At 46.9% G+C, this 144,179-nt stretch overlaps 4 protein-coding genes across 9 annotated transcripts in view; 3 read left to right on the top strand and 1 right to left on the bottom strand.

The window, feature by feature from the left end:
* il1rapl2 (interleukin 1 receptor accessory protein-like 2) overlaps nt 1-12,207 on the top strand; it is a 305,106-nt gene extending 292,899 nt beyond the window's left edge. Inside the window, exons 10-19 of one of the 2 annotated variants that reach the window (XM_086178713.1) lie at nt 2,772-2,912; nt 4,996-5,056; nt 6,054-6,163; nt 8,071-8,216; nt 8,291-8,368; nt 9,027-9,143; nt 10,322-10,444; nt 11,297-11,536; nt 11,681-11,711; nt 11,965-12,186. In XM_086178713.1, the coding sequence (XP_086034839.1) occupies nt 2,772-2,912; nt 4,996-5,056; nt 6,054-6,163; nt 8,071-8,216; nt 8,291-8,368; nt 9,027-9,143; nt 10,322-10,444; nt 11,297-11,536; nt 11,681-11,711; nt 11,965-12,053 (1,136 nt within the window). In that variant the 3' untranslated portion in view covers nt 12,054-12,186. Of the gene's footprint in view, nt 1-2,771; nt 2,913-4,995; nt 5,057-6,053; nt 6,164-8,070; nt 8,217-8,290; nt 8,369-9,026; nt 9,144-10,321; nt 10,445-11,296; nt 11,537-11,680; nt 11,712-11,964 lie in introns of both variants that reach the window. The other variant, XM_086178714.1, reaches the window with a different exon arrangement.
* A 19,165-nt stretch (nt 12,208-31,372) lies between these two features.
* On the top strand, nt 31,373-90,262 carry LOC147215771 (mitogen-activated protein kinase kinase kinase kinase 4). 4 transcript variants are annotated; one of them, XM_086178693.1, is made up of 33 exons: nt 31,373-31,506; nt 32,034-32,099; nt 51,132-51,188; nt 53,949-54,074; nt 54,174-54,284; nt 57,169-57,259; nt 57,423-57,553; nt 58,897-58,951; nt 59,038-59,116; nt 59,819-59,991; nt 63,212-63,281; nt 64,849-64,972; nt 65,447-65,551; nt 67,235-67,369; nt 68,882-68,947; nt 73,153-73,488; nt 73,819-73,953; nt 74,045-74,179; nt 75,616-75,686; nt 76,640-76,716; nt 77,710-77,798; nt 78,318-78,412; nt 79,023-79,107; nt 79,821-79,994; nt 80,577-80,679; nt 80,786-80,941; nt 82,089-82,232; nt 82,443-82,577; nt 82,678-82,778; nt 84,455-84,604; nt 88,282-88,441; nt 89,432-89,571; nt 90,043-90,262. In XM_086178693.1, exons 1-33 carry the CDS (start codon nt 31,450-31,452, stop codon nt 90,124-90,126), a joined length of 3,816 nt encoding a protein of 1,271 aa, XP_086034819.1. In that variant the 5' UTR covers nt 31,373-31,449; the 3' UTR covers nt 90,127-90,262. The 4 variants fall into 4 exon arrangements, with proteins under 4 accessions (XP_086034819.1, XP_086034818.1, XP_086034820.1 ...); XM_086178692.1 differs by having other exon boundaries at nt 63,209-63,281; XM_086178694.1 differs by lacking the exon at nt 68,882-68,947 and having other exon boundaries at nt 63,209-63,281.
* A 3,529-nt stretch (nt 90,263-93,791) lies between these two features.
* Nucleotides 93,792-122,428, top strand: myot (myotilin). The gene is made up of 19 exons (XM_086178608.1): nt 93,792-93,848; nt 99,950-100,008; nt 100,164-100,335; nt 100,426-100,488; nt 100,595-100,736; nt 101,520-101,543; nt 102,257-102,376; nt 102,455-102,672; nt 106,535-106,710; nt 110,702-110,921; nt 111,455-112,371; nt 113,153-113,303; nt 113,378-113,479; nt 114,078-114,115; nt 114,843-114,981; nt 115,062-115,269; nt 115,630-115,795; nt 115,947-116,080; nt 121,099-122,428. The coding sequence occupies exons 2-19, from the start codon at nt 100,001-100,003 to the stop codon at nt 121,239-121,241; spliced, it is 3,141 nt and encodes a 1,046-aa protein (XP_086034734.1). The 5' UTR covers nt 93,792-93,848; nt 99,950-100,000; the 3' UTR covers nt 121,242-122,428.
* A 1,015-nt stretch (nt 122,429-123,443) lies between these two features.
* Nucleotides 123,444-129,064, bottom strand: hdac3 (histone deacetylase 3). 2 transcript variants are annotated; one of them, XM_086178909.1, is made up of 15 exons: nt 128,884-129,064; nt 128,384-128,466; nt 127,573-127,715; nt 127,361-127,442; nt 127,159-127,215; nt 127,025-127,080; nt 126,530-126,663; nt 126,055-126,135; nt 125,886-125,959; nt 125,731-125,795; nt 125,464-125,553; nt 125,108-125,166; nt 124,943-125,022; nt 124,710-124,867; nt 123,444-124,058 (listed from the first exon to the last, which is right to left on the bottom strand). In XM_086178909.1, the coding sequence occupies exons 1-15, from the start codon at nt 128,936-128,938 to the stop codon at nt 123,989-123,991; spliced, it is 1,287 nt and encodes a 428-aa protein (XP_086035035.1). In that variant the 5' UTR covers nt 128,939-129,064; the 3' UTR covers nt 123,444-123,988. The 2 variants fall into 2 exon arrangements, with proteins under 2 accessions (XP_086035035.1, XP_086035034.1); XM_086178908.1 differs by having other exon boundaries at nt 123,787-124,058; nt 125,464-125,795; nt 128,884-129,048.
* Nucleotides 129,065-144,179: the final 15,115 nt, after the last annotated feature.

Raw genomic sequence — 144,179 nt, 5'->3', positions numbered from 1 at the left:
CAATGATGTTTTGTCTACACTCTAGTTTGAAGGACATTTACCTTCTGCGGTCACGCTTGATGGATCTCCAGCTGTTGTCCCAGTGTACTTCCATTTATGCAAGCAATTATTTTTCATAAACATCAATTGAGTGTCAATCTGAGCAAAAGCAGTTTACGTTTTAATGTTTTCGATTAACATGCAGATTTAAAATGTCAGAAGCTCTTTAGACGTGTTCAGCTCCAATTCTGTTCCAGGAAGTATCCTCCTCCTCCTCCTCCTCCTCCTCCAGGGGAACCTCCTAGCTGAGCGTTCCCACCGGTGTGACGTGCACCCTCATCTCCTCACTCCGAAACTAACCAGTGAAGAAGAAGAAGAGGAAGACGACATGGACACCATGGAGGTGGAAGCGGCCACAACGTTCATGGAAAAATAACCACGGAGTGTTTTCACTTCTCCCTGCAATGGGAAGAACCCCATTAGCCATTAGCTAACGCCACACTTATTTGCACAAAAATGTAGATGTTCCCTGGAAACACCTCTGAGATGTAGCAGGACGGATGACCTTCTTGAACCTCTTGGACGCTCCATTTCTTGTCGCTTCCGTCCAAGAAAACATCCGAGCAGCGACCAGGATGGCTTTTAAAGATGGTGCTCTGCAGTCATCAGGAAGTATATGCTAGTTATGAGTTGGTGGAACTCACGATTACAGCTTATGGTTCTGGGATGTTGGTTTTTGGAGCTGAGGTCCACGTTTCCCGGTTCCTCTGCTGTCTGAATGCACCGAGGAACAACCTCGTTCCTGAAAAAGTCTTCGGAAAGTTCCTCCGCCGGGAAGGTGGCTGAGGTTATCGCGGATGCCGTCGTTCAGTGAAGAGCGGGTGAAGAGTGTGTTGTGGCTGATTGTTTGTCTCTATCTTGCGGCTGGCCTGTAATCCATTATGGCAGCGGTGCTACAGCGAGCGGGAGGTGTGTGTCTGTTTGTGCGACAGGCAGTGAAATAGCGGGTCACATTCAGAGGCGTCGTCCCCCGGCCACCTTCCATTAATCTCCCATCCTCCACATTACAAATGATAGGACTGGAATCCACTGCCAAACAACGAGGCATTCCGAACCGTGTTGAACGTGCAATTATCTGTGTGTGTGTGTGTTTGTGCGTGTTTGTGTGTGTGTGTGTGTGACAAGGAGCATGTTAGAGTTCTCTGGAATGTCTGCTTATAACCTGCGCTTTTATAAATCACTGGTGTCTATCTGTGATTCACTGCACTGCCATTGGACAGTGCGGTGAAGCAGCGTTTAGCCCCGCCCCCTCACAGCCTGGAGGTTCCTGGTTGGATTCCCTTCCAGGTTGGAGTTTCCATGTTCTCCCCGTGTCTGCGTGGGGTTCCTCGGGGTTCTCCGGGCTCCTCCCACAGTTCAAACACATGATGGAGGCTAAGTGGAGACCTTCCATTGTCTGCTGCACGGGCGCCATGGATACCGCGGGTTAAGGCTGCACGAGCCCACGAAATGACTGCTCGGACGAACATCCCCTCAAAAACATAATCGCTGCAAAACACCTACTTTTATCACGCTTTGTTTTGAAATCTCTCTTTTGTTTTTTGCTTGAGAAACAATCAAGCTTTTTTTTTTTTCACGAGGGATAATAACTCATCGGGAATTGTTACCTGGCAACAAACAACATGAAAGGATGAAGAAGGGCCTGAAATTCATTGTGGAAAAAACAAAAGCCAAAAAAAGGTGTTTTTTTTTTTTTTTTTAAGTAAGTGTTTTTTTATTTGTCTTGGATAAACCAAAAGAGATTTTTGATAAGATAATCCCTGCATTCATTCATTCCATTATCCATTCATTCATTTATTAGTCAATTCATTCAATCATTTATCATTTACTGCGCTTTTCCTAGAGCTATTCCCAGAAGTCATTGGAGATTTAACCGACACTTAAGCGTTGTAGATGAATGAATCAATGAATCAGTGAATCAGTGAATCAATGAATCAATGAACAAATGAACGGCCATCCATTTAGCCGTTACAAGCCCAGATGGTCTCATTCCAGACGGAGCAGATTGAGCTCATTTAAATAGCGTACAGCAAATAAAGTGACATAAGAAATGAGATTTTAATGGCGGCCAAGAAAAATAATCTGGTTTTAAGGGAAAATAATAAGATTCGGTCTCATGGGTTCTGGAGTGCAAATGAAATGCGTCTCGCAGCTAAAAGTTCACGTGCTTCACCGCCTGCAGAACAAACACCTGAGACACATCTTCTCCTCCCGCTCGCCAAGCGTTGGAAAATATTTCAGATGTGCAGCTAAGATGTGATTGAGACTCAGCGGGGAGCAGAAGGGCCTCCAGCGCCGACGTTAAACACACTTCTAGCGGTTAGATGGTCCGCCGTGACTCTCATTCAGTCCTGAGTAGTAATTAGTTGTTTTTGTTTATGGATCTGCTCTCAGCTGCCAGCCGTGCGTTTGTTGATGTTGTTGTTGTTGTTGTGACTCTGTGGTAAATGAAAAAGTGCAATTACGCCTCTGTGTGTGTGTCATTCATTCTGTTCAGTCAGCCTGTTCAAAAGCCCATAAATATACACAGACGTCAGAGGGGAAGCCATTTTCCTCACAGACATCTATAATATGACAGCTTATACTAAGTATATGTTGTGAATTTTCCATGTTTCCTGAATGCAGATTGGCCGCGAGCGACTCGGAGCAAAAACAAAATCACGTGACTTGACTTTGCATCTCCACAGTTGTGTGAAAATGAGCTTAGCCTCTCCTCCACCCTCTGCCTGCAGACATGTACCGCCTGGAGTTGGCCGGGGGTTTGGGGGTCATTCTGCTGGTGTTGGGGATCCTCACCGCGCTCTACAAGTGCTACAACCTGGAGATCATGCTTTGCTACCGGAGCCACTTCGGCAGCGACGAAACCGAGGACGGTGAGTCTAAGCGTTCCTTCAGGATGGAAACAAAAGGAATGGCAAAGTCCGGCAGATGAACTGTCAGACATTGTTGTAACCCAGCCGAAGATAGCCATCAGTTAATACATACTTGAATAAATACTGAGTAGAATTTCATTGTTTTAAAAAGTCATATTCAGTGATAAAGAATGTCAAAATGAGATAAATAGGTTTAAAAATATTATTTCGTATTGTTGGTGAATTATTTTGTCATTTAGTTTCATAGTACCGTTGCTTTAAGAAATAGTAGATCCATCAGCCAATCATAACGCCGAGAGCGAGTCCGGAAGTTACGACAGACCGAGCCTGAACGCGATTATGGAAAGTCATGCCGTCGAGTCGATCCAGTGAATGAACAATGAAGGGAAGCCAGCATTTTAACAAACTACTGGTTTTGGGTGTCTCTTTATCTTTCAACCATTTTAATTGCTCTTCCTCCAAATTTAGTCCCGCTTTAAATCCTGTAATATTTGTAATGCTTCATTAGCGTTGCAACCGGATTCGAGTTTCAGTCATCTTCCTGTCCACCTCCGAGGGCGCTGAGATGGTTTGTTGTGTTAATGAGTGAGTGGTTTTGCAGAAGCTGACCCTCAGCCAGTCACCTGTTTCAAACAAACTCAAGGTACATGTACAGCACCTGTGCAGGATCCCCCTCAGGCGAGATCCCAAAAACTCGTACCTTGGCTCCCCCTTCAACGCCAACATGACCACAACAACCCCATCCAACCTAGTTTCTGTAAAATAACTGTCTCATTAATATGACTTCTTCTTTGAATCAACTCCCTCCATCGACCTCCCCTGTTCTCTGTATCCTCTACTTTCACACCAACTAACTCCATGTCCTCTTTAACTACATCCATCGCTCGTTGATATGACAAACCCTCCTGCGGTCTTGTATTGCTATAGAAGCCTCTGAGACGGGGCAAGAAAAGAAGTCCACTTGCCATGACAAGGTTCAACAACCACCTCAAATATGGGAACAATATGACAGAAGTGTGTGACACTGAGCCTGAGCTGTAGCCGCAGAGGACTCAATTCTTCAAGATTCTTCACGCATTCGCGCACTATGAGTGTACAAGTACACCCCTCCGAGATAAACACTCTGGCCTTGAATTGGCAAACTATGGGATGCTGGCACGTCTTTCTCGCTTGCCTCCTACTCACATGCAATGTATTGCCTTGTTTCCAATATGAGAGTCACAGTTTGTTTGTGTAATGAGATGTGACTTGTAGAGACAACATGGCAGAAGGTGCATCCCGGTGTGTGTGCTGAGGTGTAGTTTCTCAAAAAGGTCGAGTTGGCTTCTGAGTACCTCCAGAAGAGGCGATTGTAGGAGATTCATTGCCTCACGAGTCGACGCAGGACGTGGCCTTCTGCCGGATCCCACATGGCAAGGGAACACAATTGGAATACCCAGCTAATTCTGTACCAAAGGACTGCCGGGGAGGGGGCGTTAAATATTATATTCACTCTCGAAATGTAGCACAAAAGACGAGACGGACGCACTTTTATTTTCCTTATAAAGTTGTACCAAACTCAGCGGCGCATCCCATCGCCAAACGTGTCTGTCACAGTGACGGACAGTTTGAAAGGTGCCACCGACATTATTAATGCCCCCCCTACATATATTCATCAAGCGAGAGTCTGGATTCGATTCTTTGGCGGCGTGCCGGTGTATTATTGATGAAGCCGGTGCAGAAAAAGCCCCAGGCGCCGCTGTGATCTCTGACACAGCCCCCGAGGGGCCCGGGGACCCGCCAATACCAAACAGCATGAATGCAGGACCTCGGGATTTACCACTTTGCCGTTGGAAGCGTTTGTGCTGCAAGGCACGGCGGGCGAGGGGGAACCGACTGCGAAGAACGCCTCTGCTGTCGGCGGCTCTGAAGTTTATCCCGATCCTGAGCCTAAAACGTTTCTCGCAAAACAGGTCAGCTGTTGCGAACTGAAGAACCGAGGAAGTGACGCCTCTCTCCCTCGACTCCTTCTTGTGCTACTAATGATTCTACGCCAACCTTATACCTTCCTTGGATTTAACTGTGTCCTGATCTTTGTCCACAGATAACAAAGAGTACGATGCCTACCTGTCCTACACCAAGGTGGACCTGGACTCTCTGGGCAGGTGAGCTTTCTCCCCGCGCCTCCTCACACTGCTCGCACAGTGACGTACATGATGGAGTGATGGAGAAGCGCCTCGTTTTGCCCGGATGAGTGAGATAGAAGCCGCTTTTGGATAAAAACGCTCCAAGAAGTGTCCAGTTCCAGGAAGTAGCCTAGCTCCAAGAGGGAACCTTCTAGTCCTGCATTCCCACATGCGGTGAGGGACCACGGTAAGGTCCATTGGTGCCCCTTCAGATCCACACTCCAAAACAAGCCGGTGAAGAAGAAGAAGAGGAAGACAAGGAAGACAACTTGGACACCACGGAGTTGGAAGCTGCCACAACGTTCATGGAATGATGACCATGGACAATCAGATGGTTGAAGTGTATTTATCTTCTTCCTGCACTGCTTCACTTTGTGAAGAACCTCGTAAGCTGTTAGCTTACTTCAAACTTGTCCGAAATGCAGAGCCCTCCTGTAGAGCCCTGGAAGCCCCTCTGAGATGTAGCAGGACAGAAGAGCTTGGACCTCTTGGTTGTTCCGTTTCTCACTTCTTCTGTACATTTTGTCCTGAGTAATGAGCAGGATAGGTCTTAAAGATGGCGTCCGCAGTCTGCAAGAAGTATCCGGTAATAGTCGTGGCTTATGAGCTCCACCAATCACAAGGCCCCAATAAGTTCCTGTGGAACTGTAGAAAGGCCCTGCCTCGGGGTAGGAGCTGAGATGGCTCTCGGAGCTGCAGAAGGTCCCTGCAGCGAGAAGTCGGCTTTAAATTTCTTCACTAAAATAAAGCTCGGGCTCCAAACGTCTGTTTATCTTTCGCCAACTCAAACTAAGCGAAGCGCTGATGCAAATGCAAGGGGTTCATTTATCTCTGAACGGCTTCAAGAGGAAATCAAAGTGACGATGTTGAAGTTGCTCTCGGTGAGGGTGTTTATAGTTCCTGGAAATGCATCACAAACAAAAAGGCAGCGACAGCTTGCTTGTTTCCGTTACAGTTTCTGTGTTTTTTGCGATAGGATGAGCAGCGACGAGGAAACCTTCGCTCTGGAGATCCTGCCCGACATCCTGGAGAAACATTATGGATACAAGCTGTTCCTGCCAGACAGGGACCTCATACCCAGCAGCAGTAAGCATCTAACATCCATCTCCCACCCCTGCACCCTGGATACACCCCTCCGTCAGCAAAAAAAAGATAGGCATCTCCATGGTTACACAATTGCAAACATGTACATCACACATCCTCATAAAACACACACACACATGCACACCATTTGTCATCATTTCTGAGGCTGGGTGTCACTCTGCCCAACTGCAGCGGAAATATGACTCTTATTATGCCATCTGTCAACACATTGACCTCACACACCTAGAGAAGGCACGCCACACACACCCTGTCGCCAACACACAACCAAATGGGAGAGGGGGCAAGTCTATCTGTCTTCTGCTGCCCTAAAACTAGAGTTTTAGTGAAGCGTTAGCAGCGACGATGATGATTTTTTTGTGGTTAAGACCGATGGGATGTCCAATGGGACAAACTGCACCGTCCACTTCCTGGAGGAAACACAAACAGCTGTTTCTAAGACGGAGGACAGAATCTTTCCACTTTGGATTGACGTGCTGCAGCTGCTGTTTCCCAATCACAAACATATTTATATGTATAAATGCATATATATGGGATACACACCGCTATGGACGCTGCACGCTAGGAGACAGTGCAGAGATGAATAAAGTCTGGTCTGGAAGCTGCAGCTAGGAAAATAACATGGAAACACTGGTGATATTCATTATGAGTTATAGATTTAACAATAGTCTGGGACAAGCTCCAGCCTCCTGTGACCTTGGATGAGTGGATGAGGGGAGTAGGGAATGAATGAATGAATGAATGAATGAATAGAACCGATTACTTTTCTACCCGCCGATCACACCAACCGTCATTCGCCCCTGTGCCTGTATAACAGGATGTGGCTAATGACGTTTTTTTGGGTGGCGGAGTGGAACTGACTATCCCCCGGAGCGTGACCGGAGGACGTGCGTCCACCTGGCTCTCCTCCATCAGCTCATTACCTTCAGCAAATCAAAGTGATGAGCTCCAACAACGTCCACAATCAAGCAGCTTGGGGTTATAAAGTGCTGGTGATATTAATGTCTCTTTTAAAGTTGCGCGTTCTCGATGTTAATTAGGTTTCGGGCAGAACTTGGAGAAACCACCGTCGGCAGACCGCGGTGTCTGGGGTTCATCCAACTTAGCTGTCAAATTAATGCGGCGCCATACCCGCCCCGCCATCGCTCTCGATGGTTCCCCAGCAGAAGACCAACTTCTCACTCTCCTCAAACAAGAGGAGATGAATCCGGCCGCATGTTTTTGTTCTTCGCATTATTTAGCATTATTTTTCTAAAATACATAAATACATTTAACCTTAATGCGGCTCATAATGAATTGCGATGCCCTACATCTTCAGCCCCGGGCCGCCAACCAGCACGCAGCTGGTTACATACCCTGTCCCCAAAAAATTAAGTTTTCATTCCTGTGACCTGGAAACATCTCCAGGATGAATGTCCAACCCTGCAGGAAGGTTTGCGAGGTGGAAAATACACCAGAATAAAAGAACCAGGAGATGGAGGAAGGAGGTTCTTCATCGCCCAGAAACAAAGCCGTGGAAGAAGTTACACAGCCTCAATCTTCTCTTGGTTCCTTCAGGAGAAGGGCCACAGCCGGTCCATCCAAACCTCTTCTCTCACACCAACTCCTGCAGTCCAAACACATGCGGGAGGTTCATTGGCGACCCTGCATTGTCCAGACGTTAATGAACGATTGCATGTCGAAATGATGTTTGAATGAGAGGATGAATGGTTGTCTTACTTCATATGAGGCCCTGCGATGGACCCGGAGGGGATCCTGCGTTTCGCCCAATGACAGCTTGGATAGGCTGCAGCCCCCCGAGACCCTGGCTGCAGACTAAGTGGTTTAGATGAATGAATGATACCCACAGTCACACCTCTAAACAATCTTCATGCCGTACTTTCGCCCTCCAGCGTACATCGAGGACTTAGCCCGCAGCGTGGAGCAGAGCAGAAGGTTGATCATCGTTTTGACTCCCGAGTTTGTCGCGAAAAGAGGCTGGAGCATCTTCCAGATCGAGACCCGCCTCCACTCCATGCTGACCACCGGCGAGATCAAGGTACAAAGGAAAGCCAACATCGCTGTCTCTGATTGAGGGGTTTACATTCCGGAAAATCATTCCTCTTTTTCCAGGTGATCCTGATAGAGTGCGCAGACTTGAAGAACGTCATCAACTACCAGGAGGTGGAGGCACTGAAGCACACCATTAAAGTATGTGCAGAGAGACAGGTGGATGGATGGATGGATGGATGGATGGATGGACGGACGGACGGGCGGGCGGACGGACGGATGGATGGATGGACAGACAGGTGGATGGATGGACGGATAGATGGATGCATTTATGGATAGACGGACGAACGGACGGACAGACAGATGGACGGATGGATGGATGGATGGATGGATGGATGGATGGATGGATGGATGGATGGATGGATGGATGGATGGATGGATGGATGGACAGATAGAGGGTAAAGAGATGGACAGATGGATGAATGGACGGACGGATGGGCGGTCAAATAGACGGATAGGTAGGATGGATGGATGGATGGATGGATGGATGGATGGACGGATGGATGGACAGAATTACGGACGGTCCGATGGATGGATGGACGGATGGATGGATGGATGGATGGATGGAGGGTGGAAGGACAGAAGGGGTCGATGTCAATCAGGATCAGGTTCTGACCCCTGAATGAAGGTTTCCAATAACCGTTGACTGCTCGTACTACAGGAAGAGCTTCAAGCACAAACATCTCATCCTGATTTCCTGCGGAATTTTTCATCTCATTTATCTTGAGGTGCTTCCTTGTCACTGTCTGGAACACTTTTGTCCAATCATCAGATGATTTACGTTCACTGTCCTCTTCAGGTTTTATCCATCATCAAGTGGCGGGGTCCGAAGAGCAACGAGCTGTCTTCTAAATTCTGGAAGCAGGTGGTTTACGAGATGCCCGCTAAACGCAGAGAGACTCTGTCCAGACGGCAGGTACTTCTGCAGCTTCTCGCAGCACAAACATTTGCATAATTAAATGCTAAAGTGTGCTAAACCCCAAATGCCGCCATAAATACAGCGTGTACGATGGTGATGACAACTAAAGGAGCGTATAATAACACCACACACCGCCTCTCCCGGTGAATAAAACTGATACTTTAAGCATCGGTAATAAATATACATCATAATAATCTCTTTAAATCGCCCATTTTATGTGACCGGGAGCCTGAAAGCCCACTTTGTGCATGTTGTCAGCAGCATATGTGTGTGTTTGCCCACCCAGGTGCACACATTAGACTCTCACCACCGGCAGATGGCCTTTGAAATGGCCACTAAATACAAATAATGTATGAAAATTGGAATTACATTGTCGGCGGCGGCGGTGGTCGGGGGTGGATGTTTGCATGTGTTAGCACCCCGGGTGGTGAATGCCCTATAGAGGAGGAGATGTGCTCCTGTCGCTATGAACTAAATAATAATAATAATCAGGAGAGAAACTTGCTGGCTTTGTCCTTTGTGTGGAAACTAGAGCGGCAATAAAAACACGGAAGATCAGCTTCACCGTGGAGATTACTATGATTCGTGATGGTAATATGGTTATATCTGAAAATGAAACAGGTTCTCCGGGTTCCTCCCACAGTCCAACGACATCCAGGAGGTCAATCGGAGACCCTTAATTGTTCAGCCCGGTGAACGGGAGGGTCAACGGTTGTGTGTCTACTTGGATCACATGGTTGACTAGTCTGACTTATGCTAGTCCTGGATGTTGTGTGGACATGTTTGTAGTCTGTGTACTCGAATGTCCGAATGTCTCCCGTTCGTATCATCTGGGACGTTCCTTCTCGTCTGCCGGATCCAAATCCCGAATCCGATGTTTGCCCTTTGGAGGCGGCATTGGAGCTGAGGTTGAAAGTCCGCGGTGTACGGCTTTTTTTTCACGAACCCCCGGCCCCCGACCAGCGTCCACCTCGGCCCGCGTTCCAGCGGCTGCAGTTAGTTTTGGCTGCTTTCAGCCGTGGATGTGAGAAGCAAACCAGAGAAGGTGCTTTATCCAGCCGATGGCTCCACGGGGACGGTTTATGGCTTCTCAAGTACACTCGGGTCATATGTGACTGCGGCTGTACTTAAATGTGCGAATGTCTGATGGGTTGCTTGTGTTGCCATGGTAACAGGTGATGGACTCTGGCGAACAGGGTCTGTACGGTGACCTGCAGACCACTGTCTCCACCATCGCCATGACAACGACCTCCGCCTCGCTGCCTCCCCCCAACGAGAATCGCCATGGAAATCATCAGGTCAGCGCTGGTCTTCTGAAATCCAAATGTAATGCTTCAGTTGTTGTCAGAGTTGGTAGATGGTCTTCGGCAGTGGAAGTGTTGCATCTTCTACTATTTTACCTCAAAGTTTTTCATGGACAAGCGCCAATGCCTTATTTTACTTACGAATACAACTAATCAGCCAATTGTTAAGTTTCCCTCGAGGCAGTTCCCATCACTAATTGGGCCAACGGAACGCGTCGGTGTTTCAAGATTAAAAATGTTTTTTCCTCTACATATGCCTTGTAAAGGCAAATGATTTTCCCGAATAAAAATCGAACACAAGCGATGCGAGGGTCCAAAGACAGATGACCGTGCCCAGGTTTGCGTTGCATGCACCGGAAGGTTCTGTCCTGTCACGAACCAAGAGTTAGAATGCTACGCCGGGGATTCTTCTGCCACCTCCGACACGGGGCTTTGGGTGACAAATGAAATGTAGATAAATGGGTGTTCATATTCCACTGGCATACAGTATTATGAATATAAATAAGTACTGGAAAATATTACCCAAAAACTGCTCCGCATCTTTTGGGGCGTGTTTGATTTCTCTTAAATTACCGTCGAATCAAATGCTTTCAAACAGACAAATGATTGAGCGACCATCCTGCCGACGAGAGAGAAAACGGCGCTCTGTCGGCGAAGCTCATTCATGGAGAACGCGGTCCGGGACGGGAACCTTCCACCAAGCATACAACGGTTATAGAAATCTACCATTTTGAACCTGAGCTTTAGAATTCGTTCCTGACCTTGGATCCGGTCAATCCAGCTGCCACCCGGAGGAACCCTTACAATGACAAAGTTTCCCAACCGGGGTGTTTTCATCCTATGCAGGTTGCCTTGGCAACAGAGATTCCTGATTACAACCAGATGACCTTGCCTCTGGGAGGAGGTCACACGGCTACGGCGGCCCAAATGAGGCATTTCTGCCGCAGCTACGAGTTCCACCTCCCCGCGCAGCCTTCCTCGCTGTCGCCTCCCCTCCCACCTCCGCCCACCATGCAGTTCTCCACTCTGGGCCCCGGGGGGCGCCACGTCTACTGCAACATCCCCATGACGCTGCTAAATGGACAGGTGAGGTAGAAGACGCCGTTTAGACGGCCCCTTTTTTTAGTTCCCGGCATCAAAATTGCGCATCCTTTCCCTGACTACTGTGGTTTGTGTGCGTGTCTTCAGAGTGGAAGCACTTTAAAACTAAAACACCTCTTTTCTCCTCAGGGGTTCAGGGCACTTGACTGGGGAAGAGGAGGTCTGTGTGGATTTAGATAGAAAATAGCGTGTCCATAATCATCCAGCATTGAATATACTTGTAATTCTGGCGGACTGGGACGTGCGCAGTCGCCATACGCTGTATAGTTGCCATTGCAGTATGTACATCTGGCATGCCATGTTGCTGTATGTGACGTAACATGCAACACCGCTTCTCTCCACCCTCAATGGCAAAGATTGTTCTTCATTTCGCGGGTTATTCTTGCTAAAAATGTCTGCTGTGTGTTTTCCAGGTGCCCCAGGGAGGTACGCTTGGAAAGAAGCCAGAGCCCCACCAGAACAGCACCTTCATACCCCTATCCAACAGAGAACTAAGCTCTGATATCTGGTAGAAGGACTGCGTCACTAGCTCTGGACTACTGACTAGGTGCAGACTGCTTTTCGCTTGACTTCGGATTCGGGTTGGCTTTTTTTTCCGTGTACAGACATGGCTTCGGACCGGTTCGGGAGCCACGTCTTCCCACCGTGAGGACTAAACCGAGCGAAACTTGGATCGGCGGAGTCGGGTTTACAGACCGAGGGAACGAACTCAGAGGCCGGAACTGGTTCCGTGTGGGGTTTTGGACGTACGGCCTCGTCCGATACGAGCCGGTAAGTAGGATGTGTAGCGGTGAACGTGCGCCGTTATTGCGAAGAAGATCTGGTCCCAAATGTTCAGTGTCGGTTGACTGGTCTCATGTTAGAACTGGGTTCAAGAAACTCACACGGCGATTAGCCAAACTACCCTATCGGTCCTCAGAGAAGGCCACGATGCCACCGCAGTGGTGGTCCGCTCCAGCACCAGCTCAGTGCCCAGAGAAACAGATGATTTCCTCCTGTCTTGGGAAAGTTGGATTCCCGCACAACAAAAGTAGCATAATTGTGGAACGCCAGTGACGCTAAGCTAAGTTTTCTGAAAATCAGTCCACCTGTTGATTCAGGGCCTCTACATCCTCCATGAGAAGCAAGAACTTTGACCTCTCTCCCCGGGCTGGGAGAAAAAAATAGCGTCCTGTTTTCTTCTGTGGTGTCCAAGTACAACCGTTTGATCGGCCGTGGCCGATGTGGAAAAGCAGGGTTGGGTACTTCTGAGTTCTGAAGTGACGTAACATCTAGGAAGGCGTACAGAGACACCCAGATGGCCAGTGACTCTCGGAAAGAGGAGCTCGAAGGTTCTGCACCGAGGAGACCGTCTTTCAAGAGATGGCCCTACTTTGGCCCTACCTGAAGAAGAAGGACGAGAGGAGATCCATCCCAGCCCCGTCCACCTTGCCGCTTGTATTAAACACCATGAAACACCCTCCGTGGTGTGCGGTCGGGACCTATGAGGACTTCCGGGATTTCAGCTCTTGAGTATCTCATTGGGTCTGAAATGTCACATTCAGAACGATTCTGTTCGTTGTTCCGGCGGCCCTGGGAGCCAGAACAAACATCTGGCTTCTCGCAGGGGGATGTCGAGACCTTGACCGTCTCGTCGAGTACGACGGACGTTAAAGAATACCGTTTGGAGCGTCGGTTCACCTTTACACAACCAGCCAACCTCTCCTGCTCCGTGTGGTTTGGCTGTCTTGGGAAATAGATCCCAACCGGCTGCAATAAGACGGGAGAATCCACCGACTGGACGAACGCAGTCCGCTGATTCTTGAGGGGGCGAGACTTCGGCTCCGGGAACAAACGGCCAACGTTTTTTTTTTGTAAAACAATAAAGATTGTCTCATAAGAACTCCAGCTTGAGGCAAGCAGGCCAAACTCTACCACCAAGCGAAAGGCTTGAGGAAGTCATGTTTTTTTTGTTTGTTTTTTTCTATTTGCATGATCACACATTTAGATAAAAATGTAAAAAAAAAAAATAATAATAAAAAGATCTTAGATAAAATCTACAAAAGACATCGTTTGTGGACGGGGACTTCCAAGATACGAGGGAATATTTGTTTACTCTCGGGACATAAAGGAAAGGTAAATATTGATCGAGAGGGAGCAGGTTCCCTCCAAAACCACGTATTTTCGTTTGTTGTTTGTTTGTTTTTAATTATTTATTTTCACTATCTCTAGTCAGAGAATTCTGTTTTTTGTGAGAACTTTTCTTTTTTGTTAGTTTTCTCCTCCGCAGGTTTTCCTTTTCCGCAGGTGTTTGTTTGTTGCATTAATCTCTGTACAGCTTCCATGACATATATGTACGCATATATGATATCTATACGTACCTGTGAGGGCATCCCCGCTAAGTCCGATGGATGGGTGGATGGATGGATGGATGGATGGATGGATGGATGGATGGATGGATGGATGGACGGATGGATGGATGGACGGATGGATGGATGGATGGATGGATGGATGGATGGATGGATGGATGGATGGATGGATGATGGATGGATGGATGGATGGATGGATGGATGGATGGATGGACGGGTGGATGGACGGATGGTTGAATGGATGGATGGATGGATGGATGGATGGATGGATGGATGGACGGACGGACGGATGGATGGACGGGTGGGTGGGTGGGTGGGTGGGTGGATGATGGATGGATGGATGGATGGATGGATGGATGGATGGACGGACGGATGGACGGATGGACGGGTGGACGGATGGATGGATAGATGATGGATGGATGGATGGATGGATGGATGGATGGATGGATGGATGGATGGATGGATGGATCTGTCTGGACCCCAGTGCTGTGGGCGGGGCCAGGGTGTGGCGGCACGGAAAGCAGGATTCCAGCTCAGAACAGACCACGTTCATCTTTGTAAGCTTTAAGAATCCAGACTATTACCGTCATATTACGCAAAGTGAAAACTGTTTTGAATTACACAAAGGTACTGTCATCGTCTTACTAGATCCAATGAATTGTGGATATTTGAGAATACAATAATTATATTTGAGTTGTTCTATTCAATGGCAATATACGGTATAGTGGTCGTCCTTTGATTTTCTTCTGCTCATTTCTTTCAATATTCTTTGGATATATATTGGTTGAAGTAATTTAACTGAAAGCAAATAAAAAATTCTGAGTTGTTTTATACATGTTGAATCTCTTGCCTCTGACACACGGATCTACAAGCGATTCCTTTTTTTGTCTTTCCTCGACCTCGTCCTACCCGTCAGTTTTCATTTTCTGCGCCTTGCTTAACCGGGCTCTCGACGTCTTGTGTCTAATCTCTCCTTCCAACTGTCACCTCCTTCGTCGTTCTCCTCCCACCGCCTCTCTTTCATGTCGACTCCTCGCTCCTGGCTTCCCTCCCCTGCTCTCACAGCCAATTCCAAGTCATAATGATCCTGCTGGTTGTATTTATCACCTCAAAACCTGTTTTTTTTTGGAGGGGGGGCTGATTCGAACGTTTTTTACACGCTGCTCCAGAGACGTTTGGAGATGAATGATTGGGATGTAGAGCAGCGTACCTGCAATCGGAAGGTTGGCGGCTCAATTTCGGACTCCTTGGGTAAGACAGTGAACTCACAGTTGTATGCTTAGCGCTTTGCATGGTAGCTCTGAGGCTATATTTGTGTGTGTGTGTGTGTGTGTGTGTGTGTGTGTGTTATTGGGATCCAGTTTGAAACACTTTGAAATCACAGGGTGATGAAAGTGCCATTTAAGAGAGCATTTACCATGGAGTGGAGGAGTTGAAGTGTCTTGAGGTCTTGCTCAGGAGTGAGGGGAGGATGGAGAGGGTGATTGACGGGTAAAAGGAGCGTCAGTCCGTCGCGGTGAAGAAGGAGCCGAGCCGAGAGACGAAGCTCTCGACGTACCGGCCGATCTACGTTCCCGCCCTCATCTCCGGTAAGGAGCTGCGTGTAGACGCCCGGAGAACCAGATCACAGATGCAAACGGTCAAAATGAGTTTCCCTCTCAAGGTGTCCGGGCAAGATAGGATGCAAGATGCCTCCTGGACACCTCGCTGGTGAGGAGCTCCACACGTGTCCCGCTGGGAGGAGGACGAGAGGCAGAAGATGGATGGGGTTTCAAACTGTGCCTCAGCTGGTAAAAGCAAGAATTGCAATAGTCTTAACGTCTTTTCAAACATTTGATCAATGAGTACGTCATGCTGCTCAGTCCTTCGAGGGATCATTGTCAGCCATAACGTTCAACTCAGTCGGAAAGATTCTCTCTGAATGTTTAGAATCCACGCGTGCAAACCTGTCTTGCTTAAAACACGTCTCTCTGGACGTGAAATCGTGCTTGTCTGTTTTCACTTTGACGTGAAAGTGCTATGACGGCCTGGCATTCTTCAAGTGCCGTTATGACCTCACAGACAGAAGTACCGGGACGTAACTGTTTTCATTTGAACCTCAGCTTCTCCAAAGTGGTGTGGAATCAAGCGGCGAGCCGTGTAGCCTGGGTTTGAAGCACCGTGTTCGACAAAAGCGGGTCGCTCAAGACTGTTTGGGCACACGATGCTGTACCGTCTCATCGATTTAATACCAAGACCTCCAAACGTAGACCGGCATCGGAATTTGTGGACCGGGTCCACTGGGGCCACAGGCAGAGTTGGTTTGGTGGGTTCACAGATTTCTGACCCCGACTCCAGTTGGGGGGAGGACTTTGAGACAAGCCGTCTGGCCCTTGATCAACGCCCGATCCCAACAGTTATATACCGATGGCCACGGTCTAGTAGACCGGAAAATGCCTCTGAGATGCGAAGAGAAATGTCTTCAAGAGAAGAAATCAAGTCGCCACGACAAGTTTTGACGAGGATTAACCGTGACCTGGAGAAGCGTGGACCTCCGCAGACATCTCAGAGAGACATTTTGGACAATTCTGTGGCTCCACTTTATTTCAGGGAGAAACAAGGAGGAGCCTTTGCTGTGTGCACAAAACAAAGAAGCCTTACCTGAACTCCATCCGTCCATCATCTTGGGGATCAACTGCCTGCATCAACATCATTGCCCTGACCTTCTAAATGCTTCATTGAGGAACAAAAGTCCCCGTTGGCAAAAGTGTGAGGAAAACCTGGAGTCTGTTTTTGCTGCAGCGGCTCCTTTGCTGCATTATTTCCTTCATCACTTCCTTACTCTTGCGCATGTTTTATGAGGAACCTCCAAATCCCACTTGAAAAATGTCATGTTTTGACCGTTGAAACACAGAAAGTTAACAACGTCAAAATGAGTCACCAAATTCTTCATCCTGCATTTCATTTAGCAAAGAACAGCAGGGGAATTTCTCCACCCCATAATCATATAACACCATACTCATGACCAGCAGCTTAGTTATTGGAACACATTTCCATTTACTTGAAATATTAAGGCATCTTTGGGGGAAAATTGGAACGCACACTGACAACAGGCTTATTTGTTGGGTCGCCTTCACAGTGAGCGTAACTCAGACATGTCAGGCTCCTTGATCCGCTGCCAACTTTCATGATGAGACGATGTTACGATGCCGTCTCTTTACAGTTCGACATCCGGGCATGTTCATTCGCTATTTTCCAGAATGTGCTGCAGGTCCTATCAGTGCATTATAATGATGATGTTTAGAGTTAATGTGTTGTGTTTCCATGCACAGACGCCCCTTGCTTTTCTTACTCCTGTCATCACGCCATATCCTGGAGAGGCCAGTATGGCTGCTTTTAACGGGACGATCCTGTTGGCCTTGTTCATTTTGTCCCAGAGAAGGGTGGAAAGTTTCTTCTGGATTGGATGGTGAAGAAGTCCACATACATCTGCGTCTTGTAAATGAGAGAAACCCGGGGGGGGACGGTGACGCAGTGGAGATCAAGAAGGTGGAGGATTTTAAGTACTTTGGGTTAACAGTCCAGTGTAACGGATAGTGTAGAAAAGAGGTAAAGAAGCAGGTTCAAGCAGGTTGGAATGGATGGAGAAAAGTGTAAGGGATACTATGTGATAGAAGACTATCAGCCAGAATGAAAGGAAAGGTGTACCAGACAGCGGTGAGACCAGCGATGCTGTATGGCCTAGAAACTGTTACAATGACCAAAAGACAGGAAGCAGAGCAGGAGGTTGCAGAGATGAAGATGCTGAGGTTCTCTTTGGGAGTGACCAGGATGGATAGGATCAGGAATGAGTCTATCAGAGGAACAGCACATGTTAGATGTTTCGGAGAGAAGGTCAGAGCAGCCAGACGGAGATGGTTGGCTCATGTACAGAGGAGGGAGAGTGAATATATTGGTGGACGGATGCTGGCATTGGAGCTGCCAGGCAGGAGGTCTTGAGGAAGACCAAAGAGAAGATTTATGGACGTAGTGAGAGAAGAACTGAAGTTAGCTGGTGTGAGAGAGGAGGATACAGAGAATAGGGTTGGATGGAGAGGTGACCCCTGAAGGGAAAACCCAAAAGGAAAAGAAGAAGAAGAAGATAGCTGCTGTGTGTGCCGTATCGGTCTGTTGCGGTGAAGAACCTTTCTGCCCAGGCTGGGGAGCACAGGCATCCCAGAGGAGCTTGACATGGAGACCCTACTCTTTTTCTTTGTCGGTTTACATGGTTCAGGCATCTGACAAGGAGGCCCAAATCTTATCAGGCTCCCAGAGCGTCTGCCATTAGAAGTGCTCCTGGCAATTCCAGCTGGCAGGAGGCTGTGAGGTAAACCTGTACAACGCCGGAGGGATTATAAATCCCATCGGGCTCGGGGATCAACTTGGAGTCCCAGAGGAAGATCTAAAGTGCATCCCCGTGGGAGCAGCGACCACAAGGTGCACCTACTCTGTATGTCGTCACCATAAACCAGGCTTTGCGCTAAAAGCATCTTGGGAATTCGGTTCCACAGGCCTGCTTTCAGCCGTCAAGCTACGCTGAAAACTCCAATACGCTTTGCAATGCGGACCAATCAAAGTTGGTTCTTTTTATTTCACGGTGATTTTTCTTCATAGATCTGATAATGATTTTTCGTTTTCATTATGATACGTGTTGTTAAGCAAGGATGGAAGTCAGATGAGGATATGATGGGAAAACCAGCCAGAAGCCGAGGCTGAAGGAGAAAAAAAACAAAGGTCTGTAAGCTTGTTTAATGCATCTGGTGCAACACATCCATTTTCCTTTGACATAAGAGAAATCAGTAACCGCAGTTGTTTATCTGTGGATGTTCCCTGGCATCTCTCTGCATGCACGCCCAGTCTCTTTGGAAAAAAGATAATATCTCTGTTATGTGAAAATTGCTGATTATATTCTGAATTAGCTTCATAAACTGGAGAAAGATAAGTGGCCTTGAACGGGTTCCATGAACAGCTGGATCGCTGCTGACATGTGAAACAAGCGGATGTTTGATGCTCCTCCGCCGGGATCTCTTGTTTCAGGTCAGCGGAATATGTCTTCCAAAATAGCGGCGGGGCGTAGGCGGCAACAGGAGGGGTCCCGCTATAAACAGACATTTCTCTCCGCTAAAAACATACAGTTTGTTACCTGTGAGGAGCTCTGGGTCAGAGAGCTGCTCTGTCTCAGCACCGCGTGATGAAGATGTGTGAATAATGCACAGCGGGCTGCACCAGACTTGGACATGGACATGGACTCGGACATGGACTTGGACTCGGACTCGGGAAGAGATTCGAGACCAAGTTGGGGGGTGTTAACCGGTGTCTCGAGATGTTTGGGTTTACCTCCCTGAGCAATGGTAGGTACCTCTAAAGCAAGGTACCGAAAACCATACCGTGCCCCCTAGCCTCTAGGATCACTCTGGGTACATGTTTAAGTGTTCCCTTGATTTTTTTGAGCGGTATATTTACTCAGGACAGTACAAATATGTGTGTTTGTTTAAATCCCTTATTGAGAAAAGCAAATATGCACACATATTTGGGGACATAATGAAACATTACATATCCAATGACACAACTCCGGTCCTCCCAGGGAATCTTGTTGCAATAGCAGAATGGACAATTCATACAACACTGGTGACAGCTATTGGGTTTATTACCGATCATTTGCCTTGAATGAATTGAATTTGTGTTGGACCGCAGCTCTGTGTCCCAGATGGCAGAAATAAATACAGATCCTGTCGTTCTTCATCATGATCTCATTCCCCCTACTCTTTATCCGGCAGGCTACACACTGTTGCATCCCTGGTCTCGGCAATCCACCGCAGCTCCCTCTGAGGGGCCCGAGTCAATCCCAAGCCATGCGGGGTATCTAATCCCTTCAGAGAGTTCTGGGTCAACCAAAGCTCTTTGTCCTCGCCAGCTGGACATACTTAGAATACCTCCAGCACCCTCACACAGAACAACCTCCTCCCCCCACTGCAGCTAAGTATCCTGCTCCCGAAGGCCAAGACCATCGAGGACAGCTCTCACAGAAACTAGACGGTGTGAAACACCAGCCAGGGATGAGCCATCGGCCCTCCTCGGGTCCACCAATCACATGTAGACTGGAAGTGGGTTGCTTCAGTGAAGTCTCCAGGAGGTAAGAGCTGGTCCGCTCACCCTCACGTTTGACAGTCAATCTCCTTTCCATCTCTGCTCACCGATTTTAAAAGTGGGAACTGCCTGGGGGGGCTGCCGCTCCCCCGCAGCTCTCCTCGACCTCCACGCAACACTGAGGACACGTGAAGCGAGGCAGACCCACAACATCCACAGCCTTCGGCATCTCCAGGGGAACTTCACCCGCGCAGAGGGCTCGACCAAAATACAGACGCCGTCCGTCTTGGAGGTCTGAGTGACAATGTTATGGTGTTGAATCTTTTCGCTTTCACTCGTTCGCACTCGTCTAAAGCCGGTGTGCGTTTCACACCCACGCTCGGTGAATTCACATCTTAGAATGCTATGCACAGACCTGTGATTGGATAGCTTGCAAAACCAAATCATTCATATGTTCATTGTCTACACCGCCTATCCTGCACTCAGATTCGCGGGCGGGGCTGGAGCCTATCTGGGCTGTGATTGGGTGAGAGAAGGTTTCACCACGAGGACTCATATGGAAACAATCAACAATTCACCCTCTCATTCACATGTCATTTACTCTCTCATTTACATATATAAGACACACAGCCATTCACTCTCTCGTCCACGTGGTGTATAAAGAAATACATCTGTTCATCCTCTCGTTCGCCTTTCTGGGCAACTTGGGGTTCCATCCGTCCGTCCATCTTCTGCCGCTTATCCGATGTCGTGTCTCAGCCGGAGCAGAGAGGCTCAGACTCCTTCCCTTTCCCCGGCTACATGGTCCAGCTCTTCTGGGGGATCTCAAGGTGTTCCCAGCAAAGAGACACAGTCTCTCCAGCATATTATGGGCCACATCATCTGACTCCTCAATGCGGAGGAGCAGCGACTCAACTCCGAGCTTCTCCCGGATGGCCCAACTTCTCACCGTATCGCTAAGGGAGAGTCCGGCCACCCTGCGGAGAAAACACATTTCGGCCGCTTGTATCCGCCGTCTCTTTCTTTCAGTCACCACCCGCAGCTCGTGTCCACAGGTGAGGGTAGGAACGTAGATCGACCGGGTATATCGATCGCTTGGCCTTCTGGCTCATCTCCTTCTTCGCCACAACAGACCGGTACAGAGTCCGCTCGCTGCAGAGTCCGCACCGATCCGCATGTCGATCTTCCTCTTCATCCTTCCCTCACTCGTGAACAAAGACCCCGAGATACTTGGACCCCTCAACTATGGGCGGGACCTCTTCTCCGACCCGTTGGCACTCCGACCGTTTCCAACCGGTCGAGCGCCACGGTCTCGGATTCGAAAGGTGCCGATCCACATCCGGGCCGCTTCGAATTCGGCTGCGAACCGCTCCGGTGAGACCCGGAGACCGTGGACCGGTGAAGCCGACGGAACCGCGTCGTCGGCAAAAAGCAAACGCCGGAGCCGTTTGGCAAAGTCTGCGATTTTATAAGTCATCATTTGAATGCGATCAAGCTGAGCTGTTCATTTGAAGCTATGCTAATGTCTCCTCCCTAATAGCTGGGCTGACTGAAGTCTTAGCCAGACCCGGAGTGGTAAACAGAACATCATTTCATGCATTTATTAAGTTTCAAGGCAGTCATAATTCACCGCGTGGCCTCGCTAGTCGTATGTATACAAACCTAGCATATTAATAATCGAGTTCATGCTAGCCCCTGAGCAACGCCTCGGCAAAGTGTCATCAGCGTAGCAGTTTAAGTCACGCTACGTTAGAGTGAGCAGCAGGCTGATGTAATATTGATATAATTAAATATATGCAGCTATTAAAGTTAGATGGAAATCATTAGGAAGCACTGTGTTCACTGCTACTGCATTATGTTCTATCTTCACAAGCATATTTGACATAAATACATACAATTGACGCTGTCTGGAGCTGTCAGAATACTAATATTTCACATCTCAAGGGAGCCGTGACGCGTCGGCATTCAACACACTTCTCGACAAATATCTTAATACCGCGTGAGCCCAGAGGTGCTGATAATGGCGGTTTCACATTGAATAAGAAATTGATGGTCTGTAGAAAATGGCAGTTGATAAATCACAGCCAAGGAACACATGGCGGGGGGAAAAAGAAAAATATTAGCAAAGTGCTTCCTGAAAGTAATCCAGGAATGGCTGGTAAAATTCTAATGATGTGCCGTAAAGGGGCATTAAAATGATCATTTTCACATTTCTGTTGGCAGTAAAAAGTCTCCACGGGCGAGACCACGGTTGGGTTGCTGGATGCTCGTCTTCCTCCTTTGGAATTTGAATATTTCCTTTCAATAATTCAGTATCTTGACTTTGAAAAAAAAAATTGCCACACTTCATTAACTTCTGACTACAGTGTACGGTCTCATTAAACGGAGGGACTCGGTTAAAATAACAACTGGGCGTCGCGGTGGCTCGGTGGCCGGCGACTCCTCGCGGCCAGAAGGACCCTGGTTGGATTCCCGCTTTCTGTGTGGAGTCTCCACGTTCTCCAGATTCTGCGGTTTCCTCCCGCGGTCCAAAAACATGCAGGAGCTTCACCGAAGATCCTTATTTGTCCAGACGTGCGAACGAGAGGGTGAATCGTCGTACGTCTCTAAAAGCGGCCCTTCGATTGACCGCCGGTTGTTTCCTCTCGTCCAATGAGAGCGAGGATAGGCCGGTGCGGGATAAAGGGTATGGATAATAAGGGGACGAAACAATCGTGTTTGAGGTTATTGATGAACCTGTTTCGGTATGTTCGGTGTTTAACTGTGATAAATGTGTTGGAACTGAGATGTTAGCGGGGTATTTGTTGAATGAGAACAGAGCGGTCAAACGCGGAGGACCCCGTGGGTTTAGAAGGTTCAACCATGTGCATCCGAATGCGGAGAGCCGACGACGTAAAGCGCCGACACTCTTTTAATGAATTGCACAGATGAGACACGGGCAGTTTCCAGAGCGGAGCGCAGGGTAATCCGGGTAAACTAGCATTAGGATTCTTGTGGAAGTAAAGCCGCTACTGACCATGAAGAAGCGATCGGGCGACTACTGAAGGAGAGCCCGGGGTGATATACCGCCACAATTAATGAGGTAATCCAGGAACAGGCGAGGATGGCAGACAAAGCCTTGCAGGAGACAAATAAACACAGGGGGCAGACAGACGAGGAGCGGGAAACAAAAGGAAACCTGGGATTTGCTATTACGACGGGAAGAAATCTGAATACATGTTTAAGACACGGCGTGTTACCGCAGAATGTTTTATCTCTGGAGGCTAGAGTCGTCTCCACATCCAAAAAACCCGGTTTATGCGGAAAACGGCGGTGAATTCTGGCCGGGTTTCCGACACCGTTGGCAATCCGAGGCCGGTTGGTACATTCGGCTTGGCAAAGACAGCGCGGAGTGGAATCTGTGCAAAGAAAGTGAAATTATAACTCGGGTCGGTCTTGTCTAAACACGTCAGAAGAAATTCACATCACGTTGCTTCCGCGGGAGCTCAGCCTCCCGACACAGTGGAAGTCAGGGTGGAAAAAACATGAAGACGTCTCAACTGCTAATGAGAGGTGTTCATTGACCAGAGCTGAGGAGGTTGATTAGGGGAATGACGTTTTGTGAATTAAACCGCAGCTTCCGTTTTAACTTTTCGCGCCGTTGAACGATGGACCGGAACGCCGAAGCGTCACGGCTCGATCTATCCGTCTAAAAACGCGGAGACGTACGAGGGCTTGATGCGTCCTCGGAGCTTCCTGGGTTGTGAGCGCAATCTATCACACCAGAGAGCAAGAAGCAAAAAGACAGAGCCGGACGAGCATACGCGCATCCCAATGGATGCTAAAGCTCGGACACATAATGCACACTGTGTTTATAGGAGTCTCAACTTGTTGTGTTTCCAAAAAGAATCCATTTCGAACTTTAGCTCGATCGTAAAGCTCATTCTTCAGGTGTTAAAGACATGCTAGCACCACTACGTCCTTCTCCAGGGTGATGCCGTGGACAGCTAAAGTAGCCCCGAAACCTCTCATGCCACGGAGGTTGACTCGGACCTGGACGCGGGCAGTTTTGTCGCCATGTTTTTCAATACGCTGAAGACGGGCGCGCGACGGGCGAGGAATGATCTCAATTCGGGTCCAGAGATGGAAGCGGTGGAGATACCCACAGCAGACCAGTCGGACCCTATCGCATGTGCTAATTGGATTTAACCGCGATCCCGGCAGCATTTATGTATGTTAGAAAGCTTTAAGACGGCGTACGAGACGTTTGAGGATTGCACTGACAGATCTGCTCGACGCTGGCGTGTCCGGGGAATGGATCTGATTGTTCTGCCACATGTAGCTTCATCTTTCAGTCACCGACCCGAGAGTGATGATAGCTGAGTGTCGGCAGATACTCCGTCTGGCGAATCGAGGAATCTGTGTTTCGATTCGACTCCGATAGGCTTTCCCCGTTTCTCACGACCGGGGTGAGATGTGTGGTCATCTTCTTCGGCACTTTACCGACCCCAAACTGGTGTGCAATCAGGGGTGATGTTTTTTTTCAAGCTCTCCTTGAAAAGACCCACTCTTACCCCGAAAAACTCATCATCTAGGAGTTCAGAGAGTCGGTATGCTTACAAGTGTCTTCGTGCAGCTCGACTTGCCTACAAGACGTCTCTAGACTTTGATGTTTATTTTGCAAGGAAATGTTTTTTTTTTTGGCTTTTCATTCTGGGGTTGGAAAGAGACAGCCTATAATTTAATACCCGGGGGCGAAATGTTAAACGTCTGTGCCGTCTCGCTGGCAGAAGCTCCCCTTCCAAAGGGACAAGAGGTCATTTGGCTGTTTGCTTAATAGTTTAATCCTGAGGAACGTTGTGGTTTTATTATCGGCGCTTCCTGCTGGTTTGAAGTTGCTTCGCAGCAAAGAAAGACACCGATTATCTGATCACTTCTTCGTGCAGCGCGGTCTTCCTCTAATATGATTCCTCTAATATGATCTGCTTGAGGCAGCAGAGAGATACATCCAATTTTCAAATATGACCTTATGACTTATCAGACAAAGGGGGCAATGTGGCGTGTACGTTTGGGTTTCACGCGACGAGATGAAATATGAAACAGGAACAGAAGAACCTTCACGAAATGGGTACTTCCTGCTCTGGCTGACCTGGAGACGTCTGTGACTTCCACCTGAATCGCACCGGCGGCTCTCAATGCAAGCATGAGCAACAGTGTCCTCTTGTGGCGGGCGGAAAAACGGCAGTTCAAAAAACTTCTGAGTGACTTGAAACATGAGTGGGAGTGGGACATTCAGAGACCCTGGAGATCCGGACTCTGGTGTGCAACAACTCGTCCTCACAGCCAGGAGGTCCCTTGTTGGATGCCCGCAGGGTTCTTGTCATCTCTCATCTGGACTACTACGACTCCCTTCCTGGAGATGCCCCAGCGGTGACCATCAGGCCTCTGGAGGTTATTCAGAAAGCGGCAGCCCGCTTGGTGTTCAACCGTCCCTAATTCTCCCACACAACTCCCCTTCTTATGTCCCTTCACTGATCCAGGTAGCCGCCCACACTGAGTTCACGTCGCTGGTGCTCGCCTACCGGGCGGTGAACGGGACGGCCCTGTCTTATCTTCAGGATATGGTCGAGCCACATGTCCCTACCCGTCCCCTCCGATCTGCCACCTCCGGGCGACCGTCCACCCCGTCACTCAGAGCTCCCAGCTGAAGATCGAACCGGTTTCGGCTCCTCTCGGTCTCGGCTCCTCAGCGGTGGAACAAACTCCCGAAAAAGGTCCGAACAGCGGGGCTGCTGAAAACATACCTCTTCACCAAGCACTAGCCTACTAATCGCACTTAGCCCCCCCCCCAAAAAAAAACAAGGAAGAAATGAATGAATGTATGTATGTATATGCTTTTGAGATGGCTATTTAGTAGACTGGTGACTTCTGACTACCGACTACTGGTACGTTGGATCTTCGGTGACTGGATTGCACTTTTTGTAAGTTGCTTTGGATAAAAGCGTCTACCAAATGACTGTAATGTAATATAATGTAATGTTCCTTCCTGTGTGGAGTCTCCATGTTCTCCTCGTGTCTGCGTGGGGTTCCTCAGGGTTCTCCGGGTTCCTCCCCCAGTCCAGGAGGTTCACTGGAGACCCTACATTGACCAGACGTGTGAATGAGCGGGCGAATGGCTGAACGTCTCTGTAAGCGGCGCTGTGAGCCTGCGATTTATTCAGACCGTGCATGAATGCATGAATGCATGCGCCCATCCTTTCATTACAGCTTTGAGTGACACTGTTTGGTTTCAACTCCAGACAGTCTGAACCTTCATCCGTGACGCAGGAATACTCTTCTTCCTCTTCTCCGGTCCATCTCTGTGCGTCCTCTTCTGCTGCCGTCTCCGTGAGAACTCGTGTAAAGGTCTCGGTGAGAGGTAGATGAAGAGAGATGTCCGGCCAGCACGTCGCTGTCTCCTCGGGACGGATCCGCTCAACAGGATCTGAATACTTTTACACCCTCCTAAACTATGCGTTTGAAAGCGTACCGTTTCCTAATAATGTTGTGGGACCTGAACGCCACTCCCTGGGAGCGGAGACCGGTTTCCCAAATCAGAAATACTCAACGTGACATCCTGTTCAGGGAGATGATAAAAATCTTCCGCTCATATAGTTGCAAAACAAACAAACAGACGCCAAACAAATAAATGTATCCGAATGCAAAGCGTGAAAAAGTCACATCTTTCAAGTTTAGACTGAAAAATTCATCTGTGCAGGGAGGAAGGTTGAGCAGGTTCACCGGAGACCTTAAACGGTCTCCACGTGGACGCGCCTCCCGACCAATCACAGCGGAGAGTGGCTCGGCGTCCCGTTAGCCTGAGAGGAGAATAAGCGGGACGGGCAATGAATGAACTTACATGTTGAATCAATCAACGTCAGGAAGATGAACCGAAGAAATGATTTTAACCGGTGGGTCGAAGGTTCGTGACCTGCTCCGGCTCCTCCTGCCTCTCCTTCCACTCGTCATATTCTGATATCCACAACAATGTGGACGGGGCGTCTGGAAAAAAAGTGGCAGCCTAATGTATGTGCTGCGCTTGCAGGGCTTACCGCCGTGGCTGCGGAGCGGGAGGCGAGCCGAGCCCGTCCGGGGTGACGGTGGAAACATGGGTTTCTGGGTCGCTCGCAGTTTCCTGCCGTTCGCCCGCAAAAAACAGCCGGAACCGCCACGGAGCCTCGGAGTCGCGAGAACCCCTCTGTCGCCCCGCCGCTTGTGGAGAAACCGTCCGGATTCGAGGAAAACGTCACGAAACTCCGCCGTTTCCTGGAACCGGATGAGAAGAAAACGCATCATCTGATCCCGTCGGATATATCGCCGGGGAAACGGAGGAGCCGGCGTCGACCCGTGCAGGCCGCCGCCTCAGCACTTAGCGGTTCGCTCTTGGCATCCGGGCTCAGGGCGCCTTCGAAACATGAGCGCGAAGCGGAGATTTACAAAAGCAACACTCATTTCACGCTGATTCGACTTTCCATCTTTCCCCCGAAGCAGGTGATAACGTAACAGGCCGCAGAGGCGCTCGGGGCTGAGCCCCGTCTGCAGTTAGTCACGGCGAAGCAATGCTCGGATCGGCGACGGAACCCGCAACCTCACCGCGACGCTAGCCCGCCTCCGGCTGTGTCAAACATCCCCCGTCCTCCGGCCGGCGGCCAATCTGAGCCAACCTGAGCTGAGCCGCTGTCGACAGACGGCCAGCTTATCCAAAGAGCCCGCTCGCTTCGACTCTCCGTGCCCGGCCTGCGTTCGACGGCTCAAAAACCCGCCATCGGCCGAGTACTTTTTTCCGATCGACCGGATTTGGACCTCTTCTCCTGCAAAGGGAAAAATCTCAAACTCTTTTATCAACTCGACGGAACCGACGATCACAAAAGTGAAGGCAGCGTCTGAACGGGAGGCGTCCCTCCGTCGGGAAGGTTGGCGGTTCAATTCCCGGCTCCTCAGCGTCCTCAGGCAAGACACCCAACGATGGTCTGCTCAGCAGCTCTACGGCTGCTCCGCCTCCATCGGTGTGCAGATGTGTTTGTGAATGGATGAATGGATGACATGCAGGAGCTTCATCAAACTCATTTTGGTCCAGGGGCCATTTACGGCCTAATTTGATGTCAAGGGGGCCGGACCAGTAAAATCATTACCTAGAAGTTACACTAAGCCCAAATATTTCCTTTTTTTTGCCTTTTTTTTTTTTTTTTTTGTGTAAAGGAGGTAAACAGGTACATTTTTAAATTTTTTACATGTAATGAAGTGTTTCTCCATAAATTCGTGATGATTTAATACTAAAAATTCATATTAAAAAATAATTGATGAATTATACTCTAAAAATAGTGTTGAGTTAACCCTCTCAGGCTCAAATTAAGTTGTAGTTGCAGGAAAAATCTGATATTTGGCTGTCGCAAATCTGCAACATCTGCCTGGAGAAGGTTAAAAGAGAAAATCTTGTCAGTGTGGGAAAATTTGCCACAACAATTTATGAGAAAATCGATCGATAGCATATATTAGAGGAAGTATAATGTTTACAAGGCTAACGGTGGCTGCTCTGGTTATTAAATCAATATTTTTAACTTCACTGTTTTGTTTTGTTTTTTGCGATCATTTTTTTTTATACAAACAAAAAAAGATAGTTTTAACAATGTCACTAAGTGTTTTTTCATCATTTTTTTTTTTAAGTTTTGAAGCAAAAAATAAATTGCAAAGTTACTTTTTCAGTTTTTACCTTGCCCGTTTTTTTTTTTAAATCCATCGTATAAAACCCCCAGATGCATGTGAGAAAAAAAAACACACGGGCCGCACGAACACAAAGACTTGACTTCAGGCAGGGGGCCACAAAATATTGTTAAGATGTGTGGATGAGAGGGTGAATGGCTGCATGTCTTTCTAGAATCAGACTTTACTGTCATTGTGTGTCATTGTGTACACAAGTAAGTGTGAACAGAACAAAAATGTTGTTGCATAGGCATCATCTTTACGGTATAAGGACATAAATCACAGTAACGTGCAGGTCTGTGAGGTGCAAATGGTGAAAGTATAGTATTTACAACAGTGAACAGCGACGGTGTAAGGTTTTAATTGCAGCAGCGGGTTGTATGTTCACAGCAAGAAGGAGAAACGTCACATTGGTGAAGCGCGTTTTTACAGGTAAATAAACGAATACTCTGCGCGTCTCTGTGATGGAACACTCCGGGGTGAACCTCGCCTCTAAGCTACGGCACCCCTACGACCCGAGTGCAAGTATAGATACAAAATGAACAAATGAATGGATGAATGGACAACGTGCGGCATTCGGTCTCCTTTTTGAATCAGCTTTCCAAACGCCGTCTGAGATGACGGCTTCTCCCTCTGCTTTGTCGCTGCATCATCGCAAGACACCCAGTTCTGCAAAATTAGAGCCGTCGGTCCACAACAGTGACGGGAAAGAGTGTTTGTTTCCTCTCCATCAACCTTCTGCAGGTCCTTCAGGACGGATGCTGTCGGTCCGGTGGAGGCCGAAGTCAGAGCGTCCAGAGCTCCTCCGGCCACTGCAGACAGTACCAAGGACACGGACATCTCTGGTGCATCGAGTTCACTGATTGGACAGGTTTGGGTTTGGTCAACGATGTGTGTGTGTGTGTGTGTGTGTGTGTGATTGAGAGGGAGGGAGAGTTGTTGGAAGCCCAGGGAAGTGGTTAACATAAGTGAAGAATTTTGGTTGATATGTTTCCAAAAATGAATTTTTATGTGTGTATGAGTGTGTGTGTGTGTGTGTGTGTGTGTGTGTGTGTGTGTGTGTGTGTGTGTTTGTGTGTATGTGTAGGCAGCTGACCCCGGTTTGAACAGGACTACTGTGTCAGACCACAGAGAGAGCATTATCCACTGTACACACACCCAAATCCACACACATACACACACACACATACACAAACAGAAACACAACAATCTCTGCTACCAGTTCCTTCACTCGCACTCTGATTTGTCACTTTCACATACTCGCTCTATCTCTCTCTCACACACATACACACACACACACACACACACACACACACACACACACACACACACACACACACACACAAAACATCTAGAGGGGGTAAGAGTTGTCATTAGCCATCGTTCTGTTGCTGTCTCATACCCTTGCTAACAACAGGAAGTGTAGGATGACCCCGTCCCACACACACACACACACACTCACACACACAAGCACACGCACACCCCTGTCCCGCCACACAATCTAGTGCTGAATCAGGAGATCAGACTGTTGAGCTCCTTTCTCTCATGACAGAGTGAATGGTTGTGTGTCTCTATAAGCGGCCCTGTGATTGGTGAACCCCGCCTCTCAGCCAATCCCAGACGAGATAAGCTGCAGCCCCCCCGACCCCGAGTACAGGATAAGCGACACCGATAATGAATGAATGAATGAATATGCGGTAACATCAGGTATGAGAGCCTCCAGCAGGAACCAGGTTGGACACTTTGACTTGCAAAGGTCGAAGAGGTGAAGCCACACAGGCCGAAGACGCCAGGGGTGAAAGGGGGCTGTTTCTGGGTTGAATATTGATTCTCTTCTAACCAGAGGACTAACCAATAGAGGACTTCAGCTGAGAACGAGAGGGTGACTGGCTGGGACGGGCTGGGGGACCCGGCGGCGGCGGCACCCCTAAACCCGTGCAGTGAGCCTGACCTCTGTGTGATCAGGCGGAAAGGAGAATAAATGAATTAATATTCAGCATCATAATGAGTCTGGTGGCTTTACCTGCAAAATAAGAGTCCCTAGAAAAACAAATGAGACACGTGCAGGTAAATATGGCGAAAAAGTTTACTTTGTTTGTTTCTTCCTTCCTTCCTTTTCTTTCATGTAAATATCAGGCACCACTCAGGAAATGAGTGTGAATGTGAGCCGCTTTTCACGCACGCAAACTTTCAAGCGTCAGTATCTGTGTTTCATCACTTCCTGACGGTTCTCCACTAGGTTCTCGTTGCATTTTTAGATCTCGGAGCTGCAGAAGATCTCCGGAGAGGATGAGGAGGAAGGAGATTTCACTTCTGGAGCAAACTTGCGTCGTCAAGCTATATGTAGCGACAGCGGCCGGAAGCTCAGGGGGGGGGGGTGGAGACTTAACAAAACAAAAGCTCGGAAGTAGTTTGAGTGGCTAAATAAAACAACAACCGACGACTAAACACGAGGAAGAACAATGTAGAACTACTAGAACTTTATGCGACCTGTAGCATTCCGGAAAGCGAAGAAACAGATAAATCTAGAGAGTGTTACTTTCTGTGCAAATCAAGAAACCCGTTAGATGCTTTTATTGTGGAGGGCCCAACCGGAAACGGTGCATCTCATCTTTTCCAGCTCGACCAAACAGCGCGACCAAACTTGAGAATGGCCAGCAGAGGTGGAGCGGTGAGTCCACGGAGCAGAAGGTCCGGATCGACCCGCTGACGCCGTCACCTTCAGCCATGTCGAGGGAAAACACCACCCGGAGTTTGGACAGCATCGACCTGGCCTCCCTCAGGGTGAGCGCTCCTTTGGTCCAACTTGCCGAGATGTTTTGGAAACGCGCTTCAAACTTTCCTGTCCTCCAGAAGCTGCTTCCCGGGAGGCCGCCGCTCCTCCTCTGCAGACGCCGCCGTGCGGGTCGAGCTCAAGGAGTTGCTTGTTTTCACGCGTGTTTTCACCGTTTCGAACTGGGTCACAAGTCAATGGAGGGGGGGGAAGGTCTCTGCAGGGGGGGGGTTGCTGCTTTGAACATCTCATCTCCTGCATTGGTTCTCCACAAGCCACAAACATCTGACCGGGGAGAGTTTCTGCTGACTGATCTGATCTGAGAAGCTCACATCCGGCCTGAGAGCAGCGATAAGAACTGTCAAACTGTATCTCCACCACTCCAACATCTAATTTAACTCCATCTCCAGCATCTCAGCGCCCAACCCAGGGCCTCCTTTACTTATCGATCGTCCAAACCGCGAGCTCTCGGGCCACGGCTCACTCCCATGACCTCTAAGACGGATCTTCTAGATGTTTGTGTTGGTCTTTCCTGCAGGACCCGGCGGGGATCTTCGAGCTGGTGGAGGTGGTCGGCAATGGGACCTACGGGCAGGTGTACAAGGTGAGGAGATCCTTCTCGGTTTGAACGTATTTCTGAAACGGTTCAACGACGTAGGCGTTGTCGGCCCGATTCATCCTGCGGCTTATTCTTCTGAGAAGAAGAAAGGACCAGCCCTCAGCATCTGCACCTCAGTTTTTATTTTAGTTTTCAAAAAGTCCTGACCTCTCACAAACTTCCCCTTTCTTCTCAACCTTTTTCTGGGCGTGTGCACACACACACATGCGGTTTGCGGTGATGTCGTGTGTTCGCGAGGGGCCTCGTGACGCATCCATCACGTCCGAAGCCCCGATGTTTCAGCTACGTTTTGCTAGATTTTTCTCCAACGCGCGTGGTTTTAAACAAATTGAAACAAATAAATAAATAAACAATTACATTTTATAAATATATCAATAAATAAATGCATGCATGATAAAAAAAGAAAATTAGATATGAATAAATTCCAGTCGCAGATGTGTTCCTGCAAACTCCACGTTGCTCTCCATGTGGTGAAGATAAGGAACTCTGCAAGGAAGTATTCCAGATGGCGGTGTAGACAACGGATGTGTTGACAAATGTTGGGAAGGAGAAAAAGCAGCAGTGTGGTGGAGGTGGAGGTGGAGAGAAACCCCTCGGTGATGTGGTGAAGATGGGAAAGTGGTTTATGAAGACAGACGCTTTTCGCTGCCTGAGTGGAAACCCGGGTTCCCTTCCTGGACGGTGCGTTCGGGGTCCGCTGGGAATCCTCAGTTGTCAAAGCCTCTTTTCCGCCCAGTCCGGGTGGAGAGGCTCCTCGCTCAAGGTGCTCTCCAGTGCTGGCAGAGGTGTGAGGATCCTTCTTCTTCATGGATGATCGTCCCACCTGGGGATGGCCTCCCTTGTTTTGATGCTCCTGCGGAAGTGGGACGACCACTTTGGTCCAGGAGCTAGTGCAAAGACGGCGAAGGCAGGGGTTGGACACGTAGACACGGCTTTTACCGCCAGGTTCTTCTGTTGAAGAACTAGTTCAGGTTCTTCACCCACATCTGGGGCTCTGCAGCGCGGGGTTCTTCACGACCAGAGATGGTTTTGAGGCCTCGCTAAACTCCGCTGACGTCGTTCCCGACAGCCATGCTTGTTCTTCAGATGCTTTGACCTTCTCCGACCGCCGTCTTCGGTTTCCTCCGGGTTTCTCCGTCGTACAGATGTGAGAGCTTCTCAATCTCCTCGCTGCCGGGGGTGACGTCTGGTTTCTTGAAATTGAGATGTTTGCGTTCTACTGCGTTTTAGCTTTAGCTGATAAGTCCGACGTTTCACTGATTGGTTGACGTTACCAGTCCAAAGCAAAGTTGAAGCCTCCGGAGATAAGAGAGCAGGCCAAGCACGTGCTGTGTCTACAGGCTGCCTCTGAGCGAGCGGAGGACGTCTCAGCGCCGCCACGATGTGGCGTGTGAATAGCCTTGGCCGGTCAGAAGGCTTCTGCATAACATCCACCGGTGACCTCGCAGAGGTCTTCTTCGGTAGGTGTTTGCACAGAGCTGCACCATCTGTTTACAAACACCACAAGCCTCCTCTGTACGGCCGCTTCCTGTCATTTTGGACAATTTGGATCCATCCAGCCTGGCGTTAGCTTCTGGAGCTAGCTTACTCTACCATGTCTCCATGAATACCGTGACTCCCCAGCCAGTGCCGGTTATTAAAGTTACACAATCTGATGGTATCCATGACAATGGTCTTCCTGATATGGGGTATGTATGCTCCGCGGGCCGCAACGGCGCTAACAGTTAATCTCTAGTGTAAACAGACTGGGCCCTGGCCGTGGGGTAAGACTTAGTCATATCAAGGGTTAAAAAACCTCCACTTGAGATTCGAGATGATGTCGCAGGGCGAGGGAGCCATGGCGGAATCCGAGCGACATTATCGTACGGCCCGGTTTTTGCGGTCCATCAGGACCAAAACTACCCGCCACAAAAACAGTTTCTTCCCATCGGCAGTCTCACCATTACATTACATTACATTACATTACATTTGGCAGACGCTTTTATCCAAAGCGACTTACAATAGAGGACATAAGGACTGCAAATAACGCTTGCAAGTACAAGATGCACAGGAAATATACAGAGCAGTAAGCTTGGGTTAGTGAGAGTTTTTTTTTTTGTTTTTTTTTTTGACAAAGACGTACACAAACGTACACACACATACTGTATAGCCTAACTTGGTGCTTAACCTGATCTGGGGCAGCTCAAGCATCAGCGCAGTAAAAAGTCCTGAAAGAGAAGAGTTTTTACCTGTTTCTTGAAGGTTGAGGGAGATGATGCTAGTCTTGTTGCTTCCGGAAGTTTGTTCCACCACTGTGGTAGTAGAACTGAGAACAGTTTTGCCTGAGATCGCTTTGAGCGAGCAAAAGGTACCGCTAGAAGGTTTAGCAGTTGACCAGTAATGCTCACCAGTAATGCCCCGGCCCCCCATTGACGCTGTCCCAACCCCTGTGTTGCACTACTTTGCACTGCTTTGCACAACTTGCCATTTTGCACCACCAATCACGATCGCCCTGATTTCGCTCACAATTTATTTATTGCCTGTTACGTGTTGTCCGTTTCGCAAATTCCTTGTAAAATTACTCGGCGAATAAAGCGATTCTGTATTCTGAGTAGAGGGTCCTTAAGCACCCGCCATGACCCAAGAAGTTTGACAGTGATTTATTCATGTTCATTTTTTGGGCAATATCCCGTCCAATTAGCACGCTTAGCACGGCTAGCATCGGCCTATCTGTTGAGTTGTACGCCTCACATCTTGTTTTCTGGACCCAACTTGTACATCTGGCGCTGTTGACCCGCGCTATCTCGGTCGAGATTACGGTCCAGAATGTCTTGAGTGAAATCCAATAAATTGCCGCTAGGTAGCGCACGTCGCTAACGCTAGTCCCGTGTCTTCGGGCCTGAAACGGCTGTTTTTGGGTCCGAAACAACCCCCTAACATTCTGACCTGTGATACGACGATAAGGTCATGCTGCCAGGAGGCCGTCCGCCCGCCTGTCTGCCTGCCTGTCTGTTTGTTTGTTTGTTTTCCGAAGCAAATTGACCGGCCGATGGAAACTCTAGACAGCTCATTATGCCACAATTGTGCATCTGAGGGCCCGAAGAAAGCGGGACTCTCAGATGAAATCCGCATGTGGTTTCGGTGTTGACTCTCTCTCAAAAACGATGGTTTTGTTAAAAACTAGCTGTAAAAACATGTTGCAGCATTGTCTGTATTTTAGACTCGGTAGACTGTGTGCTGAATTGTATCAGCCTTGTTATTTTGTGATTTAACCCAGAATCCAGTGAAACCCGAGCACATAAACCTCCTTGACTTGAAAGTACGAGACGCGCCGCATTTTTCACATTGTACTACATTATTTGGGTTTTGCGCTCTGCTGACTCTCACATTGTTGGATCCCGGCGTCTTTCTTTCCAACACTAATTACTGCTTGTATTGTCAGAAAAGTGAAACGGCCTGACGTCCTAATGATCGGCTGTCTTCATGTGGTGGTGATAATGTGGCAGCGCCTGGCACGCCGCGGAGGCGGGACAAAGGACGTGTTCACACAGAAGGTGATCCGGACTGGCCTCCGGCCAAAGTGGAAGACGGTTTCACGTGTCTTTTCCCGCCGCGCCGGATCGTCTCACCCCGATCTACAGCCAGGGTGGGGCTGCGGCCGTGATTGGCCGAGAGGCGGGTCTCGCCGTGGGCGCCCTCCGTCTCGGGGACACATCCGACCATTCACATCTCTGGACAATTCAAGGCCATACACATGTCCAGGTGGGACTCCCGGGCAGTGAAGGTCTTCTCACCGTGTTGGTTCGACGCCTATATGAGCTAAATATTGCAGTGTGTGAGCGTCCAGCGGTTTTTACGGTTTCAAGGTTTGGGTTTAATTTAACGTTGAAGTTAGATGTTCATGGTTGAATCGTGTGTGTGTGTGTGTGCGTGCGTGTGTGTGTGTGTGTGTGTGTGCCTCTATTGCAACTTCCTGAAAGAGGAAATGTTGCAAAAGCGGAGGAGGACAGTGAGGCTGTGTTGGCTCAGACTCCGCCAGGGATAGAAATCTAATCCTATGACTCATTTTCATTGATTCCTTAACAAGTTCGGCACTCAAGACGTGGATGAATGGAATGCGGCCTCGCTCACCGTGACTTACAGCGATGACACAGATAGTTTTCGTCTCCGACGGCCGAAGAAATGCACGATGAGGCGTTTAAAAAGGCACTTTTGCGCAACAATGAAATGTATAGGTTCGTCCGCGCCGGGCAGTTCCAGAGTTTCGGGGTGAAGCGGCCTTCAAGGTAAACCTGGTTTACCAAGAATCCGTAATAACCGGTGTTGTGTGTTTGAATATTTAAACCGCGCCTTCAGGGAATTTGTTAAACTTAGCTGTGGATCCGTTGGCGGAAACAGAACCTTGATTGTTTGGAGTTAAAAGGGGAAAATAAGCAGAAAAGAACCAAAGGGGGGCCTTTTTCGACCCTGGCTCCAGAACTACACCAGGACTGGAACGTGGCTGTTGCTGAAGGTGCTGAAGATACTGGTGTGCAGGAGCGAGAAGGGGGCGGCTGCTGGGCGCTCCGTCTTCTGCAGTCTGAGGTAAAACTATTAGAAACCAACAGATGCCCAAGCTGAAAGGGAAGTGAGGTTCATCTGATCGGCCGTGCAGGATAGTGCAGGGGAGCTACATGGGTATCTTCTGATTTTTAGGGAATCTGGAGAAGGTCTTACATGTCATGTTGAGCACAGACCTTCTCAGAGCACGTCTGTTTGCGCGATTTTTTTCAGCTGTACAGCTGGCCTCGTCATGAGAACCAGAACAGGAACAGGGCCTGGAGAACAATGACTTATTCTGCACACACACACACACACACACCCTCCCTCACCCGATTCCCCTTAACAAAACACTTGCTTGTTGATTGACGTAAATACAGAGGATGCTGACACAGCATCTGTGCTAATTCTTCACCCCCTCTGGCTGATGCCGATCTCCCCGATTAACAGACGTCCGTGTCCGTGGCGCCCACATTAACCCCTCCATCCGGGGCCGCCGGTGACAGCGAGCTGGGTTCCGGGCTGGAGCAGGGTTCTAGTCGCGGAGGGTTCCAGGCTCAGGGATCCAGTCTGGTATCAGCTTGGAGCGCACGACGCCACCGACCGAATGAGGGCAGAGGGTGCACGAGGCGTGACGGGGAAAATTCCGCTGTGTGGGACGGAGGAAGCTGACGCGTCTGGAGTCACCATGGGTTCGGGGTTTATTCAGAGTGTAGGGTTTTGGTGTTTCGTCTCCACTTCCTGGATTAGAGCGGTGCCTCAAACAACCCCCCGATCTCAATCTAGGCCAGGAATCTTTCATTTCATGTAAACGTCATTGAACAAAAAGTTAGCTTGTCGCTAAACGTGGCTACGTCCATTTTTGATTTGACATGTGCGATGCAGAATTGCGAGGGTGCGTCTCCGGCGACGGAAGATCGAAGAACCGAGTGCTTTAGATGCCGCCCCCCCCGTGTCTGTGTGCGCTGGGCTTCAAACCAGTGGTCTTGTTTTGTGGGATCTGCTCCTGCTTAGTTCTGCTCTGAACTGAAGCCCAACATCTGACCTTTGTCCAACACCGGGAGTTGATTTTCAGCGTCAAACGTGCCATGACTCACCGAACGGCGCGAGCCAAAGGTGGCACTTTGCGGACGGACCCGTCTGGCGAGTACCAGTCCAATTAGCCGTCACATGGCGTCGTGTCCGTCGGGCCCCGTCGTCTGCACGGTGTGTTTTCTCCTTGTTATTGGTATCCTAGCACTGAGGTGACGCGGGGGCCAGGTGAGACCCGTCACCCTCTGCCGGGATGTACTTCTGCTCGCAGTCATGATGCTCAGACACATTTGTAAGAGTTCCAGAGCAGAAACAACCGGAGAAACAATTAGGCCTTTTTTATCCGAGTTGCCCCAGGAATGGAAAAGTCAGAGGAGAAAGGATCCTCAGTGCAGATGTAGGACAGGCACGGAGATAAGATTCACAACAGGTCGAGGGCGTTTTCTTCCAACTCGGACTGTTTTTTTGTCCTTTTTCCTTCCCTTAACAAAGAAAGTGACCTCTAATTGCAGAGGAAAGGCGAAGCCAAAGTTACATTCACAGCGCTAACCGTTCCACCCTGAAGAAGATGCCGCTCTGTCGCTGATGTAAAAAGGGAAAGGCGGCCGTAATGGCTGCCGCGCTTTACCTCGCCACTTTTCGAAAGATGCTTTCAAGTTGTTCTTCGCCGTGTCTTCTGATGTGAAACGCATCCTGGTACATAGCTTGCATTTGTTTCTTTTGAAAGCTGCTCCTTGCGATGTCCTTCACACTGACAAAGCTCCCTATTGTAGCTCGCGTTCTTTCTCTCATGGCGAAGAAGCTCCACGCAGGAGGAAGTAGGATTTCTTCCCGTCACAAATCGAACCAGTGCGGAGGTCACTGTGCTGGGACCTCTGGTCCAGTTCCTCGTTTCCGCTTTCGTCTAGAATTGTCAGCCGTGAATTCAATCAAAACAGGGTGCCCGACTTTCATTTCCTAATTCCGTAGAAGGTATGCATGGACCTCTGATTGGCTACTTTATTATATTCATTCATCATCTGTACCGCTTAACAGGGACACACATAGAGACATATGAGCATTCGCTCTCACATCAGGACAATTTAGGGAAAAAAAAAATAGAATAAATATAAATGGAATGTCAGATGACAGAAGATAGCAAGACATCCATGAATAAATAGGAACAACAAGGGTTAAAAATGAGCAACATCAAGGAACATTGAGAGTGAAAAATGCAAAGGCAAAGTGACAAAAATAAATAGCAATAGATAAAATAAACAAAAATAGAACAAAAATGTAAAAATAAAAATAGAACAAAAACAAAAATGTGTGCGGGCTGGGAAAAACAAGAATAAGAGAGACAAGGAAAGACCCCCAATTACATGACTTTGTCTGATGTACTTTGTCTCGTGGGTAGGATTCCTGTTTTTTATCCAGGTGGCTCGGGTTCGACGAACCTTTTTGGGGCGGCGTGTCGCAGCGGAACCGAACATCCCTGGTTCGATTTCTACCTCCTCCTAGCGTGTCGAAGTGTTGTTGAGCACGACACCGAACCCCGAACTGCTCCCATGGCGCTGCCAGACGGCTCACGGTTCGTTCATGATGGGTTAAATGTAGAGAATTAATTTCCTGAAAGGGATTAATTCAGTACAATAAGATAAAGAAATTAAAAAAAATTTAAAAAGGTGGTTGTAACAACTCTCTAAAGCCCCTCGTCTGTAGAGTTGGTGGCTAAATGTAAACAAACACCTGTGGAGCCGTAAGATGTTCATGGTTAAAATAGAAGTGAAGCTCTTGAGCTTCTTTTACAGAAACACGGGAGGCCCGGTGTTCGGCCTGCAGGCATCTTCTCCCTTTCACCCCAAGTGTGTTTGAAATGGCTCATGGCTGCAACAGTAACGCTCACAAAGACCAAATTATAATTGTGGAATAGATGCAAGACACACACACACACACACACACACACACACGGGCATATTAGTATTAAAAGACGCATTATGTGCAGCTATAATAGTCATATGGTCATAGTACGCCTGCAGAAGTTTTGTGGCCCCTTGAAAATTCCTCGCCCGAAATGTGACTGTGCAACTGGAATGTCTGGGCGTTTCTATTTTTGCCATTTGTTTTTTTTTTGTTTGTTTTTTTTTTTTTTTTTTTATTATTTTGCACCAGGACGCGTAGATCTCATTTATATGTATCGGTAGTAATTTCAGCCTCTTGCAACAAACAGTTGGACGGGCTGTATGGCACTGCGTCACCGTGAGGCATGCATTGCACGCTCCCCCTCACTCCTCATCTAGTCATCATTTTCACGCAAACACACAGGCGTGCACACACACACACACACACACACACTCACACGCATATGCAAACAGGGCGTTTCCCTGTTTGCAAAAAGGAACTTCCCTCCTCTGCAAGCCACTTCTCTGGTGTGTTTGCTGTGTGAATGTTAAAACTGCGGGCCCTCGCCCAGTCCCTGCGCCGCCGGCGGTGCCGATTCGTTGCTTGCGGATTCAGTTCAGAGAAAGCTGGAATCAGAAGCGTCCGGGGCTAAAACCTGTGACAGCGAGAGGTTGTAGGAGCTTGCTTTTTCACCGTCGTCCTGTCACTGAACGCCATGGAACAGCTGTTGGACAAATCCACAGTTGAATCAGCTCAACTTCCTCAAATGTTTCAGGTTTCAGCAGCTGAACTTCCCTTTTCTAGTCACGTGTGTCGTCATCCATACCTTTCTTATGTTAGCCAATCCCCTGAGTTTAAAAAGAAAATAAAACTAAATCCAGCTTTAACACAATAAAGGTGGCTTCTTTTTTCAGCTGCGGCTGTTTTTTCACATCGGATTTCTCGCCTTCTGCCGCATGTGAGAGCCTTGTGTTAGAAAGTCATTTTAAATAACACCTTTTTATAAAGAGAGGGCGGCTGGGGGGGAAAAAAAAAAAAATAGATACAAACAGGAAGCGTCGCCAGCGCAGTGGAGTGACCCCGCTGCTGCTGCCGCCGCCGCCGCTGCCGCTGTGATTGTTCTTGAAAAAGTTGAGAAAACAAGAAAACGAGAGTTGGGACGAGGCACATTTAGCAGGGAGAGAGTTTGGAGGGGGGCTGAGGAAGGAAGGCAGAGGTGAAAGGCAGAGAGACAGAGAGGAAGGGAGGAAGGAAGAGGGGGAGAGATGGTTGCGGACTGGAGAGAGGAGAGGAAAGCGTCCTCCCGTGGGGCCGGGAGCCGATTACCCCGGAGCGGCAGAACGCTCACATTCAAATCCACTGCAACTGTTGTCACCTTGAGCGAGATCGCCATTGATTTTCCTCTTTCTCCTTTTTCCACCTCTCTTTCGTTTGATACCATATAAAGCAACTTCTAGGTTCTGTGCAGAATCATGGATCGGTTTGCTCATTGGCTCAGGAAAAGGCGCTTGTTGATTTGTTTACATCTGTTCAGGTGTAAACATTATCAGTGCTACCGAGCGCTTTTATGCTGTCTATGTGTGTGTGATAATAATAATAATATGTTAATAATGATATATAATAATAATCCATAATAAATAACAATAATAATAAATAAATGATAAAATGCGTTTCATCAAAGTGCTCCATAGGGTTGGAAACAGATGTTTTAGATGTGATTCAGAATCAGAAAAACTTTATTTTTCTCCGAGGGGCAACTGGGGGGCACATAGGGTAGCAACATCAGGATTGTGGATATCAAGAATATAATAAAAATGAATAAATAATAATAAAAAAATAAAAATAAAAAGAATAATATATCCTGCTCAAAAAAATAAAGGGAACACTTAAACAATCATCAGATCAAATTGAAATCAAACTGTCCACTAAGGAAACAACACTGATTAATTTTGACTTGTTTCAAAGACATTACATCCATGTTGGATCAAATCCAAAGATCCAGACCCCCACAGGTTCATACATTTGATTTCCATTGATCATTTTTGTGTGAATTTGTTGTCAGCACATTCAACTATATAAAGAACAAACTATTCAATAAGAATATTTCACCCATTCAGATCTAGGATGTGTTATTTTAGTGTTTAGTGTTCAAAATTGCACAAATTGTAGATGGGTCTGCTCTGCCTTTTACATAATAAATATAAATAAATGATTTGGGCTGGCACGGCAATGAAGGGTTTGCTGGAAATGAGGAGTTGAACGACTCTGGGGCCGAAAGTTGCCCTTCTCTTCTGGGTTTTGCAGGCGGGGCAACGGAGTCGAAGGCCGGGTGTAAGACGTGGGACTGATCTGCAAGGATCTTTTGGCTGGTTTTAATATTTGACTGTAATCGAAGTGGGAGAGAGGTCTGAGGGGTTAGCCAGTTATTTTGATGCCGACCAAGACGGTGCGATTCCTGTCGTGTTGGGTAATGGAACGGAACCAGCAGGTGAAGGAGAAGGTCATTATGTTCTCAATGAAGGCATAAGAGAACGCGGTGAAAAATGGTGTCGATTTTCCAGAGACAACAAAGATACCTTCTGGCGGCACTCGAGGGCATACAACTTTTGGTCACGGCAGGGTCAGAGTTTGTGGACGCTCAGTTGAAATCCTCTGTCGCCATTTGGGTTGACGGACGTACTCGGGGATGTGGAGAAGGCCGCCCTGAACCAGGGCAGAACCGCCGACTGGGCTCGTCGCCTTGACATGCACCAGCTGAGCTCTCTTTTATCCAGAGATCTGCCCTCCAGAAGCATCCTCGCACAGGACGGAGAAGAAAAGTCACTTGGAACCAGTCGGCGTCATGAAGTGGCAAAACGGAAAGTCGGGCTTTGTCAGCAACGTGGTCACTGCGCTAAAGTATCGGGACAGATGAGGCATGATTTGTGCTGAACGGCGCAAAGACCGGGGCCTCCAACACAGCATCGGCCAACCAGACGTCACCAACCTAAAAAGCCGCCGCTATGGCAACTAGTGTCCTGAAGTAAGAATGCGTTGTGAGCACAAAGAGCCTCCAGATGACCATAAAGTTAAATTGGCACAGAATAAATCCCACCTGGTAGAGTTCCACTAACGCTCATCTATCACTTTATCCGTTGGCCTGGCGTGTCTACCCGTGTGACTTTGTGTATCTCCAATTCTGCGTAGGTTTAAAGCGTCCTGTGTGTTGTGGCTCTGCGGTGTCCGTGGGTTTTCCCTGGCTGTTAGCGACCGCGGGAAACAATGCATATCTCCCTTTGTGCGTCTTCTTTGTCAACAAGCTGGGGGCTGCTGGCAGAAGACCACATATTTACAGCCATGCCATTTGATTTTTTTTTTTTTTTTTTTTCACCAGGAAAGCAGCAGCGGGGAGGGGAGTAGAAGTGGAGAGCTGGGCATACACACACACACACACACACACACACATTGCCCCGCATTGGGAAGGGTCTCAAAGTACCAACCTGTCATGTGTTTTTCAAGGCTAGGCCATTTCATGGCTTGCATTCTTAGACCATCTTCTTCTTGTCTTTGGTCCCTCCATCTAACCCGATTCTCAGCATCTTCCTACTTCACACCACCCTGCTCCCCCGTCCTCCAGACCTCCTGCCCGGCAGCTTCAACCTTCTACCCAGATCTTCTCCATTCCTCCTCTGTCCATGTCCAAACAATCTCAATCCGGCCGTTTTGCCCCCCCCAATAGCATTCTTGGAACATGCAATGGCTTAAACCATTAGCAACTCCGAGCTAACGACTATACAGCTTGTACACAAAGGATCCGTCAAAAATCAGAGGCCTTAGTTTGTCTCATACTTGTTTTTGTTGTTGCATTTCTAGACTCTTAAGAAGAGAGCTGCATGGTCATGTCCAATATGTGCACCGTTGTCTTCTTCTTAGTCAGGTGTCGCAGTACGCAATGCTGTGGTTCCCGCCGCCCGCCGCTGTTCCTTCCTGTCTCCTGCTGCGCTGACCAGCTCTGCCAGACTCAACGCTGTCATTTCTCTGATGTCCTTGAGCCCTCCAGGGAGCCTCTCCTGCCTTCACCATTATCCTTGACTGCGATGATTTTGTTATCTGGTCCAACACGTCCAAAAAAAAAACGCAGCTTCAGCTTCTTTAGGGGATCTGACCTCTGGTTTTGTCCATTGCCCACATATTAGCCCATCTTTGTGTCCATGGGGTCCATTGGGTCGCCCTTGCATGAAGTAGCCTAAGCTTGAGATTCAAGGTGATCCCTTTGCTCCTCCAGATGTTCACCATCTTCCTCACTGCTTTCCTTGACGTTGCATAGTTTCTTTAGACATTCGGTGCCCTTGCTGGAGATGGAGGTCGACAACTAGGCCTACTTCCTCGATCTGCTCATCGTGAAGGGTCTTGTCGTTCTTTGCATTTGTAAAGGGCATGGAAAGCATAGAGACGCAGAACTTTTTGTGTTCGACCTCACCGGTTTTCTCCAGCCTGTTCTGTTGCACTGACTTTAGCAAGTCAGCAAGGACTTGCAGAAGACCCGATGTTGCGCTTCTGTAAACCTACATATGCATAGAAGCCTTTAAATAGCAGCATACACTTATGCGACCCAGGCAAGCGTATGTCACTTATAGAGTACATATAGAGTTCACGTCCGGGGGCGGGGGGTGTTCTCTGACCGTGAGGAGTCCCGCACTTGGAGCGAGAGCTGAGACCGAGATCTGCAGCCCGGCAGGAAGTTACCATCTGATTGTTCCTGTCGTTTGTCATCCTGCTTCTAGAATTCAAATCCGTATTGTTTCTCATAAACCTGCATGAATACATTAGCGTAACCTTTCTGCTGGCACATTATTTTTAGTAGTACACTCTGGTATGTGTATGTGTGTGTGTGTGTGTGTGTGTGTGTGTGTGTGTGTGTGTGACAGAAGCAATAGAAAAGACATTTGTATCTGAATATATTTATTTTATTATGGCGAGATGAGATCCGCTGGACGGTGGTGTCAAAAAGTGCACAAGCTTTCTCCAATTAATTCTGGTGGAGAGCAGCCCTTTAAGCGTGTGTGTGCGTGTGTGTGTGTGTGTGTGCGCGCGCGTGCGTGTGTGTGTGTGTGTGTGTGTGTGTGTGTGTGTGTGTCAGTTATTCATATTGTTAATAAGCCCTGCTCAGAGCAGAGCATGTCACATTTGTTAGTTGCGGTGGCGGTGCTGTTAGACCGTGGAGTCGGAGGAGACAGGAAGGCCATATCCTTATTTATGGCAGTCCGGCCAGCGGCTGCTGCAGCGCCACACTTCTGTGCGATTATGGAAACGGACAGAAACCGAGGCTGGGATGAATAAGGGGTCAGCCGTGCAGACACGGGACATCTCGCGTTCAAAATGAAGGCCGGACGCGTGCTGTCCAATGGAAGATGTAACTGTGAGGGTGTCTGATGCACAGCTGCTGGCTCAGCAGCTCCTTCAATAACCATTATTGTTGGTCCAAATACTCCCACTTACAGTGAAACCTTGACTGGGGAGTTAAATTCGTTCCGTGACCGAGCTTGTAAATTTGCTCGTAAATTTAATTACATTTCCCCATTAAAATGAATTTAAACGCTGTGAATGTGTTCCGGCCCCCTGGTTTTGTTACATGCTTTTTTTAAATAAGAATAATGTACTATTTAAGTCGAGTATAATAAGTGTAGTTACCTCGAAGATGGGCTGAAGACGCCGGCGGGGGGTGGAGGAGATTTTCATCTGGTTCTCAATGCTTAAATGTAACTTTGCCACACTTTATGTCGGAGTGAAACCGACCGGCTTTGAACGCCTCTTCCGACGCCTCGTCCGTCCACGTTCTCGCCCTCTGCTGCTCCGAATCCCCGTAAATGTCTTCTCAGAGACGACGCTCTCCAACACCGTATCTCACCGACAACAGCTTCTCCGTCTCCCCATGACACGCGCACCTCGCTTGTGTTTTATCGTGATTTTCTCCAGGCTAACTAGCGGCGGCGCGTCCCTCTCTCTTTACACGATGATGTAAAGATGATGAGATGATGAGATGAGAACAACTTTATTTATCCCAACTTTATTTATCCCGAAGGAAATTGTTGTGCCAGAGTTTCAAGCAAAAACATAACAATAATAGATAATAGTAGGAAGGAAGGAGAATAAGAAATACAATAATATACAAAGTGTCAAGGTTAAGGCTATCAAGTGTTTTAAGGTCTTAAGTACAAAGATTTGAAGATTCCCTGCAGCTGAGGGAAGAGGAATTAAAAAGTCTGATAGCCTCAGGTAGGGAAGACTTCCCGTGGCGTTCAGTGGAGCAAGAAAGCGGTGGCAACGTGGGTGTCAAACACTCGTCCCGCTCGCCGGGAACTCCGATCCGGGCTCCGGTCACAAAGCTAAAAAAAAAAACACTAGAAAACTGTCAAGTTGATGCACTCAGGTCTTCTCAGATTGTGCATGTAAGCTGGGTTTATATGTTGTATTTTATATATGCTGTACATTCAACTGTGAGTCAACATGAAGGAACGGTATCTGCGAATTCAGTAGAAATGTGCAGCCCTCTTAATTAAACCCAAAGGTTGGTCTGGTCTTAAAGGTCTTGCCTCTTTTTGCAAGTTAGCACGTTCCTGTCGCTTTCATTTCCAGCCTCAGATCAATCTATTCAAATCCGTGACTCGGTCACATCCAGACGGTATTCGGAACGTGTCAATATATAACGTCGAGCGGCCGCCGAGATGAAGCGGAGGTCATAGTTCCCTTATTGTTGCTCGTTTGCACGTGGACTTCCAGAGCCCCTTCATCTCCCGGGCTCGATCGAACACGCCCTCCGGAGGCCGCTGGAAGGTGGCGACCGTCTCATTAAGGTTTGTGTATCTCGCTGAAGGACAGTTCCAGTCCGTTTCTTCTGAGAAAAGAGATCAAACCGGCTCCCCGAGGACGGCTCCGCCCGCTCAGCCGTGCTCGGTATGGAGAAAAGATGAAGATTGAGATTGAGTTTTGGTCACATTTATTTTATTTTTTTTTTCCCCGCAGTATAATTTATTGACTCAGAAGAACCCCCTCCCGCCCCTCGGTGACTCAGAGGAACGTGTCACGGCACTTGAGCTAATAAAGTTTCCGTGTTACTTTACCGTCACCCACTAAACTAATTATGTGATAAAGACTAAAAAAAACAAGGTGTCGCCGACTTGAGTCGTAAAACAAAAAAAAAAAAAAAAACGGATCCAGTCCGTCAAGGTTACGAGCTCGCTCTCGTCAGACGGCCAGTCGGAAGGAACACTGGCTCGGTGCCTCGGCTTTGGCGAGCGGCGGCTAACGGCGAATCTACTCGTGTTGTAGAACAACAGAGAAGCCGGAGAAGAGGGGGAGAAACATGTGAGGAGGTGGGAAAGAGATAGATGAGGAGAAGACAGGAGGTAGAGATGGAGGTGTGGAGTTTCCTCTTTGGGAGTGAGGAGGATGGAGAGGATCAGGAAGGAGTCCATCAGAGGGACGGCACATGGTAGATTGCAGGATGGAGAAGATCCGGGTAGAAGGATGCTGATGTTGGAGGAGGTCTAGAGGAAGACCAGAGGGAAGAAGGCAGGAAGTTGCGTGGCATGATGGAGGCAGGTGATTGGCTGGGGCCGCTGAAGGGAGCGGTCCAAAGGAGAAGACGAAATGACTGAGGAGTTCCTTTACCCCTGCAATGGCTGACATCTGATGGAACCGCCTGGTGTCCACATCCATGGGCATCATATTTTGGGGTGACTTTGCGTTCGATGGAAACCAGACGTCCGCGTAGGGGGACGTCCTTTTCGTCACGGCTGCATCCTGACTAAAGACGATGTTTAGTCTTTAGATCTTGTAGGTTGGGTTGAGTTAAGCCTGAGAAGCAAAGAGGCAACGCGCGGCGAACGAGCGGCGGGGTCTCACCTCGAACGACTCCACGTCAGTATGCTTTGTATTTTATTCAGAAAATCGTGCAAAGACTGCATTTATATCAACCCGTCAGATCGGATCAGAGTCACACGGATGAGCCGGCGAGATACTGCAAAGTGAATTGCATTTCCAGTGTTTTCAGCGAGACGTACTTTGCTGTGTGCGGTGGCTCCGCAGACCCGCTCGCTGCAGGACCCTGTGATGTTTCAGCCATTGATGATAGCTGGCCTCACCCTGCTGCTTTGTGAGACGGGGATCAATAGACCACTCCAACGCTTTGATAGCGACTCAGATAAATGTTCCAGATGAGTTTTTGTCTCGTTCGCTTTCCCTCTAACGTGAAAATTATGGGATCGATTTATTTTCAAGACGTCAGCGTTCACAGCGCTGAAGTGCAGGCCTTTGTGAATTGCCGCAGGAGTTAAGTGCGGTGCTTTGCTAGCCGCCGCCGTCCCCCCAGCGTGGGCTAACACAAAAGCCGTCATCAGTGTTTAGCAGACTCGGCTACTACACTTGTTATCGTTTGTGACTTTCACCACAGTGCAGACCTTGCCGTCTAAAAATCACAGGTATGTAAATATCTCTAGAACAGACAAAACGGCAATGTTTCATATCTCCAAGGCGTCAAACAAATCCTCAAATGCGGAACCTGCGAGGTGATACTTCTGCACCTGCATAGAAGCCCCGGCTCCGGTCCGGCTGATCAGAAAGCACCCAAATCAAAGTAGTGACCTTACATGTCACGCTCGCATTTCCTTTCATGGAGATCAGGAAATGAGGTAAAACACAAACCAGCAAAATGGAGAATATGGAAATCACTCAGAAGTAAGAGGCACTGTCACTGACTGAATACAAACAAAACATGGAAGGCCACGGTGGGCTTTCTGTCGGTCGCAACATCGACGTTACGTCACCTGTCATAGGGAATTACTCATGGAAATAACCGACACCACTTAATCGTTGCCTGAGCAGCTGAATGAAATTGTTTCATGGCCTCCAGAAGTACAATATCCGCCCTCTTCAGTCCATTAACATGTCATCTGCCAGGACCTCCCCGTTAAGGTCATCATCAGCAGATGCATAGAAGGTCCTGAGGAAAGTCAACCCTCAAACCGGCTGAGGCTCTCAGGATCTCTGCCATGGAAACGGCTGCTGTTCTCCCCGCCGTCGTCTAGCTGTCACTCACCCATGCTGCTGTCCCTGCAGCTTCCTAACAACAGCTATTATCACAGACTCTAAAAATAGCCCTTAACAACTACACATCGGTTGCCTCGGCTCCACTCGTCATGAAGGGTTTTCAGAGAGTGTCTCTGGCCTACATTTGCGGCGACGCACCTGAGTCACCGGGGACTCCACCATACGCTTTCTACTCCGACAGATCTGCGGGTGTCGTCTTTTCCCGCCGTCCCGCGAATTACCCCGAAGAGCAAGGATGTCTTGGACCCGTTGCGCCACACTGACCAATTAAGCTCTACCTCACACACTCAGACCCTCACACACACACACTGTTATACACTTAGACCCCCCCCCCCCAAACCCTGCAGCTGGCCGATAGGACATCTGATCTTTAAGGAAGCTATTGTGAGCGCCAGTGGTCCGCAAGGACATGTTCCTTTCGCCCCGCATTGTCTTCGTGCAACTGCTTTGCTTTACGCAGAGAAACACCATTAGCATTCGCCGATGACACCGCGGTCATGTGTTGAGCACCGGGGGTGTTGTGGAATGAAGTGGTGAGCTCGGTGACGTGGTGTAAAGGGCTCACCCTCGACACCCAAGACAAAAGATGCAATTGTGGACATCGCGATCCAAACTCTTGACCTGCCGGTATTGAGCAGCACGAGCAGCTGAACGCGCTCTTGAGTGATGACCTCACTCGGACATATCACGTTACCCACAGCGGGGCCGCGTTTCCTGAGGTCTCCCCAGGAGCTTCTCCACGAGAGCACCGCTACCAAGGACCGCGAGCATCTGCAGCGGGACGGTAAAGACCGCAGCCCGAATAATCCAGGCACCTTTCCCATCCCTGCACGGCCTCCGGCGCCCGAGGGTCCAGAACGGGCCTAGAACAGCCCGTTCACGCCGGTACCCTGTGGGTGGAGATACACGAGTGGGCCGAACCCCTTCAGAGGGATCAACGGAGCCGAGCCATGCTCCGTTTTGATTTCCTTTTCTATTGTTATGCCGCGAAGCTCCTTTGGTATTTTTCCGGGCGGTCGGGTGTTTTCTTGGTCGTCCTCTTGAGTGCCGTCCCAGAGTACTCAGCGTCCTCAGCGAACCAAGTTTGTGATTTATAACCAATATGCATGTACTCCATTATACCTTGTACTTGACTCCCTGGCTCTCCATGCCCCGCTAAGTCACGCAATCTATTTTTCTGTCAAGTAAAATAAAGCCTTGAAAGTTGTGTTTGTCAGACGTCACCATGTAGATATTGAAACATTCTTGTTCTCTCATATCCTCATCTGCTTTGGTTTCTTTTCTGCTCGGAGACTTTTATTCCCCCAGTAATGGAGCGCAGTACTGGTCTATTCCACACGCGTGTGCTTCGGGCTTTGACACAAATCTCAGCTTAAAGGCTCATGGAGTAGTTTTTCCAGTCTTTTGTCAGCTTTCACAATCGCGACAGGGTTTTCAATTTTCCCCTTTTTTCGCCCGAATGCGCTCGCCGCCCGTCCGCCGCCTCCCTCGCCGCCCCTCGTCCCCGCTCCCCTTCTCATTTCGCATCCTGTCGTGTTCTTTCGAAGTGCGGCTCCCATAAAATGGAAATGTGCAATCATGGGCACGTCCGCAAGTATTGACGGTGACATCACAACCCTGGGATTTGCAGGAAATGTGCTGTGCGGTGTTTTTCTGAGGAGACACACACACACAGGTTGCAGCGCTCACAATGGTTAGCTATGTGGGTCTTACATATTTTGTAGAAGATAAATGACTTATTCATAATTCATGTTCAAAATTCATGTTCATTTCACAGCATGAATGGTCGTACGTCCGTATATTATGTGTGAACGTGAGGGTGGATGGTTGTATTTCTCTTTACGAAGCGTCAATGTTGGCATGTTAAATTTTAGGTGTGAATAAGAGGGTGAGTGGTCGTATGTTTTCTACATGTTGCCGTGATGGACCCCACTTCTCGCTCAATGTAAGCTAGGAAGCTAAAGACAAGGAATAAATGACTGCATCGTCATTTCCGTTCTTCCCCCTTTGTATGTCACATATTCCTGTGAATGAGCGAATATTACCTTTGCATTGCGGGGATTCGTCCCCTCTCTTTGCCTCCTTCTGCAGCAGAAACAGATATTCCTGTGAAATAAAGCGCACACTGTAATTTTTTTCTACATTAAAAAGTTGTAATTATATATATATTTATATACCATGCGCGTGTTTATGTATGAAATGGTTGGGTTTCTCGGGCTCACAGCTCAGCCTCTCGTCGGCTTACCACCCACAACTTCACACACGTATGACTCGTGTTTCGCTCTTTGCACAAAACCCACCGCAAAACCGTCGCCTGCCTTTAAGTGGCTGTCACATTTCTCTTCTGGAGGTTCTTGGCAAAAAAAAATCCTCTCCTTCTCTATGTGGAGGAATAAGAATTCATTCATGCTGTTTGCATTTTGTCTTTTATTTCTTTTTAAAATCGGGACCAATCTTGTAATGTCTAACCTAATCTTCTTCTGTCGCGTTTCCTTCCAGGGTCGTCACGTCAAGACGGGACAAATGGCAGCTATCAAAGTCATGGAGGTCACAGAGGTAAAACCCCACTCAGTTCCTCTTCTTCTTCTTCTTCTTCTTCTTCTTCTTCTTGCATCCAGGAGCGCCCGGAGAGCAACAGATGAACCGTTTCCCCCTCGCGCAACACTTTCCCTTCAGTTCCGATCATCGTCACCAGGATCCGGAAGAGAGGATTGAATCTCGCTGAACAAAAAGGGCGACAGATCGAACGAATCTTCCGCTCAGTGCAGATTCTCTGCTCCCAGACTGTGTTTAATCCATAACTGCCGCGGTGGATTTTTTTGTTTAAACCATATCTTCCAGTTTCAAAGTAAGTGTGTTATTCAGACACCGACGTGTCCTCCATTCCAAGCGGTAAGAATGTCCTCCTCGGGCCAGGGGCTGCACATACCTCGGCTGGCGGCGACCACGGAGGGGAACATACTTGCGAGGGTGTGTCATCCCCGGTTGTCAGAGCGGATTCTTTGTGATAAAGTCGTGGGAAGATCCCGGAAAGTATTCTGTGGAGAAGAGAGGAGCCGGGTTCTGTAAATGCTCAACATCAGACATCAGTCAACGGGGACTTTTAATACTGCTCTGACGAAAGCTGGTGGTTTGTCGATTTCAAATACACCTCATTAATTTACTGAGCGTTTTTAGCAGGGAGAACACGCAACACTGTCATTCTTATATTCATCATCTACGCCGTTTATCCTGCTCTCAGGGGTTCTGGCGCGTATCCCGGCCGGAGACGTCCGACCATTCACACGTCTGGACAATGTAGGGTCTCCAGTGAAGCTCCTGCATGTGTTTGGACCGTGGGAGGAACCCGGAGAACCCTGAGGAACCCCACGCAGACACGGGGAGAACATGGAGACTCCACACAGGAAGGAACCCCTGTGGGAATCCAATCAGGGACCTTCTGGCGGCGAGGGGGCGGAGCTAACCGCTGTTTTGCTGATATCAAATTTACTTTTTACACTGTCAGATTTACTTTTTATGCGCTGATTTCTTTCCCTGAATGGTTTAATTCATCCCTTCAGTCTAAATTGCCCAAATCTTTAGAAGGGAATTTTTACCAAAACTCAGAATTTTGACAGAAAAAATTATCTTAACATGGATTCAGGAATTCGCCGAGTCGCAAATATCAATCCGGCACGGAAACCCATTGGCGGTCTGAAAACTGGAGGACATTAAACAGCTGGTGGATGAATGAGTGATGAAGAAACCAGAGGAAACCAAACTCCCTCGGGACCAACAACGGCCTCGCAACCCAGAGGAAAGGGCAGATCTGATCTCTGTTCCTTTACAAAGAAAAACATCAGGGTGAATCCAAACGTCTAACCTGAGCATCACCACGACTCCGACCCAAACGCCAGCAGAGCTTCAGATCCTCGTGCTTCGGAAGGTGACGAGCTGCTGAAATAGCTCATCGGTATATTTCTTTGGAAGCTCCGGCCTCACAGCCCGAAGGACTCCGGTTCGATTCCAACAAGAGGACTTTTCTGTGCGGACCTCCCGTGTCGGCGTGCGTTTCTTCTGGGTTCTCCGGTTTCCTCCCGCAGTCCAAACATGCAAAAAAAAAACATTGGAGAAACTGTCCCAAATGAGTAAGTGAAGGCTTGTCTGTCTCCTTATATGATTGACTGGCGGCCAGTCCAGGGTGAACCCCGCCTTTCGCCCGATAACAGCCGGGATAGGCTCCGGCATCCACCGCGAGCCGGAGTGCAACATAAGCGTCAGAAGATGGGCGGTTGCTCGATAGACCGTCGAGATGCTCGTGATGGAAGATGAGGCCCGGCAGCCAAGAGAAGGCCGGGGTCAGAGGGTAAAGTGTCAGGGGGGAACGAATGAGAGGGTGAACGTCTGTTTGTCTATATGAGGCCCTCTGACCGGCATCTGAGATAGGCTCCGCCCCATTGACCCCGAGCGCGGTATGGATCAAGTAAGAATGAAACACCTGCTCAATCCAGAACATCGTTGGCTAATGAGTATGACCCAAGAGCACTTTGACTTTGGGTCGGTTCCATTAAATTTGGTTTTCGCCGATGCCGTCCCATTGTGACTCACGCTCCTTTTACCCATTTGATAATTGAAGCTAAAGCGGCCGCCGTGGGTGAAGCAGCAACAGCAGCAGGAGCCTTAACCCTCCCCCCCCCCCCCCCCCCAGGCCAAACTCCTCCCACCGATCCCTCTCTTTCAGTTTGTTTTTTTTGGCAGGAAATACTTTGCTTGTTCTCTCCCTCCTTCCTCCCTTTCTCTTTCTTCTCCTGCTTCTCTAACACACACACACACACACACACACACACATGCGGCAGACTGTGTTTGGGTTAGGGGTGAAAGTTCACCCTCTGCCTTGTCAGTCCGACCCTCCGCCTCGGCCTTGTGGTGTTTTCAGTTGTTTCCTGTTTTCTGATCCGCAGCCGCATCAAGCTCCTCTACCTCTCCTGTCCTCTCACTTCTGACGTCCACAATTGGTTCAGAAGTTGTACGATGAAGAGAATCCCCCGGATAGGATCCCAGGGTTAAAAAAAATATTCCTCTGTTTGCAACGTGTCGTCCTCGACGAGGACGCAGGCTGAAAGGTGAAAGGTCACCTGGAGGTCAGACGGTCTCCCAATGGACGTTAAACGCTAAATTAAAAATGACGGCATTAATAAACGGTCCTCCAGATGTTCCTCATCTCGGATGTGATGAGCACAGTCGTAGCTCTGCGGTGGACCTCCACCGGGAAGCTCCGGAACCATCAGTCAGATGCAGATCTTTCACGTTGCGTGTTCGTTCCCCGCTCGCTTTCAGGAGGAAGAGGAGGAGATAAAGCTGGAGATCAACATGTTGAAGAGTTACTCGCACCACAGGAACATCGCCACTTATTACGGCGCCTTCATCAAGAAAGGTCCTGCTGGACAGGACCACCAGCTCTGGGTTTGTTCCTCTGCCTTTCTCACGCTAATTCTGTAAGCACTCCATTTGTAGTCATCGAATGTGTGTGTGTGTGTGTGTGTGTGTGTGTGTGTGGTTCAGTTGGTGATGGAGTACTGCGGCGCCGGCTCAGTGACAGACCTGGTGAAAAAGACGAAGGGGAACTGTCTGAAGGAGGACTGGATCGCTTACATCTGCCGAGAGGTCCTCAGGGTAAGTGTTCTTCTGACCTTCGTGGTCTCAACTTTTCGAGCTCCTCACACCGGATCACATTCACCGATTCACACTCACACAAGAGCCGCCGTGCTAGGAGCTAACTCGGGGCTCACCGTATCGCTCGGGGATTCCTCGCCATGCGGATGCAGATGCGGGGCGTGAAACCGCCAACCTTCTGATTCAAATGGTCTTGTTTCGTTGGTTTGATAGTGTGACTTTTTACAATGTTACAGTCTTTCTACCGCGGCCGGTGGAGGCAGAAGGCCGTCCGGGCCGAGTCGGGATCTGTTCGAGGTTCCCGCTCCGGTAAAAGGCGGCGTTTCCTCGCTGTGGTCACCAAGTGCTTGATCTTGGAGCGACTGTTGGGTTTCTGTGGAGCATCTTAGAGTTTGGTCCGGACCTGCTCGTCCTTGCATGTATCCTCCGACAACTGGGTTGGGATTCGGTTCTGTAGAAATAACATCTCACCTGACTTGACTTGGTTATGGAGCTCCTTTTGAATGATCCGCCATGATACTCAAACGTTCCCAAAATGACAGAAGTTGTATGTGAGGGTAGATTTCGCGGTTCGCCAGGCGAGTCAACAAAGTTCTGCTAATAAGTCACTTTCGGACACCCGAGGTGAGCCCAGTCTGAAATTAATAAAAGTCATTGCGATTTTGTTTTGCATAATAAGGTGTTCAAACAGATTGTGCTGATTAACCCGCCGTGCACAGATGGCCTCTGCAGAATGTCGACGCGTTTTAATAATTTATTGATTCTTGAACATTCTCGGTTCCTGTCGCACAAATGGAGTCAGATGTTATTTCTACCGCTCCAAATCCCAACTCAGGTGTCTCAGGACACCATCCAACGTACAGCAGGTCTGGACCACACTTTTGAAATGATCCACACAAACCCGACGTCCCCCCAGCAAGCACTTGGAGACGCCGCTGAGGAAACACTGGAGAGCGAGAAGGACAGAAAGAAAGCAGGAGTGTGATGGCGATGGTTGGGCGAGGGTTGGGAAGCACCGATTATCTATCGCTACTAATACGAGTAGCGCTAACGGTTACATGCTAATAACTTACACGGCACGATAATAGCTTCGATATCCATGAAGGGCACAACAATGGTGGACGCTTGGGGGGATCAAGCAGAATATGATATTGGACTGAAGGTTTTTCAGATAGTTGTTGTATTTACAGTATCGTTGAGATTGGTAGCGGCAGATTTGTGAGGTGGACGGTGCAGCATCAATAGAGAAATGAACAATGCTTGCTCTTGACTTTGAAGCATGTGTCAAAACTCAAGGCCCGCGGGTCAAATGTGGCGCGCTGCGTCATTTTATGTGGCGTCTTAGGAATAAAAAAGTCAAACACGTGCATTGACCGTGAAATAAATTTCCCGCAATTCGTGCCGATCACGTTACCCGCGAAGTGACGGCATCCCGCCATTAGATCGCACTGTATCCACGTCGATGTGATTTTCATCGAGTGGAATTGAGAAATACCCACGATCCCTAAATCGAGAAAAGTTGATGCAGATGGAAGGCTGTTTTACGAAAGATGGGAATGCACCTTTTGGATTTGAATGACTGATAAATTCAGAGTTATTTAACATTAAGGAGTAGTTGCATTTATTTTCCATTACATTTGGTTACATTTACTCTGTTACCCTCACATGTGCACCTTTTGAGGGCAACCATGATGCTGATGTGGCCCTGAAAATAACTCTGGCACCTCGGATTTAAAGCAACATCTGCACCGGGTGTGATGGTGACCCAGAGTGTCTCTGAGCAGCTGGGGTGTCAAAAGCAGCCCCGGCAGATTGTTTCATATCATACTAACGCATGTCCTGGTTTGAATGTGTTGGTTGTTGTCCCGTGTCTCCTCTCCGCCATCGCTGGAGAAGTCAAACCCAAAGGGCCGTCTGGCAGGATAAACAGTTTAGCCCTCTTTATTGGAGATCCTAGAAAACCACGGCCTTTGTGTTTCGCTCCGGCTAAATATAACCCCGAGAGTCTTTCCGTCATGTGAACAACAGCCCGCTCTTCCAATAACCGGTACAAACCTCATTCGTCATTGCGTTAGGCATCAGAGGAGAACATCTGCGCGGCAGGGACACGGCTTTCTGAACGTTTTGCCGCGATGCAAACCAAAGGGAGCTACCGCAGATTTATTTGGACGTCCAACTAACCTACGCTCTGTTTTGAACAAACGTCCGTGAGATGTTATGGTTATAATTAGGGGAGTTCATGAGGGCCTGAGAAGCAGCGTGGGATTGTTGTGTTTGGGGTGCCATATAAGCAACAAACACACTCTGATAAATATCAGAGGTATTTGACCCGAATGCTGGGAGTGATGGAGAGAACATGGAAGGAGACAAAGCTTCTCCTGCAGCGACATTCTTACGGGGAAATGGACTCTGGATGTCGGCCATGTCTGCTGCCGCTGCCGCCAGCCACGCTGCTTCCTGAATGTTTCAAAACATAGACTCTCGCGCACACGCACACGCGCACACACACACGCATGCTCGATTGCACACACACTCAGCACAACATGGTGAAGTCATTGTCTGAATTAAGACTCTCTTCCTGTGTTTATCTAACCACCTTTGAAGAAGCGCGAGCAAAAAACACACTCACACACGCTCTCACACACTCACAGAAAACAACACACACACACACACATACACACACAAAGTTATACGACCAGCTCATAACATGAGCCGCCAAGTCATTCTCTGGGTTTGGAAATCTCTTCAAGCGCAACAAACTCGAAGTATTGTTAGACTTGATGAGAACATTTAAGACCTCAGACATCATCTGACTGTGTGTCTGTCTGTGTGTGTGCGTGTATTTGTGTGTGTGTTTGTGTATGTGTGTGTGTTTGCCTTCCAGGGTCTTTCCCATCTCCACTCCCATCATGTGATCCACAGAGACATTAAGGGACAGAATGTTTTGCTCACAGAGAATGCCGAAGTCAAACTGGGTATGAGGCGTTCATGCTCCCAGGCTCACGGGCAGCGCCGCCGGCGACGCTGCAGAACAATTCCACATTTATTTACACACTCACACACACACACACACACACACACACAGGCGCAGCGGCGGGTCTTGACAGATGTGACATTGTTGTGCTGTGTTTGCTCTAGTGGACTTTGGCGTGTCGGCACAGCTGGACAAGACCATTGGCCGGAGGAACACCTTCATCGGCACTCCTTACTGGATGGCCCCGGAGGTCATCGCCTGTGACGAGAACCCAGAGGCCACGTATGACTACAGGGTACAGACCATAATAATATTATATGTTTAACGTCTCACCGTGGAACGGGTTCCGGGGAACAAGAAGGGATTGAGTGAAAGTCGCTCTTCCAAAGGTTTCACCGTCTCACCTACCTGGTCCTCACCCTCATCCAATCACCTGCCTCCATCCAACCCTCTCCTCTCACACCAACAAACCTCCTGTCCTCCTCAGCTCCATCTATAAACCTCCTACGTGGTCTTCTTCCAAACCTCCTCCAACCTCAGCATCCTCCTACCCAGATCCCCACCTTCCCTCCTCTGTCCATGTCCAAACCATCTCAGTGTAACTTTATCTCCAGAACATCTGATAGACTGCTTGATCCTCCTCACTCCCAAAGAGGAACCTCCACACCTTCATCTCTGCCTCCTGTCTTCTCCATAGTGTCTCCAAACCAGACGCGATGGCTGCTCACACCTCCGTCTTCTCCACCTTTCCTTTCCCTGTTGAGTACTTAAAGTCCTCCACCTTCTTCATCCCCAGCCCCCCCCCCGTATGCTCACCGTTCCTCTTGGGTTCCTCTCATTCTCATACATGTATCCTGTCTTGCTGCAACCAACCTTCCTACCGCCACATCTCTAGATGTTCCTCCACCCACTCCATGCTCTCACTGTAGATCACACTGTCATCTGCAAACATCCATCATCATCCGCTTCACCGTGTGCATCCTTAACATGTTTTCCTGTTTATGTCCCGGAACATAAATATTGCCCCGGTGCAGGTCAGGGGTTCTGGTCCTCCGAAAGTGCAAAAGATGCAGAGGATTAAACTGAATTTGCGTTCCTTCCCAAGACTTTTCAAAGAAAGCGTTGCATCCAGTTGGCATGCACCGTGACGAATTCACAGAGGTAGCAAACAGCGATCGTTTAGCCCGGCATCACAGGCCTGCAAAATATCAATTTTTAATGCCGTTCTCACACAAGCACACATTTATTTGGTGTTTGAACAGATCGGGGATCAAATAAACACTCTGAGGCAGCCCAGTGTAACATTCAGTGTCCAAATCGCAGCGGCAGCATTTCTTCCATGTAAACATATCGGAAAAGCTGAGTTCAGCTCCGTCAGCCGCCGCAGCTGCAACCGCACTTTTGGATTCGGTCTTCGCGTGCAGAGGTGGTGCGTCCAAAGGTAGCTCTAAGTTTGTGCATCGCTGTCAGAATCGGCCCGGTATCTTCTAACAAATCCAACCCGTTTGCTGCTGAGTCTCAGGTCTTCTCTCCCACCGCCGGGTTTATTTACTGCTAGCATGAAATGAACCGGGGCTTCCTGGGAATCCATGTTGCCGCCACCGTCCTGACCTTCTTCCTCTCTCGTCTCGTCGTCAGAGCGACCTGTGGTCTCTGGGCATCACCGCCTTGGAGATGGCCGAAGGAGCTCCTCGTAAGTCCAGTCGCCCGCTTGCGAAGGACATTTTGTTTTCTGTGTTCGGCCTCTTGTCCGATTCCGACCGACTGTTTGGGTTCCAGCTCTTTGCGACATGCATCCCATGAGAGCTCTGTTCTTGATTCCCCGAAACCCTCCGCCCAAACTCAAATCCAAGAAATGGTAAGGACACACACACACACACACACACACACACACACAGTGTATACTCTCCACAGCGCTGTAGAAGGTGTGGTGACCAGGTCAGATTTGAATGAAGGTCCACCTGCAATAATAACGTTAGATTATTAGTTTCCAACCGAGGTTTGGCTACACGGAGATGTTCCTTATCTCCGAGTTCCTGGACGGAGCATGTGAGTGGTCCTTGTCAGCTGCTCGCCTCACATTGCGTCTGGTTCTATGAATGGATGAAGCCTCCAGATGAGCCGTTGGTCAAACCCATGGTGTGGTTCATCATCTATTCATTCGGTTAGCATGTAGTTCAAGGACCAGACTCTGATCCCGTAGCTCTGCTCCTAAGCAGGAGGCCTCCATCTTCTGAAGGCCTCCTCCTCCAGGGCTTCCCTGCGGCCCTCGTGCTCTCCAGCTGGACCGGCGCTGCTTTCAGATAGACTACACGGCATAAACCGTTCGCGCGTCAAAACGATCGCAGCGTTTTCTTCGTGGAGATTCTGTTCGGCTTCTGTTCGGAAGTCCCCTCGGTACCCTTGAAGACCACGAGGTGAGCTCTCGCTAGAAGTTGGTGAGATGTTACGGAAGCATCCACCAGGTTTGTAGTGAGCTTCAATGGTTCAGCCCATCGTACCGTTTGAAATGAATAAATCTTGTCGTCGTGTCTCCGTTCCCTCCCACGCTGTGTTCAAGGTCCAAGCGGTTCCTGTCCTTCATCGATAGCTGCCTCATCAAGAACCACCTGCATCGGCCCACCACCGACGTCCTGCTCAGGCACGCCTTCATCAGAGACCTGGCCAATGAGAGACAAGTCCGAATAATGCTCAAGGACCACCTGGACCGCACCAGGAAGAAGAGGGAGAAAGGTGAGGCTTTCGTGAAGATGCCGCCGAGAAACACGTCCTCCGACAGTCCCTCCAATAAGGAGATATGACCGAGAAGCCTCCGTCAGATATTCAGTCTTTGGTGAACTAGATGATTTTGCTCTGTTAGAGCCTCGCCCTCTCAGCCAGAAGGTCCCTGGTTGGATCCCCACAGGGTTCCTTCCTGTATGGAGTCTCCATGATGATCTGTGTCTGGTTAGGGTTCCTCTGGGTTCTCCGGGTTCCTCCCACAGCCCAAACACCTGCAGGAGCTCCACTGGAGAGCCTATAATGTCCAGAATCAGAGGGTGAATGGTTGTACCTCTCCATATAAGATAGGATAAGATAAGAACAACTTTATTTATCCCGAAGGAAATTGTTGTGCCAGAGTTTCAAGCAAAACATAACAATAATAGATAATAGTAGGAAGGAGGGAGAATAAGATATACAATTAAATATAAAGTGTCAAAGTTAAGGTTATCAAGTGTTTTAAGGTCTTAAAAAGTACAAACATTTAAATATTCCCTTGGGCTGAAGGAAGAGGAATTAAAAAGTCCAATCACAGCGCAGATAGGCTGCAGGACAGTGAGTGAATGGATGAATAATTTCCGACTGTCATCAGCCCTGGTCTTGTGATATGATTTTGATCTTGGATCTAAAATGCCAGCAAGTGAAGTGTTTTTAAAAGCGAGGCGTCCTGGAAAGGAGGGTTCGCTCTGCAGAAAGACCTTCTTCTGAGAGCGTTTCTGCACCGGAGACCCAAATCACTGCTCCACCAGGTCACGTTCTGAAGAACAGAACAAAAGGCTGAGTCGGCCGTGTGTCCGTGGTCTCCCGGCGTATGTTGTTTATCTTTCTGCGATGTCAAAGGTAAAGGTGATTGACAGTCCAGGGTCTCCATGGCGACCTCTTCTGGGATCAGCCTGGACCTCCTAAGTCCCTCTAGAAGGTCTGAGTGCAGGTGTGACCTCGGAGGAGAACGATGGGTTCCTGTCCGTGGTCTGTTTTACATACCTGACACTGGAACTGAAGTGTTTGTGCGTACGCGTGCGTGCGTGTGTGTGTGTGTGTGTGTGTGTGTGTGTGTGTGTGTGTTGGACAGTGATGCCTGGAATATTCCTAATGATTCCCTGTTCACTTTGTCTTTTGAGTTGTTTGTTCGTTTGGGGTTTTACTCCCCTCCGTCTTGGAAAGAGAAGAGGAGGAAAGAGAGAAAGAAATATGAGAGTGAGGAGGTGAGCGGTGGAGGGAGAGAGAGAGAGGAAGAGAGAAAGCGAGCGAGCGAGGGAGGGAGGGAGGGAAGGAGGGAGGCTGAGGGGGAAGGAAGTCGGAAACAGAGCAGCCATCTGGTTCTAATCTTCTGTTAGCTTATAAAAACACACTAATGACTGGTAGACTTTCTCTGCATGTGTGTGTGTGTGTGTGTATTTAAGGCCATATTTATGTGTGTACAGTATGTGTGTGTGCGAGGCTTTATGCCTGCCTGCAGCCATGAAGGCCTGGTAGTGTTAGTCCGTGTGTGTGTGTGTGTGTGTTGGGTAAATTAAAAACAAAATAAAAATGTGGAAACGATGCACAAAGGGATGCAAGGTTTCCAGAAGACCTGAGAGGACCTCTGAGACGGACCGGCTCTCCGTGTCTCAGAGACAGAGTCACTTCCTGGAGAGGCGGGTCCAGGAGGCGGCATCGACTCTCATTGGCTCAAAAGACATGGAGTTTGTAAATCCTGAAGGCATCACAGAGGGTTCATATCTTCATCATCTCCTGCGGGAGATCTTCTAACCCACTGCCGGGACTTTCGGTGACTCGGATCATTGAAGTGGATCGCGGGTCCGAGGGCCTCCGGATGACCCCGGTGAGTGGTGGCTTTTGGTTTTTGGAGTTTCGCCCAGGTTCCTGGGAAGATCTTCAAAACCGCAGCGGCGTGCTTAAGTGTCTGCCGCTGAAGGTGCTCTGCAGCCGGAGACCACCTTCCACTGATGAATGGACCTTCTCTAGCTCTGGGTTGTCCGGGGTCGAGGCGGATTACATAATCCTGAGTGTGTGAACGGGTGCAGGGTGGTGAAAGTGTGATATAAATGGAGATGTTTGCCAAACATAAGCTAGAAGAGCAATCATGTTACACACACACACACACACACATACCTGATAAGGCTGAGGTTACAGTGACATTCAATGTTTTTTGACACAGAGGTTTCCTGCGTTGGTTCAGCTGTTTGCTGGTGAAATAAGAAGTATTTATGACCAATAAAAACACAAACCGGGTGTTTAGCTCTCCATGTTCTCCAGGGTCTCCAAGGTTCCTGCACACATGCAGGAGCTTCATTGGAGACCCGAGATGCATGGATGAATGATTGGATGATTGGATGCGCCCCTGTGATTGGCCGGTCCAAGGTGAACTCCGCCCCTCCCACCGATGACAGCAGCGATAGGCCGGAGTGCAGGATAATCAAAAAAGCAAATGAACGGGCGGATGAATGAACGAAAACTCAAACTCAACTTTCAAATTAGCCGACAACTGTTTATATTCTAACGTTTCTAGCTGATTTACAAGGAGCCGCTCTGTAGCGTTTGGACTGAAGAGACTCGGTGTCTCCTGGGGTTTCGCCGTCAATCAAGTTATATCTGCTCCGGGACGAGTGAGAAAATCACGGGGTCAGGCGGGGGGCGACTCGGTGCCGCCGCCGTCCAGACTGTCCAACGGCTCGTCCCATTCGGCCTTCGGCAAACCGGACTCATTCGCTCCCTCGTAGCCCAAGTTTGCCCGCACTGTTCTTTGGTGTGGCTGGGATAATGACTGGATTGCTCCTGGCGGGAGCCAGGCAGCAGGCACGAGGGAATTTTAATGAATCGGCGGCCGGCGGGACTCAGATGACAGAGAGCGCTACCGCATGATAAAACAGCGCGCGGCGGCGTCGGCATCAGAAGAACCCCCCCCCCCCTTCTGGGCGCCACCCGCGACCAAACCTCAATCTGGTCCGACGCCGCGAGCGCGCTTTTTAGCGGCGGGCAAACTGCTGAGTTCAGGCAGACGTGCAGCCGCGGTGAGGGACGACAGATATTTCACATCTGGCGATTCGGTTCTTCTGTGTTTACGTGTTTATATCCTCCCTCGAGTCGCTATGTTATTACCGTAAGACGCATACCGAGGACTAATGACCGGCCGCGCGCAACCTCTCACCCGACCGCACTCATCCAGGTCATCTTCTCGCTTTCTCAGAAGGTCCCGAGTACGAGTACAGTGGCAGCGAAGAGGAGGATGAGGAGGTTGTGGAGGAAGAGGGAGACCCCAGGTAAGATATCCATTCTGATATATTTGGCCGTTTGCTGCCGAGTCGCGAACGAACCGTTCAAAGCTCGTGAGATATTTTTACCGATTCATGAGTCACGTTTCCTCGTTTTCCAACCCGTGAGCAGCCCTGCCCACCTGTTGAAGGACGAGTCGTGGAAATAAGGACTCGTGAAAGCGGTGATTCAAAGAGAAGCCCTCCCCCTTCTCAAAAAGAACGGCGCAGTAGTACGAACGATCCGAACGAATCGTTCATTTTTACTTATTCGTAAGTCGTGTTTGCTCGTTTTCCAGCCCCGTTTACCCGTTGAAGAACGACTCATGAAAAGAACAACTCACAAAAAGAACAAATCGTAGAGTAGTCCTTCCTTTTCGGGAGTAGAACAAGTCCCGAAAGGAACAACCTGTGAAAAGAAATCAAAGAGTAGCTCTTGCTTCTTGCGAAAAGAAGAAAGTTCTCGGTTCGTTGTATTTTTGCAACTGTTGCTTTTATATTGACATTTGTTTTGGAGAGAAAAAGGATACTCTAGCTGACCGACTCGGTGACTCAAATGACTCACCTTCCCTATGGCAGGGGTCGGCAACCCGCGGCTCCGGAGCCGCATGTGGTTATAAATATTTAATTGAAGTGTATTTCATTTGTGTTAATTCCTTTTTATAACTTTTAATTCTAAGTTGGAAGATTATTGTGATCTTGAAATATTAAATAAAATTATATTTATTAGTTTTCGCCGCTCAAAATAACGTCACACTCGCGGAAGCCGGTATTCCCCGCCAGCCGGTAAAGTCCCAGAGCAGAAGTCCCATAAACCAAGTAAAAGAAATATTTATGAAGATATTTTGCAAATATTTATTTTTTATTGTTTACAGACACAGTGATTTTTTTTTCCGATTAATTTTTAAAATTCAGGTCAAGGCTCCGCTACACGCTCTGAAAGCCCAAAGCTCAAAATGAGTTCATTACATAAATAAAATGTAATTTTCTCTGTAATACTTTGTGAATTTCAGAAGCAACACACGACACACTTATTTATACAAAGTGTAAAGGTAATAAAAAGCAATATATACAGTGGTACCTTTATTTTAGAGGTCAAAAAGTAATTGCGGCTCCCAGTATTTTCTTTTCCGAGGAAACCGGGTCCAAATGGCTCTTTGGGTGTTACGGGTTGCCGACCCCTGCCCTATGGAGTATCTCGTCGCTGTACACGGAGGAATGTTGACAAGGAGACACTGAATTTTTGAATCTTTGTAACACCCAAGAAATCCCGCAAGAACACAAGAAGTCTCGATCATATCACTTCCTGTCTTCGAGTGCTGGTTCTGCTGCTGAAGAGCGTCTGCAGAGTTTTCTCTGCAGACGGATACACTGTCTTCTCCATCCCTGCTCTTCAGACAACAGATGGCAACGCCACTTTCCGCTCACATGAGCTTCAATCCGTCGATGTGTGTGTGTGTGTGTGTTTGTCACCTCGCATGTAACTTCCTGCTGGTGAAACAACACCAATTTACCTTTCTCTTTCCTCCCCGGTCGCTCAAAGTCTCCCTTCCTTTGCTCCCTCTATCGCTTTCAGCTCGATCGTCAACGCTCCCGGCGAGTGGACGCTGAGGCGCGAGTTCCTGCGGCTGCAGACCGATGACCGTGACAGGCCGAGGGAGGGCGGCCAGAGGGGCTACGGGGGCCAGCAGCGGCAACAGGTAACCTTGGGAGTCCATATTAGCCCTCCTGTGATTTGTGAATGTCATGTAAATACCAAAACAGTGTGAATGTGTTACTTCGCTGATGACTCCAGGCTATTCGTTGCTTTAAGGAATGGAGTGTGAATGACCTGATCGACTTCCTGCCAACACCCTTGTGTGTTCATGTCGTCGTATCCAGAGGAGAAAATGTCGGCTAAAATTAGAACGGACGGTCGACCCCAAGGGTCAGGGCCCCGGTAGAGCGCCGAGGCAGAAGGTGTGAAGCACAACAGAAAATTGGCGGTCTGCTTGGTCGTCCTTACAGAAAAAAAAAAACCTGAAAACGACTGTTACCAGGGCGACGGCTGACAGGACGACTGCTCCTCGGTCGCGACGGCGTCCGATTTATTCATGAGCGATAAAACTGCATGAAATTGTCCCTTTTCGTCCGTTTCTTAAGAACGTCGGTGCTTTACTCTGATCCGTAACCAGGCGGTGCAGCAGATCGCCGAGCAGGAAAGATACAAGCAGCAGCTCCTGGCCGACAGACACAAGAGGATCCAACAGCAGCACGAGCAACGGCAAAAGCTAGAAGACGTGAGTACCGTTCACTATTAATGAAAAGTCAGATGGACATATTTCAATATTTGACACAGTTGTTAAAGTGTGCCTTCAAATATTCGGGGCGTAGCACGATGCCGGGGGGGTGCGTGTGACCCCCGAGGAACATGCTTATTTTTGCAATACTAGAAGTGTATTTGCACATCCACAGTAGGTGGCAGTGGCGCTCTCATTTTCAGTCTGCGCAGAGGATTAGCTCAATGTTTTTTTTTTTTTGTTTGCACCCAGTATGCGCACGCGCAGAGCAGGAGATATGAAATGCTTGAACAAACCCTCAAGAGACACCACGGAAAAATTATTTAACAGGGATGGTAAAAAAAAGGCGGTGAGAGACTGAGATAATGAGACAAAGTCACCCGAAAGCTAAGATGAGGAAATGTGTTTGTAGCGCTTGGCTTCACCGGGATTGCGGTGGGAGATGAGGAAAGACCGATGTATCCTGCTTCCAACCCCGCTTCGAAAAGCTGCGCGCTGCAAAACTTGCTCATTGTAGCCGTTAATCCTGACTTCCTTATTTTGAGAGAAAAAAAAAAATCAGCACAAATTGGTTTATTCTTTTTTGTTTTGTAGGTTAAAGTGTTTTCTATATTGTGCTCCTAATGTTGCTGATCAATTTGATCAATGTCAATAAATATTGATTGATTTTATTTGATTTTATTTTACAGTATCAAATGGTTCAGTCGATCCAAAAAAGTTGGAGTTTAAATAAGGATTTCGGTTTTTTTTACATTTCAGGCAAATTGATGCACTTTAAATCATATCTGTTACAAACTAAAAAACAATGTCAATAAAGTTGTTCTTTGTTGCAAGTTGATCTTTATTTCTTTTTCTTTTTAATGTAAATCAGGATACAATGGTATGCAGAGGTCCACATATAACAATTTTATAGACGAATGATGCTATTTATAGTTGCAGCAGAGAGTTGGGGGTGGTTAAATGTTTTCCTCTTCTGTAACAGAAAATAATTGTGAAGCGCTTCCTTCAGAGACGAGGCAGCAGATCATCGCCTTCCACCCACAGAGTGTTTCTTTGTCCCGTGCCGCTGCGCCAAATCTTTCTCGCTTCAAGTCAAAACTGAATCAGGAACCACCATGCAAGGTCCCATGGTGGTTCTTGATGCAGCATTGACTTGTACCTCTCAAGAAAATAATCCATCATGTCAAACCCAGTCAGATGTTACTTCTGTGGCCCCCGGGTGCAAGACTTGCAGACAACGGCAAGGAAAGACTTTACCGGTGGAAGCAAGATAGATCGGCTCAGTGTGGGCGGCCTTCTGCCTCGACTTTTTGGGGTAGAAAGATAGAGAGCAGATAAACAGAAGGGGTAGGATCTATTCTAGTAGTACCGGTAGCACTAACAGCTACGTGCTAATAGCGGAAATAATAGCTTTAATATTCATACAAGAAAAAATATGGTGGCTGCTGCGGTAGATGAAGCCATGCCCCGCTGGGTACCTGACCAGGGACTCAGAAGAAGGCAGGAGGTCGCTATCTTGCACCGATAAAGGGACACTTTCAGGCAAAGGAGGGTTTTTGACAGAGAGGGCGTCCGAAAATCATGGGTTACAGATTTGTTATTTTAACGGTAAAGTTCCGTTCAGGCCGAGGAAGGCCATCTCCTGCCGTCTCCTCTCTGATTCCCATCCCTTCCCATTTCCAGCAACATAGGCAACAGATGACGGACTGCACCGTTCAGTGGGCGGAGCTTCAGGAGATCCTGCTCGGGGAGGAGTCTGATCTACAGGACAACAGAATCCTGCTGGAGGAAAGAAATCACAGGAGTGACAGGAGACAGGTGAGGCTGGGATAGGCTCCGCCCCTGAGCGCAAGATAAGCGGTACAGATGATGAATGAATGAATGAATTTATCTTTCTATTGTCTCATATTCACTTGGAGGCTTCCATTATAATGGAGTCTTAATCAGCCTGTCCCACACACCAGCGCCTTTCAATGCATGTTATTCAAGACGTGGGCGTCGTTCTCCATAAAGACTCTGTCTCCTCCATTGGAGGTTTTTCGGTCCGTCGGATCGTCCTCATTGGGTCCCGCTTGCGATCCGCCTGATGGATGGTAGCATGGTTATCAAGGACAGGCTTCCTGACGAGTTCTCAAGTTCACGGACGAGTGCTTCTGTGTGTTTAGTGGCCATAATGTTTGTAGGCCGAGACCTGGAGCTCGGAGATTCTCTGCTGTTTCCGCAGCAGCTCCGGAGCTTATACACCTTCGCATTAAATCGCAGCAAAACAGACCAAGAAGTCGTCTCTTGAATTGAGCCAAATTAAAGTGGATTGAACAGATGATGGCGGCACTTCAGTGCAGAGGTTAGGACCTCCTGCTCACTGTGAGAAGGTCCCTGGTTGGACGTTCTGTGTGGAATCTCCAGGTTTCTCCCCGTGTCTGAGAGGGTGAATAGTTGTATGTCTCTATATGTGGGCCTATGATTGGTCCAGAGCGAACCCCGCCCCTAAGGCATTGACAGCTGTGATAGGCTGCAGCTTCCTGAACGCATCGTAACAAGTTTTGGACAAGGAATGAATGAATGAAGGGATGGCTGACCATTATCTCACTGCATTTTTGCTGCTTTTTCAAATTCTATGTGCTGGGTGAGCGTGCACCGCTCAGCCTGGACAAACAGGATCAGATGGCGAAGGTGTTATCATGCAGCTCCGCCGTGGACCGATTGCGCCGGAGCAGAGGACGGGAGCAGCTTCTGTCTGAATCCTCCCGCCGTCTGGAAGACCTCCAGACCCGGCAGGGCTTTGGTTTCACCGTGACCCTTTCAGATCCCGGTGACTTTAAACACAGCAGCGCAAACCACTGCTGCGGCTAACACAGACAGCGCTTACAATTCAACATTGTAGAAACACATGATTTTGACACGCCGGGTTTTTTTTTTATTTTAAGGAGAAATTCAAAAAGAGGCTGTTATAAAATATTCAGGGTAAAGGGCGCCGACTAAAAGCTCCGTGCCATATTGCGTTTTGAATATTTCAGTTCCCACCTCTCGGAATTCTGCTCAGGACCGTAGCGTACTTTAATTAAAGTACCCCTGTGTGTGCGCGTGTATGTGTGTGTGCGTGCGCATACGTGTCCTGTTCTTGCAATTAACCCACAAAAATGCATGTAATACATTTAATTACAAAAGAATTGAATTTGAGTCTGTAGAAGGCAGGGTAGCTAGAGTCATGATATTCACTGTGTGAGTGTGTGTGTGTGTGTGTGTGTGTGTGTGTGTCCTGTGCGTGTGTGTGCGTGTGTGTGTGTGTGTGTGTGTGTGTGTGTGTGTGTGTGTGTGTGTCCTGTTCAGGACCAGGGAGGCAGACAGCGTCCCCCTAATGCGTCAGTCAGGCCTCAGGACTCCACGGGAGAGCAGGTAATGGCGCTTTATATCTATTTCTTATCACGGCGTGTTTTCTATCCGTTAGCTTTATTTTACTTTCACATTTAAATAGTTTCCGAATGCCGTCGACCAGCACGTGTTCGGACGCCTCCTCGCCACTTTTACCGGCGAACGGCGTCACCGTAAATCACGAATGCACGTGTTGATTTACCCCGTCCTTCGGCAACGGGGGGAGGAAAAATGCTAATCGGATGTCTCGAGTACCTCTACTGGAGGAGATAAGGAGACTGCGCTTTCAACCAGAAGAAAACATCTGAATTGTGTGTGAGGGAGTGATAATTATGTGTGTGTGTGTGTGTGTGTGTGGTGTGTTAAAGGACTGAAAGGGTGAGATAAACAAGAAAAGAAGGGGGTCTCCATCCACCTCTTATGATGCAAATGTTTAATTAGTGCACTGAAACTGCCTGAATGGAAGAACGGACAAAAAAAGCAGAAGTATTGTAGATGAACGTTTGCTGAGATGAGGAAGAGTTGAGTTTTGCTCGGAGTGAGATGAAGAGCGGCGGAAAAGAAACGGTTTATGTTGGACAAAGCCGAAGAAGGGCGCCGTCTGTGTGTGAGCGTACCCCTCCCGGTGAAAGGCTGTATAGAAGGAGCGGGAGGATCCCGGGGTTCAACGTAGTCGTTGTTTGAACCGTCTCCAACTCTCAAACGCCCAGAGTTGTTTCAGGAATTCCAAAGGTATTCAGAGCCAAAGAAGAAGGTCAACCTCGTCATGAGAGGAAATCAGCTCTGGTTTGACGGGGTTTGACCAGAACCTTGATGACCGAGGACGTCCATAGCCGCAAAAAGGGATCGCTTTTTGCCGTTAATGCGCCTCGCTAGCAAAGCGGATACAGTATTATGGACCGTTTGTTTACTTCTCAATGATGGACGATGAAGAAAGATCTGCAATCACATTGTGGTATGTTTGTGTGCACCTTGCTCGAGAGCCTGAAGCTCTCCATTTGCGCTGCCATGCAGACCTCAGGAGGTCAGGTAGAACTGAAATTTCCATCAAGGAGATATTTGGAGGAACCTTTAAGCCCTTCCCTTTTGTAGGCACTGAACAACATCTGCCCCTCCCTCCCTGGGTTCTTCTCAGCATGCAGCCTCCTCCATCATTAGCCTATCTGTCATCCGCTCTCTCTCATTTGCTTTTTTTGTGCCACCATGTCGTCCCAGCAGGGGTCTCCACACGTGACAAAGCACCGATTCTGCCCCCGTTTGGCATTCGTGACAATGCATACATGTCGGGGCTCGTTGCGCGACATTGTTCTTCTTCCCGTCACCAAGCTTCGTTCAAAAACGATGGCACGAACAAAACAAGGCTCGTGTTGAAATTCTTGGTCGGGACCCAAAGCGGAGAAGGAGATCGGAAGCCGGATCGCATCCACGTGCGGTGTCCGTCTGGCCAAATCAGTCAAGTTTAAAAAGGAGGCCGAATCCGCGAGATCTCCAGAGCTGTGAAGCTACATCACCGGCCAGCCGCCGACTCACAGCTGGGCAGCTTCTGTCACACTTCATCTGCTTTCACATGTGACGGCAGTTCAGAGTCCTGGTGAATCATCTTCAGGCCTTTTCAAGTTTAATGCGAATGTCCCAGATGTATCTTACGGTATTCTTTCAGTAACTCCAGATGAAATGTTTTAACTGAACAGGACGCCAAAATGTGAAGCAAGAACTGATTTCAAAATAAGAATTATTGAACATAATCTGATCCTTCATGTCAAAGTTCCTTTTGCTACCAGAACGTGCTCCTGGCATGGTGCTCAGGTAAACCCCGGTCTTCCTGCAGTCCCAGTAGCCCCCTTGTAACATCTCAGAAACCTCCTTTTTTTGGGGGTCTTTTTTGGGAGTCTCTTGTATTGTCTCTCCTGTATCCTTTGGGTCACCGTCTCCTTGAAACTGAAGCTTTCAGCCAAGCCCCAGGGGAATTTTTTTTTTTTTTGCAGGATCTCCATCATCTGTTCGCCATCGGCGGTCCCCCATCTCTTAAAACTGAAAAAAAGAAACCTCCTCACAGAAGGATACTGCTGCCTCTGGTGAGCAGAACCTGAAGTCACCCAGAAGGACAGCCGGGATTGGTGGTCTTTTTTCTTTTCTTCATACCAGAGTATGATCTTCTGACAAAGGGAGGAACACTTCCAGGAAGACGTATGCTGGTTCTAAATTTCATCCATCTGCAAACAATGAAAGCAGCATTTTGGAACCATCAGCGCTGGCAAGATGTGCTTTTGAATCCGTGCCTGGATGATTGTTGTCAAGTGGGTTTGTGGCCAGTTCGCTGGATTACTTAGCAAACGGCGTCCCATGAACAACATCCGGGGAGATCTTCTTGGTTCTGGTGGACCCATCCGGTGCGGCTGTTTGAGGTCCTCCGAAGACATTAGAATGCAGCAGAGCGTTCCAGTGACGTATTCTGTTTTTTCGAGGAGCCAAAAACAGAGCTAAAATGGCAAACTTGAAGGTGCCTGAGGTCTTATCGCTGTACGTTTAGTCTTCTCCTTTCCTCAGGTCCCTTTGATTTTACGTTTAACCGCCTTCAAGGTCCATATTTATCCTTCCCACCTTGCTGCTGGTTTGTCGTGATTCAATTATTAGCTGGAATCTGTTATTCGCTCTTTGGTTTTTCTTCCTTCCAGATGATCCGTTCTCATTCTCATGCCATTCTGGAAGAGAGACACAATGGTGCTTTGACCTTCTCAGCTGTCTCTGTATTTTGACTTTTTCTGCTAACCTATATTCACTTCTATCTAGGAAAATGCCAAAAAATTAGCATCACACAATTTTGACCTTCAGTAGTCACATTTGACCGCGGGGCCGTGTTATTAGTAATTTTGCGTTTTACAAAATGAAGCAGTGAGACGTTTTGTATGAATCCTGAAGCTAAAGATGGTTGCCAAACGTCCCTCTGGGATATGGATGAGTGATTAACCAAATCACCACGAGTAACTTAGTCACCGACTGGTCTAAATTGAGACTAGCTTGACAGAGGAGGTGAATATTTCATCTCATCCGTGACTCATGAGTTCCTCATCCTCGGTTCCTTTCCCGGCGGCAGATGGGAAGTGTATCCGCTTATACAGCGCTTTCGTCACCTGTGCTTTACACTGGATTGCATTCACCCATGAACGCCCATTATCTCCAGTTATGCCGATGATGTGCTATTTAATTGTATGGTAAAAACCTATTTGTGCTAAAAATGAAGTGATTAGTCAATAGTGAATATTTACACGTCAGTAATTACTTAATTTGTTTTGCTATTATATATAACAGCACGGTCCACCTTAGGCCCAGCGCTCCAGGATTTGCTCTGTGAATCCTCCAGAGCTGGCGTGTGGACATGAATAATGACAGCTAGCATGAGCACGCCATCGGCGCCGACGCTGCGGTGAACGCTCGCTAATCGATTAGCGTCGCTGTTCGGAGTCAGTCGAGGTGAAAACTCATTTAGATCTCAAAGAACAAATGTTTAGCGACTCTATTCATTTTTTTTTTGTTCTGGGTTTAGAGAGAAGCTACGCCTCTTTGATTTAATGTGTTCATTTCCATCAGGTTGCTGTCATGTAACCAGGAGCGCGAATGGGTCTCGATGTGATGCGTGAACGAGAGGGTGAATGGACAGATCTTTCCGTAAACGGTGTGTCTGTACATGTAACCAGTACAGAGTGCAAAGCTTCAATTCATCGCTTAATCTTTGACTTACTCAAATCATGAAACTCTGATCTGAGATATCACTCCCTCATCAGTTGGGACTGTGGGATGATTCGATGTACCAACATTCATACAATTCATTCATTCATTAATGGACCCTAATGGGGTCCATTAATGAATGGGGTGCTCAACAGGAAACGTAACAAAGCAGGAGCGTTCATATGGAGATGATGTTTTGCGTAAGGTGACTCCAAGAGTCTCTTGGTATCGTCAACAGCATTTTGGTAGAAATCTGAACAAAGATATTTCTTTCAAACTCCAGGGAGTGAATGAATGATGAAAAATCTAAATACTGTCACCTGAAGCACGCTGCAGGAACCGTTCGTTGCGCCTTCACTTGCCAACTCTGCTTTTAGTGTGTGTTTGTGTGTGTGAGAACTGGGTCACGGGCCGGACAGTGTTAGGATCCAGCCCGTCCCTGTCCTGTAGCCCCTCCTCAGCGCCGCCTGTTCCTATGTGTGCTTTTGGTGTCTGCTTCTTAGAGAGCCGCCGCTCCCGGCCAGCCGCTCCCGCCGCAGGCCAAGCCCCCGCAGCCGCAGCAGCGATCCCGGCCCCGGCCCCGGCCCCCGGCCCCGCAGCAGCAGCAGCAGCAGCAGCAGCCGCCGTCGTCGGGCCGGAGGTCCCACCGCACCCTGCCCAAAGACCAGACCCAGCTGCTGTCCCTGCAGCACGACCACCGGCACCGGGAGCGGCAGAGGCAGAGAGAGAAGCCCGCCGCCGTCCACAAGCAAAACGCAAACAGCGGGAGCGACGCCGCTGTCGCTACTGCCACTGCTGCTGCCGCCGCTGCTGCCGCTTCCTCGCCCGAGAGCTCAGCGGTAACCCCTTCCCCCGCCCTTCCTCCCGCGCCTCTACACCTTTTGCGTTGCTATTTTTTTTTACAGTTTTCCCATCTCTCCCTCGCCACCGTCCTTCCTTCGGGGCCGGTCCGTCCTCCCCCGTCTCGTACTGACAGAAGGTCAAAGATGGGCGAAATGTTAGATGTAATCCCCAGGGGATTACCGGACACATTTGCAAGGATTAAGTTGCTTTGGTCTCCTGTGTGTGTTAATCCACATAAGTTAGACCAAGTCTTACCCGGAAATATACATGCATGTGTGCGCACACACACCCTGCAGTCAGAGGTTCACAGTGCTTTTGTGTTGTAGATGGAGTTTGCGGACTCCAACGTGGCGAGGCTGATTCTTGCGGCGGGCCTGCCCTGTCAGGTGCACTCCAGGCTGGGCTCCGGGAGCAGCTCCAGCCCCTGCACGCCCGCCATGCAAAGGGCCCACCTCCCCCAGGTACAACACAACTGCGCACACACGCCACACACTCCGTTCCCTTTTTTGCAAAAAATACAGCGTTCCGCTCACCGCCGTTTGTCCTTAACAGGGCGCCAACCTGCGCTCCAGCCGAGACGCCCCGCACAGCAGCTCCATGTCAGACATGGCTGTTTCCCCTCTGTCGCCCTTCTCTCCTGTGTCCACCAACGATGACGTCTTCTGGGATGCAGAGACACCCCCCAAGGTAGGAGACGGGGATCCTTTTAGATCCTGGACCGGATGGCATGTTCGGGTTGTGCGACTGGAATTGGTTCCAGGAAGTAGCCTCCTCCTCCAGGGGAACCTTCTAGCTGTGCATTCCCACAGGCAGTGAGGGACCACGGTAGGAACCAAAACTAACCAGTGAAATAGAAGAAGAGGAAGACAACGTGGACACCATGGAGGTGGAAGCTGCCACAGCATTCATGGATTAATAACCATGGATTATCAGATGGTTAATGTTTTTATCTTTTCCCCGCACTGCTTCGCCGTGTGAAGATCCCTGTTAGCCGTTAGCTACCTCCACACTTATCCTAGCCACAATGTTCTTCTGCGAACCTTGGAAACCCCTCAGAGCTGTAGCGGGCCAGAAGAGCTCAGACCTCTTCATCACTCCATTTCTCGCCGCTTCTGGCCATTTTGTCTCAAGAAAACATGAGCAAAGACCTGGATAGTTTTTAAAGATAGCGCTAAGCAGTCAGAAGAAGTATATGCTAATGGGGGGTTGGCTTATGAGTTCCACCATCACCTATGACTTCCTATGGAACCATAAGAAGACTCTGTCTCAGAGTAGGAGCTGAGATGATTCTAGGAGCCGAAGGTCCACGGCTCCCTGGGTCCTCTGCTGTCTGAATGCACCAAGATACAGACCACTTCCTGAGAAGGTTCCAGGAGCTGCAGAAGGTTCCTACCGTGAGAAAGGGGCTGATGTGACACTGAACTGTGTTTATAAAAAGGTGTGGTGTTGTTATCGTCACGCTGGGTTGAAGACGTCGTCTGCACCCCACGGTGCAGGTGTGTGTGTGTGTGTGTGAGTGTGTGTGTGTGAGGCCTCCTGGGGGGAGATTGTGACTAGATTAGGAAGCACCTCTAACTAAAACCAGCTGTGCAAAGAAAAAAACACCTCTGTAATTCAGAAAACTCTCCATGCCGCCCCCCCAGGCTCGCTGTTTTCCCAAACAACGTTTACCAACCCGGCCCCAGGTTTGGTCCAAGAACCAGCGGGAACCTCAGCGCTCCGCTCACCCTAGCAGAGGCGCTAACTGATGTTAGCCAACTGATTTGAAGGCTCTGTGCAAGAAACACGCCCTTTCTTTACACATCCTGATTTCAGAAAAGAACAAAAATCTCTGTACCCTGTATGTGTGTATGTGTGTGTGTGTGTGTGTGAGTCAGACACAGGATGTGGGCAGCTTGTCAGAGATGATAGGTATTCCCACAGCTGGCTTCCTGCCCCAGCCTGGGTGTGTCTTCCTCTGTGAAACTGGGTCACGTAACCCCGGAAACCAGAGGTCAAGGTTCGCCTGCGGGTTATTTCCGAGGGATCTGCCCGAGTTCTGATTTTTCCTGCGTTTATTACAACATCAAGCGTCACTAAACGTTCTGCTACATTGCTCATGGCTGTCTGGTCTCTATCTTCAGGTCCCAGAGCGCACTACCTCCAACTTCTACTGTAGCGACCAGGCCAAGGGTCACAAGAGGACTGCCTCCAGGTGAACCTCCACACATCACACCGTGGATGGAAACTGCAGGGGTTTGTGAAGGAGAAGCTATGAAATGATCTCCTTTTCACTGGAGGAACAATTGGTTTTTGCTCTTGTAGGCACAAGAGTGTGCAGTGGGAGCAGGTGGAGGAACATCTAGAGAGATGGAGGTATGAAGGTTGGCTGCAGCAGGACGGGATAGGTGTGTGAAAGGGAGGGACCAGAGTGGAACGATGAGGCTACAGGGAGTGGAGATGAAGAAGGTGGAAGGGTTTAATCAGCGAGGGTCAATGGAGAGGGTGGGGAAGAGGTAGAGGAACGTATGCCTGCAGGTTGGAACAGGTGGAGAAAAGTGTCAGGGTTGATCAAGGAGTATGAAAAGAAAGGTGGTGAGACAGAGGTGAGAGCAGCAGGAAGGAGTTTCCTCCTCGGAGTGTCCGGGCTCTCCCTCAGATCGGATGAGGAGCTCAGCCGTCCAGGAGGAACTCAAAGTAGAGACCAGAGGAGGAGGCTCCATTAGGTCAGGAAGCCTCCCCGGTGAGATGATCTGAGCGAGGGAGGAGGCCTCAGGGTGGATAGATTGATAGATATTCTTCTTCCTAGAAATTAAAGCCTGAGAAGTTTGTTTATAGCTGATAACCCTGGAGAAACATAGCAGCTATCTGAAGGTATCTTCTGGATCTGGTATTCTCCAGGAACCCAGAGAGAGCTAAAAGTTCCAGCAGACATTCAGGCTGCAGTCATGAAGTGGACAAAAACCTTTCTGTAACTTCTGCTTTCTTTGCTCCTAAAACAAAATCTCCGTCAGCTGTTCTTCCCTAGCCGTGTTGGTAGGTGTTGATGAATTTAGATGAGGTGGAACTAACATTTAAGAAACTGAAGATTTAACACGAGACAAGAAGAAACAGGACCACAGCTCACCCACTGCTCCTCTCCCTGTGTGTGTCTCTCTCTCCATCTAGTGGCAGTCCACTGCTGGTGGGAGACCGGAGTTCCAGATCTGCTCCACGTGGGGCGTCGCCCGTAAGCAACCAGCAAGGTCAGTGTTCTGGGTGATGGATGGTGGAGACTTCTGGCACCTTGGGTGGAGGTTCTTCTCAGGAGGAGAACTTTATTATTCTTTTTTATCTGTGCTGCACAAAATTGATAAAAGTCACTTAAGGGGTTTGGAAGGGGTTTGTTGGTATTGCCAGATGTGATACCCGCTTGTCTGCATTGTAAGGCATGGAAGAAAATCATTAGCAAGGCGCATTTTCTGATGGAAATACGTGATTAAAAAGCAAATACTAGGTCTTGGGCCAAGTGTGACACTGGGCTCCAAAAAAAACGATCTTGAATGGTCTTCTTAGAGATGCCTGAAGTTGCTCAGTGAAGCCCCGCAGAAGCTCAGAATACATTACAGAAGAGTTTATTTTCACATGCTAGTATAGTATAAGATAAGAAAAGATGGCTGGGGACATGAAAATCAAACCTGTTCCGGACCGGATGAGTTTCCAAACTGCTTTGCATGTACCGTAACAGGTAGGGCTACCCTATCAGGTAGGAATACCCTAAAAGTTAGACCTAGCCTAAAAGTTAGACTTAGCCTAAACGTTAGGGCTACGCTAACAGCTAGGCCTGCCCAAACAGTTTTGGCTACCCTAACAGGTAACACTCCAACATATGGTCAACACAATAGGGACTTTGTGACTCATGCATCACTTCATGGAGTGTGTTTTCCACGTACACCAGGTGTGTGTTTCATGTCCAGAATTGTTCAGGTACAGCAGTTTGCAGTTTAGAACCCCCTCTCAATATGAGGGGTGTACGGCTGCCAATAGCTCCATGCACCATTGATGAATCGATGTTGCTTCTCCAACATCCTATGATATGGTATCTTCCACCAATAGGAGTCGCTTTCAATTGCATCCAGTGACCTTTTGCAAACACTGAAAAACAAAATAATTTCACATACGGCCTGGTAAACTGACCTTCTGAATGAGGATGTATGGTGCAGCCCCTTACCCCATCCCGCTGGGGATTTTCATCACAGGTTACTTCAAGCTAGAGAGTCCACTCCTGCAGAGCCGCTTCCAGCAGCACCGGAGGCCAGCGGAGGAGGTCACCTCCAGGCATTCACAGGTAAGGACTCCTGAAACCATGATGACATTCTACACATTTTATCCAAGTTCTCCGGGGATTTAGGGCCGAACGCAAATATTTTTTTCCACCTACATTGCTAAACACTGGTGCCAGGCTATAGAAGGTTCCATGGAGTTGGTGTACCAGAAGGCCTCTCGCCATCTGTCTTTATGAACCTTTTGGATACAGAAGACTAGTACCCTGGGAGCTATGCGATACTGTGGCCTGACTAAGTCAGATAGATGAGATGGTACAACACCAGTGACTGCGTTGTAGGTGAAGATAAATGCCTTAAAGTCAGCTCTGGCCCGGAGAGCCAACAGTACCGGAGGGTTGTGTTCAAGGGCTCCGATCGAGACGGGGCCTGCTTTTGGTGTTCTTCTTAGGCGGCCGCCATAAAAGTCACAGTGTCTAGGATGCTCTGCTGATTTCGGCCATGTTTCTAAGCCGTCTTCATCTATCTTGAATCCCGGGAACTCATCTGTCTTCACACCGTTCCTTTCCCTCCACAACCCACAGGGTGGCAGATCAGCCCTCAGCCGGCTCCACAAGGCCACGGAGTACTCCTCCTCCAGCGATGAGTTTGGAAGCAGCGACGACGAAGAGAGGAACCAGTGAGTGACAAAAGTACTTTGTTTAATGTAGTATGAAAGAAATACGAAGAAATACTGCCATGTACATATGGGATCGTCCCGATATCTTTACACTGCGGAGGACAGAGGTCATTTAAGTCCTGTCGGATTTCTACGTGTCTTGAGTTCCAACCCAGGTGAGTGAGGACGCTTCCATGCCGAGCAGGTCTGGACCACACTCCTTAAGATGAACCTCAGACAGATCCCAGCTTAGCGTTGGCGGCCTTCTGCCTCGACCAGTTAGGTCGAGGCGGTTAGCGTAAAGAAATGACAATGTTGGACATCTGGGGACAGTGCAGTAAATGAAGTCAACCTGACCTATGAGAGAACCAAGGGACTCTGGAGGTGATATGAGGTTTCTATCATACGCTGATGAAGTGCACACAGGAGAGGAGAAGCCCACAGTAGCATAGCTTGGGGCTAGGCTAGCGCTAACTCCAGGCTTTCTCAAGAAAGCTTTTAAGCCTGTTCCAAAACAAAGAGAGGGTGTCCAGCCCCTGGATGGAGATCTGAAGAGACTTCCTGTAGTGAGAAGGTTTGGGTTTTCGTCACGTCCCCCATCTAAGTGTGGTCTCCTTGGCTCTGCTCCCAGGGCCGGCCTGCCCAATGGGAGGGGGAAATTCTTCCGAGCAATACCCGACGGCATCGTACTGCAACCTCACTGCAATCTGAACCAGGTGATCACACACACACACACACACACGCAGTGGCCTTCTAACCTCCATTGGGTTTGAAGGTGTGCAGACGGTGGATCATGAATAACACTGATGCATTGAATGTTATAGATGAACGGGTGAGGGTACGGATGTAACGCTCTGCATCTCACACACACACACACACACACACACACACACACACACACACATACACGTACACACACACTCTGGGGGATGCAAATCCAGGCTGTTCATAATCTCCATTGACAAGCTGTAAAGTAACCTCCATCAATCAGGAAGATCTCATATCCCCTTTTTATCGCCATGCCGACGTCCTCTGCCTGCATTTCCCATGTAAACTCTTTTAATAAACTCTCACGCGCCGTGATTGATTTTTATTTCATTTTTTCGCGCCGTGACATTTAATCCTCGTGCCAGAGGAGGGACTGGATGTCACGAGGCATTGTTCTCCGGCAGCCCGCGTGGAGACAGACCATAATTTATGAACTGCGGCCCGGCTTCATTGGCTGCTCCATCAACATCCTGCGGCCGATTGAAAGGCCTCGGGTTTGACTTTTAGAAATAGGGGTTTAAATTATAGACCGTCCAACAACTTTTCTGTCATCAGCAAAGAAAAGGATGCTTTTAATCAGGGAGACGGTGCCATTACTCTGTGTGTGTTTGTGTGTGTGTGTGTGTGTGTGTGTATGTGTGTGTGCGTGCACGCTCCTCAGATTTGCCAGACGGGCTCAGAAGACACGTACCTACTGCCGGACCTGGTGCAGAAGACGTCTCCGTCCAGCCCGTCCCACAGCGCACTGGGCCTGCAGCAGAGGACGCGGGACCTCCTGGGTTACCCCCCCCGCTCACCCTCCACCCCGAGGTCCCCGACACACCAGGACCTGCAGGTGAATGCAGAGGGGAACACACACACGCACACACACTTCCTGTACCTCATGTACATTATTATCTGGTTCCCTTCTATCTATCTGTTTTTCTATCTATCCATCTATCCATCTATCCATATGTCATACATGTCTGGAGATGTGAGTCCTGTGTGTGTGTGTGTGTGTGTGTGTGTGTGTGTGTGTGTGTGTGTGTGTGTGTGTGTGTGTGTGTGTGTGTGTGTGTGTGTGTGTGTGTGTGTGTGTGTTGTGCATTCACGAATGTGTCTGACATCTTAGATTCTAAGTGGGTCAAAGCTTCAATCGGACAACAGGTCGCCATATTCACCAGGGCATTTAACGACTTTGTGAAACTGATTTATTTTGTTTTGTTTTCTATAAGTAAAGTTTTTTGTCCAATTCAAAATGTGTTTCATGCATTTGTGTCTGGAAGCATGGGCGCCAGTGGAAGGTCAGGACTCAGCCTGTTTTCGGACTGCTGTTGTTTGAACCTGCTGCACTACCGTGTCTGTCCACTAGATGGCGCTGTCTGTGCTGTAAATGTAAACGTTACTTCCGTGCGATAAAAGTCCGTCTCCTGTGCAGGCCGTCTGCAGCCCTGGCGGGAAAAGCACCTCCTCCACCTCCTCCTTCCTCTCGTTCATCGACCCCAGACTCATCCCCATATCCTCACCGCCGCAAAGCCCGAGTAAGGAACACACACACTCAAACACACACACACACACACACTCTCACACATATTCCGCACCACCATGCATATGTTTCTGGACATTCTGACCGAGTTCTGTGTGTAGCTGGCATCAAGGGTGACCCGGTGAAGAGGGAGAACCAGAGGAAAGGCTCGGTGGTGAACGTCAACCCCACCAACATCCGCCCGCAGAGCGACACGCCTGAGATCCGCAAGTACAAGAAGAAGTTCACCGCCGAGGTCCTCTGCGCTGGACTCTGGGGTTGGTCTTCTCCTGTGACTACCATATTTATCCGCACTATAAGGCGCACCGGATTATAAGGCGCACCTTCAATGAATGGCCTATTTAAAAAAAAAAAAAAAATCATGTATAAGGCGCATATAATAGAGGCTACAGTAGTGTCTGGTGTTGCATTATGCATCCACTAAATAGAGCTGCACTAAAGGGAATGTCAACAAAACAGTCAGATAGGTCAGTCAGTCAAGCTTTATTAATATAGTACAAACCAATGTTCTGACAACTCTGTCCGCTCTCAAAACAAGTTTGTGCATTCACAATACGGTACCGTACGTACCGGTAGCTCTTACCTGTATTTGCACCGCCTTCATTCAAACAATGTATTTCCAACTCCATTCGTCACAGTTCAAAATATTTCATAAAATGAAACCGCCTCTAAAGTCATTGATGTTTGCGTTGCTCTTCTAGCACTGTTGCCTTCATTCGAATAGTGACTGTAGCAATGCTTCTACTTGCTGCTCTCTGTTCAACAACCCACTGCTCATGTTTGTCCTTTAAATGTAGCCCTCTCGCTCTGTTTCCTCGGAAACTCTGTTTAGTCTTCTTTATTCGGCGCAGGTCATCTCGTCGCTTCCGCACCATTGATTCGTTCATGTTGAATTCTCTCGCTGCTGCTCTATTCCCGTGTTCTACTGCGTGACCAATCGCATTGAGTTTAAACTCTGCGTCGTAAGGGTGTCTCTTGAAAGGAGCCATTTTGGGGTCTTTATACACAAACAAGTGGTGCGGGACTGGAATTCACCTTTGCCGTTTTTACCGCTGCGACTTCGGTGATTTGCACACACACACACACACAAATGGAAATGAAAATGCAGTCATATATCCCAGCATGCATCGCACGCTACTTCTTCTACGGGAGAAAATAGAATCGGCGGCTGCTTCCTGTAGTTGCAAGACCTTTTGCGGATCCATATATAAGGCGCACTGGACTATAAGGCGCACTTGCTTTTAGGTATGCCTTATAGTGCGTAAAATACGGTACTTCTAAATACAGTGGTGTTTAGAAGTACTCTCCTCCTGCTGTAGAGGTCAGGGTCCAGTGGTGTGTGTGTGTGTGTGCATGTGTGTGTGCGTCCATTAACGTCCTTGTGTGCTTTTTGCTGCTGTGAAGGAGTGAACCTGCTGGTGGGCACGGAGAGTGGCCTGTGGCTGCTGGACCGCAGCGGCCAGGGAAAGGTCTACTCCCTCATTAGCAGGAGAAGGTTCCAGCAGATGGACGTGCTGGAAGGACTCAACGTGCTCATCACCATATCAGGTGCGTCTTCTCAAAGTTCACACGTCCAGGATTTACCCAGAGGTTCTTCCGTGATTCTGTAGACATCAGCTCACGGCCATGTGGAGTCCTGCATCTGAGTTGAGTTCCTCAGGGTTCTCCAGGTTCCTCCCGCCATTCAAACACATGCAGGAGGTTCACTGGAGGCCCTACATTGTCCACCGCCCTCTGAGGTCTCCTCTGTTCCCGCAGGGAAGAAGAACAAGCTCCGTCTGTACTACCTCTCCTGGCTGAGGAACAAGATCCTTCACAACGACCCAGAGGTGGAGAAGAGACTTGGCTGGACTTCGGTAGGAGATCTAGAAGGTTGTGTTCACTACAAAGTGGGTGAGTGTTTTCTGCCGTGGGCATTCCAACACCTCCTTCTTAAAAAGATCTCCTGGGATTTCACTTAACATCCATATTCTCCGTGTTCTTTGAATTTCAGTGCGTTATGAGAAAATCAAGTTCCTGGTGATCGCTCTGAAGAGTGGCGTGGAGGTGTACGCCTGGGCCCCGAAGCCCTACCACAAGTTCATGGCCTTCAAGGTGGGAAGATGTCTCTCAACACAAAGCTCTGCCCTGCTCCGTCATAAAGAACGCTTTCTGCTGAATCCTTTCCACCTCCAGGAGAAAACAGAGCCACCTTCTCACTTTTTTCAGTTCTTTGAATCCTTTTCAGGAACATGATAGTTCTGTGGTGCCCTCAGATAGCAGAGGAACCAGGGACCATGGACCTCAGCTCCTAGCAACATCTTAGCTCCTACTCCGAGGCAGGGTCTTTCCACGGTTCCATAGGAGCTCATAGATAATTGGTGATTGGTGGAACTCATAAGCCACACCCACTAGCAGGTAGCTCTTGGAGATCCCGTCTTTAAAAGCTATCCTGGTCACTGCTCAGATGTTTTCTTGGAAAAAATGGAGCCATGAAGAGGTCCAAGCTCCTCTGACCCGCTCCACCTCATAGGGGTTTCCAGGGCTCACAGGGGAACATCAACATTTTGGCAAGAACAAGTGCAGAGTTAACTAACGGCTAACAGGGTTCGTCACTCGTTGAAGCAGTGCAGGGAGAAGATAAAAACACTTCAACCAGCTGATAGTCCCTGGTTATTATTCCATTTTGTCCACATCGTCATCTTCCCACCGGTCCCTTCCGTGGTCCTTCACCGCCTGTGGGAATGCAGGACTAGAAGTTTCCCCCAGAGGAGGCTACTTCCAGCTGGACATCTCTGTCTTAGAAGCACTCTGTCTGAGAGCTGCTCACATCAGTGTCCACGGACCAAACCATGTAATCGGGTCACTCACTGCCAGACGACTTTACACACACACACACACACACACACACACTCGCGCACACACACAGACAATGTGACATATCTAGGCTATGAGACGCACACCTCACTAGAGCGCTGTCCCATTTTCCTCTCCGTCCTCTGTGTCCTGGTCCACTTCTCCTCGTAGCTCTTTTGAGGAGGTCTGAATCCCCAGCCCTCCGTCACCCACCTTCTATTTATTCCTTCTGTATTCATGCTACTGAAAGACCTTCCTAGGAAGTAGGACACCGTGATGGATGTTCACGTATGCGTTGTCTCCACCTGGTCTCCATTGCCGTGCAGCAGATCCGGGTCGTGTGTCTGTATGTTGTTTTCTCCTACTGGAATCTTGGTCCTCACCAGTCTTCTTACGGCATCGTTGTCGGTCTCTGATCATATTCAGCTCTGTTTGGATTCCATGTTTGGACACTCTTCTTCTTCTCGGCATGTTTGAAAGACAGCGCGCGTCCCATGGCTTCTTCCATCTTCTTGGAGTCACTCATAAGGGCGGCACAGATGTGTAGAGGTTCGCTGCTCCTCCTCACAGCCAGAAGGTCCCAAGCTGGATTCCCACTGGATTCCTTCCCGTGGGGAGTCTCCATGTTCTTTCCGTGTCTGCGTGGGGTTCCTCAGGGTTCTTCAGGTTCCTCCCACAGTCCAAACACATGCAAGAGCTTCAGTGGAGACCCTACATTGTCAAGATGTGTGAATAAGTGGGTGAATGGCTGGATGTCTCTGTATGAGGCCCTGTGATTGGTCAAGGGTGAACCCACCTCTTGGCCAATCACAGCATCCCAATGCAAGCCTGACATCAGGATAAAGAGAATGAATGAATGAATGAATGAATGAATGAATGAATGAAAGGTCATGCCCTCCCATCTAACTCCACTGCGCTGGTGTTCTTCTCCACAGTCCTTCAGGTCCCTGCCCCAGAAGCCCCTGTCTGTCGACCTGACGGTGGAAGAAGACCAAAGGTTGAAGGTCATCTACGGCTCTTTGTACGGCTTCCACGCCATCGACGTGGACTCTGGAACCCCCTATGACCTCTACCTGCCCACCCACGTGAGAACCTCTTACTGTCTCAATTGTCCTGTTCTCACTCTCACCTCCGGTCACCAGCTGGGGGTGGAGACCCAAAGAACTAGATCCTCCTCAGGGTCCCGGAGCTCTCCCTTAGAGGTAACAAGAGGAGCTCGGTCATCCCGGAGGAGCTCAGAGAAGACCTGCTGCTCCTCCACATCCAGAGGAACTAGATATGGTGGCTCTATCTGGTCGGAATACCACCGGGGACCCCTCTGGTGAGATGTTCTGCTACACATCCAACCAGGAGGAGGCCCTGGAGATGACCCAAGACTTACTGGAAGCACTACGTCTCCAATCTAAGGATATTGTGGTTTGACTGCTTTTGTAGTAGTTTACTCTGTATTGTAGTTTAATCTCTGGGATTTGTAGTTTGATTGCTAGGAAGTGTAGTTTGATAGTCAGGTATTGTAGTCTGAACTTTGGGTATTGTAGTTTAATCTCTGGATATTGTAATTTTATCTCTGCGTATTATAATTGGATAGCTGGGTAGTGCTATTTGATAGCTGGGTATTTTGGTTCAATCTCTAGGTATTGTAGTTTGATCGCTAGGTAGTGTAGTTTGATAACCGGGTATTATAGTTAATACTTTGGGTATTGTGGTTTAAACTTTGGTTATCGGAATTTAATCTCTGGGTATTCTAGTTTGACTGCCAAGTAGTGTAGTTTGATAGCCAGGTGTTGTAGTTTAATCTCTGGGTGTTGTAATTTGGTAGCTTTGTATTGTAGTTTAATATCCAGATACCGTAGTTTAATCACCAGATATCGTAGTTTGAAAGCTTGGTATTGTAGTTCAATCTCTAAACGTTGTAGTTTAATCTCTGAGTAGTGTAGTTTCTTTCCAGCTGATTGATTTGCACTGGGTGAAGATGTATTTTTCCGGGCATGGACTCAGAAACCCCTCGGGGGACCTTGAAGGTCTTTCAATCTGAGGGTTGTTTGTAGAAGAAAAGTAGCATTTGGTATCCAGATCAAGAAAACATCTACAGGCATAGATCTTCCTCCTCTTCTTCTCTAACTTTCAGCTGCTCCCTTCAGGGGTCTCCTCAGCCAATCATCTGCTTCCATCCAACCCTCTCCTCCTCCCCTCCATCCATAACCCTCCTCTCCAGCCTTCCTTTAGCCCTCCATATCTTCTCCATCCCTTCTCTCTCCATGTCCAAACCATCTCAGTCTGACTTTATCTCCTGAACCTCCACCATGTGCTGTCCCTCTGATGGACTCCATCCTCCTCCACACTTCACCTCCCTCTGCTGCCTCCTGTCTTCTCCTCGCGGTCTCCAAACCATACCTCCATCTTCTCCCCCTTTCCTTCCACTCTGGCCGACAGGGTGCAGCTCCTTCTTCGCTTTCTCCGAGCAGCTCCCGATGGATGGTGTGATCCGGCGGTCGTACCGGTCTGTGTGTTCTTGGGCTGGTCGCCCACCGCTGCTGCAGTCAGAGGGAGGCGGGTCATTCCCCCGTCTCCTCCTGCTGCCGTACGTGGGCACGCCGAGCTCCGGTGAGTCACGCTGATGTCCCGACGTGTTCCCTGAAGTGGGCTTCAAAATGTGAAACGATAGATCTTCTGGATTTATTACATAAAGCTCTTTGGCTCATCTCTCCTGACTGACTGACGTGATCAGCGACGGAGATACTTCTTCTGCTCTCACTGTTTTCACGACGTTGTTGTTCATCGGCGGTGCAGTGGTTAGAGCTTCACCCTCACAGCCAGAAGGTCCCTGGTTGGATTCACACAGCGTTCCTCCCTGTGTGGAGCCTCCATGTTGTCTGCATGGGGTTCCTCAGGGTTCTCCGGGTTCCTCCCACAGTCCAAACACATGCAGGAGCTTCACTGGAGACCCTACATTGTCCAGACAAGTGAATGAGAGGGTTCAGGGTGAACACCACCTCTCACCCAGTGACTGCAGGATAGGCGGCGTGCAGAATGAATGAATGAATGAATGAACAAATATTCAGATCATCACCATGTTCTGTGAACACGTATTCCTGATGAGACACGTTTCACACGAGTCTGTTGTCTACTGAATTGGAGATGTCCTGAGGTTCAGACACCACCTGTTGCCATGAAGTATCTTCTGCTGCACAGCTGACACACACACACACACACACACACACACACTCACACACACACACACTCCTACTGTGTGCTACTTTCTGCAAAGACGCAGAGAGCTCGGGTGGGAGGGAGGAGAAAAATAAGGTCTAAAAATATGTCCTTCCCATCCTCCATTGCCCTGATCATTTTGACGGCGTTAGAATGTGTGTGTGTGTATGTGTGTGTGTGTGTGTGTGTGTGTGTGACCTGTTCTTGCCACCCTCGACTCCTCCTCCAGTACATAAGGCAAGCCTGCACACCCGCCGCCTGCCACACAGTGCCTTATCCTGCCACCCAGTCGCCTCTTCTCTCTCCTCCATCGCTCTTCATCCCTCCATCCCTCTCTTCTCCTCTCTCTCTCTCTCTCTCTCTCACTCACTCACTCACTCACCCAAACCCTCATTTATTCAAACCCGCCTCCACGCTGGGAAAAAAAGACCACTTTTTATGCATCACTCCTGGAAGTGGTTTGCCAGTTTTGCGAACACGCACACACACACACACACACACACACACTTACCTCAAGCTGCTTGGCATCTCTCTCTCTCTGTCCCTCTCACACACACTCACACACACAGACACACATGATCCTACCACCCACTTCTTAGAAGGACACCGCGTGCAGTCCTCCTCAGCGTGGTTCCAGGCGCGCAGAGATGTTGATGCCGAGGCAGCGGATTAAGATCGCCCTGCGTCTGTGGATGCCGGTGCTGATGCTCAGGATCGTGGTCGCTCGCACGCCGGTGACGTATCTCCACTCCCGCTTCCCGGAGACGCTGACTGTCTCCGATATTCACCTAATTATCAATGTGTTTTTCAACACTCTGTCTGACTTTCGAGAGCCAAGTTTCTGGAATTTGTCGTTTGTTCGGGAAAGTTTAGTTGATGTGTTTAGTTGGATGTGGGCGGCACAGAGTAGCAGGGTTAGCGCCTCCTGCTCACAGCCAGAAGGTTTCGGTTGGATTCCCACAGGGTTCCCCTTCTTGTCTGGAGTCTCCATGATCACCCAGTGTCTGCGTGGGGTTCCTCAGGATTCTCCGGGTTCCTCCTACAGTCCAAACACATGCGAGAGCTTCACTGGAGACCCTCCACCGTCCAGATGTGTGAATAGTTGTGTGTCTCCGTATGAATCGTGGATGAGCGGGTGGTATTCTACCCCACCGGTCGAGGCAGAAGGCCGCCCACACTGGGCTGGGTTCTGTCTTAGGCGGAGAATCCTTGCCGCTATCTCGAAATCCTTGTTCCTGGGTGAAATGTTGGGCTTGTGTAGGTCATCTTAAAGAGTGTGGTCCACACCTGCTCTCCACAGAAGGTATCTTCAGACATCGGGTGTTGGATTAGGAGCTGTAGAAATAACATCTGACTCTAACGGCTGAAGTAAAAGCAAACAACTGCTGTGTCAGTGAAGGTGTTGGTAAACCCAAAGGAAATCGACCAATGGATCCGTGGTGTGACGCTGATGTCACTTTCTCCACGATGCTTCTGCGTCGGCGTTGGATGAAATAAGGCAAACCGAGCGTTTCAGATGCCGAACTCAGTCGTGTCTGTGTTTGTCTCGCAGATCCAGGGCACCATCCGTCCACACGCCATCATCATCCTGCCAAACAGCGCGGGGACAGAAGTTCTGGTCTGCTACGAAGACGAGGGCGTCTACATCGACACCTACGGCCGCATCACCAAGGATACCGTGCTGCAGTGGGGGGAGATGCCCGCATCAGTTGGTAGGATCAGCTTTCCGAACCACATGTTGGGTTTACCGTATTTTTTTTTGTACCGTATTTTCACGACCATAAGGCGTACCGTCCTAAAAGGCGCAGTCTCAGTTATGCGTTCCATTACTGTATTTAACACACACATAAGGCACACCTGATTATAGGGCGCGGCTTTTATATACAATCCAAGCCTACGCCTCCCCCTTTAATGTTCTCATGGAGTCCTCTACTACGTCCACCTTAAAACAGCAACACACACACAAGCATACAAGTGTGCGTATTTAAAAATAGAGCGGGAGCAAAACTAAGTTTGGGATTCACATTTTTTTACCGGTAATCGTCATCAGTCAAACCCATGGAAGTCCCTTTTGCGAAAGCTCGCACAACAGTGTCAGCAGACACGTTAGCCCGAGCATCTGCAATCCATTCGCAAATTGTGGCGTAACTTGCCCGGCGCCGCCTTCCATTCTTAGTGAAACTGTGGTCTCCATCGGTCATGCATCGCTCCCACGCCGCTCGCAGCCTTACTTTGAACGGCCGGTTCACACAGATGCCCAGCGATCATTAATCGATACATTAATCTCAAATTCTCTCGCGGCTGCTCGATTTCCATGTTCCTCCGCGCAGCTGATGGCATTCAGTTAAAACTGTGCTTCACAAGCGTGTCGCTTTGCCATTTTCAGAGTTGTTAAAACAACGATGTTCTGCATAACGCACATACCTGTGCTTAATGTACAATCAACGCCCACACTTCCCCCTTTAACCTTCTCATGGTGTTCTCTACTACGTCCGCCTTACAACAACACACACAGGGCGCGATGCACTAGAGGGCGCGCCGCTCATTTTGAAGAAAATCTAAGACTTTTATGTGCGCCATATAGTCGTGAAATTACGATATGTGTGATTTCAGGAGACCTTACTCCTCGAAACAAAAATATTTAGAGCTCGCAGTAGCACGCTCCCCTCCTGCTGACTCACCTCCGGTGTCTCCGCCTGCAGCCTACCTGCAGTCCAACCAGGTGATGGGCTGGGGAGAAAAGGCCATCGAACTACGGTCCGCCACCACGGGAAACCTGGAGGGCGTCTTCATGCACAAGAAGGCCCAGAAACTCAAGTTTCTATGTGAAAGAAACGACAAGGTGGGAGTTTCACTGCCCCCTCGGCTGTTCAGCACCCCTACGAGTCGTGGTCCGTGTTCTGGACTTCAGCCCAGGATGGGATTTTATCCATTATTTGTTCCAGTTCCATTGCAGTCAAACATCACTAAAAGACATCAGTAACAAATAGTGTGTTTGAATATGTACAGTACCCCTAAAAATGTCATTTTTTAACAATGCTAAATCTTAATGAATCGTGATGATTCTTGAACCTGGGACCTTCAGAGGTCTCCACAGCCAAGCATCTTCCTCCATCTAACCCTCTTCTCACCATCCATAGACCTCCTCCCTGGTCTTCCTCTAGATCCAACCTCAGCTTCCCTCTATCCAGATCTTCTCCATCCCTCCTCTGTCCATGTTCAAACCATCTCAGTGTAACTTTATCTACTGGTGCTCTGTGAAAGCCTGTCAGTGGATGTGGAATTCACAGGAATGTGTGGTCTCCTGTTGCAGGTCTTCTTCGCGTCTGTGCAGTCTGGAGGCAGCAGCCAGATTTACTTCATGACTCTGGGGCAGAACTCTCTGTTCAGCTGGTAGCCCTCCGTCCTGCTGCTGGGATTCGGCCGCCCATCTGCATCTTCGCCATCGTGCCGGGACCTTCTCGCCGTCTGCCGTCCATCAGCGGATGCCACAAAGCTGCTCTGGGATCCATTGCTCTTGTTTTTTCGTGGAGGCCGGTGAAGGCTCCAGCAGCCCGGATCACCTTCGACTGGCAGCGGCTTATTTCCTGAAGTCCGAGCTGCCGTCGGCCGATGATCTGAGCTCCCTGGTAGCCCGTGTGGTCTCATGAACGCAGCGTCGCTTCCCCTCAGTCGTCCTCACGGTTTCATCCGGCACCTTCACTGGATCTCCTCATCTTCCCGCACTCAGCTCGTCCACCCTGGATCTGCAGGGCTCCAGTCGTCTCCTCCAAGCATCTTCTATTTCATACACAAAGTGGACGTATCAGTCTGTTGTATCCACGGCAACAACGCCCGCCGTCCCTGATTTGTTATCGGATCCCAATTTTGCAAATCTGGCTTCTTCCATTTTTTTAGAGACAGGATGTGGAATCCCTTCCTCTCTGCTCTTTGTCTCCAGCCGGTGGCTGAAGGTCCATCAGTATTAATCACAGCTAAACTAGAAGCCGTCCTTTCCAGAGCCAGGGGACCTTCTCAGATATCTTCTTCTCGCTTCATTTGAAGAGTCCCCTTCCGGCGGAAAACCTGGACAGTTTTCCAGGTTCACGCCGAGTCACTCCAAAGCTGTCCAGATGCAACGGGTTTTACTGTTTTACTCCACCAGACGGAGACAAGCAGACGAATCCACCGTCTGTGTTACCACGACAACAAAGTATGACGTCGACAACTCTTGTTTCCCAGGCAGGCGGCAAAACCTCAGGTGTCGGCCGCGCCGAGTCGTTTGTGTTAACGGGATTTTAGCATGCCGTTTTCCCGCCGTGCCCAGGTCTCCTGCTCCGATGGCGGTGAAGTTGTGCCGCGAGTACCTCCATTCAAGTAGTGAGGCGCAGTAAAACCGGCTTTCCAAGCCTCCTTTTTGTACGGCCCCGATCGAGAACATTTGAAGCCATTCCGCCAAGTCGGTATGTGTTTGCCCCGTGATGGGCAAGAGATGTTCCACAGCGTTGGCTGTTTTGCCGTTGACCAATGAGCTTCTGAGCCTGAAACCACAGACCAAGGCTCCTGAGCGGTGGCTTCTCCTGATGTTTGGGCGCGAACGGTCGGACCTTGATTCACGACACGAACGGAGCGTGTTCCCGCCCTGCTGCCATTTTCAGAATTGTTACCGCTAAGCTAATAGGTTAGCGTAAGAGTTAGCCGTACCCTGGAGGTTCTCGGGTTCGGTTGCGTTACTTCAAATAAAAGCAGATGAGTGAGTTCAAATACTCCAAAGTCCCCAGGTTTTTAACTGCGCTTTCCTTTTTTTAACCTCCGAATGTGAATTAGCCATTATGTTCATTTTTTTTATACCAGTGTTATGTTATTCTAAACAGTGTATCTTGAATTTGATGGTAAGCAAAAAAAAATTGGCACCAAATATCCTTTTCTTTTGTTGGACTGATTGCAGCTGGTTCTGTGAGCATACTATGTTAAACTTGAAAGTTGACTTTCTTTGTTGCTAAGCTACGCTACGTTCATTTCAGGGTGATTGACAGCGGCATCCATTCCCATTCTGTATGACATGGGTTGAAGTCCCATGCAGCCGTGTCAGCAGGAATTAGTGTGACAATATCTTCGCTTTATTTTAAGTTTAAGGACTTTTAACAGCAATGTAAACTATCTCCGCGCAGAGCTTTGTGCAGGATCACCGATTGTGTATCTGGGGAGAGAGGAAGTGGATTGGATGGAGAAGTTAGCAAGGAAGGAAGGAAGGATGGGGGAAGTGATCTGGGTTTTAGAAAAGGGTGGAGGAGGTGGTGTGAGTTCTGGTAAGGGCTGCTGAGATAGTACAGATCTACGGTAGCTCCTCTGTAGACCAGGATGGAAGGAGGTCTATAGAAAATGAAAGTGGGTCGTCCTGCTCGAAGGCATCAGGCGACAGCAGGCCGATGACGATTATGTCGGTTTTCCAAAGTTCTTGTTCATTTAGAGAGAGTTGGAAGTCCTGGGAGTCCTTCAGGAACGCTGTAGATCCTGAACGGCCGTGGACATGATGAGACGCCAAACAGGACCCGGACATGCCGTAGCTGTGAGATTGTGTTTCCTGAACCGAACCCTGCGCCGCGCGCCAAGATGCGGCCGCTTCGGTTTATTGTTTTGCACTGGACTTTTCTTTGACGCCTCCTGCTTCTGCTAACTTATGGTTCCATTTTAAGAGGAAAAAGACACTTAAGATGATAAAAAGTAAAATAAAATGAATGTGATGGATGAAATGTGCTTTTATTTGTGTTCTTTTATGTGATAGAAGCCTCTGATAGCCGATGAAGAACCCGCGTACTGAAGTCCAGTTCACACACTCCACGGAGAGCAGGTCTCTCTTTGAGATGATCTGGGAGGGACTAATGTTCCAGTACTGCTAAAACCAAGGAGTGCTAACAGCTACATGCTAATAGCTGGCATGATACAGTCACAACTTCACTTTGCATGACAAAAAAACAATGGCGGATACCTAGCAGGACCACCAGAGGGTGAACTAGTTAGGTTTGGAAACCAGGTTCCCCCTGGACCGGTCAACCTTCGGTCCCAGGCCACATACAGGGACATCCAACCATTCACACGTATGGACAATGGAAGGTCTCCACTGAACCTCCTGCCTGTTTTTGGACTATGAGAGGAACCCGAAGGAACGTGGAGACTCCTGGAGGTTTGGAGATGATGTCTTCAGAGTCACGGCGTGGGTGATTTCTAAATCGTTACAATAATAATAACAGTGAGGTGTCTCTTAGTAAAGAAGCCATTTTGCACGATAGCTCATGTGCAGAAGAAGAATGTTATTCCAGGGGCCTCCTGGGGCATCAAGTGAGTGGTTGAGGACCACGCTGGATCTTCTCACTGGCAGGAGAAGGAACCCAGACGTGGTTTGCACTTGGTGGTTGAAGCCGAACTTGGACTTGGACTTGCATAAACCTGACTTTCTTGTGTGGGATTTATGAAAGTAGTTTCATCCCGCTCCTTTTCCAGGACCTTCTAAGTATCTCCCTCCCCACTGCTGTGAGTTCTGAGTCTTATTCCAGCTGTGTGGATGCAAAACGGATCCGGTCATGTATCCGCGCAACATAAAAAGTCTGTTTCCCGGCCCCGGTGCGGCCGTCATACCTCCAGGGGTCTCGGGTGTCCCCTCAAGACTTGCTGGCACCAGTCGTTTGCAGGTGTCTTGACCCCTCCGGACCGAGCGAGGTCACGAGGTCGTGCACCGTCAGCCCGTTTTCCGAGCAGATCCCTGCAATGGAGGACACACCCGGGTTCTCCCCTCCGTATTCCACAATCTTCCATGTCAGAAGTTATAAACCGGACTTTGAACTCCAGGCTCGGTGTGTCCCCGCTGGCTGGGCTCTAAATTTGCCCCCTGAGCTCTATTCCTTCCCCCGCCGCCAGCCTCAGATTCCCTCTTAACCCCATTCCACCGCGACCCCCCCCTCACACACACACACACACACATGCTGGTGAGTTTGTGTGTAAATGTGTGTGTCAGCTCACCCGAGGGAAGGAGCGCCGGAGCCTTGAGCGGCAGACGCACACCGTCGCACGGCTTCGCTGAGGATACACACTTCCTGTTTGGATCCGTACCTGCAACCCTGACCCGCCGGGGACGCTGGACAGGTGAGCCGCAGCGCGTTTGCTCAAAGGTTTCCGACAGTCGGCGTTAATGCAGAACTGGAGGTGCAACTGGGCCCATGTGACGTGTGTGTGTGTGTGTGTGTGATTTCATGACTAGCATAACATGCAGTCACTTGGGGGAGGGGGGGGGCTGAGAACAAGTGACTAGGCATTGTCCTCCACCAGAAATTTCCTTTAAATTATATCTTCTATAATGCTATTATATAGTATATAGTATAGAGGTACCAATTATTTGCTTGTAGTGTGTGAGCTGATCCTTCTGGGGCAAATGGGAAGTGAGAGAGACTCAAACTGACTCACAGTTGCTGTCAATTGATCTATCTATCTATCTATCTGTCTATCTGTCTATCTGTCTGTCTGTCTGTCTGTCTGTCTGTCTGTCTAATCGTCTGTATAAATTATAGGTGTATATGCATATATATGTTGTATATACGTACTCTATGTCCCCACATATTTATTCAGTATATGTACAAAACAACTTTTTCTCTGTCTATATCTATCTATATATATGTATATATATACATATATATACTCACATATTGTATATATATTGACTGCATACATACAGTATATACATGTGTGTGTGTGTGTGTATACATATATATATATATATATATATATATATATATATACATATATATGTGTAAAGTATACGGTATATATACATATTTTTATATATATACTGTATACACATAACACATATACATATCCACTATACTCATACTGCCTATATCCACATGTATATACAGCATATATGCATGTCTATCTATCTATCTATCTATCTATCTATCTATCTATCTATCTATCTGTCTATCATGCTGGGTGAGTGAGCACTGAGCGGTTTAGCAGCAGGTATGCATAGGTGCCAAAGCTGGATTTGTGGAGGCCGTTGTGGTTTTGCTGGTGCTGGTAATTGGGTTGGGGGTGTGTGGCCTGGTGGGGGTCGGGATACCGGGGTGGGGGGCGCTGTGCAGGCCTGGCATGCCTGCATGACGCCGCGTTCACCCGCTGAGCCGTGGTTGGCGCGGGGCGGGATCAGGTGACCCGGCCTGGTTCTAAATCCGTCCCCGAAGAGGACCAAGTTGAGGAGCCGGGAGAATCGGAGAAGCCGGGCGGCAGGAAAGGCCGGATACATGCGGAGCACTTTGAGAAGCATTGTCCACTCGGTCTCCTCCACACATATACCGTTCATCACCCACCTCTGTGTCCTCCTCAACCTTCAGGGGACACTCAAATGCAAAACCCCGAGCAGGAACGGTATCCATGTTCATGGAAGAAGTTTTAGATCCAGCATCTCCTCAGTGGACAGACAGGAGTGAGGAGTTTTTAGAGTGTTGGAATGAGTGGCCCTGCCTCTCCTGTGGGTCTCAGCCTTGTAATGGTCATTTGGTGGATGCCTCTGGGGATCAAGATCACATATTCTCCCGGATTTACCATCCGGTTAACCGAAAGGGGGTTCCTACTGAGGCAGTTTCTCAAACTTCTACATCCGAACCAGATCTCCAGGCATCCGGTTCGGTGACCTAACTTTCTCCAAGAGGTGTCTGACGCAGAACTGTGTGGTTTGGGCTTCTTTATCAGGACTCTTGATGTGCTCCAGGAAAAAATAAAAATTAATATTAAACTAAACCACCGCTAGCAATTCTCTCCAGGATACACCTAAGGTGCTGCAGGGGTCAGGCTCCACTCCCTCGCAACCAGAAAGTCCCTGGTTGGATTCCCACAGGAGACCTTTCTGTGTGGATTTCTCCCTGTGTCTGCGTGGGGTTCCTCAGGGTTCTCCGGGTTCCTCCCACTGTCTACACATTTAGAGAAGTGGAGACCCGACATCGTCCAGAGCAGGGGTGGGCAAACTTTTTGGCTCAGGGGCCACATTGACTCTCAAAATTTGACAGACAAGCCGGGTCAGCACAGGATACGATACATATTAAAAAAAACGCATTAGCTAACAGTTCATATCAGACTCGTCTGACATTTGCTTTGAAAATAAAACCAGCTTGGTTTTCAAAGGCTCTGACGTTTGCTTGCATTTCATGCACAAACCGGTTTTTCCCTTGTAGCTTCACGTCCAGCTCATTCATGTGTGTCAGTACGTCCACAGTAAAGGCTAAATCATAATGCCAATCTGGGTCATTCAGCTCAGGAAAATTCTCAAGTAGCTCCAAAAATGAAATAATCTCCTGTTTGAGCTCCCACATTCATTGATCCAATCATTCAATCATTCACTTCAAGTATGAATTCTGTACCACTCTTTGGCGGGCCGGAGGTGGCCCGCGGCCCGTACTTTGCTAGCCGCTGGTCCAGAGGATGAATGGTTGGACGTCTCCATGTGATGATTGAATGAAGGACGTTTTTTCTCTATATGACGTGTGAGTGAATGGTGGTATGTCCCCTGTGATGAACCACATCCCTCGCCCAATGCCAGCTGGACCGTAATGAAGAAGAAGAACTGAGGATTTATCAAAAACCCTGTGTCACCTGCAAGGCTGGTTCGGTTTTCTATCTCCAATCTTCATTGGTTCACTTGACCAGGTGAACAACACCATAGATTCTCAGACAGGAAGTCATTCACTCACAGATGGAGGCTTGGGTTAGCACATCGCTAAGCTAGGAGTCGTAAAAGGCAAGCGGGAGCGCATATTGGCTTGTTTCAGACACCAGTTCCTGGAAAAGGCTGCACCCGCCACTTTGAGGTTTCAACACTATAAACAGGTCAAAGGTCAAAGGCCTGCGGCATGTCAGTCCGCTTCCCAAATGCGTTTATAGTCGAGTTGTCCGCGCTGATTGTGGCGTTTAAAGAAGGCGTGCTGCAAGGTAGCTTTTGTCTGGCTCGGGTGCGAGCCTGGGAGCCGGTCCGATGATCTCAAGGTGTTGATTCCTCCCGCAGGTTGGACTTACGTAACGCCTCCCCTGCATCGCGCAACCGCCGCGCTAAATCCGTCCGCGGGGGGTTTGTACACGGCTGGAATTACACAGTGGGTGGTTTCTTTAAATTTAACAAGACGGACCCGCTTTCCACGTGAAGCGTGGAGCGAGCCCAGACGAAAGCGGGGTTCAGTTTGGGTTCTTTTTACCATGTCGGTTTATAATGCTACGCTACGTTCATCTCCTGAAATGTAAGATGTCGACTGTTAGTTTTTAAATCCACCTTTTAATCAGTGAAGCTGAAAAACAAGAAGATGTCCACGAATTTCATTCAGCAGCATAGAGAGTTGAAGCGCTCCTCTGGTGGCAATGTGGGTTTTAAATTATAGCCGTGAAGTAGCTTGGAGCACATTCTCCAAGGTCATGGATGTAGTTTAGTGGGTCACACGGCTGGGCATTGCCTCAATAACACCAACAGTTATGCTGATTATTATTATTATTTCTTGGTATTATTATGATGCAATATCAATAATTATGGGAGATATTTAGATCATTTGTTAATCTTTGAACCTTGGCGCCACCAATCTGTATCCAGCTATCTTTAGCTGCACAGCAGCCGCATTGGAGGCAAACCCAGATTGTTACCGCCGCCGTTAATCTTTGGGTTATTTCCCAAACAGACAATTGATATGAGAGATTTGGCGGCAGCTGTCGTACCTCTGACACACACACACACACACACACACACACACACACACACACACACCTGTTGATAGTGATTATCCTTGTGGAAAACCGGGAGAACACGTGGATGTTGGCAACTTTTCAGCTGTTTTGTTTGTCTTGCGGCATAATCCTCGGGTTTCCGGCGGCGCTGTGACCTTCTTGTAGAAACGGAGGCTGGAACCCTGGCTAACTCCTGAACGTTGAATAATGGTTGGGGGATTTCAGTAGAGCACTGTTGGTTGTGGCCACTTACAAGAACCTGCAGGAAAACAGCATTGCAATCAGGTCTCCTGAAGTGCAATTAAAACCCTTGGAGTTCCTCCAAACCTCATCATGAAGAGAAATACGAATTATCTCATTGCAGGCATTAGTTTTCATTTCATTCTCCAGATTCTCCATTTAATGCATGCTAAATTGATTATTTATGCTTAATTTTCATGCCAGTTACTAAATTGACAAAATTTACTAACCACCTCTTTGGAGCAAGTAGATGAGTTATACGATCATGGAGAGGAAAGATGAATCAATCCTTTAATACTAGCATTAGCACTAGCAGTAAGGCTTACAAACTATTGCGCATGTCATAGCATTTAAATAAACAACATGAGCTATTTGATTTTGATCTTCATTAGGAGCTAATAGCCTCCTCTCTGATGCTCCCTGCTATAAAACTGCACGGCAGAGGAGAGTTATGTACTCAGACACTAAAGATTTATCTCAGGTCAGAGTGTCTGCTGCATTTAGGATTTTGCAACCGGGTTTAATTTAGCCGGGGAAACCTGAACCTCCGGCCCCTCTGTCAGCTCGCTGTCCCCGGCGGTGGACGGAGGCCCGCCGGGCTGCAGGCTGGGATCTGCAAGGATCCGCCTCATGTGAGAGAGTCTGATCGCCGTGACGACGGATGACGGAGGCCCTCGGTACCCGGAGGCCCGGGGAGAGGAAACCGTGGGGGGAGAAAGGAGAAGATAAGTCTGGGTTTCAGCTGCATTCACTCAATCCTGCAGCCTGGTGAAGCTGAAACCAGCCGTCATTGGGTGAGAGGCGGGGCTCATCTTCGACCAATCACAGGGCCTCATATAGAGACACCATTCAACCATTCACCCCAACACACAGAGACACACAGCCGGTTCCCCCTCGCATTCACGAGAACACGGAGACCCCACAAAAAAAGGCCCCCTGATGGGAATCCGACCGCTGGCCTGTGGAAGCTCTAACCCACTGCACCACCCTGCCAGCATTCAGAATGCTTCACGCAGCACATCACAATGTCACAATTGTATTTTTATCAAATGCTTGCCCGTCTGTATGTGCCATGTTTTGATGCCATTTCTCATTTCTTTGCACGTCTGCATCCTGACACTCACTATTACCTTCTTACCCTGCTTTCCAGCCACGCAAAACACAATGGATGTTTGAAAATACGAACTGGGCCCGGTGAGCGCCTGGCTGTGTGAATGTGAATGGCTGAATGTGATCCAGTGTGAAAGCGATGAAAGCGCTATCTTAGTGGGGGACCGTTTACCATTTCGAAGGTGTCGACGCCGGAGCCACAACCACTGATTCACTCAGAATCTAAGCTGTTTCTATGCATAGAGCTACACCTGGGAGGGGAGAGGGGGGAGTACAACCTTCACCAGATGCCAGCTGATCAGTGGGACTCCTACTGAGAGACAAGGCGAAGCTGGATCAGGTCCGCTCAGGTACCTGCTCCCCTGGCTGCCGACTGCTCATGGTTCATTGTGATGGGTTAAATGCAGAGAGGAATTACCTGTGAGACATTAATGAAATACAATAAATGAAAAAAATAAATAAATAAAAAATAAATAAAGTGAAAAAATAAAATGACATGTCCATACAGAGCAGACCATGATCTGCAGCAGGGGTTTGCAAACCACGGCCCACGGGCCACATCCGGCCCGTTGGTCTTTATAATCCGGCCCGCCAAAGATTTGTTCAAAATTCATACTTGATGTGAATGACTGAATGGTTGGATTAATGGATGTGGGAGCTCAAACAGGAGATTATTTCATTTTTGGAGCTACTTGAGAATTTTCCTGAGCGGCTTAATGCCTCGACCAAGAGGGGAGAAGGACAGAGAGAGACAAAGCAGGAGTGTGATGGAGATGGAGGAACCGACAGCAGTAGACGTGCAGAAGATCAGACCCTGCTCTGCGGGGTAGATATGCCCTATGGCTAGGCTAACGCTAACTATAGGCTTCCTCCAAAAAAAAAGGTTTGAACCCTGTGCTCAAACAAAGAGAAACATCTCAAAAATGGTCTGTCAGAAGAGGAGCTCAATGGAGAAGTCCATGACTCCCGTGTCTTGACCACAGATTCAGGATTTGACCTCAAATGTTTTGGAACTAAGCTGCTGAGATGTAGAAACTGTCACTCCTGTAACCACACACACATATATTTGTATATATAACTGAAGTCTCCTCAAGTTTTACAGACAGCGACCTATCTAACACTGCATTCCTGTCTCTGCAAAGCGTAAAAGAACCGGTAGAAGAACCGCCGCTGCCTCCTGGAACGCCTGAAACATGGCACAGTGAGTCTCCCCAGCATGTGCACACAACATGCACACATGCATCTCCAGAGAGGCTTGTGAAAATAAGAAATGGCCATGCAAAATGGTCAAGCTATAGCCGCATGTCTGTGTGTGTGTGTGTGTGTGTGTGTGTGTGTGTGTGTGTGTGTGTGTAGTATCCAGAGGGTGCAGAAGAAGACCAGCACCATGTCTCTGACCATCTCCTCGTCCTCCTCGTCCTCCGTGTCCTCGTCCCGGGAGCTGTCCTCCTGCTCCTCCAGCTCCTCGGTGTCGTCCAGGGTCCTGGCCCAGAGCCTGGTGCAACCGCTGTGTGTCAGCCCGCAGAGGGTGCTGACCTCCAACTGTGACAAGTTCTCAAGATCAAGCACACAAACCTTTATTGGAGATTTTATTAAATGATGAATTATGTTTCTGCAGACACAAAGCCCAGTCTACAATCAACAGTATTCAGGTGGCGGAGTGGCACCCACGTTTGTCAAGGTAACACACACACACACACACACACACAAACACACCCCTCTGGACAGAAAGGTGTGTACTAACAACGTGCTTCCTGTGTCTGACAAGCCGCTGATGGTCTTCACAGTGTCTCCATGATGTGTCGACGGTGAAGGGGCAGCTGGTGGTCCTGGAGTGCAGGCTGAGGGGGACGCCACCCTTGCAGGTCCTGTGGTACAGAGAGGACGAGCAAATACTGGACTCTGATGACTTTAGGATACTGCGTAAAAGTGAGCGCACACATGTGTGTGTGTGTGTGTGTGTGTGTGTGTGTGTGTGTGTGTATGTGTGTTTGTGTGTGTGTTTATCACTTTACTTAGCAAACGCATTTCAAATTTGAATGTCTCCATGTGTGGCCCTGTAATTGGCTAGAAAAAGGAAAAACGCGCACAATCGCTGCCCAGTTACATATAGGTGCTGGATCAAAAAAAGTTGAGAGGTTTTGAGAAAATCCGCACACCAATAATGCTCCAAAAATGAATTTATTTGACATATAGTGCAGGAAACGTATTCTCGCATGACATTTCAAGCAACATTGCTCAGATGCTTACCAGAAATGTGTGTCCAACACAGAGGAAGAGCCTATGTTTGCTCGAAACATCATGCGAGAATAAGTTCCCTGTAGTATATGTAAAATAAATTGTCTTTATTGTGCAGATTTTTTTAAAACTTCTATTTGGCCCTGTGATTGGTCCAGGGAGAACCTGCCTCTCGTCCAATGACAGCAGGGATAGGGCAACAACAACTCTGAGTGCAGGATAGGCAATATAGATAAGGAATGAATGGATGAATATTCACAGAGCGCGGCCTGCATCAAGCAGAGGAGTTCCCCTGCATGGATGTGAAGTCAGTCAAAGTATTTTAGCGTGTTAATGATGGCTCAATAGATAAGATTGGCCTTCTGAGGTCACCTGGAAGATTGAGATACCTTCAGTAACAATAGGTCAGATTTGAAGCTAATAATAACAACGGCTCCAGTGGAAATAACCTCTTCCTCTCCTCTTAATTCCCAGAGGCCAGTTCTACATCGATACCAGGTGAGTACAGAGTATCTCCGTTCTTACGACTAAGGAAATGCTGTGTGTTTGGTCAGCCTTTTTTAGGGTTTATTTATTTTAACTAAGTGGACTCTTTATTGTTAATTTGTTAAACATATTGTTATATTTATACATGAACACATTATGTTGTATTATGTATAGTAATAATAACAATTATAATATAATGATAATAATGTATAATTATTGGTTATTAGTGTTATTACTAATACTGATAATAATAATAATAATAATAATAATAATAACAATAATAATAACAATAGATTCTGAATGTTTGACTACAGGCTAACATTGGCTAATGGCTACATTGGCTACAGGCTAATGTGTAAATATTGATTATTAGTGTTATTACTAATACTGATTATGATAATAATAATAATAACAATAGATTCTGAATGTTTGACTACAGGCTAACATTATGTCATATTATGATGTAATATTTAAAATTCAATTCTGAAAAGTCACATATGGATGTGTTTAAGACTGATCCCCTACTTTATCCAGGTGCATCTCTTTCAGGGGGAATTTATGTGAGGTCGTGAAATATTGCAATAATCACAGTAACTGGCACACTAGCGGCTCCCTGTGGACAGGACACGGAGCTGCTCCGAGGAGAGACGGACCTCCAGACGGCGGCTGAGGGAATGTAGTTGAATGTTTTGAGCTGAGATGTTGTCGTGTTGCCCCTTTCCCAGAAGAGCTTTGCACCCTGGTGATCACGGAGGCTTTTCCAGAAGACTCCGGACTCTTCAAGTGTATGGCCCTCAACCCCTTCGGCACGGTCTCCTGCTCGGCCATCCTGGAAGTATACAAGGGTGCGTTTACTGTTGGAGGACAGAAAAGCTCGGTCTGATTTGTGTATTCGCCTCATCATCCTTTCTCCTTCCCCGCAGACCTGGAGGAGCAGCTGGAGATCGAGACCGTCGTCCAGCAGGAGGAAGTGTCCCCTCAGCGAGGGAGCGAGGCGGACAACAAGCGGGACGATCCACCGGTTCTGTCTTCGTCCTCCGCGAAAAGCATCCAGGACTCTCCACCTCTGCCTCCCAACTCTACAGCGCTCCCGCCAGCAGAGTGGCTGGATGGGCCACTGGAGGACATCATCTCCAGCCCTGCAGAGTGAGCAGAGGACACTCACACTCACAATGTTGACACACCTGAGCAAAAAAGTTTCACAAAGGTTCCCCTAGATGTCCATGATTGAATATGAATGAAGGGCAAGATGTTTCAGCTGAAGCCCCTTTTCATTTTGGGGTTCCTCAGGGATCCATTTTCGGCCCCGTCCTCTTTTCTGCCAACTCTTGAACAGCATCTGTGCCTCTGCATCCTTCCAAACCTTCACTCACCATCTCAGTGTGACTTCATCTGCATTATTGCGATAATGCATGTGATTCTTGAACCATCTGAATCGTCTTCTAGTGGAGAATTTTACACGTACCTTTTTCATTTAAGGCCTCTGGGGAAAGTAAATCTCCCTGCTGGTGGGATGTGAGTTGTGCATTTGCCTCTTCCAGATACAAAGGTCAGATTGGAAGGTTTTACTGCTTTTCCATGAGGACTATAAACAGGTTGTCTAATTGTCTTTAGCCAAACAGCTACAACATCAAACCAGAGTTTGTGGATTGAGTAGTCCACAATCCATATTTTTAGCCAGCGTGCACAGCACGTTCCTCTGTGGTTGTTTGAATAGAGTCTGTCTTGGACTTTCGATGCCAGCAGTGAGTAGCTAATGTCCATACGTTCCCTTTGGTCTAAGCTACGGTGAATATGATTATTTGCTGTGTTGTTGATGAAGTTCTTGCAGCGTTCCTTCTCAGACAAGCTTGGTTTGAAGCTGGGTTTCCCCCGAGCAGGAGACCAGGTCAAGGGGAGGTTAAATTAAACATTGTCACATGAGTGATAATTCGTGATAGCCTGATGCAGACTTTGGCTGTTTCACATCTAAATGAGAGATTAAATCGTTTGCCTGCGTTTCACTTTTTTATTGAGTTCTAGAAGTAGAACTCAATAATGCTTTTTATAAGGCATTTGTTGTATTGAAAAAGTGTAGTAGTTCAGAGCCTTTGAAAATTTGAGGAAAACCTGAAATAACCAAAACCAAGTTGTTAACAATCTGCTGTCAACATGGTCTTGACCTTTGCAGTACCTCATTTACACAGAGAAGGTCGCTGTTGCTGCATTTCCAAACATCCATTCACTCACTGCCAGAAGCAGACATTTACACATCATCAGGATTTTTTCATGTAATTGTGAGTCACATGACATAACAGCAACCACCATAACATCAATAATAATAACAATCTCCTTCTTCTTTTTCTTTCGGCTTTTCCCTTCAGGGGTCGCCACAGCGAATCAACTTTCTCCATCTAACCCTAAATAATAATAATAATAATAATAATAATAATAATAATAATGACAATAATAATTTAATAGAATGGAATGTGCCTACTACTGCAAAAAATTATAATGATATTTTCCATTTGGCTGCTCCCTTCAGGGTCGCCACAGCAATCATCTGACCCTTGATACCATAACAAAACAACAACAAAAAGAACAATATATTACTACTACTACCAACAATAGTAATCGTAATAGTAATAATAATTATAACAGTTCTTGTTCCTCTTCTTTCGGCTTTTCCCTTCAGAGGTTGCCACAGCGAATCAACTTTCTCCATCTAACCCTATTCTCTGTATCCTCCTCTCTCCCACCGGCTAACTTCATTTCTTCTCTCACTACGTCCATAAATCTTCTCTTTGGTCTTCCTCTAGACCTCCTGGCCGGCAGCTCCATTTCCAGCATCCGTCTACCAATATATTCACCATCCCTCCTCTGTACATGAGCCAACCATCTCAGTCTGGCTTCTCTGACCATCTCTCCAAAACATCTAACATGTGCTGTTCCTCTGATAAACTCATTCCTAATCCTATCCATCCTGGTCACACCCAAAGAGAACCTCAACATCTTCATCTCTGCAACCTATAGCCCTGCCTTCTGTCTTTTTGTCATCTTCACTGTTTCTAGGCCGTACATGATCACTGGTCTCACCACTGTCTTGGAGATTCTTGTCTAACCTCATCTGTCAGCCTATCCATCACCACTGCGAACAAGAAGGGGCTCAGAGCTGATCCCTGATGGAGTCCCACCTCCACCTTGAACTTCTGTGTTACCCCTCCAGCACACCGCACTTCTGTCTCACAGCAAGCATACATGTCCTGCACCAGTCAAACATACTTCTCTGCCACTCCAGACTTCCTCATACAATATCAGAGCTCCTCTCTTGGCACCCTGTCATATGCTTTTTCTAGGTCTACAAAAAACACAATGCGGCTCCCTCTGGCTCTCTCTGTACTTCTCTATTGGCATTCTCAAAGCAAATACTGCATCTGTACTACTCTTTCTAGACATGAAGTCATTCAGCTGTTCACAAATGCTGACTTCTGCTCTCAGTCCAGTTTCCACTACTCTTTCCCATAACGTCATTGTATGGCTCGTCAACCTTACCCCTCTAAGGTTGCCACAATTCTGCACATCCCCTTTATTCTTAAAAATAGGCACCATCACACTTTGTCTCCATTCTTCAGGCATCTTCTCGCTCTCTAAGATCCTGTTGAATAATCGAGTCAAAACCTCTACCGCTGCCTCTCCGAGACACATCCACACCTTCACAGGCATATCATCAGGACCAACTGCTTTTCCACTCTTCATCCTCTTCAATGCCTTCCTCACTTCACTTTTACTGATTTGTGCTACTTTGTGGTCTACAATAGTCACCTCATCTACCCTTGCCTCTCTTTCATTTTCCACATTCATCACCTCTTCAAAGTACTCTTCCCATCTTCCCATCACTCTTCTTGCACCTGTCAATACATTTCCCTCTGTATCCTTAATCACCCAGGTGTGTTGTAGATCCGTTCCACGATTATAAGAATGTCTATCAATATAATTTCCTGTCATTACCATTCTTTTATTTTATTACTTATTTATTTTAGGTTGCACAACGATCATTGACGATCAGTGACTAGGCATTGTCCTCCACCAGAAATTTCCTTTAAATTATATCTTCTATAATGCTATTATATAGTATATAGTATAGAGGTACCAATTATTTGCTTGTAGTGTGTGAGCTGATCCTTCTGGGGCAAATGGGAAGTGAGAGAGACTCAAACTGACTCACAGTTGCTGTCAATTGATCTATCTATCTATCTATCTATCTATCTATCTATCTATCTATCTATCTATCTATCTATCTATCTATCTATCTATCTATCTATCTATCTATCTATCTATCTATCTATCTATCTGTCTATCTGTCTGTCTGTCTGTCTGTCTGTCTAATCGTCTGTATAAATTATAGGTGTATATGCATATATATGTTGTATATACGTACTCTATGTCCCCACATATTTATTCAGTATATGTACAAAACAACTTTTTCTCTGTCTATATCTATCTATATATATGTATATATATACATATATACACTCACATATTGTATATATATTGACTGCATACATACAATATATATATGTATATATATATATATATATATATATATATATATATATATATATACACAAATATGTATATATATATATACATACAAATATGTGTATATATATATATACATACAAATATGTGTATATATACATATATATATGTAAAGTATACGGTACATATACATATTTTTATATATATACTGTATACACATAACACATATACATATCCACTATACTCATACTGCCTATATCCACATGTATATACAGCATATATGCATGTATATCTATCGATCTATCTATCTATCTATCTATCTATCTATCTATCTATCTATCTATCTATCTATCTATCTATCTATCTATCTAGCTGATTTTGTCGTGGTGCGTTCACGTGACCGCCTAAATAATGGGAAATTGCATTTCCTTTTTGTTTCATCCGGGTGTTTGCGTGTGCGCGCCCCTGTTGCGCGTGCGGCTCAGCTGTTCGGCCAATCAACCAATCAGCTTCGTGTCGCGCGCTCCCGTCCCCCGCTCGCTCCCGCCCGCGGGGGTCACCTGTGCCTCGGTCCTCCCCGCCGGCTCCCCACCGGCGAGCTCCCTCCTCGGTTACCGACCGGAGAGTCCAGGTCCACCCGTGTAAAACGACCTTTTCTGAGGTAAGAATCTCCGCGGCGGTGTTATTGTCACCTCCCGCTAACTTTTAAGGATGTAGAATTAAAACTTTTTTTTCTTTTCTATTTTTCTTTTACCGCGGGGTCGATTAACTTCACCGCTAACGGTAACAATTAAACTAGCTAATTGTCCGCCATTGTTTCCTCGTCCGTTTGCTAACTCCTCCGGGAAAGGTCAGGCTATCTTGGGACCCGCTGGGAAGCGGACTTCGGTCTATTCCGGGGGGTTTGTGTCATGACCGACTCCACTCAGTCAGTCAAAGAGAATAAAGTGAGGTAAATTTGGATTTTCAACACATCTTTAACCTGCTTGATGGCTTCAAACCAGCTGACAAGTCACCCGTGAAGTTGAACTTGATGCAGCAGCAGCAGCAGGAGTTCACCTGAGTTGTTATTTTTTGATCTTAACATAGAGCTCCTCAGTACAGCAGCATTAGAATATGTCTTAACTAGACACACACTGTGCTGAAGTGAAACATGAACTATAGGAACCCTCTCTTTAAATGACCTGCAGCTGCCTCCATGCTGCAGTTTATGCGCCAATGAAATGCCTAAATAAAGCACTTAATCAGTTTAAAGTGAATGGAAGATCCCTGTTTCATGTGATGCTCAAGTCTCAATGACATGCAGGATATTTGCGACTCAAACCTGATGCATTTTGTGTTTTCATAGTTCCATGGAAGCCTCTGTTCAGTTTGCTTTACTCGTTTTAATTCCAGTGGGAATTAGATGATGGTTTTCTCAGTGTCTCCTCTCTATTAGTGTCCAGAGATATGATCTCATCTGTAACGTGATGTGGTAACATGGTGGTGTCTTTGTCCGCCCCGTCCACCCTCCTTCTCCTCCTCCTCTGTCAGACTCTGGACAACAACAGTTGTCCTGGTCTGGCTCAAGTTAAAGGTCGTGTTGACGTTCCTCAGCCACCTTGAAGTCTGATCATGATTGTCCATATTGATCGAATTGTGCAGGGTGCTTGATTGAATTACGATTGTTCCACCGAACACATAAAGCAAATGACTTTGTAACATATTTTAAGCTAATTTCTTTATCAGTCTTTCTGAAATAGCCAAACTCTCACCTGGAGGTGACACACTGGGACAAGGAAATAATTGAATGTCAATGTGACATGTTTACCTGATTACTTTGTCGGATTAATCAATAGTATTTTGCTTTTTTGGTTGTCATGGGCTGTGAAGGATAGCATGCCCTTCCCACAATGCCATGCAAATCTTGACTGTGTGTGTGTGTGTGTGTGTGTGTGTGTGTGTGTGTGTGTGTGTGTGTGTGTGTGTGTGTTTTTTCAAAGGGTTAGGACGTCAGTAGTGTGTCAGCACCTGCCAGCTGATGTCCGAATTCCTGTACCAATATAGCTTTGCCCACTTAATCACAAAAACACACACACTCTCTTGCAATGTCTTTACTAGCTCTGTCTCTCACAAACACATTACGTTTGGATATTACATCGCTCCTCCTTGTGCAGAGCTTAGAAACTGCATTTTGAACAAATCTTTAATCAACATTACTTTCAGTTAAACTAAAGATAAAGGCCTCTGCAAAGCCTAGGACACTTGAGTTTCAGGAATTGTTGCCCTGCGTTTTGATTTATTTATTGTTGTTGACCAATTAAAATATAAACAAATGTAGAACCTGCTGCTTCTTCAGTCGGGGAATGTTGGTCATAAAAGATTAAAAATTGGCAATGTTTTGAAATGAGGTGGTGTCCACAGTTCATATGGTTGTAAGTAACTGTATATAGAGAGCATCTGCTGACATACTTGTTTCAAACAATAATAATCCTAAAAACATCTATGTGAAAATGCTATTCTTTCATGTACACATAGAGCTTTTCAATGCAGTCAGTATTAGAATATGTCTTAACTTTTAGACTCACACACACACACACACACACACACACACACACACACACACACACGCACACTCATATGATATGATGACATATATGATACTGTATCTGTCAAATCTATAAAAATAGAATATGAAATCACATCTATCCAGTCTAAAATGCCTAAGACATTATTTGAGTGGCTGCTCCAAAGAGGGGAGCACCACTGGGAGATATGACTTTCTAATTATGACATCAATTGCCGTTATTATGGCAAAGCATAACCTGAAAATACAGTCAATTAATAAACCATTTTAATCATATACCTTTACAAATGTTTGTCTGCATACACATTACATTGTATTATTTTTTTATAATTTTTTTTCCAGTCATAACCTTACTGTCTAAACATTGGCCATGATGTTCTTGAAGATTTTGTTCATAAGCTGCATGTGTTCATGGGTTGTTGATTCAGCTGGCGGTGATTTGGAGAGAAATGCTAGGATCTCCGTTTGAATACATTGTAGTCTCAAGTACCAGCCTTGCAATAACTTTGTTGAAAATATCACACAAACATCCCTGAAAGCAGTAGATATCATCACCATGAGTGTTACTGCAAGCCTGGACACAATTGCTGATTTTTCTGGGACCCGAATATTGTAGAGAACACTTTAGATATAGACTTATATAACATAATTCAATTCATAGCGTGTCTTGTGATTTGAAAACGTCTGTATTTTATTGAATCAGTATTTTAAGAATGGGTGAGATGAAATAAACAACAGTAAAAATATTACACTTAATATAAAGCTGGCCCCTGCTTTGACCTCAGAGATTACTACATCAACTTATTGGTGTTAATCAGTGTTAGATATTATTGCAAGCATTAGGATTTCCTATGATAAGTTAGTTCATAAAATAAAACCATTTTCCAAAGTACCCTAAATTCCTGATCCTGCAAAGCATCGTAAACCCATTCATTTATTCATGGATTTTATTACATGCAGTTTAATGTTTTCTTCGTCCTTTATAAATTTAAGTGTATATATTTATAAGTGTTGAGTATATTTAGACAATGTATGCAACATGAAATATCTGAATATATAGAATATATTGTCACAAAGTACTTTGTGAAGAGGGATTGAGGTGTTTGCTTATTCTAGAGAGCTCATAATATAATCCACACAGTATTTAAGTAGAAGCCAGTATCTAGAAAGGTATCCAGAAAGTAGTAAAAACATTTTGATAATTAAAAATTTCTCCCCTATTTCTCCTGAGGCCCAAGAAGCACTGGAAACACAAGTTGCTTTTATTGTCTCAGAATTGTTTGTCCCCTTTTTTGGACACTGCATACCTCTTAAATGTATCTGCTATTTCACCCAACTATATGAGTCTTGACTTAACCATCCTATGGTAATTGAGTCAGATTATTGTGCTGAAGTCCTGAACGATCCCGAAGAATCACCCCAAGGATTAAAGTTTGAGTATTGTCACCATCCAAAAGAAAAGAAAAATCCACATCCCGATCCAACTGTCCGTTGCCCGAGCTCCAAAATAGCTTTATTTCTAGTAGACTGTTTGGTTGTCATGGCGACAGCATTCTTTCCTTGGAGAAGAAGTGACACAAACCACTCCCGGTATTATAAGAACACAACATAATTGAAACGGCGTGGCAGGACAGTCTATGAAACCATTGAAAGTCAAGAGGAAATCATAGGGTCGCCTGTGCATTGCAGCTAACCTACACAAGACAGGAAAAATACCCCAAATACATTTTAAAGGTAGCCATCTTTTTCATTTTTGTTTATTGTGAGAATTTATTCTTTACTATTGACTGGATGTATTTTTTCCCCCTCCCTTAAATCACACAGAAATAAATGAACTGAAACGAGGTTAGATTATAGGTCACTTTACTTTCTTTTAAATTGAGTAACACTCATAAAATACATTTTGACAACCTTTTATGTGAACACATAAATGGTTTTGAATATGTGTGACTCTTAAGTTGGGTCATCACAAACCTCCAGTGAACACCCTCATCAATGAAGACGAGGTTTCTGTTTACCTCCATTGTTTACCTCCGGCTTTGGATGAGACGTATGTGAAAGCGGTAATGTGCCTGTCCTTGTTCAGTTTCCCGGAGCCAGAGCCGGTCAACCACTCCGCCGAAGAACACTCGGCTCACAACAAAGAAGAGGGTGCCCCAAGCTCAGTGGGACACAAGTCATCCGAGGTCGGCGTCGGCGCCCCTACATCCAGCACGCCGCCACTGCCGTCCCCACCGCCACAGGAGGACGTCCAGGAGAAAAACCAAACGGCCAGGCTCTTTGCCCCGAGCAAGCTCAGCTTCACCGTAAGAACTTCTCTGCAGCTTACGGAGTGGGTTATGAAAGGGGCTGTGTATGAGATGCTGGAGCAGATTCCCAGAGTGGAAATCAGATCTGCTGTCAGACAGAAACAGAGAAGATCCCTGTCCACAGCATGAATGCCATGTAGGTCGTTCGACTGATACGGAAAAACCGACCGTCAGAGTATTCATAAGCCCTCATTCACTTAGCTCAGTGAGTTAAACCCACAGACTGAGAGCTCCCAGCAGGCCAGGACCCCTGAATGCAACGTGCAGAGGGTTTTCCAAACCTTCTCACATTAGATTTTAGTCTTGCAGACTCTTATGTGATCTGTGGATTGTCATGAATTCTCTTGATTTTGTGTTATTACCTTTTGCTGATTTTCTTAAACCCTGTTTTGCTTGCTTAAAGTCAGTTACGTTGAATGTCAGGGTTTTGATTCTGTTCAGGGCTTCACAAACACCGAGCAGACACTGAATGAATGGTGTCTTTGCGTCATTTCTCTGTCTAACTTTTATCCGTTTCTTCTCTTTTCTAGTCCTCTCAGTTAGGAGGCAACAGCATGAATCTGTCAGACCTGCCGACCTTCACCCCCAATGCTTTCCCTCCCATCGCATTCAACTACGAGCGACCCAGACATTTTATTCAGTCACAGCCGGCCTTCCAGGCGCCCAGCTATGAGAGCGTACTGAGGGACGCCCAGGAGAACCAGAGCTACTTTGGACAGAACCCGAACACCTCACAGAGCAGTTCCTATGTGACGGAGGTGCAGAGTCAGTCCAGCGGCAGCCAGCCAGTGTCTCAGACCCAGTCTCAGCTTCAGGCGCTGAGCCTTGGCCACAGCCAAACCCAGTCAGTGGCCCAAACGCAGGCCAACGGAACAGGCAAGTCGTCCGCTTCCTCGTCCAGCGTCAGCTCCCCCATCGCCACCCCGGCCTCTGCTGCTCCTCCTCCTCCTCCTGCATTCATCCCCTCCTCCACCTCCGCTTCCTCGTCTGCGCCCCGCGCCACCATGCGTTCCTCTATCACCCTCACCCCGAGCCACCCCAGTGCCACCGGGCTCGGCAGCGCCACCCTGCCGGCCAACCAGGACACCATATCGGCTCCCGCCGCCTTCCTTTGCTCCGTGCTCCCGTCCCACTCCTCTTTCGCCCCTTACTCCTCCTCCAAGCTGTCTCCCAATTCCTTCTCCTCCAACTCCTCGTCCCGTTCCCCTCTTGCTCCTTCCAGCCCTCTCCTGCCTGTCAGACCCACCTCTATGGCGACTTCTCTCCCTCAGCAGCCTGTCCCAGTGTCCCCTTCCCTCCCTTCCTCCATCCTCTCTCCCACCTCCGCCTTTTCTCCCACTACCTCCACCCCCTCCTCCTTTCCACAGTCCAACACTCCAAGCAGTCAGAACAGGGTGCCTCCTGCTGTGGTCTCCTTGCCTGCCAACTATAAGGGGATGCCCAACACGTGAGTGTCTCTGCTTATATCCACCTATCCACCGGTGTTGTTGCACACACTTGCATGGCTCTACTGTGAAGCGAGGACATTTATTGTCCACCCACACAATGGGTTTGCTCACTAGAAACATGTTGGATAGATGGATAGATGTTGTGCAAACTGCACAAAGGCGGGTCCATCGTTCATGTTTTGCTCCTAAGATATCTTAAAACCTCATGCAAAGGTTTTATGCTGCAGTCCGGAATAACTCACCTTTGTCACAAGCACAGACTCACATCCCCTCTGTGACCTCGTCATACACGACTGTCAAAATTCTGTAAGTCCAAACCAAGGCTTCAGTGGCACTCTACCTTAATGTGACAAATAATGCTGTTGTCACGGTTGGAAATAACCCCTTTGCTACTTCCAAACTTAAAAAGCTTCAAGGATGAGCTTAACGCCAAATAACTGTTTATTCCTTTTAAAATAAATTTTATTAAAAAAAAATTTTTTAATCGTCTGGAAATGCTTTTTATCGCTGAAAGAAAACAAAACAAAAAGGTAATTATCATAATGTACATAGTTTTTTTTTTTGCACAAACCATGTGGCATATGTCACAAAATGTAGAGCAAATTATTCTTTTACTGAATATTTTTGAAGAAGAGCACTGAAGTAAGTTCAGACTGCTGGTCTGATATTGTTGGTTCAGCCCGTAAAAGTCCATTGAACTCCATGAAACAGCTGCAATCTTCTTAGATATCAGCGTTATCAGTGGGACTGCATGTTATTCATCTCCTTTCTCTCTCCCAGTCTGCCTAAGCCCATCCTGAAGAAGTCTATCACTCCAAGGCCGTCCTCCGCTCGCTCCACAGATGAAGACATCCAGGGCTCCAAGGACGCCCTCATTCAGGACCTGGAGAAGAAGCTGCGCTCGAAGGAGGCCAGGCGGAGAAACAGCCAGGTTTGTGTTTATCAGTGTGCCGTGCAAACCATCTAAGGAGAACCCTGAGCTATCATGCTCCATGTGTCTGACAGAAACTGTCCTACGAGGAGCGAATGGCCCGCAGGCTGCTGGGTCCGGACAACGCCACCGACATGCTTGACCAAGAAAGTCTGTCAGACACCCAGCTGGAGCAGGTACCTCAAGAAACATCCCGCTGCTCCTCTGACCTGTTTGGTCACACTGTTCTGCTGAAGCTGTGTACTATAAACCTGCTATCAAATGAAGACCACACATTTGATGATGACCCATCGGGGAAACGGCTGCACTGGGCGCCTCTCTCCCTCCGGGGGCCTCCCGACAGGCTTCCAAACACAGAGCTGCAAAAGCTTGCAGGATAATAAGCTGCTCTGCTCAGCTTTGTCATGTTGTCATTTTGACCGTGTGTGTGTCTGTGTGTGTGTGTGTGGGGGGGGGCTTGGGTGGGCATTATGTCAAAAAGCCTCACTGGGCTTTGCACTGGCTATTTTGTCTCCACAACACGGTGCCTACATACACACAAACACACGTCCTCTCCGGCTAATGAGGTTTGTCAGCCACTATTTCTTGCCTCCACTCAGAGAACAAGCCTCTTTCACTGATGACAGCAGGACCATTGTGGCAGAATACACACACACACACACGCACAGGAACACGCTTAGATTCCCCAGTTGGCCAAAAAGTTTGTTTAATTATTTTTCGCATCTACAAACCTGTGGTTTCCTTCAACTAACATGGAGTTGTTTTCTGTTCCAGCCAGACTCACCAGAGGGGAGACACACAGGTGGACTTTGGTAAATATAACTCTTGTACCATCCATGAGCCTTGGTCGCCAGGCCTCCGGGTGTACGGATCTCCACCTGGAGACTGTGACTGGTGACAAGCGTAATATTGCAATCATTCAAAAATGCACAGCACTGTGGTGCAGAGGTTAGTGCTTCAGCGAGGAAGTCCCTGGTTGGATCCATGCACTGCTCTGTGTCAGCGTGGGGTTCTGCGGGTTCCTCCTACAGACATGCAGGAGGTTCAGTGGAGACCCCACAATGTCCAGACGTTTTGATGAGAGGGTGAATTGTTGTGCCTCTGAGGTTTTAGAGGGTGTATGGGTGTGTGTCTCTTTATGTAGCCCTGTGATGGATCCAGGGTGAACCAGCCTCTCGTAGGGTGAGATCAGGGATAGGCTCCAACTGTCCTGCGACTCTGAGTGCAGGATAGATGATAGAAAGAACAAATGAGTAAATAATTCAGCAATACGAGAATACACTGTAAAAGCTATTACTATATCTCGGTCAAGAGTTAAGACACAGTGAATCCTCCGGAGCAGGGAACATTGAGAAACCTCCCCCTCTGCCTCTGAGTCATAAATAACATCCAAATGCAAAGAGCTTTGTGGTGGCATGCAGACGGACAGGTTGGAACCACTGTATCCAAAGACAGAACCGTGGAAAGCTGCTTGTGGTTATAGTGTGTGCAGCAGGGATGCAGCAGAAGCATGGATGACCCCTCTACCCCTCCCTGCAGGGGGAGGCACCACTCGGGCACAGACGAGCGAGGGAATGAAGGTTCAGCCATCCAGGAGAAGTGTTACGCTCCCCGCTTCTTGCAGATCCCACCAGACCTCACTGTGGAGGAGGGGCGTTTCTGTAGGATCGACTTCAAGGTGAAACATACACACACACAGATCAGTCACTTTTCCACCAAGTATCTGTAGTGACTGGGGATCCAATTCCATGACTCCAGGTGGGAGGCCTCCCCACGCCAGACATCAGCTGGTACCTCGACGGGAAAGCCATCCGTCCAGACGACTACCACAAGATGTTGGTCTGTGAGAAGGGGATGCACTCCTTCATCATAGAGATTGTCACCGTGCACCATGGTGGTGTGTATGAGTGTGTGGCCAGGAACCGTGCCGGGGAAAGCAGGTTCTCTATGCGCCTGGATGTCCTAGGTAAAATACCACATAAAGAACATCCCAGATCTGTCTGATAGATTGGGGTTTCCCAGGTATCCATCGGGACTGGATTTTTGCTGAGTGACATGAAAAATGCATAGGCTTTTCATCAAAATAAGCTTTTAAGAGTTCTAATCTGTGTTTGACTATCATATCTATATTGATAATTCTAGTGAAAGGCTGTTTTGTTTTGTCTTTTTTTTTACCATACCAAACCTGATGCGATGTTTAGATATTTAAATCGTCAAATGTCAGTGAGGTTATTGATCTATATCATCAAAGTCTCTAATGCAGGATTTTGTGTTGTTTTTTTTTTTTTGTATCTGTATTCCTGCATCATTTGTGTTGTCCCTGCAGCCCAGGAGGCCCTCCGTCCGCCCACCTTTGTGCAGAAGATGTTGAACTCCCGGGCCCTTGAGGGCGACACGGTCAGGTTAGAGTGTAAAGTGGATGCCTCCCCCCCGCCGCAGCTCTTCTGGAAGAAAGACAAGGACATGCTGCGCTTGGACCCGACCAGAATGAGGTGGGTTCATTCCCGGGCCTTGTAATCCCAACCAAACCCTGGAGTCCACTCCACTACCTTCTACAAAATGTGGTGCTAAATGGAGAAGTCCATGCCACTGGTTTATGTTTGACGTGTGTGAGGTTGCTAACCACAGACTCCTCCTCCGCAGCCTCTACCAGGATGGGACAGGCAAGCAGTGCTTGCTGATAGAGAGGGTGACCAAGGCTGATGCCGGCTGGTACACGCTGTCCGCCATCAATGAGGCCGGCATGTCCACGTGCAACGCCAGGCTGGATATCAGCGGTAGGTCCGCCGAGCGTCTCCCGCCCCATGCAAACAAGCACCTCCACTCTTAGCTGTCCCAGTTCCCATGGCAACCCTGGCTGTAAAGAAATCAAACAGCAGATGGACGGCGTCCAGCGGCTGGGAACACTAAACCCACACGGTGCTACACGATCGACTGGAAACTCGATGAACGCATCGAGCCCAGAGCCGAAACATGAAGTCAGCACTCTGTGCAGCTGGGGTGGGGGGCTCACACACACACCCACACACACTTCTGCTTGAGTAGGAAGCACACCATCTGCTCTGGTCAGAGGGGCAGAAGGCAAAAGAGAGAGGGCAGGATGGGAACATACCATGGCTTTTAAGCATATGCTCTGTTTGTGTTAGTGTGTGTGTGTGTGTGTGTGTTTACACATGTATATGTGTGTGTGTATATGTATACATGTATGTATGAATTCATATATGTATGTATAGATACACATATATGTGTGTATGTGTATTTATACATGTATATATATGTATGTATACATTTATATGTATGTATATATGCATGTATAGTTATGTGTGTATAAATGCATATTTGTATGTGTTTATGTATTATATATATGTTTATGTATAGATATTTATATGTATAGATATGTATATACATATATATGTATTTATATTTATGTGTGTATGTATGTGTGTGTGTATATATATATACCCATATACAACCATACACACACACACATATATATATATATATATATATATATATAAGTGTGTGTTTGTGTATGGTTGTATGTATATATACATATGTATGTGTGTATTTATATACATGTGTATATATATACATGTATGTGTATATGTATGTGTGTGTATATACTGTATATTTATGTGTGAATTCATATATGTATGTATAGATACATGTATATGTGTGTATGTGTAAATGTACATGCATATATATGTATGTATATATGCATGTATAGTTATGTGTGTATATATGAGTATTTGTATGTGTTTATGTATTATGTATTTATATATGTTTATGTATAGATATTATCTATATGTATAGATATATATATACATATATGTATTTATATTTATGTGTGTGTGTATATACATATATACGTGTGTGTATGTATGGTTGTATGTATATATACAGATGTATGTGTGTATTTATATACATATATATATATACACACATATATGTGTATATGTATGTGTGAATTCATATATGTATGTAAAGATACATATAAGTGTGTGTGTGTGTATATATACATGCATATATATTAATTAATTATATGTATGTATATATGCATGCATATTTGTATGTATGTGTTTACATATGTGTGTATATATATATACATATGTATAGATATGTATCTGTATTTGTATACATATGTGTATATATATGTATTTATATTTATGTGTTTATGTATGTGTCTGTACATATATACAAATATATATATGTGTGTGTATGTATGGTTTTATGTATGTATACATATGTGTGTGTATGGTTGTATGTATATATACATATGTATGTGTGTATTTATATACATGTGTATATATATACATGTATGTGTTTATATACTGTATATGTATGTGTGAATTCATATATGTATGTATAGATACATATATATGCATGTCTGTGTATATATACATGCATATATATGTATACATTTATATGTATATATATACATGTATAGTTATGTTTGTATATATGAATATTTGTATGTGTTTATGTATTATGTATATATATATGTGTGTATATATATGTATCTTTATGTGTGTGTGTTTATATGTATACATATATATGTGTGTGTATGTATGGTTGTATGTATATATACATATGTATGTGTGTATTTATATACGTATGTGTATATGTATGTGTGTGTATATATATGTATGTATATGCATGTATATATACACAGATGTATGTGTATATATACATGCATATATATGTATGTATACATTTATATGTATGTATATATACATGCATATTTGTATGTATGTGTTTATGTGTGTGTGTATTTATATATATAAACATATGTATAGATATGTATCTGTATATGTATACACATATGTATATATGTATTTATATGTATTTGTTTATGTCTGTGTGTCTGTATATATATACAAATATATATGTATGTATGTTAGTGTGTGTATGTATGGTTTTATGTAAATATACATATGTATGTATCTATATACATGTGTATATATATACATATGTATTTGTATATATACATGCGCATATCCATGTATCTATGTATTATATATTTATGTGTATGTATATATGCATGTATGTATGTATCTACATGTACTTGTATATGTATGTATACATTTATTGGTATGTGTATATATGCATATGCATTACATGTATATGTATACATGTGTATATCCATGTATTTATGTATGTATATATTTATGTGTATGTATATATGCAAGTATGTATGTATATGTATATGTACTTGTATAGGTATGTATACATTTATAGGTATGTGTATATATGCATATGTATTACATATATATAAATGTGTTTTGTCTGTATATATGCATGTATATGTGTGTGAATATATATTTATATATATATGTGTGTGTTTTTGTGTGTGTGTGTGTGTATACATATGTATACATGTATGTATAGGAGTTCTGTTTAAACACAGAACTCCTGAGTTGTCACCAACAACCGCTGATGGCTAGTCTGAGACACTCGATCTCATCAAAAGTTACTTGCTACTTTCTCGACTCTGTGATAGAAAGCAAAACGCCAGTAGACATTCTTTTGGTGGAATCAAGAGTGATCCATTTATTCTACCGGAGTGCAATACATCTTATTAAGCAAATTATCCACAAGCCAAAAACCAGCTTATGGCACTTAGTGTTTTACGTCCTGCTGCTTTAGCTTAGCTTCCTGTGGCTTTAGCGTAGCAGTCAAAAAGCTTTTGCTCTTCCGGATTGGACACAAACCAATAACACACAGTTCCCACTTTTTATACCTGACAAATGACCAACCCAAATGCGCCCCCAGTGGACAAAAATAATAATAAATAAATCACACCCAAAACATTCATTTTGGCTCCTACAATATGGGTGTATATCTGTGTGCAGATGTACATATATGTGTGCATTTATATGCATGTATGTCTATGTACATGTATGTATGTGTGTTAATGTATGTATATGTGTGCTTATGTATATATGTGTGTGTGTATATGTGTATGTGTACATAGGTATGTATATAGGTATGTGTGTATTTATGTATGTATGTATTTATATGTGTATATCACATATATGTATTTACATAAAAATGTGTGTGTATATATACATATGTGTGTGTATATATAAGTATATTGGTGTGAGTGTATATACATATATATATAGATAGATAGATAGATAGATAGATAGATAGGTGTTTGTGTGTAAATATGTATAAATATATTTATATTTGTGTGTGTGTGTATATATATATGTGTGTTTGTATGTGTATTTATATATATATGTATACATACATATGTGTATATATATATACACATGTGTATATGTGCATGTATATATGTACATATGTATGTATGCATGTGTATATTTATACATGTATGCATGCGTATTTGTATCTATATATCTACATATGTATGTATGTGTACATACATATGTATGTGTATATCAGTATATATCTATGTGTGTGGATGAATATATCTGTTATGTGTATATGTGTACATACATATGTATGTATGTGTATATATGCATGTATATTTACGAATGTATATATATATCTGCACATATATGTATAGGAGTATATGAGTACATATATATGTGTGTATAAATATATATGTGTGTGTGCGTGTGTGTATCTATATTTATGTATCCATGTATATGTGTGTGTATCTATATTTATGTATGTGTGTATATCTTTGTATGTCTGTATGTACATGTTTGTATGTATGTATATATATGTGTACATATATGTATTTATGTATGTATAGGTATATATATATATACAAATATGTTTTTTACATATACATGTATATATACATGTATGTATATTAATATCATATTTATTTTACATATATGTATATTTATATGCGTGTGTGTGTGTTTATATATATATGTATAAACATATGTATATACATATGTGTATTTTTATATGTGTGTGTGTGTATGTGTATATATATATATTTATTTATGTGTGTGTATATATGTTTGTCTGTGTGTGTATTTATATATATATGTGTGTGTGTATATATATATATGCATATAATATATATATGCATATGTACATATGCACATATACCTATATATGTATACACACACACATACATGAATACATATACATATTTATAAGTGTATATTCATACAGATATATGTGTGTGTATATAGATATACACACATATATGTATGCGTATAAAATGGTCTATATGATGGAAGAATACATACATACATACATATGTGTATATTTATACATGTTTATATGTATGTGTCTATACATATATATATATATATATGTTTGTATTCATTTATATGTGTATATGCATGTATGTCTGAGTGTGTGTGTGTGTGTGTGTGTGTGTGTGTGTGTATATATATATATATACACACACACACACACACACACACACATACATGCATTTGTGTGTGTGTATAACATATCTGAAGTATAAAATAATTGCTTTGTGATGTGAGTGAATGCAAATGGATTGGAAATTGGAGAGTGTTGGATATCCAAATAGAAATATTGATCATCTTTGACAAAAGGAACCCAGAGCCAATGTTTCTTCCCTTGTGTTTCGGCGCCCCCTCAACCCCTTTTTTTGTGTTTTTATGCGGCTGGTTATTTTCAGAGGCGCAGCACAAAGGGAATGCCCATTCTGCTGCAAGAGAATAAGCCCACCTCTGCTGCCGATCACATTATTCCTATTAGTTTCCAAGGCAACAGTTTCCAAAAGAGCCTTTGGAGGCTGCATCGGAGGGGAAGTTCTTACACGGCTCGCGTAGTTCTGTATGTGGACGGTAAAGAATCCGTAAAGGCTAATTTCAGTTCCCTCTGCTCCTCCCAGCTCGTTCCACCCCACCCATGAAGCCCGCGCCCCCCGGCTCCAAGACCCTGAAGCTCTTGTCGTCTCTCAGCCACGTGCCGGCCGTGACCGTGGAGCGCCCGGCCCAGCACACCGCCCCCCTCTACGAGAGCGAGGAGCTGTAGACTCCTCCTCCGCTCGCCCTCTCAGATCAGAACTGTCCTACCAGGCCCGTGTCCTTCTTCTCTCCCGTGCACGTCACACACCGGCCATCTGCACCAGCCTGCTTTAGAAAAATGTTACTGTATTTTAGCATAGCTGCGTTTTTCTTCCCCCAGCCGTCCGCAGCACCGCCCCGTTCCAAACATGCCCCTCAGCCTCAGCGACACGGGGCACCCAGGTCAGGTGGCCCGCAGTATTTATAGACCTGGACGGGGAGAGGAATAGCCAGTTTTATCCCAGCGGGTGACCACAGAAAAATCCCCACCTGCCCAGGAAGCATTTCCACACACACACACACACACACACACACACACACACACACAGAGCGAGTGTGTGATATTTGCATTGCGATGTTGGTCAAATGAATGAGAATCTTTATCCCAGGCCTGCCGAGGGACAAACACAAAACACTCCTGTGGTCGGGGTTCCAGGGACACTTAAACCCAAACACTTGTCACTACGTGTGTGTGTGTGTGTGTGTCTGTGTGTGTCTGTGTGTGTCAACTGTGAGGCTGCGGCCTCTGATGATGTGTGTCTGCAGGGCTGCGTTCACTGGAACCTGAAAAATTCCCTGGGGATTCCAGTGCTTTTAAATACTGGGTGTGTGAGAATGGATTTATTTTGAGTGAGACTGAGACCGCCGTCCTGCTGAAAGCCGACAGCAGAGGCGGAGGAGCCCAATAGCCAGATTCTAGAAGCCAACAAAGCCGTCTGCACATCTTTACCCCGGAAAACGTTTACATGTGATCACATCTGCAGTGCAGAGAAGCCGTGTGTCAATTTGATTTGTTTTCCTTTAAATGACTTCCCATTCAATGTGGCTCCCAGAAGGTCAGCCAGCCCCCAACCAGAAAAGGTTTGATTTGCCCGTAGCCCCAGGAGCTATTGGGAAAAGTAATAAATATAAGAAAGAGCCCATATTTTATTTATTTTTTAGCTGAAGCTGCATGACATTGGATCCAGCGAGGCCAAGGTCCGGGACTCAGCGGCTCCGAGGCTTTCGAGAGCGTCGAGTCAAACGCTCGTGCCGTTGTTTTCGGCCTTTAACTGAGATTTGAAAGTGAAAAGGTTGTCGTGTGTTCGATTTTAAACCGTTTGCTCTGTAAAGTGTTTTCTGTCTCTGACGAAAGATGACGAATAAAGTGTATAACCTTAACTCCTGCCTCTTGTCACATTTTCTCTGGTACAATCACACACCATAGCCCCCCAGTGGCCACAGTGGGTTGAGCTCTAGACCAGGAAAATGTTTTTAATGGATATATATATATATATATATATATATATATATATGTGCATACATGTATGTATGCATATAGTTTACATATATGCATGATGAGTCATACAATAAAGTTACAGGAAAGAGGAGTGGGAGCTATACTGAGAGCAGAAGTTAACATTTGAGAGCAACAATATAGTTTCATGCCTACAAAGAGTACTATAGGTGCAGTATTTATTTTAAGAATGCTGATGAAGTACAGAGAAGGTTCAAGGGATCTGTATTGTGGCTTTGTAGACCTAGAAAAAGTATATGACAGGGTGCAGAGAGAGGAACTAAGGCATATGTGGCAGTCTGGAGTGGCAGAGAAGTATGTTGGACTGGTGCAGGACATGTATGCTCACTGTGAGAAGGCGGTGAGGTGAGCTGAAGGTGTGACAGAAGCTCATGGTGGAAGTGGGACATCAGGGGTCAGCACCAAGCCCCTTCTTGTTTGCAGTGGTGAAGGACAGGCTGGCAGACAAGGTTTGACAGGAATCTCCCTGGACCATGATGTAGATGACACTGAGTCACAGTTGATCTGATTTTAAGTTTTATTAAAAACAACATATCAAAAAAACAAAAAAACATCAGACCTGCATCTGGATGACAGTCTGATATGACAGTCTGAAAGCTGATCACTGAGTTCAGGCCTGAAACCAAACTGCTGCACAGACGACCTCAAATGCATCACCATTGCTGCCTTCAGGTTCCTATGGTTACTTCAGGTTCAAATATTCACACACACGTGCACAGAAACACAACACAGGAGGGGGGGAAAAAAAAAAAAAAGCAGGAGCTCTGGCCTCATTTCGAGAAGCAGCTGCAGATGTTTCCACATCAACCTGCTGAGGAACACCCTCACCTCGGCTCGGCTGATTTCAAAGGAGATAAATCCGGAGGCGATGCATTCGCTGCCACAACCTCCAGGCCTCTGAGAGCGCCAGACTGCCTGCAGTGTATCTTCACGTGCACTGAGACACACACACACACACACACACACACACACACACACACACACACACACACACACACACACACACACACACACACACACACACACGAACCTGACATGCCTTTTATTTTTTTCTTTCCTGGGGATCGTCATTTCACCTGATGCTTCTCAGGAGGAGCAGGAGTTGTACCTCACTGTCTGAGGAGACGTCCTGCAAGTTGTGATCAGCAGGAATGGGTTGGAAAAAAAATCCTGATTTGCAAAAAAAAAAATTTTTTTCCACGGCTGCTGATTTCTGTTTTTTTTTTTTTTTTTGCTTTTTTTGTGAACCATTGGTAAACATGTGCTTCTTCAGACGCGGTGGAGCCCTCGTTGGCATGGAGGTCATGCAGCACTGCGAGAGACGAGTAAAGGGGTGAGTCTTTGTGGTCCGTTTGACTGAGTCTGGGTCACAGAGTCTGTCGCCGAGGGGGACAGGTGGCGGCGACCGGGGCCCTGCGTCAAATCTCCACGTCGCTCTCCTTGTCATTGTCGTGGTCGCCGTCGTAGAACTCGTTGGCTGCCTCGGGCCTGTGGAGGGGAACAACATGGGATCAGACACGGGAGGCTTAAGACGGTCTGATGCGCCACAGCGGAGGAAGTGATGGATTCAGAGGATCTACCAGGGGTGAGAAAGAGCACGAGAGGAAAGGTGAAGAAGATGTTGGTAAGGTTTGGAGAAACTGAGGAGAGGACAGGAGCCAGAGCTGGAAGCAGCAGAGAAACAGATGTGGAGGCTCCTCCTCCTGAGAGGATCAGGAAGGAGTCCATCAGAGGGACAGCACATGTTAGTTCTGGAAATAACAGGACATGGACAGAGGAGAAATGGAGAAGATCTGCATAGAATGATGCTGAGGTTGGAGGAGGTCCAGATGAAGCCCAGAGAGGAGGTTTATGGATCGAGGGGAAGAGGAGAGGAAGATAGATGGTGTGAGGAGAGGGTTAGATGGAGGCAGGTGATTGGCTGAGGGTTAGTAGGAGGCGGGTGATTGGCTGTGTATAATTGCAAATCTTCAGCTCTGAACCTCTGGAATCCAAACCTCAGACCTTCATCTTCTGCCCATTTTTTTGTAGGAGTGCATATTAGAAATGAACATCATGTTGATTTGATATTGATAAGGTACTTCAAACCCTGCGCTGGTGTGAACCCCTCCCGCCCTGGTGTTGACTCCCGCTTCTCACCGTGTGTAGTTCTCCTCCCCCCCGCGCTCGTCCGGGTCGGGCTCGTCCGTGCGCTCGTAGCTGAGCATGTCTGAGGGAACGTCATGGATCTGGACGCTGGGCGCGTGGTTCAGCATCTTCAGGTTCTCGAACACGGTCTGACGGATCTGCTCCAGGTACTGCGGGAAGGACACGGTGCCTCAGCGAGGACAACTAACTTAAGACTGGTGGTGGGGGGGGCGAGGTGGGGTTACCTGTCGGGAGTTCTGGTTCTCGATCCTGGTGCTGACGTCGGGGTGCAGCGTGAAGTCGGGAGCGAAGTACTCGAAGTACTCTAGAGAAGGAAATGAGGAGATGGTGGGGCGTCAGAAAAAGAAGTGTGTGTGTGTGCGTGTGCGCGCGTGTTACACTGGACTCACCGCTGTAGGGCAGCTCGTCACTGATGGACTCGTCCAGCAGCAGAGATGTTTCAAAGGTCCTACGAGACACCGGGGTGAGAGAGGCTTCAGGATCACGGACACAGCAGTGGCTTGCCAAGGAACACGCACCCCTTGGACTCCCACATTTTGTCACGTTCCGACCACTCTTCCCACTACCGGATGATGGTTTGACCAGCGCTCCGCAAAATGGTCAGCACTTGGGAGATCTTTCACCGCTCTGACATGTGTATGAGTGTCTTCATCCGGCAGCGTGGAAAATGTCGGCGCCCCGGCGAGTTGGAGGGGTTTAACCCGTGAACGGTGTGCTGCAGGGAGGGCCGCCTCGACCCACTCACCAGCATCGAGCCACGTTCCTCACGGTGTAGCCGCCTCCTCCCAGGACCAGCAGGGGAATCTTGAAACTCTTCACAAACTCCACGCACTCGCTGCATGACACACACACACACACACACAGATTTGCATGACACACAGGTAAGCATAAACACAGGTGGTTAGAACGGTCTGTGTTTGTACAGTGTGGCGGCAGACAGAGAAAAGGAGGAGGACTGATGGTGCTAGAAGGTCCCGGATGGCGGCGTGATGTGGTATTAAGGGAGCCTGACCCGTGGCCTCGTATGCTCAGGTTGAAGCATCCCAGCCTGTCGCAGCCCAGGGAATCAGCTCCGCACTGACGACACACACAGACACACACGGTCAATGATAAGGATGGTAAAAGTGTCAGATATGTCTGATCAGAGTGCCCGGACCACAGACGGACCTGGAGGACGATGCAGGTGGGCTGGTAGAAGTCCACCACCTGCTTGATCACTGGCTGGAACAGCTGCCTATAGCCTGGGACACACACGCACACAGGCGAGGGTCATGTGACAAGCTGGCAGACCCACAGTGGAGTGTCAATTAGCTGATGCAGGAGGCGGTGAACTCACTCTGGTCGTCGATGCCGTCTCGGAGAGGAACGTTGAGGCAGTAGTACCTCCCACTCTCGGCTCCCACCTCATACATGTCTCCTGCAGCAAACACACACACACACACGATGTAAATGGCAGGTTGGCGAAGCAGAATGACTCCCTTCGCGGGATAGGAACCATGACTCTTTCCAGGGTCTTCATCTCCGTCTGTGGCCACGCTTCATCCCCCACAATGTCAATCAGACAGAAACCAAAACTTTAATTTTCCTCCATGTTTGTCAAATGACAAAGTTCAAGCTCAACACCTGAAGGTTCACAACCAGGGGGGCCTGAACCGTGCCGATGGAGGTCAGGACTTTTTCAAAGATGCTTCATTGCAGCGTTTCAGACGTTGACAGCAGGAGGAGGGACGCTGGAGGCCAAATCACTGACTCACATCAAATAAAGTAGTGAAAATGGGACAATTTACACAAACACACACACACACACTTACCCGTCCCAGGAAAAAAGTAGTTCCCATATTTGTGGAAGGACACGGTCATGACGCGGTCAGTGAGGTAAAATGCTTCCTGGACGCCGTCACCGTGGTGGATGTCGATGTCAATGTACAGAACCCGAGGGTGGTATCTATGACACACACACACACACACACACAAAGGTCAGCTTTTGAAATATTACTCGTTTAAGCAGAACCTTCTTCCCCCATGATAATCTTATATAAACTCCCTACACATGTTTTTATCACTAGGCTCTCAGTGTGTGAGTGCTTGTTGCAATTATGTTTCATCATTTTTCAAAAGCAGCCGGTGATTTTGCAAAAAAGAAAAGTGGGATATTATCTAACATACTGTATCTGGGACATTCTCAAGAGTGCCGAAAAACAATATTGTCAAAATACAACGATTGAATATCCTGACTATTTCTTTGATGTGTGTAACTCATCTGTAGACACTCATGACAACGGGGATGAGGAAACGTGTGGTCTTACTTCAGCAGCTCCAGGATGCTGATGACGATGTCGTTGACGTAGCAAAACCCGGACGCCTGAGGAGACACCAGGGGACGCTCAGACGCAGCGAGAACCTCTAAATACTAACAAATGAAGGAGTGCGTCGTTCTGACCTCGAACTTCTTGGCGTGGTGCAGTCCTCCGGCCCAGTTGATGGCGATGTCACAGATCTGCAAAGCAATACATATGGCAGAGTTTGAAATCTCTGAGTCGCCGCAGCCATGACGCTGACGTGTATGAAGGCGCTAGCTGGATGTGAAACAGGAAGTAAAATCTATTCTGACCAATCATACCAATGTGTGTGACATTTCTTACCTTGTGGTTGAGCTGAGTGGCTCCCTGCAAAGAGGCACCGGTGTATCTGGAGCAGAATTCGAAAAGCCCCGGAAATACAGGGCTGGAAGACGGTGGCACAGGGTGAGGGGTCAGAACCGGTCACATAAAGAACAGCACATTTAAATGGAAATGCAGAAAGATACCGGTAAAATAAAACAAAGTGCAAAAACAGGCCTGCGGTTGTTTCTCACCAGTCGTCCCCGACGTTAAAGGTGTTGAGGCTCTTTGTGAAGCCCTGCATGTTGTTGGGGCTGACCTTCTGCAGGAAGTCAATGTAGTCTTCAGAGTGGAATCGACACATGTCGTGCTGCGACGCTTTGTAAGGCTTAAATACCTAAAGGACCAACGTTGGATAGTAAATGCAGAGTTTGGCCCCCTCTGGACATAAATGAAAATCATTACACCTGCAATCTTGCCATAATTATGACATTATCAAATTGCTCAAATTAGGTATGGGACCAGGAAAATGATTACAGAGCAGTGATAAGTTTCTTACCAAGATCTGAAAGAAGAATCCAACAGAGCAACCGTGATATCACAGAGGACTATTATAATATATTTTTGTTCCAGTTCCTCAAACTTAGCAGGGAATCACTTAATCATATCTTGCTTGTTTTCAATGAATTGGGTGATATTTAGATTTTATTTCTAGGACAGTGAAACTGATTTACAGGTATACTCTAACTCAGTCTTAAGATAGTTTCAAGAGGAGTTAAGCATCACTATTTGTGGAATTACCGATATATAACCGATATTGAATCAAATCTAATCCAGATTTTTATTATCACTGATGTCTAGCTCATTGTAGGACGTTTGCTGTTGAAATTCCTTGCAGGTCAGAATTTAGAAACAATCAGATAAGAATATTACAGACAACGTTATTAATGCTTAACAATTAAACCAAAACAAATGACACTCATGCCTCGAGGCAGCAGGCCAGCAATGTAATCAATAACATTTTTCCCCAACCAAAACGAAATACGGTGTTTGCATATTGCTCACCATCATCTTCTTGTAGAGTCCGTAGTGGAGCACCAGGCTGTGGGTCAGGGACAGCCGGTGGGGCTTCATTGGATGCCCGGCACCTTGTCCATATTACGGCACACACATTTCAGAAATTCAGGATAAAATGCAGAATGGTTGATCAAATAAACATCAGAAGTCAAACCAAAACTGTTTGACAGAAACAAATGCCAGTTCCGGTCGCTTAGCGAAAGGGGCATGTGATTCAATTCTCGGCTACGATTGTAAACATTGTTCAATGAGATGGCCCTACTACTCCCAGCAAATCGGAAAATGCATGAAAGCATTGAGATATCAAGACAAGATCGATCTGTGAATGATGTTCCGCACAGAAAACATCAACTGTGCAATAAAACGGGATATAATTGAGGGTACATCGTCAAAAGAAAAATACTTTTGCACATCGTTAGCATAAAGCTCACGCTAGCTAGCGTTTTCATTTAGCCGTCCTGCAAACGAAACTGGAAAACTGCACTCACCGTAATGGAAGTTGCCCACATCCGGGTCATAAAAATAAGATGTTCTGTTAGACATTGTGGAACGCGGCTCTGGCTAAGTTTTAAAAAGGTTTATACATTTAAAAGGCGCATTTCTTATACAATTAGGCCGACTAGCCGCTATGGCTAAATAGACAGCCAGGTGAATACGTCATCAAAATGCGACAGAGGGGAGGGGCGGGGTGAGGAGCTCGTTGGATCAGCACACGGTGTAGTGATGGGATGTTGGCTCTTTGCAGAGACTATTCTCATGGTTCAGCACCTAAAAGAGAGCTGGCTCTCTCGACTTTTTGTAGATTTGTATTTCACCTCAAATTAGCAAAAATAAATGGTTTGTGCATTCATTGTTTTTTTATGACAGGGTGGGGTGTTGTCGTCTATGCCTCCTTGGTGTTAGCAGAAGAAAAGATCCAGTGTTTTATCTTCTCTTGTGTGGCTGGGGATGTACTGGGTTGAAGTTAGGCAGGGTGGAGGAAGGAGAAGGTTGGTTGAAATGCCCAGAGATGGGGAGGAGGGCATGTGGGTGCTGTGTCTGCAGCCTGCTCACGGTTGGTTGCAGGAAAGGCCTCCTTGCCATTCGCAGCGGAAGGAATAAACAGCAAGAACAACTGAGAGACAAAATTCCCACGATATATGGTACCAGCTAAGATGGCCTTCAATGTCCTTGCAGAGTCGTTCTTCTTTTACCATTTTGCCTGGAGTTACACCACATCCCAATCGCCAGACCTCCTCCCTCCTCTCCCTCTGGTCTTGTCCATCTACTGGAGAGGAAAATCCATCCAGGGAGACACAGTGGTCCAGAATCACTGAGTCCAGCCGCGTGTCCGTAAACACTATGAAACAACCTTCTCATTATTATAGTTATTTATTAATTCATTCATTTATTTATTTATCAAATTATCACTATTATCTTTATTATTATTGATATTTATTCACACAACAACAACAACAACAGTAATAATGCTATATTTTTTTATTTATGCACAGTGTGGGGCAAGAGAGAAGATGAGGGAAGTTGTAATGGGAAATTTATATTTGTAGTTGTATTGTCTTATTTTATTTTATTTTATTTTATTTTATTTACTCCTCGTTAATTGCAAAATCCCATAAGGGCTATGGAGGAGCCTAAGTATAGAAATACGTCTCTGGTCAGAGATGGATTTGTGTTGCAACCCGTTTAAACACACCGCAGAGCTCCTTTCAGAAGACGGGACGGCCAGAATCAATTGTGTGTGAGGAGCCAACCAGCTGTCATTATCGTGATTTTAAAACCACGGTTCAGGTGCTCCGACTTCTGTGTCAGACACAATAATAAGATGCACAGTAGCAGTGTGGAAAAAAGATTGCTTTATATTGTATCAAAGTTGATTCTATGAAAAGAGATAACGGTCCTTAATACAGATGCCGATATTTCAGCTCTGTGGCCGAGAAAGGTTAGTGGTCTCAGATATTGCGCAATCGATTGCAGCGTTATGAACGGACGGTTTATCAATCACACTTTATGACCTTGGGTATCGAGGAAGAATGCTCCATTGGATTTGGAATTCTTTTGCACAACTGATCAATACAGGTTAGAGTTGAAGATGAGCACTCTGGGGAATATAACATGGACCACCCCCCTCTGGGAAGTGTGAGGGAGTGGAATTAATCCCAGCTTTGTCTTCCGTATACAGGATTCCGGCCCAAATATCACAGTAGTGATTTACCAGTAGTATTGTTGGTGATGAAATAAATCAAATCAGATATACATCAACACTGCATAGAGTGGAAGGGGAGGATTATAGCTGGATTTATTTTACTTCACCAGACACAGGTGTAAAGGGGGAGACGCTGCAAAAAACACCCGGAAAGAATGCGGCTCATCGTTAGGCATGGCGAAAAACATTGAAATCAAATCAACAAGTCAGAAAAAAAAAAACATAACAGAGGATATGGGAACAAGAAAGGGCGTCCATGTTTGCAGGCCAGAGCACAAAGGTTGTAAAAAGTAAAAAGAAAAACAAACCCTTTAATCTGGAAAAGAACACATCTGATTCACATCACATCTCCAGGACCGCAAACTTAGCAGGATTTCAACTTTATTCAGGTTCTGGCAAAGCAAGACTGGCTGCCAGAAGGCTCCGCGCCGCTCGCCAAGTGACGACGGTAAAAGAAATTGCAACTGTTGGGTGAATTCCAGCCGCTGGAATCAGAGACCGACCCCAGAGAGGAACAACAACCCGCAGAGAGCGGGGACACAGATCTGTCACGGATCGGTACGTTTAGTGTGGAAGATACTGATATTATCAGCCAGAAAGTCCCTAGTTGGAGTCTCCACCTTCTCCCCCTGTCTGGGGTTCCTCAGGGTTCTCCAAGTTCCTCTCACAGTCCAAACACATGCAGATCCTACATCGTGGGAATGAGAGGGTGAATGATTGTACGTCTCTATACAGGAGTGTCTCAGAAAATTAGAATATTGTGATAAAGTTCTTTATCTTCTGTAATGCAATTAAAAAAACAAAAAATACTTTTTTAATATATTCTAAAATTTTGAGATAGGATTTTTGAGTTTTCTTAAAATGTAAGCCATAATCAGCAATATTAAAATAAAAAAAGGCTTTCAATATTTCAGTTGATTTGTAATGAATCCAGAGAGTATGTCATTTTTCGTTTTTGTAATTGCATTACAGAAGATAAAAAACTTTATCAAAATATTCTAATTTTCTGAGACAGTCCTGTATGAGTGCCTGTGATTGGTCCAGGGTGAACCCGCCTCTCGCCCAACTACGGCTGGGAAAGGATCCAGCACGCCCAACTCTGACTGCAGGATGTGTTGTAGAAAATGAATCTTTGGTTGTGTGAAGATCAATTTCCCTGGAAGAAATATTTGAGCTGATACAAATGATTACCTTCATATTTTCAGGCTCTGGAGATGAAAAGTAAACATTAGAAAGCAAGTAATTTGATATATTTCATCCACTGGTGATCGATCCCCCTGCAGCTGCAGCCACGGCCCCGCTGTGACGGACGCGTGGGACTGCACTCCCTCACCCTGCCTCCTGAGAATCAACCCCGGGCTGCCGGATTGTTCACGCATGATCCCACACATCCCATCATCTTCTTAAAGCTATTCCGGATTAAAAGAAAATCACTTTGTGGTTGTCTGTAGTTTGAATTCCATTCCTGCCTCCGGCAGTGAAAGCGACCGCTACACCATGTTTAATCCTGCATATTAGTCAGTATCATTAGCCATTAGCCGGTTAGTAGACATGAGGGGTCATGGTGTCCCTGCTGGGCCAACGAGACCAAAACACCAGCAAACAAAAGATCCAGGAAGTGGATTGTTTTGAGCACCAGGTTGGAGAAAATGATGGAAAACCCCTGTTCATCATCTCATCTTAAAAGGAATTGGTGCGGCCGTTCTCGTCCGCTGGTGTGAAGTAAGGTCAAAGTTTTCTTCCTCCCTCCTCTTCCTCACTCACCCTTCGTCTCACTCCTAGATGGTTTTTCCCTCCTTGATTCTTTCCACCGCACAGAATAGAAATGTGTTTCTCATCTGTGCGAGTTGGCAGGGCCAGACTATGCAACACAGTGGCAGCAACAGTGTCTGTGTGTGTGTGTGTGTGTGTGTGTGTGTGTGTGAGTGAGAGAGAGAGAGAGAGGCAGCAGAACCCTTGAGTGAAAGCCAGTGTGATTTATAAGCACGCTGTAATAGATACTACATATTTGCGTATGCACACACACACACACACACACACACACATGCAGTTATGTCGCACACACAGTGTGAAGCAGCTGAAATGCAACGCTGATGAAAGTGAGACGCGCAAATCTTTTTTTTATCGATAATGCAAGAAATACGTTATGTACAGCCAGTTAGTCACAAAATTATCTTATTATTTCTGGTTTAGAGAGAACAAAAGATATCAATCTTCTGTTTTCTAACAGCACTTTGTTGGTTTGTTGTTAGTTGTTACACCGGTTTGTCTGATAAAGTTCATCAAGATTCAAGATTTTTAAATGTAATTGTGCAAGCACAATGAAATTTTGCAATGAGAGCACCCGGCTTGGAGTACAGGACACAAATAAAGATAGACAAGTTATAAACAGAGTGCGCAATAATATATATAGTGCGGATGGCATGATATTAATGGTGACATGAATGTGACCGAGATTTTCCGTTTCCCGATTCATTTCCTGTGAATTGAAAAACAAATGGAAGTGCACCTTGGTCCAAAAACCTGCAGGAGGGCCGTCGGACGTGTGAACGAGAAGTTGAAAGGTTGTTTACCTCTAAATGTGTCCGTGTGATTGGTCCAGGGTGAGCACAGTCTCGCCCAATCACAGCAGGGATAGGCTCCAGCCCCTCTCCGTGGCCCTGAGTGCAGGATAAGCGGTGGAGATAATGAATGAATAAATGTTAAAATGTATGAATGGAGTTTGAAAACAACGTCAAGTTCCCGAAACATCAACATCACATTCTTGCTGTTCTATGTGGCGGCAACGGTTTAGATGCAGACGGAGCGACGGTTCACTGGCTCACATTCACCCGTTCACACAGCGATGGAGGCTGAGCCGCCATGCAAGGCGCCAACAGCCTGAGACAGGAGGAGCTGGGGATCGAAACGCCGACACTCAGATTGGCGAGACGCCTGGCTCTGCGCATCATTTGGGTTTTATAGGTTGAAAGAAAGTTCATTCGGCAGTGTGTGGCATCTGTATTCAATGTGTGTGTCGTATCACCCCCCCCCCGTGACGCCGCTCCAAAGCAAGACTCCTTGGAAGCACGGCGAAGATTTTGACACGAAGATAGAGCATCGGAGCACGATTTTTGATTAATTTAAGGCGTGAGTCACAGCACCTCACCCTCACTGCGCTAAAATGTGCGTTGGCTTGTTGGCCGCTTCACCCTGGAATGTGTGTGTGTGTGTGTGTGTGTGTGTTTGCAGATTCAGCCTCCTCCCTCCCGCCCCTGTGATTGTTCCTCACTATCTCAACCAGCCTTTCCAGCCCGGAGCAAACTGGCGGCGCTCCTCCACCGTGAATGGTTGATCCCATAATATACCCCCGATCCTGGAGATGACATGTTATGCGTTATTTACGTTATTTATTAATATGGAATTTGTGCACGGATGTTAAACATCTAGTGGTGGCCCAGGGTTTAGCCAAGTTCTCTGCTGGTCTGACCCCCGAGGGAAGAGGTCTCCTGACAACCTGCGCTGGCCAGAATTAAAAACACTTAGGATCGAGTCTTTACTGCACTTTTACACTAAAATACATAATTTACCAATAAAAATATCCACGTTAACTTAAATCACGATGATTTATTTTAAAAGTCGAAACAAAACATGTTCCTTTCGGCAGAATGATGAGGTGTTATTTTAGCTTTCACCCTTTAACAGCGCATCAAAAGGCACATTCAGCTGTCAAGCGTTCCCTTTCAGAGCTGCAAAATCGGTCTCTGCATGTGTGTGTGTGTGTGTGTGTGTGCGTGTTCACGTGCACGTGCGTGAGGTCTTCATCCCAGACTTGGCTTGTTTTGGCCCCGAGCTCCAAATCTGTCCTGTCGAGCATCTGCCTGTGCCTGCTGGTTCACAACGCGCATCCAAACACACACACACACACACACACACACACACACACACACACGGGTGCCTCTCTCATTCCTGCATACCAATATGCTGGTTATTCATCTAATATTGAAAAAAAAAGCTCATATTATTAATAATGAGGCAACCACACAAGAAGTGACTTATCATTTGACACCAGTGTGTGAGTCTAAATGTATTCACTCATTTTCTACACTAGGTCTCGTGCACATGGGGTCTTGGAGGGTCTTGAGCCCAGCAGTTCACCCTGGGCCAGTCATAGGACCTCAGGTATGGAAGAAAAAATGTTCACCCTCTCATTCACACGCCACATAAAGACCTACTGTGACCGCCGTGCTGTGTGTGGGAAGCACCAACTCTCGGATGAAGAGTGGCGTCGAGCTGCTTCTGCGGCTGAGTGACGAAAGGCTGGGTCGTGGAGGCCGAGTCCCTGGGCTGCACTGAGGTGAGTCACTTCATGATCTGTTCTTTGCTGCACCAAATCCTGCGTTATGTTAGCCTTGGGGCTCCGTGGCGGATTTGACTGCGTGTTTCCAAGGTGGCCGTGCAGACGTAAATCAGGAAAAGCATAACGGCATGTCTCTGGTTTACTTTGAGTCTCTTTAGCACGCGTTTTTGTGTATCTTTTTGCACTTACGGGATTTATGGACTCGTACCTACCAGAGCAGTTTGCACTCCAGCCTTGGAGTTAGACTTTTCCAGGTTCGAGTCCAAGTTGGGCCTTGCAATGTGGAATTTGCATGATCTCCTGAGGTCGGTGCATCCATCCTTTGGTTCTCCAGCTTCCCCCCCGCTGTCCAAAAACTGATGATGCCACTTTGTCTATAGAACTCTGAGATGAAGGCTGTAGGTCTCTCACCCGACGTCGGCTGACAGATACGGCCTCCACGTTTGCAGGATAAGAGTTACAGACAATGAATAAATGCCCACTGGACTGTGGAGGATGCTTTTAGCTGAAGGTGTTCAATTCACCCGACTACCCCCAAATTAGTCCTTAACAATTAGATTGGAAATAATTTTTTTTATTCATGTCTTCTAGTTAATGAAATACATGAAAATTCACTCATTCAGTGTCTATACCACCACCAAAACCAGGGGTCCCCAAACGTTTTTCTGTGACGGCCAAATAACTTTTCCCTTCTCTGACGGGGGGCCGGACCGGTTTGTAACAAAAAGTGTGACGATCGCAAAGGTGTCTAAACGTAAACATTTATTGTTTTCCAAAATGAACCCTTTCTTGGATCTTGACAGGAAAAAAAATCGGAAAATAAAAAAAACATTATTAATGAATAATGTCATTGTCTCATCTCTTGACAGATGAGTCAAACAGCCTTTTCTTTGAATTTAACAAAACAAATAATCGTTTGTCCACTGCAGGTTAAATACCCTGTATTCTGAATCTATTTTTCTCTTACCTAAGCTTTTTGCCGTTATTCCGTGTTATTTGATAGGAGAGTGTTTTTTTTTTTGAGGAACGGGCTTTACATAAGGCACAGACTGCAGAAGGGTGGAATAGACGGTTACGTTCTATGCATGTAAAAGTCACGATTACGTGGCCAGAATGAAAAAAAAAAGTCATAATGCATTCATGGTACTGTTCAGGGGCCGGGCAAAATGTGGAGGCCGGCTGTATCCGGCTTCTGGACCGTAGTTTGGGGACCACTGATCTAAACTGTCTAGACAAGGGGTGTCAAACTCAAATACACAGTGGGCAAAAAATCAAAACTGGGACAAAGTTGCGGGCCAACAATGCTTCTGAATTCATTGAAAAAATCTTCCTCCAGATATAACAATGAACCCAAACAAGTTTTGCTTAAAAACTAAATATGGAACAAGCATAGCTTAATACTATACCTTCTGCGTCCAGGTTCTTGTAATTCTCATAATGCTTTGTTTCATAGTGTCTTCTTATATTATATTCTTTGGTTACAGCCACGCTAGCTCCACACACAAGACAAACAGGTCTGTCCTTCATATTCATGAACAGATAATCTGTTTCCCACCTGTCTTGAAAGCTCCTGTTGTCCATTATTCATTCGGCCGTTTTTGTGGAGGGTGAAATTAATTTGCCCGATGTGACTCTAGCATGGTTGTTAATGACTGTCAACGGAAAAAGGAGCACTTGCGGGTTCGACTGCGCATTAACATACTAGCAAAGCATTGTGGGATATGTAGTATTAGCGGTACATGCGGCGGCCCAGCTTTAATGCACATTTGATATGATCTCGCGGGCCAATTATAATTACACTGCCGGACAAATTTGGCCCGCAGGCCTGAGTTTGACACAAGTGGTCTAGACAATATAGGGTTTACACTGAGCCTCCTGCATGTGTTTGGACTGTGGGAGGAACCTGGAGAACCCTGAAGAACCCCATGCAGACAACATGGAGACTCCACACGGGGAGGAACACTGTGCCAATCCAACCAGGGGCTACATGAAAATTGTTTTTTTCTTTTTCTAATCACCTCGTGGGGACACGGCTCATGAAGCAACTCCGGGTTGGTCTGCATTCTCCAGGGTTGCCGCAATGCCTTCACTGTAAACTTTAATAACTGAATCCAAAGCATTGTGTAAAACAAAGGTTTTATAGTGGTTATAACAGCCCGTGGGTCCATTTCTGCTGAGCCTCTGCATCCTGCACGCACCAAGCCAATACTTTCTCATGGTTTTATGGTGTTTTTTTTATGTTTCTGTGGTGCTGTTTCATAAACACATCCAATTTATGGTTTTATACAATATATCTGACAGCATGAATGTGCTCTCAGGAGCACAGAGGTGCTGGATCATCAAACTATATGGTCCATAGGGGGTTTTGCAGAAAAAAAAACACCTTCCTGTCCGTCATTCAATTGGGTCACCGTGAAGCATTGACGGTAATAAATAATCCATCAAGACCAGTTTCATGAGAACAGGAGTTCGGTTCATTAATTGTCCCTGATTGGAAACTTGGCCTGCAAACGGGCACCTTCAAAATCCAACGTTTGAGCAACGTGTGAAGAACGATCAACAAATTCAAAATGCAAGGAACTTTCTTCACAATAAGGAGCTGTGAGTGTTCATAGGAATCACAAATCCTAACGTCAACACACCTGAGTCTGAAAGATGGACACAATCAAGACCGACCTCCCCGAGAAGGAGGTCTCGAGTATTTGCACCGCTTCCTAGAAATCGATCACTCAGTTTTGTTTTCTGTGTGCAGCTTCATCGCGTTTTATCTCGCGAGCTGACAAAGTCCTCAGTCCGAGGAGGAGCTCAGAACCTTCTGCTAGCAAACTCCAGGTATCAACTGGCGGTGCTACACTTTAAGCCACCAGGTTGTGAGGGAACTCCAGGATAAACATCTGGGTCAAATCCAAACCCGACACATGGAATCCACACGTTCAGAGTGATTCCTCCCCCCTGGAGGCCAACATCCAAGGACCCGGGCTCTGGGTGTTCATACTGGAATTTACATCATATTTTTCTTGGATTATGGACTGAATCATTTTTGTTTTTGCTTTGCGGAGCTCTTCTTTTTCTTTCCTGATTCATTTAGTTAATACATTTGTCAACTGTTCAACTCATTTTTACAGGTTTCTATTCTAATTATTTATTGCTTTTGTGAGATTCCTAAGCCATACCTCTCCCCCGAGCCGAGGTAGATGTTTAGGGCTTATTTTATTTACCGAGCCAAGTCTACAAGTTTATGTCTTTTTTCAGTCCAAGCACCAAGTCCAAGTCCAAGTCAAGTTCTCCCAAGTTCTCCTGGCTTCTATGGACTATTATTATTTATTATTAGTTATTGTAATTATTATTATAATTATTATTATTATTCCGATCTGTGGGATTTAGCATGCCGGTGTTCCAAGAGAACGTCTGGTTGGCACCTTGCGCGGCTGCTCTGCCGCTATCGGTGTTTGAACGGGCGATTGTTATCCGCGAGGCATGAAGATGCTACATCTTCTATGATCTTCTCGTCGAAATCTTCTCATCGTGGCATTTGGAGTTCTTCACTTGAAGATGTTTCACCTCTCAGACAAGGGGTGAAGAAATTCGAGTCCAGCTGTCACGACAAGATTTCGACAAGAATTCACCTGCAATGACTGAGATTCTCCACATACATAAATGGAGACCATTTCCCATCACACTGACCTTTGCACAGCAGTTGAGTTGCTCCCTGGAATATTTCTACCGCTTTCAGCTAAGATGCATACACGTGTTGATCTTGGAAACTTTTTACATCTCGCCTGAAATATTAAAGCAAGTCGGAAAATAATTAAAAATGGTCTGACTGGCCGGTGGCAATGGAGAAAATTGAGCGGATTTCACGGTCTGAGCATCACGGATCCATTAGCCGAAACTGTTGTGATATTACACCCCTGAAGCAAAGTGGCGTGCCCACCGAGCTGCCGCATAAGCGCGGCCAGGATCAAAACCGGTGGATATTTCCGGCTTTCCGTACGGGATAGCGAGATGAAAGAGGGAGAGGCAGGGGATCCCTGGGGAGATCAGGGGAAGTTCGCTACAGAATGGATGGATTGAAATATAATCGACCGAAGGACAGAAACAGGTGGAGTCCCATCACGTTTTTTTATTCATGAAAGTTCAGCGGCGAGATACTGTTTCGGTGCTGGATATATTCGGTTAACTTGAAAAACTTGTGCCAACTTTGGATGGTAGATACAGAGTCAATACTACGACATGCACGCCAACCGACTTTGGATACTGAAATGGCGAAGCTGACTGCATTCCCCACAGCTTCATCATCACTGAACCTGCCATCACTTCTCCTGCTGCCAAGACAAGATTAACGTAAAACTCCGCTAATGCTAAACCAAACACCGACACCCGGCCGCATCCAACGGGGCGATCCATCACGCCTCGGACCGAAAAATACAAACTGTACTGATCGGAAGGGATTTGAGTTACTGGTTCCTACCAGTATCGGGTCGCTCGGAAGAAACTCAAATAACCAAAGGGTAAAAGGCCTGGTAGCATTAGCATGCGATGCTACCTGTTCCTGATGATGAGTTGATGAGTCTGCCGCCCGCTACGCATTTCAATGATTGTTCGTTGCTCGAGATGAATCGATGTGAACCCGTATGAGCTCCGGCAGCTTCCACACATCAGCCCAGATAGAGTTCCTGCAGAGGTCGTTCCCAGCGCTCGATTGGTTCCTCTGCTGCAACTGAGGTTTCGTCGATGGTCCTGTGCTGGTCTCACGTAAACCTCGATCAGAAGCCTTAACATACGTGTCACGTGTTCCTGTGGCGCCCCTTAAGGTCGAGTCCAGGTACCACCAGTGACCTCCAACAACGACGCGCGAGGTTGACACATCGTACAAACACAGTGATGCAAGCGAACCATAAAAAGGCGACCAGACCGGCTGAGGAGAAAAAAAACATTTTCAACAAAATGACAGATCATTTATGTATTCTATTATCTATTTTTATCCATTTTGCTGTCATTTTGATTATCTATTTTTATCCTTGTTGTTGTTGTTGTTGTTGTTGTTGTTGTTGTTGGCATTTTGTTATCTATTTTTATCCTTGTTGTTCTTCTGTTATCTATCTTTATCCATGTTTTTGTCATTCTGTCACCAATTGTTTTTTACCCTTATTGTCATTTCATTCTCATCCTATTTATTTTTATCCTCACTGTCATTCTGTTATCTGTTCCTATCCTTGTTACTGGATTTGTCCTTTTAATTGTCTCTACTATTTATATTTATATTCATATTTAATGATATTGTTATTGTTACGCTGCTGTGACAAACAAATTTCCCCTACGGGGGATCAATAAAGTATCTTAACTTACATTATCTTATCTCAAAAGGTCTCCAAAAGCTGATTTCAAACTTGGCAGACAGTTTAACCGTGATAACATTTTGATCAAAATGTCTAAATCAATTTTAATTGGACCAACATGAATTATGAAAAAGAAGCAGCGGGAAGGAAATGAAAGGTTTGACCTTCAGACGAGATTCCGAGACAGAATGAGAAGCTCGCCTCAGTCAGCAGAAGGGGACAGGAAGTAGCCTTTCAGAGATGAAACGAAAAGGGCTAAAACTACAGGCGCCAAACTATCGGTCCACCGGTTCTCCGTTCATCCTGTCAGGACACGTGTACCTTCTGCCGTCATGGAAATACATTGTTTTAAAACAAGAGGATAATACTTGGCACCGATGATTCGAGGAGTTGCGTCTCATCCCACGGCCTCCATAGGCATGTACTCACTTGCACGGTATTGTTATGAACAGCGTGATTATGTTGTGTATTCTATCGGAGCCACTTGTGAGTATTAATAATGCACTCCATAATATTTGGAGCAGAGCCTCTGGGGCCTCTGCAAATAAACTCCATTTAGAAGGGATCTACTAAGAGATCAGTCCCTGGACCACGAGGGGAAAAGAAACAAGCGGCAGATTATAGAAGCCGGGCATACCGTGGCGGTGCCGTGAAAACACCGGGACTTGTTGGGCGATCGGAAACAAAACAAAACCAACAAAACTCCGGAGGACGTTGAATCACCAAACCTCTTGGTGCAGAACGTTATGAGTTACAACAAGCTCCCGGGAAAACCGTCGCAGGAATGAGAAACGGCCGGTATGTATTCAAGCTCATAATGAAACGGATTCTCGGAAAATGAAAATTCACGATCGACCGACGGGTGGAGCGCGGAGGGGAGCGGGTTAAGTTTAGGAAAACATCCACGCACCTGGGGTTTAATGTTCCCAGGCTTCAATGTACAAGGAGATCATGAGGGTTAAGGGGATATTACGCCGCGGAGCGCGGAGGACTTTGGGAACACGGGCATGACCCCCGCAAAGGCTCAGCGCGGGCTTGGAAACCATGTCGGGTTATGAATGTTTGGTGATGAGTGTGTGTTGCAGAGGAATTGGGATCTGCAGGAGGTTGCAGATGGTCCTGGCTTTATCAGGAAAAGCGTTTGGAAAAAAATCCATACACCAAAAGTGCTCCAAAAATAAAGATAATTAATTTTACATATAGTGGAAAAAAAACGTATTCTCACTTTGAGCAAACATGGGCTCTTCCTCAGATGGTTACCAGAAATATGTGTTAACAATGAACGATCATGTGATTGATTCCCTCCTTTTTTTGCACCTCTTGTTTGATATATCATGTCATATTAACATTTCAGAATAGATTAGAATTTCAACATAATTTTCAACTTTTTTCAAGACCAGACCCAAGAAAATTATACTTTTTCAAATATGTACATCTATGGAAACTAAACCATTCTTGATCGAAGGGTTTAGAAAAATGTATTCTCGTATGATGTTTCAAGCAAACATAGGCTCTTACCAGAAATATGTAAGATAAACTTCATTGATCCCCATAAGAGAAAGTCTTTTGTCACGCGATTAATTCCCCCCCTTTTTTTTTTTTTTTGCTGAAGGTTTTTTTTTATTTCCATATATGTTCATATTTGAAAAAATATCCGTTTCTTGGGTCTGCTCTCAAAAAAAGTTGAAAATTATGCTAAAATTCTTTTCAATTCTAAAATCTTAATATGACGTGATATATCTAACAAGATGCGCAAAAAAAAAAACCGAGGAAATCACTCACACGATCGTTCATTGTTATCACGTATTTCTGGTAAGCATCTGTGGAAGAGCCTATGTTGGCTTGAAACATCATGCAAGAGTAAGTTTTCTGTACTATATGTAAAATAAATTATCTTTATTTTTGGAGCACCCTTGGATTTTTTTCTCTTTTTTTCTCAGATTATCAGATGTTCTATTAAAAGTCCTGCATGAAGGTCAACAAACATGGGCCTCACATGGAGATGGCTGTGAATATTTGTATCATATAATGAGCAGGACAGGTTTTCTTTACTACCATATACAGTATAATGATAGATGCTAGCATGCAGCTGCTTTGGTGTCGCCGCGGGTAACCAGAAGCTGGGCCGGATTCTCCAGCTGGAGTAGAAATGAAAGCCGGTCGTCACATTTTGGATCCGTTTCCAATGTGTCAAATCATCAGTTGCCAATAAATCTCTTTTAGCCCCTTGATGCTCCGTGTAAGTGTTTTTCTGAGCAGGGAGCGATGGAAAGAAAAACATTCCTGCTGCTGATCTCCTCAATACCCTGGTACACGTTGTAAATATATCCAGGTGGAGGAGCGCTGTAAACTACAGCGGAATAAAAGTAGGATTACAAATGGTGAAAATTCAGAAAGCGCAGATCCTTGTCCTCTGGACTTTTTAATGAAGTGACTTCAAAATAAAGATACAGAAAAATAAAAAATGAAAAAAAAATAGCAGCAGTTCATATGTTTCTCCCAATCAAAATATCAATTGCGGGTCAATCAAAAAGATTTAGCTTAGAGGTGGAAGGGGAAATACAGGCAAAACTGCTTCAAGGTTTAAGTGGTAAATATTCAGCCAATCCCAGCTGTGGTTGGGTAGGAGGCGGGTTCACTCTCAACCAATCACAGGGCCACTTACAGAGACATCCAAACATTCACCCTCTCATTTACACGTCTGGACAACGATGGCTCTCCAGTGAACCTCCCGCAGGTGTTTGGACTGCGGTAGGAAAGTTTAGACCGGGGAAGCCCGTCGATACGTCGATCACGATTTACCGGTCGATCGAAAAGGTACTGCGGGTAGATCGCACCGAATCAAAAAAATAGACGTCAGCCTATCATACGGCCTCACTCGGAAATATGTCACTTAGTTGACATACAGGACAGCCAGAATCAGGTTCAGAATCAGAATTGCTTTATTCACCAAGTCATTTTGCAACTACAAGGAATTTGCTTTGGTCGACTTTGCTAAACAGATAACAGGCATTAAATAAGTGAAAAGTTACCAAGTTATCCTCCATTTTATTTCTTTTAAACTTAAGAACGGGTCTTAGCTGGACCAAGACAAAAAATTCCCACTTCCACAAGGAGTGGGAAAGGACTTTCTTTTTTCCTATGTCATTTTCAAAGGCCGTCTGTCTCGCCTGCCAGTTTACCATCACTATACCGAAGAAAGAAATATTGGAGCGCCATTTTCGGACTGTTCATACAAACGACACTGACTTCCCTCCGAAAAGAGAGCTGAGGAGGAAAAGGGTGAAGGAACTAAAATCACAGTTGTCCACTTAAATATGTGAGTCAGCCTCTTCCCACATGACAATCATTGAGTCCAAATACCATTCTACCATGACGGATGGTCATTTGGATCCCTGGCTGATTATTGACAAATGAGTTGTATTGTGCAATATGGATTCATGCAGTTATGCAAGGTACACCAACATATATTTTGCATATAAAAAATTCTCAATATATTTATAAATAATTATATGTTTTGCATTTTTATAGTAGGTAGATCATTTTGACTTGGGTATGCTGAAAAAGTGTGTGCACTCTTAATAGACCAGTAAGTATTTCACTGCACTTATGTGTTACCAGAGTGTGTATGTGTGTGTGTGTGTGTGTGCGTGTTCCATAAATACATATGGCTCTGTTTTTAACTTTCAAAACAGACAAAACATGGCTTCATGTGAATTTTCGGGAACAAACAGTGTTCTTTGGAAACCACCTGAAGATTCAAAGTCTTCATCTCTTCATGTCACTTTGCTGTGTGAATGGAAATGTCTCTGACCTAGTGCACTCACGTGCACACTCACCCACACACACATACATGTAAATATAAATCAACAAACTCACACAAATTGAGTCATGATAAGTCAT

This window comes from Fistularia commersonii, chromosome 31, assembly GCF_037954325.1.
Source record: "Fistularia commersonii isolate RoL2024-O1a breed Wild chromosome 31, RoL_Fcom_v1.0, whole genome shotgun sequence".
Lineage (NCBI taxonomy): Eukaryota > Metazoa > Chordata > Actinopteri > Syngnathiformes > Fistulariidae > Fistularia > Fistularia commersonii.
The sequence above is the reverse complement of the archived record's forward strand: the minus strand, read 5'-3'. Positions and strand labels throughout refer to the sequence as shown.

Bases quoted from the DNA above. Each gene is read 5' to 3' on its own strand.
- myot (XM_086178608.1), top strand. The intron at 100,336-100,425 runs GTGCTGACCTCC...ATGTTTCTGCAG, and splicing joins TGTGTGTCAGCCCGCAGAGG to ACACAAAGCCCAGTCTACAA. The intron at 116,081-121,098 runs GTAGGTCCGCCG...TGCTCCTCCCAG, and splicing joins CGCCAGGCTGGATATCAGCG to CTCGTTCCACCCCACCCATG.
- hdac3 (XM_086178908.1), bottom strand. From the start codon at position 128,938: ATGTCTAACAGAACATCTTATTTTTATGACCCGGATGTGGGCAACTTC. The intron at 126,664-127,024 runs GTAAGACCACAC...TGTGTGTCATAG, and splicing joins AGCATCCTGGAGCTGCTGAA to ATACCACCCTCGGGTTCTGT. The intron at 125,960-126,054 runs GTGAGTTCACCG...TGTGTGTCCCAG, and splicing joins AGACGGCATCGACGACCAGA to GCTATAGGCAGCTGTTCCAG.
- LOC147215771 (XM_086178692.1), top strand. From the start codon at position 31,450: ATGTCGAGGGAAAACACCACCCGGAGTTTGGACAGCATCGACCTGGCC. The intron at 54,285-57,168 runs GTAAGTGTTCTT...TTTGCCTTCCAG, and splicing joins TCTGCCGAGAGGTCCTCAGG to GGTCTTTCCCATCTCCACTC. The intron at 59,992-63,208 runs GTGAGGCTTTCG...TCGCTTTCTCAG, and splicing joins CAGGAAGAAGAGGGAGAAAG to AAGGTCCCGAGTACGAGTAC.